Source organism: Platichthys flesus, chromosome 20 (genome assembly GCF_949316205.1).
Source record: "Platichthys flesus chromosome 20, fPlaFle2.1, whole genome shotgun sequence".
NCBI lineage: Eukaryota > Metazoa > Chordata > Actinopteri > Pleuronectiformes > Pleuronectidae > Platichthys > Platichthys flesus.
Window position 1 is genome coordinate 11793609 of NC_084964.1, and position 103917 is coordinate 11897525.

General features: G+C 43.6%; 10 protein-coding genes across 15 annotated transcripts in view; 8 read left to right on the plus strand and 2 right to left on the minus strand.

The window, feature by feature from the left end:
- The first annotated feature begins 800 nt into the window (after positions 1 to 800).
- prr12a (proline rich 12a) lies at positions 801 to 16032 on the plus strand. 2 transcript variants are annotated; one of them, XM_062414009.1, is made up of 15 exons: positions 801 to 1497; positions 3350 to 3507; positions 3933 to 4094; positions 4360 to 9029; positions 9309 to 9566; positions 9662 to 10361; positions 10576 to 11102; positions 11258 to 11374; positions 11524 to 11657; positions 12030 to 12514; positions 12615 to 12734; positions 13204 to 13301; positions 13720 to 13851; positions 14360 to 14455; positions 14635 to 16032. In XM_062414009.1, the coding sequence occupies exons 1-15, from the start codon at positions 1415 to 1417 to the stop codon at positions 14767 to 14769; spliced, it is 7875 nt and encodes a 2624-aa protein (XP_062269993.1). In that variant the 5' UTR covers positions 801 to 1414; the 3' UTR covers positions 14770 to 16032. The 2 variants fall into 2 exon arrangements, with proteins under 2 accessions (XP_062269993.1, XP_062269994.1); XM_062414010.1 differs by having other exon boundaries at positions 802 to 1497; positions 9309 to 9536.
- Positions 16033 to 16762: 730 nt separating this feature from the next.
- Positions 16763 to 22837, plus strand: irf3 (interferon regulatory factor 3). 2 transcript variants are annotated; one of them, XM_062414041.1, is made up of 11 exons: positions 16763 to 17002; positions 18045 to 18229; positions 18351 to 18522; positions 19489 to 19568; positions 19687 to 19747; positions 19893 to 19958; positions 20074 to 20319; positions 20489 to 20579; positions 21274 to 21563; positions 21651 to 21769; positions 22193 to 22837. In XM_062414041.1, the coding sequence occupies exons 2-11, from the start codon at positions 18065 to 18067 to the stop codon at positions 22304 to 22306; spliced, it is 1404 nt and encodes a 467-aa protein (XP_062270025.1). In that variant the 5' UTR covers positions 16763 to 17002; positions 18045 to 18064; the 3' UTR covers positions 22307 to 22837. The 2 variants fall into 2 exon arrangements, with proteins under 2 accessions (XP_062270025.1, XP_062270026.1); XM_062414042.1 differs by having other exon boundaries at positions 16763 to 16988.
- Positions 22838 to 23045: 208 nt separating this feature from the next.
- On the minus strand, positions 23046 to 32575 carry si:dkey-94f20.4 (synembryn-A). Of its 2 annotated transcripts, XM_062414027.1 has the most exons (14): positions 29001 to 32575; positions 28339 to 28433; positions 28182 to 28229; positions 27270 to 27287; positions 27078 to 27167; positions 26366 to 26982; positions 25967 to 26102; positions 25648 to 25836; positions 25305 to 25399; positions 24675 to 24825; positions 24479 to 24574; positions 24214 to 24358; positions 23745 to 24024; positions 23046 to 23451 (listed from the first exon to the last, which is right to left on the minus strand). In XM_062414027.1, exons 2-14 carry the CDS (start codon positions 28426 to 28428, stop codon positions 23310 to 23312), a joined length of 2097 nt encoding a protein of 698 aa, XP_062270011.1. In that variant the 5' UTR covers positions 28429 to 28433; positions 29001 to 32575; the 3' UTR covers positions 23046 to 23309. The 2 variants fall into 2 exon arrangements, with proteins under 2 accessions (XP_062270011.1, XP_062270012.1); XM_062414028.1 differs by lacking the exon at positions 27270 to 27287.
- A 2318-nt stretch (positions 32576 to 34893) lies between these two features.
- LOC133975968 (transient receptor potential cation channel subfamily M member 4-like) lies at positions 34894 to 48561 on the plus strand. The gene is made up of 28 exons (XM_062414016.1): positions 34894 to 35261; positions 36696 to 36754; positions 36871 to 37048; positions 37345 to 37525; positions 38524 to 38693; positions 38919 to 39096; positions 39481 to 39545; positions 39634 to 39864; positions 41661 to 41763; positions 41841 to 41962; positions 42153 to 42446; positions 42565 to 42666; positions 42978 to 43106; positions 43305 to 43434; positions 43591 to 43736; positions 43894 to 44006; positions 44128 to 44244; positions 44396 to 44445; positions 44812 to 45047; positions 45157 to 45272; positions 45666 to 45798; positions 45892 to 46066; positions 46211 to 46376; positions 46460 to 46641; positions 46833 to 46965; positions 47048 to 47120; positions 47732 to 47825; positions 47956 to 48561. Exons 1-28 carry the CDS (start codon positions 35211 to 35213, stop codon positions 47985 to 47987), a joined length of 3759 nt encoding a protein of 1252 aa, XP_062270000.1. The 5' UTR covers positions 34894 to 35210; the 3' UTR covers positions 47988 to 48561.
- A 2001-nt stretch (positions 48562 to 50562) lies between these two features.
- LOC133975987 (cilia- and flagella-associated protein 251-like) lies at positions 50563 to 55084 on the plus strand. The gene is made up of 6 exons (XM_062414048.1): positions 50563 to 51719; positions 53321 to 53421; positions 53544 to 53615; positions 53706 to 53760; positions 53851 to 53887; positions 54607 to 55084. The coding sequence occupies exons 1-6, from the start codon at positions 50873 to 50875 to the stop codon at positions 54626 to 54628; spliced, it is 1134 nt and encodes a 377-aa protein (XP_062270032.1). The 5' UTR covers positions 50563 to 50872; the 3' UTR covers positions 54629 to 55084.
- A 2490-nt stretch (positions 55085 to 57574) lies between these two features.
- Positions 57575 to 68091, plus strand: LOC133975978 (uncharacterized). 2 transcript variants are annotated; one of them, XM_062414035.1, is made up of 18 exons: positions 57575 to 57639; positions 57871 to 57912; positions 58116 to 58170; positions 58847 to 58879; positions 58971 to 59144; positions 59895 to 60046; positions 60132 to 60221; positions 60481 to 60547; positions 61088 to 61251; positions 62849 to 62954; positions 63041 to 63070; positions 63154 to 63330; positions 63554 to 63702; positions 63787 to 63876; positions 64089 to 64124; positions 64509 to 64590; positions 64680 to 64843; positions 67489 to 68091. In XM_062414035.1, the coding sequence occupies exons 3-18, from the start codon at positions 58116 to 58118 to the stop codon at positions 67654 to 67656; spliced, it is 1737 nt and encodes a 578-aa protein (XP_062270019.1). In that variant the 5' UTR covers positions 57575 to 57639; positions 57871 to 57912; the 3' UTR covers positions 67657 to 68091. The 2 variants fall into 2 exon arrangements, with proteins under 2 accessions (XP_062270019.1, XP_062270020.1); XM_062414036.1 differs by lacking the exon at positions 64089 to 64124.
- Positions 68092 to 69860: 1769 nt separating this feature from the next.
- LOC133975988 (carbonic anhydrase 4-like) lies at positions 69861 to 74102 on the plus strand. The gene is made up of 9 exons (XM_062414049.1): positions 69861 to 69904; positions 70208 to 70283; positions 70405 to 70431; positions 70517 to 70687; positions 70946 to 71094; positions 71180 to 71275; positions 72269 to 72347; positions 72449 to 72612; positions 72714 to 74102. Exons 2-9 carry the CDS (start codon positions 70208 to 70210, stop codon positions 72891 to 72893), a joined length of 942 nt encoding a protein of 313 aa, XP_062270033.1. The 5' UTR covers positions 69861 to 69904; the 3' UTR covers positions 72894 to 74102.
- Positions 74103 to 80705: 6603 nt separating this feature from the next.
- On the plus strand, positions 80706 to 87275 carry LOC133975992 (carbonic anhydrase 4-like). Its single transcript, XM_062414053.1, has 9 exons — positions 80706 to 80818; positions 84850 to 84925; positions 85047 to 85073; positions 85159 to 85329; positions 85477 to 85625; positions 85712 to 85807; positions 86543 to 86621; positions 86712 to 86875; positions 86977 to 87275. Exons 1-9 carry the CDS (start codon positions 80798 to 80800, stop codon positions 87154 to 87156), a joined length of 963 nt encoding a protein of 320 aa, XP_062270037.1. The 5' UTR covers positions 80706 to 80797; the 3' UTR covers positions 87157 to 87275.
- A 2204-nt stretch (positions 87276 to 89479) lies between these two features.
- mmp25b (matrix metallopeptidase 25b) lies at positions 89480 to 96502 on the minus strand. The gene is made up of 11 exons (XM_062414037.1): positions 96396 to 96502; positions 96181 to 96272; positions 94729 to 94861; positions 94490 to 94637; positions 93561 to 93865; positions 93253 to 93432; positions 92456 to 92540; positions 92079 to 92161; positions 91826 to 91978; positions 91363 to 91656; positions 89480 to 90614 (listed from the first exon to the last, which is right to left on the minus strand). Exons 2-11 carry the CDS (start codon positions 96262 to 96264, stop codon positions 90367 to 90369), a joined length of 1713 nt encoding a protein of 570 aa, XP_062270021.1. The 5' UTR covers positions 96265 to 96272; positions 96396 to 96502; the 3' UTR covers positions 89480 to 90366.
- Positions 96503 to 100066: 3564 nt separating this feature from the next.
- Positions 100067 to 103917, plus strand: part of timp2a (TIMP metallopeptidase inhibitor 2a) — a 12308-nt gene continuing 8457 nt past the window's right edge. For both annotated transcript variants that reach the window (XM_062414051.1, XM_062414052.1), the window contains exon 1: positions 100067 to 100462. In XM_062414051.1, coding sequence (XP_062270035.1) covers positions 100330 to 100462 — 133 coding nt within the window. In that variant the 5' untranslated portion in view covers positions 100067 to 100329. The remainder of the gene's footprint in view (positions 100463 to 103917) is intronic.

The following is a 103917-nucleotide window of genomic DNA, read 5'->3' on the forward strand; positions in this document are numbered from 1 at the left end:
AATAGGTTTTGGTGTTTTTAAGCAATTGTGGTTCATATAAAAGGACAACATGCAGATCTATTGTAATGTAACCGGTTTAAATCAAACACTGCAGGTTATTACATATTGCAATCATGTGATTGTGTGCAGGAAACTGTGTAAACCAGGCTGCACAATGTGGATGTGACTGCGGAAGGCATTTTATTATAAACCTGGAAAACCCGAGAACGCGCCTCAGCCAATCACAGCGTCCAGGACTAAACAGCGCACTATTTCTTCTTCTTCTTCTTGTTGTCGTGTCAAATACTCGACGCCACATTTTTTTGCCAAACAAAAACGATGAAAGTGTGGAAAAGCGCGCATGGCCGCCTGCAGACCGACTGACTGACTGGGGGAAGCGGCCCGGTGAATGGAGGTCACCGCAGACACTGAATGAGTGTCGGCGGTGAGACAGAGAGGGGGAGCGAGGGAGGACAGGACAGCAGCGAGCCGCCTTCAAACATGGCGACTCCGGAGGAAAATGAGTAAAAGATATTAAAACGCTGCGGCCTGCTTCTACTTCGCGCTCGAGCTCGTTTCTTGGGGGGGTTGTACGTATTTATCGTCGTGCTCGTGTTCGGCCTCGGTGCTGGTGAGGGCTCGCTGTTACTCGGGTGGCCATTAAAGAAGAGACAGAGACACAGGGAGCGGGCGTTTGGGGGGGAAAAGAAAAGCAGCCCTGTTTTATTTTGATGCGTCGTTACTGACAGCTAGCATCTGCTGCTAGCTCCACGGTTCCGGAGGTAGACGGGGGGTGGGAACCATTTGTAAAGCACGGAGGGGGGAAAGAGAAAAGATTTGTTTTTGTGGAGGGGGTGAGATTGGGGATTTCTGCGCTTCGTCTACGGGGATCGGTCGCTACCAACGTGGCCCGTCGATCGCGATCCTTTATGGTGTTAGCAGCGTAGCAGCCAAACTAGCCTAAAGAAAGGGGAGGAGAGACGGCGGAGAGAGAGAGGGAGAGAGAGAAAAAAGGGACGCATTCAAATCAAATGTTTATCAGCAATTCGTCCATCACCGGCCAAATCCGCCGCATCTCCATCATGACCGCGACCGATTCTGGACTGAAGCTCCATTCGGGGAAATGATAAACGCAGGAAAAGGAGAAAGACTGGCTTTTTTTGGAGGTGGTTGGATTATAACCCCGTAGACCCCCCTCTTTTTTTTCATCCAGCTTTCTCCTCCTCCCCTCCATTTCTCTTTCAATATGCTGTTTTCCACTCCTGAGGACTTGCTTATGAAACCGGGGAAAATAGCCTGAAACCGAGAAAGGGAAACACAGGGATTTATATCCCCCCCTTTCTCCCTCTTTCTCCGAGATCCGCTTGTCGCGACGATCTCGTTGCTTTTTCGTCCTCATCGCACACGTTTTTTTTTTTTTTGTTCCAACACATAAATGGATAGAAATTACCCGGGAACAGGATTTGGTGATCTGGGCGCAGGAGCAGGATGGAGTTACGAGAGATCGGCAAAAGCAAGGTATGCATCGGATTCAGACAATGTGCATATGCATCAGTGGCGCTTTGCAGGGCACGGTGTGACCCGTGTAAACAAATTATGTTGATGATCCAGTGCCACGGCTCGTATTAATGTGCAGTGCATTGTCATCCCCGAAACACTTGCATAGTAATAATATTATAAGCAGGAATGGGGCAGTGTCGTGGGGGTGGGCGGGGTGGAGAAAGGAGAAGGTTGGGGAGATGAATTGAGTGTGATTGACAGACGTGGGTTTTTTAGGTAGACCTGGCACAGGGTGGGAGAGGGGGAGGGGGTGCATGTCTGGAGCATCCATAGGAATTATTGTTCCCCGTGTGCAGGCCTGGATACAGACCCCCGATAGATATAAATTCACCGGGATTGATGGGAACTGCAAAGAGTGCAGACGCAGCAACCCCCACCAGCACCACCACCTATCTATCTATCCACCTCACAACAGCCCCCCTGACAGACATCAACAAGAACTGATGCATATTAACCGGGAAGGTACAATATCAGTAGCTACGCACTGCAAACGAAAGCAGGGAACGCACATCTTCCAACAGGGGCGATGCCACACTCCCCTGATTTGAGATTTATCGTGCATTTTCTCCCAATCGTGATCCAGATAATTGCTGGTGAATTATGTTAATTTGCATAATGAAATATCCCCACAGTCCCTACGCATCAAACACCCAATCTGGCTATTCGTCGAAAACAAACGATGCTAATAACATGGCTAGGTTGCGTTCGAAAGATGATGGTGATAATGATGGGAATGGTCCGAGCTGTGGAGGATAGCTCTTGTCTGTTAGCCTTGTGTTAGCCTGCAAGCTAGCGCTCTGTTGCATGGAAGAGACGTGAGGCCTGTGCACGCCAGCATCATTGTCTCTTGTTTGGCTGCGCGTATGTGATATTTAGACGCACGGCTAGGTGCCGGGTCGTACCTTGGAGCCACCACGCCACAATATTAAATTATAATTGAGTAAACAAGCCTGGCTAATCGCTGGTGTTTGCATGCAACTTTAGCATGCATTTGCGTCGACCTGCTCCATCCAGCTGTTAGCCGTACCCACATAATGAGTGGTCGCAGACAAAACTGGTCTTTGGCTTTTTTCTCTAAACGAACTCGGCAAAATGCATATTTCCAACTTGCATCAGTCTGCACATAACACACTAATGGTTTATTTAAACGTAAAAACGTTGGCCTTGCATTTTGGGCCTAGTCTGCATTTCTCCCATTAGAGCTGTGCATCGCTGCTAGGCGGTGCTACCAGCGAGCAGCACAAATGCTAACATGTTCCCTTTGCCAGACATCCACGCATTTCATCTGTTTTTGTAACGCAAACTTCTGCAGCTGGATCATCTACAGCTTTGATATAAGATGCTTCTTTAGCTCACATCTTAAAATTTTGTTATGGTTTGGTCTCGAGGCGACATTATAATCGCAAATTAAGTGTCCCATTATTTTTGCATGACACTTTTATTGCTGATTTGACAGATTTACATCCATTATAACACAATTTTGGTATAATAACATCTAACAATTATATTATTTTTCCACTGATATTTTAGTAGATTATTATTTGTATTAGATTATCCTCCCTTAAACTTACAAATGTAAATGAGACTCATGAGTGATTTTGGTTTCCACATGTTAAGAAGTTGCATATGGAAAAACAATTAACATTCTTTAGAATTAAAGAACAATTAACTTGCATGTCAGATTAGTATTTATTTATTCATTTTACATGACCCAAGTATGGCAGTGTTTTCTCAAGGGTCACATGTTTGGGAATAGATTATGTTTATGTAAATGTACTTGAAAGTGAATGACAATCTCCTTCTTCCCCAGTCTGGTATATGGGAGTTCCAGATCATCCCACCCTGAGTCTGAGCTCCTCCACAGACAAGCCTACGCCACCCCACACCCTCTGCAGGGCTATGCCACCAATCACCACCCAGGGAGCTCTGGCCAAGGCGGGGCTTGGGGAGCAGCTGGACGTAGTTTGGGTGAGATAAATGTCATACCTTCCATGTCACCACCATAAGGGACCCCGACAATGACTTATTGTCTCTCCACGCAGGCCCTGGTAGATTGTCATTGAGAGATGATAACATTATACAGTAGCTCAGATGAATTGTAGCTGAAGATGTTAAAGCCCCATTTTTTGTCACACCATTAATTTTCTTAAAGTTTTGCTGATGTCTAAGGTTGGTTTACAACAAGAGAGGATGATGTACTCATAGTTACAGTAAGAATACAGACTTCTTGACTTAGATTCTCTGAATGTGTAACAGCAGATCACCAAGTATATTTCTGGGATAAGATTAACTCTTGTCAAAAATCAATCATTTTTTTTCCGTTTATGTTTTTTAGATTTCATTTGTTAAAATTTGCATTCTTGATAATTTGTCACTATTCTGTCTTCCCAAAGGTCTGTCAGGGCTCTTTGACACTGGCCTGCACCATGCCAGCCCCTCTGCCCCAGATGCATCTGTCATGAATCTGATCTCGGCCCTGGAGTCCCGGGGTCCTCAACCTCCACCCTCTGCCTCCTCCCTTCTTTCCCAGTTCCGCACTCCATCCTGGCAGACAGGTGGGGCTGAGTTAGATCTTCCCTCTTGTGTTGACTTTCAAACAGGCCACACAGTCAACATGACATTTAAAGAACCTCCCAATGTTTTGCTGCATTATAATCCACAGTTTTGCTATGTGTGAATTTCCATTTAGGATTTAAGCATCGTTACTGTACTTGTTGTTCATCTTAGTCATGCCTTATTTATTATTAATTATTTCTTAATTAAAATGGTAGTTTGATGGATATTGAGTAATTTTGAAATATGTTTTCCTTTTCCCAACAGCGATGCACACGCCTGCTCCTCCTGAGCTATTCATCTCTGGAGCCCTTCCTGGCTCTGGATCCTTCCCCTCCTCCTCTGCTCTCTCAGCCTATCAGCATCCAGCATCCTTCTCCAGCCGTTCTTTCCCCACTGGCTCCCTTTCCCTCCAAGACACACCCACATTTAGTCCCACGTCCAATGGCCTGCTCTCCCCACATGACCCCCTACTACACATAAAGGGTCCTTCCCAGTCTAGCCTGGGTTTTGATAGACTTCTGTCCTCACAGGGTGCTGCTGCAGCTGCCTATAGGGGCAGCCAGGATCCCACGGGAGCCGCATCAGCCCAGGCGTCGTCCGCCAGGCACCTGCAGTCCCACCAGTTCAACCTGCTGTCATCACAGCTCCAGGACCAGTCCTCCCAGCTATATAATGCATCTGTCTTTTCTTCGGCCCAGCCCCAGGCTCAATCCCAGTCGCAGTCCAATTCGGCTCAGGAACGGGCCGTGCCCCGCCAGGACAGTGTTATCAAGCATTACCAGCGGCCAACTCCATCTCAGTCACAGCTCTCGTCCTCTGCTGCACACTCTCTTCAGCACTATCTCAGCTGTGGAGGGGCGGGGTACCAGCAGATAGCCACCCATCACAGACATGCTGGCCTTTCTTGCAGCCCACTGGGCGACCAGAGCCCATCATCTGACCACAAAGCCCCTGCTCGCACTGAACAATATCGGCCAATCATCCAGCCTCCCTATTCGTCATCCTCCTCTTCCTCGTCATCTTCTTCAGCTGGAAAAGGTACAAAAAGCAGCTCCAGCAGTGGCTATTCTTCTGCTAGTTCAGCATCATCCTCAAGAACTCCTCACACACCCCCCTCTGCTTCCTCTACATCCTCTTCCTCCTCCTCTTCTTCTGCTACTTCTGGCGCTCATCCTTCCAACTCCATTCCCACCTCTAGCTCCAGCGCAGCCCCTTCCAGGCAGCAGCCACCCCCTCAGCCAGCTCCTCCTCCCCCAGCCCCTCAGCAGCAGCCTCCTTCCTCCTCCTCGTCTGCACCTAAATCCTGCCTCTCAGGCTACGGTTCTCCTGTACCGCCAGTGAAGAACCCCACCGCTGCTCTTACTGGTCAGACCCCACCCCAACAGCAAACGCAGTCATATTCCCCTAATCAGCCCCCTACTTCCCACCTGTCTCAGTCTTATGGAGGCTTCAGTTCTCCACAAGCCCAAGACCTGAGCTCAGGTACTGCTGGGAAGGGATATGGGAGTTTAGGTGGACGAAGCCAGTCGTACTCCACTGATATATATGGATCCGACTCTGCTTATGGATCACTTCCATCTTCACTGGGTGGAGCTGGAAGCCCATCACTAGGCTACGGAGCCCCAGGTCACTCCCCTGCTCTTTTAAGATCAAGTGGCTCATCAGGTAGTGGAGCATCAGGGGGAGGAAGCAGCACCGGCACAGGGAGTGGGAATTCTGGCTCAGGAGGAGGAGCAGGAAACAGTATGACCAATGAGAGAGGTGGAGGAGGTAGTGGTGGAGGGTCCTATCATATTCAAGACTCTAGCCCCTCCCCATCAGGCAACTCTGGCATCATCCGTCCAGGGCTGCACTCCCCAGTGCCCACCTGCCCCACACAATCTCCAGGAGGTGCAGGCTCTAATAAATACATTTCCTCAGTTCTCTCCCCCACCTTCATGGCCTCCCCACAAGGCTACCCTGATACCAGAGGCCCCAACTCCCAACCTCAGTCATATCATTCCTCCTCTTCTAAAACAAAGGCAGACACTATGCTCGGGGTGGGCTCACAGAGATCCCAAGAGGAAGTAGATGATGACGATGAGTTCTTGATACAGCACTTGCTGCAAGCCCAAGCAAGTCCCACTCCCCAGTCTGCCCATCACCATGCTCAACAACCATCCCAACAGGCATCTCAACAAACTCAGTCTCAGCCCCAGCCAGTGCCCCCAACTACTGATTCAGGCAAAGGGCTAAGCTATGACATGGGTAAGACCTCTGAGGAGAGGTACCACCCCCAGAGTGTCATACGTACCCACAGTGCTACGTCCACGGCCGGAGTCGGAAATGCTGGGTCTGGGGGGGCAATATCAGGGCTGGACAGCCAGCTAGAGATGTCATTGAAGAAACAACAGCAGCAACATCAACAACATCACCATCAACAACAGCAGCAGCAGCAGCAGCAGAGGAACGAGAGGTCTGTTGGAAACAGCAGGAGCACTGGAGGGAGGGGAAGCGCTGAACAAGTGCACTCTCATCTCCATCACCATGACAACCTAGGCTCTGTAGTCCACTATGGGCGGGGTGACCCATACTCCCAACACCCCCTTGCCCCCCAACACTCCTCACATAGTCAACATGTGGCTTCTCACTCACAGATGCCGACCCATCCCCAAATGGAGCTCCAAAAAAAGTCACAGGAGCGAGCTGACATCCCGTATCCTCGGAAAACACCGGAAGTCCAGCAGCAGCATTCCCAGTCTCAAGCTGCAGCCTCCCTAATGGACTCTCCCACCGATCAGTCCCGTCAGCCGCCACACCTGCTCCAGTCGGTGCTGTCCCACACCGCCCGTAACAAACTGGAGCCTCATCAACAGCACCACAAAATGGACTCTCACCGGCAGCACCCGCAGCATCACAAAATGGATTCACACCAATCACATCCGCAACACCCAAAAATGGACTCCCTCCCACCACATCAGCAGCATCAGAAGATGGACTCCCATCAGCATCAGCAGCACCATAAAATGGACTCTCATGCCCAACAGCAGCACTCTATTAGCCAACAGCAAGCTGTAATGGAAAGCGCTGGTGGGAGACTTGGCACAAGTAAACATCAAGCTCAGTCTCAGTCTCAAACCACCCAGCTCCAGCTCCAACTCCAGTCCCAGGCTTTGGAAGTGGCTGCGGCTCACTACAACCACGGGCCCCCTTCTCATCAGCACGAGCAGAGTCAGGTGAAACAAAACACAGTGGTCTCTTCCTTGGACATGCTGGAGCGCTCCCTCTCTCAGACGTCCAGCGCAGACGTAGCTGAGGACAGACGTGGTGGACCAGGCAGCGGCGGGAGGAGCGGAGGAGGTAGCGAGCGACACCGTCAGCAGGAGCAGCACCCGTCCCACCACCACTCGCAGCAACACTCAGCCTCAGAACTCCACTCCTTCCTCTCCGAGCCTGACATGAGCTTATCTGCCCCGTCTCACATGCACCACCTCTCACAGCACCACTCTCAGCATCAACAAACCCACTCGCATCACCCTCACTCGCAACCCCCACTCCCTCACCACATATCCGCACCCTCTGCCTCGGCCCACTCCCAGTCTCAGTCTGACCCGCAGCAGCCGCTCTCATCCCAGCACACCCCTCAGCAGAGCCAGCTGGACCAGCAGCGCTCGGAGCAACACCAGTTTGACACAGTCAGCCCTGGGGAAAAAGCAGACCAGAATCAACAAAGTAACCGCTTTGTGCCCCTAACTTCTATCTGCTTCCCAGATTCTCTCCTTCAGGACGAGGACCGCTCCTTTTTTCCAGGAATGGAAGACATGTTTTGCACAGAGGACTACAAGTCAAGCTGTGCAGGGGGTGGAGGTCCAGGCCAGGGAGAGATGAATGATAGCCAACATGGTCAAGAGGGAATGGATTCCATGAAAGCTGGACAGAGTGCGGGTGGAGCAGGGGGCGGTGGTGGAGCGGGCTATGACATAATGGGTCACCATGGTGGAGATCAGGGTTATGATTCGTACTGTCATGGCCTTGAAGAGCCCAGCAACAACACCATGACTCTGGATCTAGACTCCCTTAAAACCCATGAGCTCCCCTCCACTGTCAACACTGAGCAGCTTGGACTGATACAGTCCCAGGGCCCAGCTATGGGTATGGGCCCCAATAATGCTGGTCCCAACAATGTTGGAGCTAAAATGTCTGGTGGGCCTGGAGGAAGTAATGCAGGAAGTGGTTCTGGAGGCCTCCAGTCTCCCATTTTCTGCTCATCTCGTCCCAAGAAGCTGCTCAAGTCCAGCTCTTTCCACCTGTTAAAGGAGCGCAGGGACCCCAACACACTGCCTAAGAAAAGTTACGCTCAAGAGTATGAGTTTGAAGATGATGAGGATAAAGCTGACCAGCCAGCTGACATCCGCTTAAACAGCCGGAGACTCCCGGACCTGTTACCAGACCTGGTGTCCAGTTGCAGAAAGGGAGGAGGAAGTGGCTCTCTCAGCCCTTTAATGGGCGACATTGACTTCTATCACGCCTCTGGATACACATCTATGGGTTCACACTCTCTTATGCCTCAGGAAGGACCCAAGAAGAGAGGCCGGAAGCCCACTAGACCCAAGAGAGACGGTCCCCCTAGGCCAAGAGGCAGGCCTCGCATCCGCCCGATGCCTGAGCCGTTCACCCCAAGAGGGATGATGGGTGAGATGGGTGGTACAACAGTGGGAGGAGGATTCAGCGTGGAGGGACGAGGCAGAGGCAGGGGTCGTGGAAGTAGAGGTAGAGGAGGAAGGAGGGAAGACATGTACATGGAAATGAGCGGGAAGGAGCAGGATCAGATGCAGCACCATCACCTACAGCAGCAACAGCAGCAACAACAGCAGCAGCAGCAGCAGCTGCAGCAACAGCAGCAACTCCATCACCAGCCCCAACAGCAGCAACACGAACCTATTCCTCCTCTGAAGGTCAGTAGATTTCTGTCTAGAAAATGTGTGGGGATTTTCAAATATGTCAAGTCACAGATATAAGACGTGGTTCACATAGCTCTTTTATCTACTAAGATTGAGAAATGTAAAGCAGATTTTGTGTTTTTTGTTTTATGTCCATAGCTGTAATGGAAATTGCAATCTGTTGCTTCATCACACTACTTTCTCCTCACTTTGTTTTAACTGTTCTGTCGTGTAAAAGCTAAAAATTTGAAACGCATTACTTGAAATATTTCTGTTTTCTCTTTTTTATTTTAGATTAAATTACCAATCGGAACCATGTCCTCCTCCGATGCCTTGCTGAGGACAGACTCTTTGTCTGGCACAGATCCCGCTCTGTCTGACGGCTCTGTGGGCTCAGCTCCCTCCCTTGGCCTAAGTCCTGGACCCCCCTGCAGCACAGAAAGCAGCAGAAGTCAGGACAAGAACAAACAGAAAAGCCAGATGATGGGTGAAGGAGTGGATGATGAGGGGATGGAGGAAAGGGTAACGGCTACGGGATTGTATCCTAGCTTTGTTAAGTAGAGAATGCTCTAACAATGCTTAAGATCAATTTATTGGATTTATTTTAAGTTCATGGCTTGATAGTTGTGGTTTGTGTTTTTTCTCAGGGGGATGATAAGGACTCCGAGTCCAAGGCTGGCTTTGTTGCTTCATTCTTGGACTTCCTCAAGACCGGGAAGAGACCTCCAGGCTTGGACATCTCACCAGGAATGGAGCATGACAATGGTGAAACCTCACCATGTAAACCAGGGGGTCTGCGCCCACTGTCTCCTGCACCTCCTCCTCCACCCCCGCCACCTCAATTTGGGGACGGTGAAGGGAATGGTGGTCTGGCTCTGGGCAACTGCCCAAGCCCCAAGCGCTTGGAAGATGAGCTGAAGCGGAACCTGGAGACCCTGCCCTCATTCTCTTCTGATGAGGAAGACTCGGTGGGCAAGAACCAGGACCTCCAGAAGAGCATTTCCTCGGCCATTTCTGCTCTGTACGACACTCCTCAGCTCACCTCGAACATCCAGCCCCCCCTCTCTCCTCCTCCGCCTCCCCAGCCTCAGGCTCAACCCAGCCAGGGCCCTCTCACTCCCACACTGCAGCCCCCCACGCTCAGCCCGCAGACCACCATGCATACTCCCCACCACCAGCCCCACTCTGATGGACCTGATGATCTCCAGCTGGAAGATGGAGACATGGAGGAGGAGAACAAGGAGGAGGACATTGAGGAGGAAAGAAGCATAAGAGGGGACGAAGACAATGATATGACAGAGGAGACTGAACCACAGCTGGAAACACTGGGTGCACCTAAGCTTGATGGTGAGGCAGATCTTTATTCATGCCATATCCCTTTTTCTTGCATCAATTATTTTTATAACGCTCAGTGTAGGATAATCATTATGTTAGTAATATTGTATTTGTTTGTATTGTAGTTAAATTAATTATATATTTGTAAAAAATAATTTAATCACATTTTTATGACATGGTGGTAAGTTGATCTGTAAAGTGACCTTTACTTCCTCTTCCCCTCCAGTGCCGCTGCCCGAGCTCCCTCCAGAGCCAGCGACTCCTGAACCTCCTTCTGTCCCCCCATCTCCCTCCTCTTCCTCCTCTCCCTCTCACTCACCCCTCCCTCCCCTTTCACTCCCCTCACCCCAGCCTCCAGCAGAAGAACAAGAGGAGCCCTCCCAGCCTCCGAGCCCCATCGCTCCTACATCCCCATTTCCATCACCTCCCGCACTCACTCCTCTCCCTCAGCCTGCCACTCCTCCTCCTGCGACATCACCTTCGCCTCCTTCCCCTCCTCTTCCTCCTTCCCCTCCTCCTCCTGCTTCCGAGCCTCCTCCTCAGAAGGAGTCTCCCATGCCGTCTCCGGAGTCCCCAGCCTCTCCCGAAGAGCCCCCAGCTCCCAAAATCACCTCGCTGCATCTTGCCCAGAAGCAAGAAGATGCTGCCATTGTTGGAGAGAGTGAGGAGGATGAGAGCGAAAGCGGAGGGGAGGGTATCTTCAGAGAAAGGGACGAGTTTGTGGTGCGAGTGGAAGACATCCGGACTCTCAAGGTATTTGTGTTTTTTGTGTGTATATTATTAAGGGGAATCATCAGGAAAAATCTCGCTCTTTTTAACCAAAAAAAGGGGTTGATCTGAATCTTTCTGTGTCTGCAATGTTACAGTGACATGTTGTACTCAATTGTGTGTCATGTGTTTCGTCACAGCTGGCTCTGCAGACAGGCCGTGAGCCTCCACCCATCTGGAGGGTGCAGAAAGCCCTGCTCCAGAAGTTCAGTCCAGAGATTAAAGATGGGCAGAGGCAGTTCTGCGCCACAAGCAACGTGAGTTCACTGCTACATCTTAAAATTTGATTACGGTACTATAGTTTATATATGGTGAAATGTACATAATGTGTGCATATAAATGGATGCCTACATACCAAATGTGTCACTTCATCATGTTAAATGTATGTCATTTGTTTTTCTGTCAGTATCTTGGCTACTTCGGAGATGCCAAGAGGAGATACCAGCGAATCTATGTCAAGTTTTTGGAGAATGTCAATAAGAAGGACTACGTCAGAGTCTGCTCTCGGAGACCTTGGCGCAGAGCCACACCTGCTCTCAGGTACCAGTATTTACTATATGGAAAACTCTATTCATATTAAATAAATTCTTGCTAGATTTAGCTGGATTAAAATCACCTTGACTCTGGGGCTTGTAGTTGAGCACCTGAATGCCTAGGCTTAGGTTTGAAGGGCTGGTCCCAAAAGTTCCAAAAGATAATATGGAGCAACCATCACGTGAGCCAAGATGGGGGTGGGAGCATATCTATGGAAATCTGCTTTTTTCTTAGCCAAGACCAAAGGATAAGCCGATTGATACAGATCTCAACTTTGGGAATGAACTGTTGTGATATATTTAATTATTTTGCTATTACACCTGACTAAAATGAGATGCCTACTGTCTTTCTGTAAATCAATTCCTTAACGTGCAACAGACGCCAGTCCCTCCCGAGAATGGCCTCCCCTCCCCAGGCGCCACCAAAAGTAGCGGAGACAGAGGAGAGAGTGGCTCCACCAGTCCAACGCGAGCAGAGAGAGAAAACGAGAACAGCAACCACAACAACGGCGAAAGAACCACGGGAGAAGAAGGAGGCTCCTTCTGTCGTGCCTAAAGCCAAGGAGAGAGATAGAGAGAAAGAAAAAGAGAAGGAGCATGAGAAGGAGCGTGAGAGAGAGAAGGAGAAGCGAGTGCAGCCGCAGCAGGACAAAGTAGAGAAACGTGCTGCAGAACGAGGTCGAGCGAAGGAGGAGAAGAAAGCGGTGGAGAGGAAAGAGAAGGAAAAGGCTGAGCGCCCGCTCAAGTCCAAGCCGGCCAAAGTGAAGGCCGAGCCACCGCCCAAAAAGAGGAAAAAGTGGCTGAAGGAAGTACCTTCATCATCAGACTCCGACTCATCTGATGAGGCAGCTAGTGAGACTGAAAGTGAGCTGCCATTTTGATTCTTTGTGCTTGCATTTTGCGGTTAGAAGAGTTTATATCCCTGTTGAGGCCGTAATAATGAAGCTGCTTCTCTTCCACTCAGTGCCAGTGAAAGGCGGAGTGAACAACCGTGCCATGAGGGAGATGTTCAGGAGCTACGTAGAGATGCTGGTCAGCACGGCCCTGGACCCTGACATGATCCAAGCTCTGGAAGACACAGATGGTGAGTTATCAGCTCAGTTATGCTTCAAACTGGCTTTTATAAATCTAGTGACATGTAGATTGTGAAGCCCAGGCTTTAATTGTGTAGGGAACATATCTGTACTCTAACCAGACCTCCCTTTTTGGTGCCATATTTCCACAACTTAAATGTTGGCAACCAAAGATTGTGCAATAAATATCACAGCACCTGCCAGGTTTTAGATGAAGTCATCCAGCTGAAAAAACCTGCTCTTACGACAGCAGGGGATTTGTTAGCAAGTTGTGTAGCGTGCATATTCAAATGAATCTTTTAATGGGGTTTTAAGAAATCCAAATAAACGGGAAGTGACAGGTTTGATGGAAAGCTCCCGGAATCCTGAAAAATGTGCACCCAGAAAGAGCCTCTTTGATTCTGCCCTGTCGTATTATAATGATTGGCAGCAGCATGAATGATCGCTAATGGAACTTCCTCTGTGCTGATTGGCCACCAGACGAACTGTACCTCCCACCGATGAGGAAGATTGACAGCATCCTCAGCGAACAGAAAAGGAGGCTGCTGAGGAGAGTCAGCATGAACTCTCAGCACCAGGTGATCTGTCCTGAATCTCTCTCTCTCTGTCACTCTCTCTTTCTTTCTCTTATGGCTGAATATTCTCTGCATATTTATTTCATAATACTGTGCTCCTTTCATTTAAATGGGCATATTTTCTATTCTGTAAAATATGCTGACGTTTGTGTCATGTATCAAGCAAAAACATTTACAACTACCGTTTCAAGCCTCCTCGTGGTAGAATTGGTTGTCTTTTTCATTGTAAATATACCCTGGTCTCTACTAACTAGACTATACTAAAGCTATAACAAGTGATATTAACAGATCATCAATAAATGGGTTGGTAGTTAAAATAATCACTCCACTAAAGCTGAAATACAAAATGAAGCACGCTTTGTTTGGTAGGCATCTCTTCTCCCTGTGACTGAGTGTTATTCTTTGTCCCCTCCCTCAACAGGAAGTCGTGCATGCTTACCCCCAGATCATTGTAGACCCCCTGGACTCAGGAGTGGTGAGGGTGCGGCTGAGTGGGGACGCTTACAACCGCAAGACCCTCAACAGAGTCAAGAAGACCCTGCCTAAACCACAGGTATGCTTCTGTGTGGGTGCTTACTCAGTGATGAGTCATCGGGGACTTTTGTATGTATTTAACAGCGTTTTTATTCAAATTGAATGGTCACTTTACTCACATTTGAGCTCTCAAACAACAACAGGCTCATCTTAGGACATTTTTAGCCTATGACCAGGTGATTGTTCCTGGATTCTGGGTGAGATAATTGAAGCACTTGAGGATCGTGATGTCGGCTTCCTGAGGAGCTGAAAAATAGACACTGAAACCCCGGCCACACCAAATATAACCACAGCTGTTAAAAGCAATAACGGTGGATTGTGTGTGACAGATGGATCGCTGATGAGTGAGAGAATAAAACAGTTTGAGCTTCCCCTCAAGCCCATGCTGTAAGTTTCTGAACCGGCTCCGCTCTTCCTCTTTCTCACACAGAGCTGCAGAGTTAATATCGACGTTTGGCTCTGATATTGTTTTTTTTTATTGATGCTGGTATAATCTGACAATTGTAAATCTGACTTCCTTCTTTTAGGACCTTAAACTGTCATCCGAGTCGTATCGGATCTACAGTCTCTACCACTCCCTCCATCACTATAAATTCCACACCTTCTTACAGTGCAAGAAAGAGGTAAGAAAGCGTGTCCCCAGGATCAGTATACACTTTAGTCACGCTTGAAAAGTTTTGTTGTTTTGTTGCTTGAGGTTGTAGATACTCATCAAATACAGTCCACAAAACTCTAATGAGGTTTGTAGCTCATATATGTAGATTGAGTCACAATTATCTGTGCTTCCATCCCACTTTTCCAGACCAACACCATTGAGCAGGCAGCTGAGGACCCCGGCCAAGAGGAAGTGGTGCAGCAGTGCATGGCCAACCAGAGCTGGCTGGACACCCTCTTCGGCTCCTTCATCGAGCTGCTCACACTCAGCACCAAAGCCTGAGCCAACTGCAGCAAGACGCAGAGAATTCATTAAGGCGAACGGATTCAAAAAAAAATTGAGAAGAAAATCCAAACACGGACAGAGATGGATCCTACTGTACAGCCCCCCCACCCTCTTCAAATCTCTAATATCTGAGGATGAATTTTGAAGGCCCTTGACGAACAAAAGCGGGTCTGTTCATGTGACCTCAGACACTGGCCTCTTTTCTTTTTCTTGTTGTTGATAAATGACTTTAAGAAATATCTTACTTTGTGAGAAGGGGGACCCCGCCAGACACAGGGCCGCTGGTGGGTCAAGAGGGAATTGACGGTTTTTGAAATGGGAGCGACGCGAGGTGGACAAAGGACTAAAAGTGGAGGAGCCGCAATTGCCAAGTCAACGGAGGAGCCACTGACATCTTGTTAACTGTGTGTCATAAAGACAATAGTTCAAAGAGAAACTATTACCGCTTAGTTTTTACATAAATTATTTTTTTGAAAAGACTAACATTCACTGTTGGCTTTTGAAAAGAGTGGAAGAGGGTGAGAATGCTTTTTAACCTGCGTGTCGAGCGTGCCGTGAGCAAACGTGAACATGGACTCGTCTACGGATAGAAACATGAAATGTGTTAACGAACACCCTCCCTCTCATCCCGTGTTACGTCACGGGCAGCACCAGTCCGCTGTGTGATAATATATAAACACATTTTTATTATTTATATGAGGAGGTTTTTAACTTAAACTCTCACAAGCGCTGGGTCTGCTGCCCGGACATTTTAAATACCTTTTTCTTTTTTGATTTTTCACAGGTTCAGTGTACAATCGGCAACCCACATATCCGAGTCGTCTTCCCCTCTATACAAAAAGAACAGACGTAGAGACAGAAATATTGTATAAAATACAGTGGGTGTAAAATAACAAAAACAAAGGAAGAAAAGAAGAAAAAAAAAAGAAGGGAATGGGAAATTCTATTTGAAACGTAACATTGTCGTTCTTCAGTTCAATCATCAGTCATGCAGGTGCAAAGAAAAAGAAGTAAACTATCCATTTCCCATGTGGGAAGAAGGAGTATAAATAAGTAATATTTAAAGAGGAAATAGTCATTTCATTTTTATCATTTTGATGTTTGTCCATACTATGACTTATTTTGAAAACAATCTAATTTTCCATAAAAAAAGGAAAAAAAGGCGTGTAAATATTGTACAGTTCTTGATGAAATTCTTTGTCCTTCTGTACATTAACTCTCCTGTATTTGAGAAACAAATAAAATCTGCAAAGAACAAATGCTGCTTGTGTCCCCGACTCTTCTATACTACTTATTCAAAAGGCTGTTTTCAAGAGGCTTGGACACGTTTCTCACTTGGTGAACGTTGATTGACTCACAATTGGTCGAGCAGTTAATCGGCGGGACATCGACAACCGCCTCCATCCCTTGATTGCTACTGGGCAGACTGGCTCCACATGACATCATCTATGCAAGATGGCAGCGTTCATTCTGGGGACATTTTGGCTTAATTTCTGGACAGCGGGAGGAAGTGGAGACTCTTCATCCATCTTTATGAGCAGTTAGTGGTCCAGTCTAATGCATGGAAATGTTTTTTGGATTGTTGGTGAAGGAGAACGGTTTCATTGTGCTCACCTCAAATCTGAGATAAGCACCCATTTGTATGATTTATGAAATCACGGTTGTGGTACAATAAACAACTCAACACAACTTAAATGTGGAAATTTAAACATATTAACACTGACCATAAATTGAAATCAATTTTAAACAAAACAAATTAACCAATATGAGAGACTATTTGGGCCATATTTAAGTTTTTTTTTTTTAGATTACTAAAAATGTCATACGATGAGAATAAGGTCTTGATTTAATGAGAAAAAGTCCTAACATTATGAGAATACAAATTCTATCAATTGTAAATGCGGGATGTCCTCACAAGTATAGCGATCTAAACCCGTTTGTTTGGCCCCACCTAGCGTTCTCTGCTGACGTCACAACTGGAAAACGAAACTGAAAGAGTCGGAGTTTCCCGTGAAGGAAACTTTATGAAGCGGCGGTTGCGTGTGTGTGTGTGTGTTTCTCTCAGCAGCTTCCAGCTCCTCAGTGAGTTTCACATCTACTGCGACTCCATCACAAACCTGCAGCCGCTGTCCTGCAACACAAGTCCGGCTCCTGAACCCAGAGAAACCCCGGTACCTGAACTCAACACTGCACACTGAACCAGGCAGGAACCTGCGGTGAGTAACTACAGGTGAGGACAGTCAGCTGCTTTACTTTACTGTTTGTGAACGAATCTTTTTCAGCAAGGAACAAATTGCCCTACAATCAACAGTGAAGACCAAACGTTATAAAAGTCTAATGCAGCACTAATATGGATATTGGCCTCTTCAGAATGAGTACTTCTACCTTATATGCCTTTTTACTTTACTTTACCTGTACTTTTTCTTATCAGACATTATTTACTCATATCAGAGTATTTTTGTTTTGAATCTCAGGCCTCATATTGTCCTGCTTCCTCTTTCCTGATATTCAGAGATTACGAAATCTGAGCTGCACCAAGAGCTCTGCAGAAATCCGTCTATTCTATCTATGATCATTTGATGATAACGAGTGCGGAAAGTTGTCTTTCATTCTAATAATAATGATGACTTTGCTTTTAATGGTAACTCATTTATATTAATTTCTATCGTACGGTTATTTAATCTCCGCCACTGGGAAGGAATTGTTGTTACCGCTGTTTCCCTGCTCCCAGTCTTTGTAAATGTTGTATAGTAGTCAGTTCAAAAGAAAAAAAATATATATATAATATAAAAAAAAATCACATTTGCATATATCCTGAATTAGTTTTAATTGTTATTCTCAAATTTAATCATTATTTCAAATCTAAATGAACAGTTAATTCGAAATTTGTTTAAGTAGCAATTCATATTATTTAGACGATACTAATGTGATACCGATGATAATTCTTTTCTGTATGAATTGAGTTGAAAAATTAGTAAATAGCCCCCTCTGCAGGTGAAACGTGTCTTTCTAGATGGATAAGAAAATTATAATGAGTATAAACACAAAAACTGTAGATACATATGTGAATGAGATTATTAAACTATTAAACTTTTTTTGTTATTATAATTATTCAGTCTTTAAAAAGCCTTAGATGTATTCAACAAAAAAGACTAGAATGTTGATTTTGATGAACACTTGAGTTTCAATAGATAATATCACCTCTATATGATAAAGCTAAACCTAAATCCGTGGCTACAATCCAATGGATTAAACTCTCTCTCTTTCCTCAGTTCGACTTGCTCCTGCAGAAATGTCACAACCGAAGCCGCTGCTCATCCCGTGGCTGCAGACTCAGATCGACAGCGGCCGCTATCCTGGTGTCCAGTGGACGAACCCGGAGCAGACAGAGTTCTCCGTCCCCTGGAAACACAAGTTGAGACAGGACTCCTCCGACTCTGACGTGCTCATCTTTAAGGTAACGCTAGGACAGGAATCACACAAGAGATTGATGCACCACGTTTTAAAGTTGTCCATCATGTAGTCATCCTCTATCTGTTCATATGGTTCAACTCCTTCTACCTCTCACTTCTCTTTAGGCCTGGGCTGAGGTGAGCGGCAATGGCCGGGCGAATGGAGACGCCTCAGTCTGGAAGAGGAACTTCCGCAGCGCCCTGCGATCCAAAGGCTTTAAGTTGGTCGGCGACAGCAAAAACGAAACCGCCAACCCTCACAAAGTGTTTCACTGGCCGAACGAGTCAGCGTCAGGAGGTGAGGACCCACCGGGGCGTCCTTAGACAATCACCCTTTGGTCTTTTCTTGTAGTGGATAACAGGCAAGTTGAAGAGGACTTGATCCTGTGATGCACTGTACAAAAAAATAACCTACTAACAGGATAACTGAATAAAATGTTTACATGGCAATGTACAGATCCGATACCACATCTTTAGTTTCTCCCAGTTTTATTTCCCAAGAAATCATTTCTCCTTTGCTGCTCCATCCATACCAGTGGTTTCACTGTACTGTCACTGGCAAGTTCTGTTTCTAGAGCAATGAAGAAGAAGTGATCTCCGGTAGAGAAACATCAGCAATTTGGCAAAATTTCACAGTGGAGTTGGACTTTTATAGCAATTTAAAGGTGTGAGTCCAGTTTGGGCTACTGTGAAGAAAAAATGGCCGCCTCCCGAGAAAGGACCCGCTCCTGATGTAAATATAGAGTTTTTAAATATAAAGGGCCCATTCTAGAGTCAAGAAAACAACAACTCCTACAATTTAGATGACAAACACTCGTGAAAACATCAGAAGGATTATTTGTATATTCAATTTCTGCAAATAGATCCCTGTCGCCTTCATCTTACACACCGAACCTTTAAAGGAAGTTATTGTTGTGTATTCCTATTCATTTTGTTCTTTTTCTGTAAAGATTGCCAAACTAAAATTGTATTGCATGTATTTGTAATTGTACCACTTGCATAAAGAGCTGGTAGAATCCAGCTGCTGCAATACATTATATAATTTGTTTTCTGTTTGTTAAACACTGTGGTATCGGTTCAGTAATCATAAATCGTCCGATACGCAGACTCCAGGTATCGGGAAGAGAGAGACGGTATCAGAACATGTCTGTTCTCTCATGTTGTCCATACTCTGTTCACATCTGTGGGATCATGACACCAACGCTGTGTTTTGGAGGTAGAATAAAAAGATAGTAAGCGTATTTCTTTGCTTTCACCCTCAAAGCTTCTTCCAAGTCTTCGCCTGGAGCCCTCGTCAGAGAGGACTCTGCTTTGCTCGAGGAGTGCGGCTTCCCCACCCAGGAGGTAAGTGCCTGTGTTCTCGGGGTTGACTGGGGTTGTATGCAGGTGCCTCGTAAACGATGTGCAACGATGCAGCTACATCAGAACTCATTCAGGTGTGTGTGTGTGTGTGTGTGATTAGAGCCAGGACACCTTGTGCTTTCAGGACTGCCTCTACCTGGCAGAGGACACTGTGTTTACAGGTAAAGGAGCGCTATTTTTTTTACTTGCATGATTTGTGTATCTTAGAAGACACATTAACTACTATATTTTGCAATTAATTTGAGAGTTACTAGAAATGTGCAATCTCTGTTTAGATGATTCTGAATAAATCCATGTTTCCGGCAGAGCCCACCATCGACCATGATATTCTGCAGGAGTGTCTGAAGGGACTGAGCCTTGGTCCTGAGACAGGTACAGCGATCAGCCCTGCTCCTCACTTCCTCCTCGCTGCTGCAGCCGAAGAGTAACACAAGGTACTTTCCTCGAAAACCATTTTTTTTTTATCTACTCTCCAACTTTTCTACAGAGGAAACCACAGGCTTTGAGCCTGTTCCCGAGCAACAGCAGCTGCAGGATCAGGTGGTGATTGGTGGATATGCGTTGCCCGGGCAACAGCAGTATCCAGTAATGTTTGAGGGTGCGAGCAGTGAAACTGGGTTGCCTGAGCAACCGGCACATCCAGAGGGGGGAGCTGTAGGAGGGGCCTGTGACGGGCAGCTGGCAGAGCAGTTCCTACACACCATGAACCAGACCAACAACGGAGATCATTTCAGTGAGTTGACAGTCGGCGCTGTGCAAATGAAACGTGGGGTTCACACAATCACTCAAAAATTATTAAAAATGAATATCCATTAGAATGACATCCATAAACTACATGGCCTGGTGTGGTGGCCACTTCTTTAACCGGCTCTCTTGCACATCTCCTCTTCCTGTAACCTCAGAGACTCACTTCAGGGTGTCGGTGTTCTACAGAGGGCTGAAGGTGATGGAGCACGAGGTCCTGAATGAAGCTGGGATCCGATTGGTCTACAGGTAACATCAGAGTAATGATTTCATCACACATATCAGACAGATGCTCCAATCAACACTTAAGCCTTGAAATGACTCAGAGGAACATTTATACATTTTGGGAATTCTCGTTTCTGTGCGGTACTTAGCTTAGCACAAAGACTGGAAACAGGGGGAAACAGCTAGCCTGCCTCTGTTCAACGGCAACAGAATTCCCCTTCCTGCCCCTGGGATGCCTAGAGGTAAACGCGTTATATTGTACATACAGGTGCACGATGTAGCTCCACCTCCACCCACTGTCCAGAAGTCTAGCCAAATATCCCCAATACGGACATGGCTGCCATCTTGTGTATCTTGTGTAAAATCCCGACAATACACACACTTGACCAAGCATCTATGAGAACATTTTATTCAACATGTTTTCCAGAAGTGGTTGGATTTATGACCTGTACTGCAGCCAGCCACTAGGTGGCAATCAAGATGCTTTGGCTTCACTTTTGTCAGTCTAAGCTGTTTCCTTTTCCTGTTTACAATATTAATGGTGCTCGAAGCTAATAAATTATTCTGGCTGTAGATTCATATTTATCTCACAGACATGACACCAATAAAGCAAATAAGCATATTCCCTGACAATGTCATGCCATTGCTTTACTGTTCATATGATCTGCTGTTCAAAAATACTCAATAACCATATGAATATGTGTTGTCATCACATCAGCCCTCAATTCGTGGGGCCAGTTTTGGACAACGAGTCCGGCCTGACCAGGATCTTCCTGCCGAGTCCCGGAGCCATGTCGGATCAAACTCAAGCCAAACTGACCCAACGCATCCTGGACAAGCTGGGCGGCGGCCTGGATGTGGGCGTGTCCGGCCATGTGGTCTACGGCCAGCGACGGGGGGAGATCAAGGCGTTTTGGAGCTTCTCCAGGTTCGATCGCAACCAACCGCCTCAGGAGATCTCGAAACTGCAGCCGCAGCCACTCTACATGTTCAAGGACTTTCTGCGAGGTGGGTGAAAGGACACACAATGCAGCTTCGTGGCACACCCACGAATAAATGTCGGCTTGACACAGTGGGCTGATCTGATCCCTCTAGGAATTATGGAGTTCATCAATGGGAGAGACAGCCCCCCCTGCTCCCTGTTCTTCTGCCTCGGGGAGAAGTGGCCTGACCTAGACAACAGGCCATGGGAGAAGAAACTCATCACAGTGGAGGTTAGGAAACCTTTTGTGAATTATTCACACACCCTCACAGACCTTAAAGCAGAATCTCGGTGTGGTAGATTTCCCTTCTTTATTTTTTCATGTACCTCCATCAAATTTGTGTGTGATCAAACCCCCCCATATTGCCCACTCAGGGGAGCTGTAGTTAGCAGCACCTCTCAAAAGGCAATTGTGTCTCGGTATTGATTAGTAGCACGGAGAGAACAAAAGCCTGAATACCAGCGGTGACGGCTGAGCCCTCAGGTGCAGCAGCGTTTTCTGCCATGCATGCAGAGAAATGAAAAAAAAAAGTTGAAGAAAGCAGCCCGACACGTCTCATTGCCCGAGCTCACGCCGACTCCTTACGTCACACTCGGGCACCTCTTTTGTCATTCTTGTCATCTGATTTGTGCCGCCCCCCCGCTCCTTTCTCAGGTGGTGCTGACTTCAATAGAGCTGCTGAAGAAACTCGCCGTCGATGGTGGCGCCTCCTCCCTGCAGTCTGTGGAGCTGCAGTTGTCCCTGGAAGAGATGATGGAGATGTGCTGATGTGCGTCGTGATGCTTGAAGAAAGGCATTGTTTGCACCTTGTTGTCATGTCACCCTGCACCCTGAAACCAACGTCTCAGGAAGCACTGGGGAACAGATCAGGTGCTCACAATAATGTTGTTAGCGGTCACTACACGGAAGATTACATGCACATTAAAACTTATATACATTTTGATACTGTCATATATAATATAATGAGACGGTGATCCAGAGGGATTTGATGGGGGGGGGGAGATCTCTGTTTATCTGTGTAATATTGAGTCCAGCTTTTTTCTTCTTAAAAATAACATTTCCCAGGAGATCTGTCAATCAGCTGCAGACGTTAACAGTGACTCATGCTGCGTTCAGCTCTGGCAAATAAAGTGTTTGTGGTGAGATAAGAGCATTCCTGCTTCATATTGTGCTGTTCGGCCCAACTGCAATTTTTTTTTCTAAAGTGATTTGATTTCCTTGAAACGTGAAATTATCATTTGGTACTTTGTTTACATTGTTCATGCAAATGTTTCAGAATAAAAGTGGTTATAAATGAAATGAATCCACATATATTTACTGAAATAAAACGCACAGAAAGAAAGGTTTCGGTCGCAGTTATCACCGACACAGATGTGATCAGAACATCTGGAAATCAGACTCAGACTTATTTATGGGTCTCAGCTCATCTGACTGAAGCAACATTATAAAGAGGCCTGAATAAAACAGAACTTTAAAAACATTTATCTCACAAAATGTCACAACAAAGACGATTTCAAAACTTTATTAAAATATTTTATGTTCATCATGTTATCATGACCTACTCTCAATTCAGAATACAATTCTTGACTCAAACCACTGTGACCTTAAATGGCTCTATATTCTTCTTATAATTATTAACTCAAATAAATAAAATCACAAATAGATTTTTACATAATTTCTTGTGTGCAGTTCCCTAAACCCCTTAACTTTCATATCAAACTGAAGAAACAGAAATACCGAAAATAATTAGATTGAGGGACTTTGACATGTTTCAGTTCTTCTCTCCTTCCTCTGCCTCTCCGTCATTCTCTGACTCAGACCTCATCTCCTCACCGAGGGAGTTCTCCCTCAGGCCCGACAGTTGGACCAGCTTCCCCTCTGAGTCCACTCCCATTGTCTGAACGTTGTTACTTCTGCAAAACACCAGGAGGAAAAAGAGATTAGAATTGAACCATTGTCGAAACTACCGGTTTGTGTTTCTCCTTTAACTTTAACGAGATAAAGAGGTTATTGAAATAAAAAGGGAGAAAACTGTTTGACACCTATGAATATATCTAATACATGCGCAACAAAGGATATACATGTATAAAGTCAACCAATCATATCCAGTTCATAATTGTATATTTTCCTCCCTTTGTTGGTTTGTATTTATTAAGGTTTAAGCTCTCCTGTTTCTCAAGTCAAAGTCTTGTGTCGTTTCACTGACCTGGACAGCTTGTTGAAGAGCATCATCAGCGTCTTGGCCTCCTCCTCCTTCTCCTCCTCCGTCATGCCCTCCATGGGGTTCGAATGCTCCACCTCCACCCGGCCCGTCACGGGGTTGATGCGATCTTTGACCTGCCGGTACTCCTCGGTGTCAGAGTCGGAGTCGCTGGAATAGCGGCCGGCAGAGCTGGACATTCTGTGCCCCTGGCCGCACAGCAGCCCCCTGGTGGCCAGCAGGCCCGCTGCGTTGCCGTAACCTGTGTACTTGACAAAACGCCTCACTGGAGCAGGAGGAGGAAGAAGAGGAAGAAGAGGAGGGGGATGGGGGATAGGGGATGATGGTGGAGACAAAGAACACAAAAATGAAAGTTGATGAAAACCATCTGCTGTCTTTTTTTTTATCTTAATGCCTAAACAAGTCAGTTTAATGTCTCTCTTTTATGCGGAGGAGGTGATCAGGTATGTTTTACCGTTTTCCTTGCAGAGGACAAAGAGGAGGTCTGCAGCACAGTGCTTGACGTCTGTATCCAGGTGAGTCATGAGACGGATCAGACGATTCTTCACCGTTGAGCCTTCCTCTGGCCGGTGGGATACGTCCGTCAGAGGAGGCAGGATCTAATGATGGAGATCAATTATAATTCCAGTTATTTAGAATATTATAGAATAAATACTGGGTTCCGATATAATCAAAATGTTGTGAGGGGGGAAATGGGCAGTTGAAGGGGAGGCTATTACATGTTTCCTGATGTAGTGGCGTGTTTCCCTGTGGGCCCTGCAGCTCTCTGTCAGCAGATTGAGGATCGGTGTCAGCTTCTCTTTGATTTTATCACCCTGAGGATCAAACAAGTCTAAATTGTAAACTTTAAAACACAAAAATCACAAACTAATTCAAAAGTGGCCAAACATCTCTCTTTAAATCCTTAGCCCTCACCGACTCGAGGCGTCTCTCCATGAATGTCAGCAGGATGTGCACACAGTCCATGTTGACCCCCGGGCACTGCTCCGAGTCCGGATCCCGAGGAGCCACCAGCAACACGTCGAGACACTGGAGGGGCAGCGCCGACAACAGGTTCACTGTGTGACTGTGGCAGTGAGAGAGACATTAAAACACTGTATAATCAAATACTGGTAAACACAAAACTCCAGAAACTGATCAAATTACTGCTAACATGCACTGAATAACATTTCACTCTGGTCTGTTTCTAAGAAAGATGGACGGATTACCACCGCACTTCTAGGAATGTTTTTGTCACTTTCCTTTAACATTCATTCACATTTTTCAATATTATCTTTTTTTTTCTCTGGGAATAATTCATTGTTCTTGATGAAAGACATCAGGCATATTTATGAAACTGATATGTGTGCAAATTGGTGCAGCTTGATTTCATTCAGAGGACTATTGGACCTTGGCTGAGGTTTGTGCTCTTCTCTCTACTACTCCATATAAGTATTAAAGCTGTGATCTGTCAATTTAAACTGAAATAAAGTAATATAAAAACTATAAAGATGATTATAATTTTCATTTAATTCCCCTCTGTCCTTCCTCTTGGTTCTCCCTCACCTCTGCAGCTCATCAGTGTCGTTTGACAGCGTGCACTTCCTCATCAGGCAGAGACGCAGGATGGCCACCAGGTGTCGGTAAAGAGCTGCATTATCCTGAGAAAGGAGAAAACAAAGAGTGCAGATTATTTCTCTCTTTAAGTGCAGTTGAAAAGGGGGGATGGCACTGTAATAACTAACTAACTATGGTGAAGAGTTTTATCTTGTGTCTTCATCAGAACATGTAGATTTCATGTGTTTCATCAGAGAGAGGCAGGAGTGACTGTTTAGTCTCTTTCCTCTTCCTCCTCCTACTTATTTCCACCACACCTGACAGGTTTATCACACCCCTCTTGCGCACTGACCTCGCTTGGCTCCTGTCTGTGGCTGCTGTAGGTGATGTTAAAGAGGATTTTCAGTATCTCTATGACACGCTGGGAGGCTTCCAGGGAGATTGGATTTGCCACCGGCTGCAGCTCACACTCGTACTGCTCCTTCCACTGCACCTCCAGTCCGCTCTCTAGGGCCGCTGTGAGGACTGGCACCCCGCCCTCCTGGAGGAGTCAGACAAAGATGAGTGGGGGAGCAGGACAAGGTTCCTGTCGGTATTAGACAAAGCGACGGTGGAGGGGATTGTTACGGTGGAATGATCTGCCAGCTTTACAACCAGCAGGGTTTCGTTACCTGCTGGAGCTGAGTTCTGAGCTCAGGCCGCAGAGCAGTGATGAGGAACATCAGGCGTAGTTCATAGAACTGAACACTGGAGGGAGATGAGGAGCTGACGCTGGTGGACAGACACTCCATGAGACCACTCAGGAGGCTGATGGGGGGGAAAACAACAGTTGCTATGTTGATTTGTACAAAAGCCAAATGAAGGGACACGATAACTTATCTCTGAGGAACTGGGCACACATTAGTCAAAGCCTGTGCTGTCTATTTATGTCTCAGTGATAAACTCACAGGCCTCGGAAAACAGGAAGAAACTTGTTGCTTACACAGGAAACATGGTGCATGCATATACAGTATACTATATATATATATATATATATACACGTGTTATGTTGGATATATGTGTGAGCCCACCTGAGAGCACTGAACCTCTCCTGTGCCCAGGTGCTGTTGTACACCACGTTACACAACACCTTCATGGCCTCTTTCCTCAGAGCCTCCTCTCCCGACTCCCCGTCCTCCTCCTCCTCCATCCCCTCCACTTTGCTCTCTCTGCGGTCCTTCCTCCCTCGCTCCAGCACCTTGTGATGGATGCTGCCTCGGTGCCTCTCGTTGATGCTGGTCCTGTGGTTCCCAATCCAGCTGACGCTGTCCACTTCCTCGCTGTTGACGATGTTGTCTTCACTCTTGGCGTCCTCGTCTATGGCCGAGCAGTCTTCGCTCTGGTCGTTGGCCTCGACCTCTGCGTCGCCTTCCTCCTCGTCCTCGACACCGGAGTGCAGGACTTTGGCCTCGGCAAGGGAAGCGATGATGTTGTCGTAGAAATCAGAGTCGGGGTCGCAGGCTTCATCGCTGGCATCGGTTGTGGTCAGCCCTGCTAGTTTGGCCAGAGTCAGCAGAGCTTTGTCCGTCACAAAGGGGCCCAAGACCTTCTTGTCCCTGGACAGGATCCTCAGGGTGCGTACACACACCCTCAGCAGATGACATTTAACTCCTGTTCTAATAAACCTCAAGAGGACAACAGCTAAATTCTGCAGGAACAGGGAAGCAGACGTTTAGTGAAACTACATTCTCCAAAGGAGCAACTGACAATGTCTGTGCAGCAGGAAATGATGGCGGCTGTTACCTGTCTGAGGATGAAGCCACGATCCTCCTGGTTATCCTCATCACAGTCGGAGTCAGAATCAGCGTATTCCCTCACTTTATTATGCCTGAACTGGAGCAGAAAAACACAGGATAGATAAGTTCCACACTTTATTTCATAGAATGAAGTAGTTAAGGTTAATGAGCATCACAGAGCAACACTAGCAGCACTTACCTCTTCTAGTTTTCTTTGCTTTAGGATGTGAAGGGTCGATTTTTTAATGCAGAAGACAGAAACAAATATTAAAAGTTCATTTTTAACAAGAATCATCATCTCTCTGGGGTCATTCACACAAAGCTTCATTCAGCGCTACTATGCTTCCAACACACACTGTGAGCAGAGCCGTCAGGGCCGAAGAACAATGTGGCGTGCCCACTAGAGGAGCCGGAATCGCACCAGGGACCTTCTCGTTAGAGGAAGACTCGCTTTATACTTCCAGAGTCACAGTTGCCTGGTATTTAGCTTTTACGAAAAGTCCTCGGAGGAAAATTATAAATAGATATTAAATTATCCTAAATTAAATATTCAATAAAATATTAATTAAATTATATTACAAATTACATTCAATTCATTTTAATTAAATCATACAAAAAATACCAGCTGAATTGAAAAATTATTATTTTTGTATTTTTCCTCCGGACTGCCTCTAACATCTATAAGCTCTAAAATCATTTCTTTTAATCAGCAAAAACTCTCAGGGAAGTCCGGGCTGACACATTCCTTATTTTTCAGGACTTTCCCCCAAACCCAGAAACTAGAATATGGGGTCTTCCTTTACAGTGGCTGCAAATGCCTGAGCTGACTGTGACGAATAGATTAACGTGCAGGACGCTGGTCACTCAATCACTCTGCCTGTGCTCAATCTGCCTGAGCCTGCGAGGAGAGCGGATCAGGGATACAACTGATGCAGCAGAATCACTAATCACGGACAGACTGTGTGGGAGAGGGGGTGGGGAGGGAGGAGAGGGAGGGATGACAGCGTATGAGGTGGGGGGCTCAACACCGGGTGAGGTTTAATCAAGGAACACTGGGAGGACAGGGGACAGGACTGCATCTTAGTCAACAGGCGCTGGCAGGTAAACGTACTTTCCTCCGGTCCCGCTCCTCGGCGTCGAAGAAGAAGCACTGGGCGTACTGTTGGGGGGGGGGGGTGGGTGGCAGAGAGGACCATGAAAACATGAGTTTACCAAGCAGCAGTGTGTCATCGAGACGTTAGGACATGTGAGTGTCTATGGGGACTCACCTCTTTGTTGAACTCCTGCAGCTGAGTCTGAACACCGATCTCATCCCCCCCCTTAATGCACAGGATAATCCCCTCCACGTCTACATCCATGGCTCCTGCACGCACACACACATACAGGGGCCATAACAAAATTAAAGTTACACAACAATGATGATGGTGATGACAGAGCTGATCCATTAGTCACATTCTGCAGTCACATCAGCAGAATTTGTTGCTGCAATACACTAAATACACAAGTAAAGGGGAAATTAAAGAGAAGAAAAGATTCTGTAAAACACTCGTCATCCCATCACATCATCAAAACAGGTTGAATCACTGTTCCCTGGCTGATTCAAGCTGAAATCTTGATCTTTATCAGGACAATTATCCATATTGATTATGTTCTAAACAACAGAAAATTGAAATCAAGTTAAAAATGTTGATATCACCCACATGCATAATATAGCTTAAAGACTGATTTCCCCCGCGAGTTAAAGTTTAGTTTTAAAATAAGGATAAATGATGTGCTACACCTCCTTACCGTGCTTTGTACAATGCATAAGCAATATATCGATATACAGTCTATTCAACCTTTGTTTTTTTGCCAATAAAAGACAAAACATGGCGATGACTATTGATAGTGTTTCAGGAAAGACTTTCACATGGAATGTGTTCACACTCACCTCCGTCCGTTCACTCTATCAGCCAGGTGTCGTACCGTACGTGTGCCAGAACCACCTGGAATCTACCCAAACAGCTCAGTTCAGCGTGTTCCTCTGCGTTTCTCGGTCCACATGCGCAGCGTTCAGCATTCGAATTTGTTCACCTCACTTTCCAGTCGATCTCACACACTCACTCTCCCTCACACTCTCCCTCACACTCTGTCACTTTAATCCAGGAGAGATGCAGTAGCCATGGAGTGGTTATGGTTTTAATCCACTAATGGACTCTAGGCTTATATCTCTCTGTGTTGACCCTCCGACCTTTTACAGGTTTTCCAGACTGCCGCTGCACAACTCTTTCTCTCTCTCTCTGTCTCGCTCTGTCTGTCCAGCGTCTATCTCTTTCACTCACAGCTGCTGATGGCCGAGAAAACACTAAAATAACCATTAAGATTTGGTTTTAATGTCGCTTCTCTAGCTGTTGCGTGTTGGAGCTCCTCTAAGCTGGAATTGAAAAACCTCGCTGTGAAATGTGTTCTCAGAGTCGTCAGTATAGTTTACAGCTTAAAACATGTGGATTTGTATTAAGTCCAATCCGTCATAAATGAGAACGTACAGTGAATTACTTTTTGTGCACTCTTTATTATCAAGATAATGTTTGTGTCTACTCCCACAAGATGGAGCCATTTACGGTGCAGACAATTTACTCAGAGGAGTATTTATCTCTAGCACAATGTAACTGCACGTTATAAAATGTAATGCGTTTTGTTTACTTTCGACTGTCTGAAATAGATGTTTTACACGCTTTTGGCAGAGAGTGGTGAGTGACCTGAGAAGCTGAGAACTGTGAGAAGATGATGTGCTAGTGTCAGACGGACCTTCCTGGCAGGATGCTCTCTCTTGTGCCCAGTGGGCAGAGGAAACAGGGCAGAGAGGCTGAAGTGGCCGGCTGGTAGCCGCGGGCCTTTCAACAACAACAGGATGTGTGTCAGCGAGAGCGGGAGAAAAGTCAGAGGAGTTCTGACAAAGTGTTCTCCTGGAAGCAAACGCATATTCCCTACAAGAGGAATTGACCGCTTGATATATCGGATATCAACAAGTCGGTGCTACAAGGGGGTGAAGGACCTTCGGTGACCTTTCAAAACAAGCATTGTTCCTGACTTACGCAATCCAGGACTGTCGACTTTAATCATCCTGACACAGACTCATCTCGTGACTCGCTGTCATAACACCTGGGGCTCTCAATACTGCATGTAGCCTTAACTCAACTCCCCACTGTACGTTCTCAGGGTCAATCCACCTTGATGAAGCTATTTTGGACAGACTGTTGATCTCTTTGTGTATTTGTGACATATATATTTGTATCCCAAATGATGAGCCCAGAGGATATTATATCTTTATATTTTATATCATGGTAAATATCTAAGGTATGAAGGCTGGGAAATAAATATATTTATCAAAAATATTAATATTCATATATAGTCATTTTTACACTTTGTTTATACTAAAATAATGACTAAATTTGCTATGTATTTGTTATCCTCTTGAAGTCGCCCTCCATGCAAACATGTGCTTCAATTGTCATTACTTCGCTTGAATGTCTCATCTTCCCTTGGCCCTGTGACATATTTGCAGAGTTTGACTACAAGATTAAGATTAAGATTAAGATTAAGATATGTTTATTTATACCAAACACATGCACAGGCATGCACAACACACCCATGCAATGGCAGGCCAATTCAACCTCTGCATTTAACCCATCTGTCTGCAGGACACACAGAGCAGTGAGCGACCATGTACGGCGCTCGGGGAGCATGTGTTGGGGGAGTAAGGTGCCTGGCTCAGGGGCACTAGACAGGGTAGGGAGACTCTTGGATTTTTGGACAGATCAATCCAGGTTCGTTTTTTGTTGTCTCTCCGTGGAGTTGAACCTGAGACGAACCAGAGACCTTCTCTGCCCATAGTCCAAGTTTCTGCCACTAGACCACCGCCTCTCCAAGGTTGTTTTCATTCATCTGCATAAGAGAGAAGGTTTCTCTGTGCTCGTCCGTGTGTACTGTAAATAGGAGTTTAAGAAATGTACCTGTGATGTGAGATCATTTTGTGTCATCAAAATTCCCAAGGAGCTAAGCATGGGCCGATAAGGGAAAAAAGGAAACTTCCATTGGACCTACAGTGAAAAACATCATGTGTATGGATACATGTAGTTCGAGTAAGCAAACACACACTGACAATAAGATAACCTAACATTATGACCCCTTCCTTTTTTGCTACATTTGCTGTATTTTTTTTTTGCTTTAGTTTCTTGATGCTATTGATGTTGTTAAGTAATGTTCACCCTCTTATTTTATTTTAATAATAATAAACTTATATTACTGCTTTGCGGTTAAAGGCCTCCACCAGTCAGTGCAGTCTCTGTGTAAGTATTTCTTCATACTTTTTCCCAGATTCATATAAAGATCACTTTGAACTTTACCTTTGACGGTTGGAACATTATCCCTTTATATTTGAGTATAAGTATTTTTTAAGCATCATTATACTTATTTGTTCAGTTTTATTGTTCTCCTCCTCCCTAGCAGCAGGTTTATTTTATGTACACAAAGTACAATGAGAGCAATGTGAGCACAGAGTCAAATTACTTGTACGTGTGCACATGCTCAGACAATGAAGCCGATTCAGACTCTGCACATGTGACTGTTGTTCCAAGCTATTGAATAGAGAAGTTAGTATATACTTAGGATGTATTTACTTGGGTTTTAAAATTATTCCCCTGTTTGTGACCTATTTACTCAAGCCCGGCAGCAGCAGAGGCTGTGAAAACACATTATAACTGTCTGCAGACCAGTCATAACATCTCAGAGGAAATTATTAATCAAAGTACGTGTGAAATCAGTTCTTATTCATGGGAAATCAAAAGGTTTCCTCATCATCTGACTGCCTATGCTGTGGTGTGCATGCCCGACAGTGATGGCTCAGTGCTCTATACTCACGCTGCCCAGATGGCAGTCACAGGAAAGGATACACAATAGACTCAAGAGAGGATGTCGTGATTTAGTGAGAAGAGAGATAGGCTGGGAGAAACCGTGTGGAGGCTGGACAACATTAAACGTGACACCGGCTCCCCCGTGGATTTACTATCCTATAAAAAGATAAAGAAATTATGGGAGAACTTCCTGAAAGAGATGTTCAAATCTGGCAATCCTGAAAAGCTAATTATTCCTTGTTGCTGTGAGCAGGGGGGGGAAGAAAAGACATAAACCGACATAAAGTGCAATAACTTGATCAAAACAAATTATCCTTGAGGTGAGGGGTAAGATCGAACAGTTGTTTTTCGAACACTGTATTTAATTTGGGGGGTGGGGGGTGGGATGAAGGACATTTCAGGAATAAACATATTGACGGCCAAAGTGAGTCAAAGGAAAAAACCCACAGGAAAGCGGCGGCGATAAAGAAACGCCTGGAGGAAAATCAGTGCTATTCTGGGCCCGCCGGGCTTCCTGCAGGTGATGGAAATGAAAGAATGATTTTCTGGAACAATTGCTCAGCAGCAAGTGGAGTGAGGGAGAGGAGGGATGGAGGAGGATGTGTGTGTGTGTGGGGGGGGGGGGGGGTGGAGCAAAGAGCCAACATAAGAATCAATGTAAACATCACACGAGGTACAAGGTCACTTTGAGTATAAGTACAATACTAGGTATGGTTAAATAGGTTGTTTATGTTAGTATCGCAGCTCGTGTAAATAGAGGATAAAACTGCCACCCAGCCGGTGATTAATGAGGTGGAGTGGGTCAGTGCGGTGTGATGACTAGGGACGGACACGCCCCCACACCCTGCCATCCCACTATAAAAGGACCAGATGTGGAGCTAGGTGACTGGAGACAGGTTTGAGCATCTCAGCAATCTGCAAAGCACTACAACTGCACATCTGGATTGATGGTTCACTCAAACAGCCACAGCAGGTTTTTACATTTTCTTGTTGGTGAGTATCATTCTTCATTTGTGTTATTTCTAATCTGATAAGGTCTCTAATGCTCATACTTAAGGTGTTTATTACACGTTTGGGATAATGTCTAATGTATCTGTGTTTTTATGGCTAATATTCAGTTTTTAGGAATTAAGAATAAGTCTGTTGAGGATAAATTATTTTCTGCCACAGGCCAGTGCGGAATGGAGATAATTGTTCTGCTGCTGCTGACCGTGCCTTTGACTGCTGCCTCACCACTTAGACTGACTGAGAGGTAAGTGATGAACAACATCACCAGACACACTTTTAGGAGGGAGGAAACAAAAGCTTCCCCATGGATCAGTTTCCCTGAATCTTATATCATCGTAAATCTGAGTTGTACACCTCATTCTGTGGGATCCGCAGGTCAGACGCAGACACCGTCCTCTCCGGGGACGCTGTCCAGGCTTCAGGTGTGAAAAGGACAGAGGACACACGGGAGGAGCATGTCCCAGTACTGAAGATCATCCCGTTTCATTCAGAGGACGATCGTCTGGGTCTGGATCCACTGAAACACAAGTACTAAACCACATAGAAATTTGGTTGTAAACACAGACCTGCTTGTGTTATGTATCGTATTATACTGTAACTCCCGGAACTTGATTTGATTTCCTGAGCGTTTACAAAAGGTTTGTGGGCCCAACTGTGACTTCCACCCTCTTTCTCATCGACAGCATGGCGCCAAGGTTACGTCCACGACGCACACCTCAGCGTGGCTGCCACCTCGGGACGTGCCAGCTCCACAACCTGGCCAACACGTTGTACACCTTCAGCAAAACCAACGGTAAAGAAGAATCGAAGAAGGCCAACGACCCGCAGGGATTCGGCAGATAGGACCGAGAGGAAATATAATGGACTGAGGAGGTGGAGAGTTCGCAACAGAGTCTACAACCAAAATATATCTCTTTATGTTCTCACTGACTGGTACTTATATGCGTGTGAAAAAGGCCTTACTATAAAATATCTCTTTTAATATATGAATTCTTCATTATTTAAACATATTGTACAATCATTATTTAATATAAATTAGTATTGTGGGGTTATAGTTTTTATGTGCTTGGATTTACCTGCACAGGGCTTATAGTGGACCCTAAAACAATAATCGCAACTTTTGGATCACATATCAGAAGTTATATTGGCCCTGCACGGTATGTTTGTGATTTGATATCTTATGTTGAAAAAATGTCTTCATGAAAAGGAAAAATAAATGAAAATGTACAAAAATTATCCTGTTCATTGCACTCGAGGTGCGAAGCTCATTGAGGCGTTCGGTAATCCAGGCTTTGCGCTGTGATATTTTTAGGTAGCCATGACAGCAGGAAACACACAAGTCTCCATGTGTCAGTTCGGCAACAGTTGTGTCACTTCTTATGACAAGTAGAAATTTAAAAGCAATAGTAATCAAGCACTTTTCAGTTGAAGAGAGTTGTGTTTTTCGAGTGAAAAAAGAGACTCGAAATTAGTCTACATGTATATATTATATAAATATTTATTCTTTATGTTGTCCATGGTGTATATTTTGTAAATAGTCTCTATATTTTCCATTTAATTGCATATTTTAGTCTATTTTATACTTTGACATGGTCTCTTGGCTTCCTCATTCTGAATATCAGCTGCTGTGCATTTATTTGGGGTCGTTAAAGTTGATCTATCTATCTCACTATTTAAATCTATCTATCTACCACCTACCTACTTTCCTCCTTCCTACCTTCCTACATACCTATCCTACTTCCTGCCTTACTTCCTTCCTACATATCTATCCTACTTCCTGCCTTCCTTCCTTCCTACCCTCCTACCTTCCTTCCTTCCTACCCTCCTACCTTCCCACCTACATACCTATCACCCTTATCTCGTGTTAAAATCTGAAGCCCATGAAACGTGTATCCTCGGGAGGGGGGGTCCAGCTCTCTCCACAGGAAGCAGGTAGGATCACCCTGTGGCTTGGACGTGGCCTCACCTTTCCTCCCCCTTTTGAAGGGAGGCTTTGACAACTCGTCTGCCTGACTCTCGAACCACACCCTCACCTGTGCGGCGCTGTGTGCCATGCTCCGGTGTCTCTGGCTGCAGGAAGACAAATGCAGTCTCCTTAGATAAACTACACGTCCAGCGCTAGCTAAGCTCCGAACACGAGCCTTCTCCCCGGAGGAACATGACCAGGAAGGAGCCCTGAAGTCTTCTCCTCCCTCTCTGAGACCAACAACTGCAGCAAAGGAAGGAGAACAAACAACAACATGAGGGACACACAAGAAGAAGAAGGAGGAGAGGGGCCCGTAAAGGACCAGGTGGGTTTCAAACTTTCCATTCATGTTGAATTCCGAGACGTCTGGGCAGAGAACATTCTAGGGAATAAAAAAAAAAAAAGTGGAAGTTCGTCTCTGTGGTCGTGAGTGACGACGAACACACACACAGACAGACAGACAGACAGACACACACTGACACTAACTCACAGTTTAGTGTGTTGCACAAGTGTGTAAATATACGTGTCGCTCCTCTGTGATAAAGCTCGTGTCTGGTCGGTCGTTGACGCCGCACAGCTGTTGGGGTTCATGGTCAAACGGCGGAAGTGAAGCTAGCGTTAGCATCGCTGCGGAGAAACTTGTACAGCCGCAAGCGTTTTCTGACGTACGAGTCGATTCACGGAGACTTCAGCGCAACTTTCTGCGACATGCTGCGTTTCTCTACGTTCCATTTCACCTGCTGCACTCTGTTAGAAACTCTGAAAACTTCACTCAAAACTTTTCCTTGTAACGTGCAGGGGGAAATGTAGGATTAATAATATCAGGATAAATTAGATCTTTGACTAGAAGACTAGAATTTAGCTCTCATTTCAATCAACTGCTTTATTTATTTATTTGTTTGTTTGTTTATTCGCCCTTCTTTAATTCTCTCCCTAATAAAGATGGGTAGGACATTTTCTTAACATTTCATTCGTTTATTTATTCATTTTTAGCCTTTGTAATTTTTTCCCAATATATTGCAAAGAAATTACTTGAAACTATTTATTTATCTATTTTAAATTTGTTTATTTATTTACTTTCTTCCTTCTTCCCCGAATAACGCAAAGGAAATTACCTTAAGAAATTTATTTATTATGGTTTACGTTTATACCCACAAGGCTTTTACTATTTATACTTTAGGTTAATATATCATATTATTTATACTTAGTTAAAGTTAACAATTTCCCTTTCCATATAATATCGCACACCCGAATCTAAAAAATAAAACACAACGTAAAAGTCGCAGTTTCACTAACAACATAATTATGGTAACATGATTATCCCTTTCAAAACAGTAGTCAGAGGATTCATCTATTTAAGATAACTATATCATTTTAAATTGTTTGTGTGCATTTACAGTGTCCATTTGATTTCAGAGTTGTGAAGAGAGTCAGTGTGTCAGTAGGCAGGTTTGTGGTGGTCCTGCAGACCGAAGATACCTACGTGCCCTCACACACGCATGTCCACGCACACACACATGCACACAAGATGATACTGCAGCACCATGTCAGAAGTCACACTCGGGTGTTTAGGCTCAGCGTAACTCACCAGCCCATCATCTGGTATTTCACAAAGCCAAAGTCAAGATTTCTCATTTGAACAGAATCTCCAACACTCTTATTTCCAGTCATACAAGGTCAGGGTCAGAAATCAATGTCTTGAAATCGTGACAGGCTGCACGTACAACTCAGTTTACTAACCCGCTGACTTTGTTTTCAGAGTTGGATCCCCAAAATCATAAAGAAGAGAGTGTGCTCCACCTTCGTAGAGGATTCCAGGTACTGTGAACTTTGCCCAGCACATTTCTTCTTTGATAATAATGTCTCTCTGATCCCTGTGCTGATGCATCACAAGATTTCTACCAGTCGCTGTATTACCTTCTCACCTTTCTCAGTAAAGAGGCCCTTTGCCAGTGCGGGGATAAGAGAGACGCCCACGGCTCTTTGGCTCTCGGGGACTTCTTCGGCACGGCAATCGTCAACCACTGGGACAGCGCCCAGCACTCGTCTGAGTACCCGACGGATGCCTTTGGAGAGCTGCAGTTTTCAGGAGCCAGCAAGAGACATAGCTATGTGGGTGACATTCTCCGCAGGGTTCATTAAACACTTAATTCCTACTGTCTAAGCGTTTATCATTAAATCAGTAGTGGTTGATTTAAAGACAACTGCTTCTAAGAGCTAAACAAATAAAAGAGCTGTGGTGGTTAACCTTTAACCTGCTGCCACGCAAACACCATTCACTGAGATCACTTATCTCTACTGAGAAGCTCTGTTGGAGACACCTTTAGCGTGATATTGTACTAACAGGATCAAAACCCTTAATTTAACCTTAAGTGTGTCTTTTGGCTCATGTTCCTATTCTCTCTCAGTTCCTACGCATGTCATGGGACACCCCTCCGTCTATGGTCTACACCCTGATGACGACCCACTGGGGCCTGCCACCGCCCAATCTGGTGGTGTCTGTAGTGGGCGGCGAGGGAAGGACAAAGGTGAAAACGTGGGTACGGGAGGTCCTGAGGCAGGGACTGGTGAAAGCCTCACAAAGCACAGGTAAACGCACAGTGAAAGCAAAGTAACTAAATCAACACCTCACACCCTGCTCCAGCAGTGGAACAGAGGTTGAAATCCAGTTAACAGTGTTGTCGAACCCAAGTGGGCTGTTTACTTTAACTTGATTTATATCAGTGAAGCTTCAACTTGTAGAGCAGTTTGTCAGGGTTGAGCTTATTTTGCCTTGATTTAATCGAATTGTTCCCCTTGAAGTAATTGTTATAACTGATTTAGAATCTTTTTTGTGTGATTAGTTGTTTTAAGAGATAAAAATGTTCTGAATGTTTTTATTTGAGTGTTTTGGGTTTGTACCATTGCCCTTGGGCTTGTGATCTTCACTGGAACTTCTCATGATTTAAATCCCCTGAAATATGTCCACATGTCTCAGAAATTGACAAATATATAGTAATGAATCAACGCTTTCTTGAAATTCACGGAACTGACTCATTGACCTTATAACAGGAAGAATCGAGCTGTTACAGACTGCAGCACCATTAAACTTCACGGCTCCCTGGTGTGCGATCCTAATTTAGTCACACAATGGCTGTTTCCGGCTACTGTGCCAAAGACAGGTGGCACACTGTGATCCTCATCATCTAAGGTCACTTCAAGTAGCTGTTCTCGCTGTGGCCGCGGATCAAAACAAAAACATTCGGGGGAACACATGAACTCAAGGGACACGACTCTGGTTAACACTCAGCTATTTGAAGACATGAAAGAACTGGACATAGAAGTGATGAAAGCGTAGGTGCAAATACATTACCTAAGAACAAATCTCTCACGCGCACAAGTATCGGTTCCCTAAATGTTTTTTCATCAAGATCCATCAATTATTTTCCTGGGAAATCTGTGAAAATGTCCCATAATGTTAATAAAAGTGATAAAATATCCTGGATGTGTTGCCTGATCCTGATTCCTGAAGTTTTCGTGGTGACCCATCCGGTAGTATTTTAAATTATATGTTATTACACAAGTTCTCCCCCCCCCCCCCCCGACAGGAGCATGGATCCTGACGTCCGGCATGCGTGAAGGAGTGGGGAGATGTGTCGGGGAGGCGGTGAGGGATCACGCCACCGCAGCCTCGTCCGTCTCCCTCAGCAAGGTGGTGGCGCTGGGCATCACTCCCTGGGGCCTGGTGCACAACCGGGAGCAGCTGGTCGACCCTCAGGTTTTTTTTTTTTTTTAAACACACTGTTTTACCCTCTAAGAAAAGATCTTTCAAATTCTCATCGTTTTAGTTTTAGGGGAATAACTTTAATTTATGCATATATTTATACTTACCATAATCTTTAATTGTTAAAGTAAAATCAAGGTATATATTCTCCATCTGGATGACCTGGAGTCCTGGAGAAAGTGTGCACTAATCCACTTTGGGATTCTTCTTTCTTTGCAGGGCAGCTTCCCTGCTAAGTACCAAGTCCAGAATACGACCCGTGACTCCCCTTGCTTGGACAACAACTACCAGGCCTTTCTGCTGGTAGACGACGGGAGCGTGGGACGCAGAGGAGGTGATACAGTGTTCAGGGCCAAACTGGAGGACTACATCTCCCACCAGCGTACAGGCATCTGGGGTGAGAGTCATACAAACCCATCCACTCTCCAATTATGAAATAAGGAAGTAGGTGTAAACATTTCGGCTTTTGTTATAGATTTCTGGTAGAACTGGATGTTCCAGCTATTTGAGCCTCTTGCGCGGATCTCTCTTCAATGCATACGATCCTCTGTAATCCACAGGATGCATGCCACTGCACGCCACTGCATGAGTTTGAGACCTGTCAAACCAAGCAGAGATTTGTCTTAAAGATTCAACAGTCACTTCTTTCTGTGTCTGTGCTGGCCCTCTAGCCTTGTGTTGCTTGAGAAATATGCAGTTTGATTATTCCAAGTTTGCATTAAAAGAAATAATTTAAAGATGCACTATATGAGTTTGTAAAAGAATGCTTGTGTCTCTGCAGGCAGCGGCACCATTGACATCCCCGTGCTTTGTATGCTGGTGTCTGGGGAGGCGAGCATGCTGAAGGTACAGTCTTAATGATCAAATTAGTTATAACGTTAATTTATTAATACTGATACTATTTATTCTAATGTATTTTTCTTACTCCTGTCAGAGAGTGGATCTCTCTCTGAAAAACGACATGCCCTGGCTGGTGCTGGCCGGCTCAGGAGGTTTGGCCGACTTCCTGAACGACGTGTTGGAACTGTCGTCGGCGCCCGTGGTACAGTCCTCCAACGAGGGGGATGGTGAGGCGGCTTCCAGCGTGGACCTGAAAGACCGGGTGGCTGAAAGGGTTAAAAAGTATTTCCCTTCCGAGGTGGAGACGGACAAACTTGTCGAGCGAGTAAGATCCATTTACCAAGACGTGTGGGATTATCATGCGGTTACTGACACACAGAATAGGAAAAGGGATTTCCAAGGGACTTCTTTCCCTCGTATATTCATGAGCTGGTGTGTTGTTGGTTTGTTCGGGCTTTGTTCCCTTCAAATTATATTTACGGTCTCCGAGGTTTTTAAATGTTCTAAGTTACAGTTTGATCTGTTTCAAGGCTTACATTTTTACGCCGGGTTCACACCGGACGCGGAAGCGACGCCGAAGCGACGCTGTTATCAGCCTGCAGTAAAAACAGCTTTTAATAATTTTTTTCAAGCATATTCTTACTTGTTGCTCCAAAATTAACTGCAACAGCGTCCTAACGTGTCATTTTATGTTTTGTTTTTATACAACTCTCTCTTTTTATCTTTATGACTGCTTGTGTGGCTGTAGTGGATGGGCAGAGGGGACATTTAATAATGTGGTCGGTAAAAGTGGTAAAATTAAAACTCCTGGACAACAGAAGGTGAATACAAAGTATGGGATGCATATTTGATCAATTACATCATATCAAATATGTCGTCAATATCGTTTAAAATCATTTTCAGTGTGTTTCCTGTCGCTTCCACGTCTGGTGTGAACCCGGCGTTATGATCTCAACAACCATTCTTCCACATCCCCTTAGGGCAAGCTCACATTTGAATCTCTACTGCTCCAAGAAGAAAAGTATTGCCCTGTGCACCTCAGGCTCCTCACAAACTCCTGTTTTCAGTTTGTCCCACATTCCTGAAAAGCATTCCTAGATTTGACTCATTTCTCCTTGCCTCTCCACAGTCAACTCAATCCTAAGAGGCAGTTTGTGTTCAGGTTAAGTGTTATTTTTATGACACAAACGTCTGAAATAGATTGTAATTAAAGTTTCTAGCCAACAACATTTATTCAAGTATATTTGTGTGATCTCCAGAGGACATGAGTCATCAAAATCCCCAAAATGCACTAGAAATCTGACTCAGATTACCAATCTCCTATTTCAAGATTGCAGTTTTATAAGCAGCAAGTGTCTCTGCTCAGTATTTTTCAATGAAAGTAGTGAGGTGTTGAGAAAGAATGGTCTACATTCCAGAAGATAAACATATATTATACATTAATTTAGCAGCGGCAGCCCACAAAGTCAATAAACAGTATTGATAATAGCAGTAGTATCCTCAAGTTCTTAGCGATACTTTTCTCTAGTACTATATCCAAGTTGTAATTTAAGATGTTTGGGAAAATCACATCAATAATAGAGCTTTGGAGTTACTTTATTTAAAAAACAACAAGGCTGCAATATAGGTCCTCAAACTATGAGCAGTAGGTTAAAGTGACAGTGGCTTTATAGATAGAAGTAAATATATTCAAAGAGTCTGACCTGAGGTGATACACATTTCATCAGGAGAAATGTTCCTTGCTTTAAGCCCTGTAACTATATTTACAGCTGCTGAGCTCATCATTCATTAACTCGTCATTGTCCAAAGCTTTATTAAAACAGTAACTTAATCAGTGTGTAAAATCCAATCGTGTTGTAATTTGGTATCAGGGACTGATTGCAGTCACAGTTTCATGTTGATCCTACTCATTTCTTCTCATTAATCCTGGTCCTTATGTTCAAATGCTCTGATAAGACCTTGAAATGTTTGATATCCTGCTCCCTCAGCATCAGGCCGTACACTCAATGACTATACCCTTTGTACCACCCAGTTTTTTCCTCATCAGTATCTTTTTCCCCAAACATATTGTCCTCATTTCAAATGTTGTGTTTTTTCTGTCTCCTTATTCTGTCTTCTCAGGCTCTGAGTATCTACCAGAACAGACAATTGATAACGATCTACGACGGGGAGCAGGAGGCCCCAAATGACTTCGACACGGTCCTGCTCAAAGCATTAGTCGGAGGTAAATAGACCTAACTCGTATTTTAAAATGGTTTAAATGGCACAAGTCATTATTTGTCTGTGTGTGGTGTTTTTCAGCCAGTAAGCACCGTGCGTCAGTGGATGGCAACCCTTACAATGAGGAGCTGAAGCTCGCAGTCACATGGAACAGGGTCGACATTGCCAAGAGCGAACTCTTCAATGGAGACATACAGTGGAGGGTGAGAGTTGGGGGGGGGGGGGGGGGGGGGGGCATCAGATGACACACTCAGAGAAATACGATCGCTCTAAAGTAGACGCAGTAGTTTAGCGCATATTTGATCAAATCCATTACTTTTCTTGATGCTGTCGATATTTCAATTGGCCCTGTATTTAAACCTGCCCGATAATCAATTAACTTCACCCAATCAGTATGAAGACTTGGAAGAATCCATGACAGACGCCCTGATCAATGACAAGCCTCAGTTTGTGCGTCTTTTCGTTGAAAATGGCCTCAACATCACGGACTACCTAACCTACGGCCGCCTGGAGGGCCTGTACCGATCGGTGGCAGATGGCACGCGCCTTTACTACCTGCTGCAGCAGCAACTCGTGGAGCGGCAAGGAAATGCAGCTCCTGTTTCTACCCCGTCGAGTGAGCAGGCCTCGCCCTCAAAATTGTACAAGATGAAGAGGGGGCAAGGGACGGAGATCAGCCTTTTTGAGGTTCTTCTTTATAGCTTTTTTCACCCCTCTAGTTTAACTGAAATTGAATTGGTAATAACTTGAAAGCATCTCGGGTTTAACTTGTCATTGTAACTTGGGAACCCCCCTTTTGTCTCAGGTGTCAGGAGTCCTGGAGCTGTTGCTGGGTGACGTCTGCCAGCTGTTCTACTTCGAAGCTTTGGGATTAGAACAGAACACTTCCAAGAGGACGGCAGTCAGGGTACGCTCTGCCTACGAATATACATACATACACTCAGTGGCCATTTTATTCAATCTAAAACAATCCAATTCAACAACTCAGCCATAAAACCTTTGATGCTATCAGAGAGGTTTTTTCCTCTTATAACAATAACAACACAACGAAAATGTTTGTAAAATTAGATTTTATTGCTAAGTTCTTGAGATGGATTGCTTTTAGATTTAGTCCACCGGGTGTATCTCAAAGTAAATCCATTCTGCTCACCAGTGTCACTGTTCCCTTATCACCTTCGACTCAATGTCCTCTAAGTGAATCTTTCTCCTTCCTCCCAGCGCGTCAGTAAGCTGCTGCGTAGAGACTGCCAGTATCGGGCTGAACGCTGCCTCTTCCCCTGGGCGTCGCTCTTCATCTGGGCTGTTCTGCAGAATCGCAGCAAGATGGCTATGTTCTTCTGGGAGATGGTACAACTCTGAAATGACACTTACTGAAACCACACATTTGCCCTAAAGATCATTGTGTTTGAACGGACACCCCCCCCCCCCCCTTGTTGGTGCTTACACACTTGTAGCTTGTATGCTCTATGACCATCACAACTGACTCAAATGCAAAACACTGTGGATCCTACCAGTTTATCTGATATCCGTCACTGTTTATGTCAGGCGGGGGAGTCGGTGCTGACCGCTCTGAGCGGCTGTAAAATCCTGAGAGAACTTTCCAAGCTGGAGACTGAGACGGAGAACAAGGTCTCCATGAAAGAGTTGGCCAAGAGTTTTGAGAACCTGGCACATGGTGAGACCTCAAATGTGTCCTCTACTAAAGCTCCATTAAACAGCGACTGATTTAAAAAAAAAAATAATAATAATGTTTCGGAAATAATGCACTTCCATTATGTTTCACATCCATTCAGTCACTTTTGTGTTATGTGTTCTCTTCCCCGCCCCTCAGACGTCTTCAGCTCTTGCTATCGGAGCAATGAGAGTCGCTCGTTCACTCTGCTGATCAGGAAGTCTCCTGTTTGGGGGGGTACGACCTGCCTCCAGATGGGCATGGGCGCTGACGCTCGTCTTTTCTTCAGCAACGACGGAGTACAGGTTCGTTTTCTGATGAACATATTGAAGACAACAGTGGAACAAGTCGATGCTTGTTCGCCATTTAACCACGTCTATTAATGCTCGGCCGTTTGTTTATGTTTATGTTTTGTGAGTTATAGTTATCATACATAAATTATAAATACATCTCCTTCTCCAGTCTCTGTTGACGCAGATCTGGTGGGGTGACATGAAGAGGAACACTGAGGTGTGGAAGCTGGTTCTCACGTTCTTCTGCCCATTCCTCTGCTACACCAACTTAATCTCCTTTAGGTAACGTCCACGTGTACCACACTATGATTTTTTTCACAACACCAGTGTGAGGATATAGATTTCCACACACAAAAACACCTGTTCTGTAGTGTTATCTCTTTGTTAAAACTTTGCAACATAGGAATCCTGAGGACCATCAGCTAGAGGAGGAGGGCAAGCCTAACGAGGATGGACCAGGACGGGACAGCGACAGCCTCTACGGCACCACCGTCTTCTCCTTTTCCGACATCAAGCACATGTAATAATAATCCCACTTGCACGACTCAGGGGTTTTCTATAGATCATCAGCTGTATCAAGGAGCAGGGTTTGGATTTACAGCTTTGAATGAGAACCACTGCTTTGTATGTGTTGTTGTGATTCCTTAAAAAATGTGTTGTTGTTTCACCAGTGAAGCTGCCTCACAAGATGAAACCACTCCGAGGACAGGACACCTCAAAGGTGGGTCCAGGACGTCTAACGCAGGATTAGCACGTACACGTTACATTAGCGCTTGATGGTGAACGTCATTACGAAAGGTTCCTGCTCAGGACGCACAACATAGCCGGCTTTTCATGCTAGTCTCAATGCAATGCTGAAGGGATTCACAGAGTAAATAAAATACCAGGTACCTCTGCCTCCTCCATCCAGACTCGTTTTTATGTTGGATGTCAGGCAGGACCTTCATTTGCATTGATTTTGATTGATTGATAAGTTAACAATCAGCGTTTTCCGTTGTTGCCACACGCTCTGAGAAAGAAAGGATTTCATTCCGCTGTTCTGACTGTGATCAACCACTAATCCAATGTCCACCGACCTTCCTCACAGGCATACCTCAGACTCCCAGGCCAAAGCGCCCTTTTATCGTGTCGAGATGGCGCCAGTTCTGGTTCGCACCCGTCACCTCGTTTCTGGGCAATGTCCTGATGTACTTCCTCTTCCTCCTGCTTTTCGCCTACGTGCTGCTGGTGGACTTCAACCCCCCTCCGCCCGTTGGTCCGGCCGCCAGCGAGTACGTGCTGTACTTCTGGGTGTTTACCATCGTGTGTGAGGAGATCCGAGAGGTGCGTTCGAAGAGTGAGAGTGAAACTAAAACAGTGTGTGATCTATTAAACAGAACATGACTTAAGTTTTAAGAAACTGATCTTTTCAGTCTGTGTTTTCTTCTCCAAGACTTTCTTAGGCGGGGCGATGAGTTGGCGCCAGAGGATGAGAGTGTACATCCAGGATATTTGGAACAAGTGTGACCTCACCGCCATCTTTCTCTTCATCATTGGACTAATCTGCAGGTGTGATGACGCACAGAACATGAATATTGTGTTTCACCCCTGTCCCTGTTTCTCTGTCTGTTTGCTAGCTAGTAGGATTATTCAAAAAATAGTTTTACAAATTGCAACCAAACTTGGAAGAAGGATGTGGTGTGGGTCAGGGAAGAATCCATTAAATTCTGGTGTTCGGGGAGTGGGTCCCGGATTTTTTCTTTTTTCTGTCCTTAACATTTTGAGGTTGATTTTTTATTTTTTCTTCAACAATTTCCTTGTTTACTAATATACTGTATATTAAGATGATGGGTAAGACATGGAAAAGCCTCTCTGCATTCGAAATATGCACATGTTATTTTACAAACTGGCCACTGGGTGTCGCTGTTACCACAGTTTATTTGCCTCACTCTGTGCCTTTAGGATGTTCCCCTGGTCATATGGATATGGCCGGCAATTCCTATGTGTGGATTACATGGTGTTCACCCTCCGCCTCATTCACATCTTTGCCATCCACAAACAGCTGGGGCCCAAAATCATCATTCTCGGCAAGATGGTGAGAAGATGCCTTCAAGCTGACATGCTAATATGTCTAAATTCAATATGGCAACTCAAGGACAACCAAAGAATACTGTTTTCTCCCCTCCAGATGAAGGATGTCTTCTTCTTCCTCTTCTTCCTGGGGGTTTGGGTCATGGCATATGGAGTAGCCAACCAGGCTCTGCTGTATTCCTACGACCCGAGCCTGGATCGCATCTTCCGCCAGGTTTTCTACAGGCCATATTTGCACATCTTTGGGCAGATCCCTGTGGAAGAGATGGACGGTAAATCTGTTTGTGTGTGCATGGTGCAAATAGAAGGGAAATGAATTGTAATGGTTTCAAACCAGTGGTAGAATACTGCAGTTTTCGTTTATATTATTTGATGTATTTTTATAAGATTGAGTGTCTTTTTTGTGTCTGTTTCAGTTGGGAAGCAGTGGGACATACCCTGCACACACAATGCGACATTGATCAAGGGCGGTGCTGAGCCCTGCAGGCTGATGTACAGTAACTGGCTGGTGGTGATTCTGCTCGTCGTTTACCTGCTCGTCACCAACATCCTGCTCATCAACCTGCTCATCGCCATGTTCAGGTAAAAGGACGAGGAGACGGGTGTCAATCAATCTGTCTATATGTGAGCAACCCTCATAGTCACTCTGTTTTGTGTTCACTCAGCTACACCTTCAACAAGGTGCAGGGGAACAGCGACATCTACTGGAAGTTCCAGCGCTACAACCTGATTGTTCAGTATCACTCCCGTCCCTCGCTGGCGCCTCCCTTCATCATCATCTCTCACATCAATCTGTTTATCAAGAGGATAATCCGCAAGGTGCCCTCCATCAAGATCCGCCATTTTGGTCAGTGCTACAATAGATATCTTCAAGATAATATAGTAAATTTATTACACATTAATTGTTGATTTGAAACCAGTGATACAAACTTAATATTTCTGCAACAGCCAGGATTTACTGGCTTGGTTCAGGAAGCACTGTGGTTGAACTGAGCTGAACAAATCTGATGTTAAAACCTGGATCTCTCTTTCTCTCAGTGCTGCAGCTACGAGGGAAAGTTGCGAACAGGCTGATGACCTGGGAAACCATTCAGAAGGAGGACTTCCTCACCGCCCAGACCAAGATCCAGAAGAGCAGCGACTCCGAGAGGCTCAAACGGATGTCGGCCAAGTGAGTGCACCTTCTTACACCTTCCCACACGTGAGCAGTGAAATGCGTATTCTGTTACTGAGGTGAGAGTCTCCTTCTGCAGAGTGGATGGCGTGATGAAGCACCTGACTGACACCAGAGACGTTGACCACAGGCTAAGGGCTCTGGAGAACGAGGTACATGTTATTACTCTTTTGCCATTCGTCGTCATACATATAAAGGGGGGGGTTCAGTTTCCTGCCCAAGGCAGTTAGGCATGCGGATAAGGGTAGACAGGGATTGAACTACCGACCATCTTGATAAAGGACGGTAGCAGCATAAATCTCTGCCTGGTTGACTGACGTCGCTCAGTGGATGGCGGCACCCCACCTGAAAACTACTTCTCCAACCAGGGAAGGGCTCTCCCACCCATGACCTTACTATCACCATCCGCAACCCTGTGGTAGCCCCCACCCAGACCGCAAGGAACCTGATGGTTTAGAAATTGCAGTTTAGTAAATGGTTTTGTATTTATATTGAGCTTTTCTAGTCTTGATGACCACTCAAAGCTCTTTACAGTACAGTTTTACATTCACCCATCCACACACACATTCATACAGTGCATCTATTCGCAGCACTTTGTTATTTTATGGGGGGGCCATTCAGGGTTCAGCATCTTGCCCAAGGACACTTCGGCATGCAGACGGGTCAGACCGGGGATCGAACCGCCAACCTAAAGGTTGGGGGACGACCACTCTACCTCTCAGTCACATCCGCCCGCTAAGTGATTCTTTTTATTTTATTTCAGATGGAGTATTGCTCCAACGCTCTCAGCTGGATTGTGGACACGTTGGCTCAAAGCAGCACGTTCAAACCTCATCGTCCTCCACCTACACAAAGAGGTACCTCCAAATTCCAGAGCATGCCTTCACCCAGCTCTCTGCAAGTTGTTTAGTCATGTGTGTGTTTGCTGCCCCCTCCCCACCCCCCCCCTCCTTGAAGATGCATGATTTTGCTTCTTTCTCTGCACAGATGTGTTCGCTCCTTCTGCCAGTTCCACCTGATTCGGCCTGGCCGGTGCGTTCGCTTGCTTCAACTCTGGACTCATTTAGCAAAGATTCTCAGTGGTTCTTGCCTGAAAGAGAGAGAGAGAGGGATGTCCTCGCTTCCTGTTACAGTACCTGGTTAATGGAAAAGGTTACGTTTTAATGTGAAATTCATCGCACTCTAATGCCAAAGTCAAGTGCATGTATTTATAATGTGGTAGGAAATATTTTATGTATTTAATTTGACATTGGTGGTAAAGCTTTATTGCTTATTCAGTTTTTAAGGTTTTTATAGAGTTTTGTATCATTACAGGGAAATTAATCACACTGTTTACAGGGGCACATTGTACTATGTTTGTATTTAGTTATTGGTGATTTTATTCCTTAATAATAACTGTTGAAATCACATGTTGTGTTTCTTTATGTCTTTCTTTTCTCGGCAAACGCTCATGTGATCCATGATGAATGACATTGTTCAGATGAGCGGTTTCCCAGAATTTCCAAAGACAGATTTCTCTGTTTTTTAGCGCAGTGTTTACGTTTTTCTGCATTTGTGATCATGTTCAATAAAATGTAAGTACAGTGTACGTCACGTGATTTCTTTAGCAATTCTATAACATGTTACTGAGCTTCAGGCTATGTTTAGCTTTGGATTGAGTTCCATACTTTATACAAAGCAGAGCTAAACCAGCTGTTCGCTCCAGGTGCATTTTTACCAAAGACTTTAGACAGAAATGCTCAATAGAGGTCTGGTGTCAGAACAATGTCAAACAAAGGATAAATGAGGCAGGGACTCGGCTTGATGAAATATTTGCAAACAAGGCCCAAAGTGAAGTGGACGTTGGACGAAGAATCCAATAACACTGAGCCAGACGTGAACTTAAACATGGAGACGAGGTGGTTGGATATAGGAGATATGGACGGAGTGGAAAAGTGCTGCATGGTGCTTAGTTTCAGTCTGCCAGCGCTCGACTGAAGGTCACATAGTGGAGCAGGGCTATTGAAGGAGCCTTTACTCTAAATAGCCGACCGGGCCACCTGTCAGTCGCACAAGCGCCTCACAAACAGACAGAGAGAGAGAGAAGTGGTGTCATCACTTTCTGGCGTTGCACTTCTCTCGTTGCATGACGGCTGCATGTGTAAACTTGCCACCATGTTTTACGTGATCATGTTATGTCGCTGCCGATGACTCTGTGCCTCAGTTTGTTTCACGTGAACGCTCCTCGTTTCACCCATTTCATGCTCCTGACATTAAAGCTCCTTTCTCTTTGTCTCAATCGCAACCCAGGAGTAAAATCCTTCAAGTGTAAAACCATTTCTGTGGAATGTCAGCTGCTCACGCCTGTTCTTCTAGCACACGGCGCAGGGGACAGGGACTCCCATCATCTCTATTTCCTTCTATTTGCATCCATTCCATACATCATGCTGTCAGGCTCTGCTCCGCTTCGGGATTGACGGGCAGATTTCACGCTCGCTGTTGAGTCTGGTCATTTTTTTATTTATTTAAGATTTTATTACCTCACGTTGCATAATATCATATCATATGTACCTTAAGTGAATGCTTTCATTCTAATTGGGTCTGTGTGCAGTAGGCCCTTTGTGGCACATGCTGTCCAGAGTTTCAAGCAGCTTTTACAGTAGATTGAGTTACAGAGGAGTGGGGTGTATGGGTGAACTTTGTGATCCCCAAATATTTTTTTTATGCTGATGCGACAAAAGTTGTTGTTGGTGTGTGATTGCCAACTGATTTTCCTATAGAGTTAATTTACTGTGGAATCAATAGTTATATATTTTTTATTGATTCCACCGAGGAGGCTATGTTTAATTGCAGTTTCTATGAATTTTTAGCAGAATTAGGGGAAAAAATGAAATTTATTGGAAGGATGTCACGCGGGCCAGGAGAGAACCAGTTTCCTTTTGCATGGAGCTGGACAAAGATGTGGATCCAGGAAATGTTTATATCCCTTTCTTTAGCATTGCAATAAACAGTAGATGGCTCATTTTCAATGACTTCCCAGGGTATAATTTATGGAGCTTGATTTAAAAAAAAAAAACATATTTAGGGGAGTGTGGACAATGTGCTGCAGCGTGATTGAATTTAAGGGAACTTTTGTGCCTTGGCGCAAATATGAGTCATTCTGGTGTATTCACTCAGCCAAGGTCTGCAAGCTTTCACAAAAAAAACCCCAAATAGATTTACTTGAAACTTGGTGGAAAGATGCAGATGCATGGATGCTCAACACTGCAAGTTTTCTTTCACAGTTTTTCTTAGGGAATAATTCATGAGTCTTGATGAAAAGAAATAGATGCGTCAATTAAACAAAAGTAATAAATAACAGACGTGTGGACATTTGCAGGACATGCGTAATCTGTCCCATGACCACACTGCATGCACAATATATTTATATATGTGCTCTATGGACCTACAATTGTTATACGGAAATATTTAATGTCAGCAATTTTAAATGTACCCCTCCCTCTCAACCTCGACCGCCCCCCTTCACCAAATGCCATACGGACCCCCCCCCCCCTCCCCTCTCCAATACACTGTGTTAAAGGCATCAGGAGCATTCTTCCCACACATGTGCCTCTGTCACTCATGCACAAGCAGCCACACAAACATACGCCCCACACCCAGCTGTGTGTTTCCACTGTGTCCTCTGTGTTCACTGGCACCAGACTGGCACTCACTGGTCTGTCGCGGTGAGCACGGCCCTCCTCTCCCCTTCTCTCTGCAGCGTGGACCAAAGACCTCAGATCGTTTCCTGCAGCCCCTTCTTGTTTTCAGTGGACTTTTAGCTTTTTTTTGTTTTGTTTTTTTTGGTGGAAGAACCGGGGTTGGAGACGTTTCTACAGAATCGATTTTTTTCTTTTGCTTCTAAGAGTTGTGTCAATCTTCCAAGATGGCACCGTTGAAGAGTTGGGTACTGGGACTCCTGCTGGTGCTCCTGTGCTCATCCCAGCTGCCACTCTCGGGGGTTGTTAGTGCCCAGAACGTGGCCGAAGCAGAGGCCGACCTCTTTGCCAGAAACGATGAGGTTGTGGCAGAGGAGGGCGACACCACTGAGGGCGATGGTGGTGCTATTGAGGAAGATGAAGAGGTAGAAGGAGAGGAAGGTGAAGAAGAATCAGACGATGAGGAAGAGGAGGCAGCTGAAGGAGAAGAAGATGAAGAGGCTGCAGACGAGGAAGAGGAGGATGATACCGAAGAAGAGGAGGAGGAGGAGGAGGAAGAGGAGGAGGATGATGAAGATGAGGAAGAAGCTGCAGATGAGGAAGAGGAGGATGCTGAAGAGGAGGAGGAAGAGGAGGAGGATGATGATGAAGATGAGGAAGAGGCTGCAGATGAGGAAGAGGAGGCTGCTGAAGAGGAGGAGGGAGATGATAATGATGAGGAGGAGGAGGCTTCAGAAGAGGAGGCTGCTGAAGAGGAGGAGGGGGACGATGATGAGGAGGAGGAGGAGGCTGCTGCTGAAGAGGTAGCAGCTGAAGAGGATGATGATGAGGAGGATGAAGAGGAGGAGGGGGATGATGATGATGAGCAGGAGGAAGAGGCAGCAGCTGAGGAGATAGCAGCTGAGGAGGATGATGACGAGGAGGATGAAGATGAGGAGGATGAAGAGGAGGCCGCAGATGAGGATGTTACAGCAGAAGAAGAGGATGCTGAGGAAGACGAGGCAACCGAAGGAGAGGAGGTAGCTGCGGAAGAGGACGGCGATGATGCTGAGGAGGAAGAGGATGATGATGATGGTATATACACTTTTTTAATTTATCGATTTATTAAACAGATCCCAAGGAGAATGAAACAAAACGAGTCACAAATTTAGTATCAAACGTGACGAGCTGTTATTTTTCTTTGAGTGAACGTTGACTCAAGTATGAAATGAATATCGTGACATGTTCTGAAATTGGAAAAAGGTTTTGAGAAGTTGAAACTTGGTGTTTGAAAATCTAAAAACAGATGAATAATAGATCAAGAGCAAAGGTCCCTGCATCCCTGGATCCTGATCTTCAAAAACTCACGAGAGTCATGAGCTTGCAAATGTGCCTCTGAAGAGTGTGTGTGGCTTAGGCTCAACACTGGAACCACTGACTGCAGCATGTCCGAGAAGTTAAAAAAAAAAAGAGCCGACCTTTCAAAACTCAAGATTCAAAACTTCAGACCCGACGTGCACCAGATTTTTCAGATCATGGTGTGCGAGGTGGAGAACAGGGAGAACAGGGAGGTGATAAAGCAAGGCCTCATAACTTCCTCTGTCGTCAGATTTCCAACTTTCAAAGACCTTCTTTTCAGTTTCTGAATGTGCCGAGTTGTTCATCCCATATACTTGAGTTTTTCCTCTGACGTTGTTAAAGCCACTGTGAGAACAGCGTGTGACAGAGTGACACATATCAGTCCAAAAATAGACCGGTTTATCTGTGTGGTGGCTGCGTGGCACCGGGAAGTATCTCAACCATTCATTCCTTTTGTTGAGCCAATGAAGCTATTTCGGGACAGAAAAGGGTCAAAACATTACAAAGCGTTCGTGCTGTTACTTATAAGAAACACGTGCACAGAGTTTGTCTCACTCGTCCTGATCTGCACATTTTGTCCCCTTGATTTGATCTGACACGTGTCTCGTCCTCGGCGTCACATAATGTTCTGCTGGATCATTACAAAATTGAAGCCGATTCGCCTTTAACATAACCTCACACCAACAACCTGACACCAATAATTTGATCTCATGAGCTCTGCTGTGGGTTTACATGAAGCCGACCGGGAATAGACTTAGATAGACTTGGAAATAGATATTGACATTTAGGAGTTTGAACATAAACCCGTCCATCCATTACCTATACCGCTGGTATAAGCTGAGGGTAAGGGGTGGGTGGGGGTCGGGGGGGTTGGAGCTGATCCCGGCTGCGATTGGGTGAGAGGCGGGGGAACACCCTGGACACCGCCAATCGTGTCGCAGGGGCATCAAACTGGTGATTCACTCTTACATTCCCACTTGGAGACACATTTAGAGTCTCCACATAACCCAACCTCAATCTGCGTGTGTTTGGGAGGAACCCACCCAGACATGAGGGGAACGTGCAGACTCCACACAGACAGGGATTCAAACTAGGAACCTGCTTGCTGTGAGGCAACCACCTTGAACATAAACCCATAATTTAAAATACATTGATCCAGATCCCCAGGATATTTATTATTTTGAAGGACTGTGGCTAGGATACCTACAGAGCAGGGGATGTTTTCAAGAACCTATTTTGGCACTGCGGTTTCCTTTTTGAATCGATATGTACACACTGATACAAGATATCTGCAATAATTGTCCAATATTTAAACGTGTTGACTTTGCTGACTCTAGATGAGCATGAGGACGTCGCAGCAGAGGCCCAGGAGGACGCCGCCTCCGACTTGCTGTATTTCCGCTCTGGCTCTTTGTGCAGCGTGTGCTCCATCTGCCAGGTATAACCAAGAGATGGAAGTACGAGCCTTTCATGCTCCAATTGTACCTGAGGTGATAAACACAACTGTGCACTGTGTGTGTGTGTGTGTGTGTGTGTGTGTGTGTGTGTTTCTCCTGGTAGCACTGCTCCAGTAGCTGCGACAAGTGCCCATGTGAGGAGGGAGACGAGTCGGACCACTGCGAGCACTGTCAGGTAAGTTCCTCAGAAATAACCTACCACACTTCATCATGACCACGACCCCCCCCCCCCCCCCCCCCGGTGCTCACACTGTTTGTCCTGCAGGGATGCTCGTCCTGCTACCTCTGCCCCATCCTGTGCGACACCGTTTGCTCTCCAGGTAAACACCGGCAGTTATTAGTAAAATATAGTGCACCCACCAGTGTTTGTGAGATTCTTATCGAGGTATTAATATCTGTGTGTATTGCAGGCGGCCTTGTGGACGAGCTGACTGGGTCCCTCTTTCAGTGAGTCTCCGCATTTTCTCACATCTCACGTTTAGGAACACAACAGCGGCAGAGGCCTGTGCTGTGGAACAGGTTCACCGATCACTCACCAATCGGAGCACGCCGTCATTCCTACGGGATCCTGACAGGGACAAAACACTTTACGATAAAGGGCAAATAGATTATAGTCCGATTTTTCACTATGATTTAAATTCAGAGATTCTAACAAACAGAGGGTATCACTCTGATTAAATTCATGACAAATACTATGGCTTTGTTTTGTGATTGAAGGGATTTTATTAGATTCTGACAGGTTTTACTCTGACGCAGTTGATCAGGAAAAATGTTCCACCCTCGGTTTCCCATATATATGAATCAACATTTGGACCAGTGGAACCAGTTTAACCGTGCGTGCACTCCCTCTAATCTTAACTAGAGTGTTCTAATTAATTATGTCACAATAAAACTCCTGACAAGTCACTCATCTGTCACTAAGACTTAATATACATCAGCATTCACTCCTGCCATATTCAGGACTTAACTAATTGCTTTGATTTTGTTCCTCATTCTCATCAACTCCGTCTATTTTTACACACACGTGCTCACAGCCCATGAGAACCAGATTTTTTGTATGGATTATACGTGGGGACTGGTTTTAGTGAAGTACGCTGCTGTTGATTCCTGGTGCAGGCCTCAGGTCAGCACACACTCTGACTCTGCTCTGACCTTTATTCCTGCAGGACCTTTTCCTCTCTTCTTTGAGCAACCCTGAGACCAGCCCCCTTTAGCATCCTCCTGTGGTCACAAGAGGTACGGCGACCAGGATCGGCGCTGTCTGGCTGTACGCCCCGAATCGGACGGCTCACGTTAAAGTTTTTTTATTAAAAGCTGCAAGAGTAATTTAGTAGAATTTGATTTAATGACCTGAATTTGTGTGTATTTTCAATGCAAAATACAGTATTTCTATAAGGCTATGATTTATTCATATGTTTTTTTGTAGGAGCGTTAATGTAAAACAACTTTAGCTGAGCAAGAACAATTTGTGGGCCTGTCTTGTGGCGGGAGTCTGAATTGACACACTAAATAGATGAAAATGAATGTAAATATAAAAGAATATGAAACTTCTCAGGATACCTCATATGACTTTGCAACATGTTACGATACAATTTTATATTTCATGCTGCTGTGACTCTCACTTGATAATAAATTTCAATTTAATTTGTAGTTTTTATTAATGTGCATGTATTCACAAGTATGGATCACCTTATCGCAATAACTGTAACTCCTTTATAAATGCATCTTCTCAGCTGTTTAAATAAAGTTGTGTATTTTGTTTCAGCCTGTGGAATATATGTTTTTTAACAGGGCCAGTGCACGTGACTCACATCCACTGACACCTCCATCAGGTGTTGACGGGGGAGAATGAGTTCAGTTGCTCGGAACAACACGGGCTAATGGTTGCCGTTCCTGCTGGATGGTTTTCAGGCGCGGCTCTGTGCGGCGCCAAGATAAACTTTGCTTCCCGGTGACTTGGCAAGATTAGGAGGCCGTGGTCAGACCCGGTGCTGACACAAGGTTCTCTCCACAACTCATCAAATAAAAGTGAATTAACCTGCGGCAGCCGGGTTGCACATAACGTAAAAAAAATTAACAAAATGTACACATGTAAAAAGTGAGTAAAATTCCATTTAAATCGTCTGAATATTTTAAGTGATATAAAATAAAGCACATGAACATGACACTCATGAACATATGAGTTCTTTTTCATGACATGTTAAACCTTAAGATGACTGAATACCAGGCGGCCTCTGCCTTTTGTTGATTGGAATTTTCTTATGTCTTCTCAGTCATTTAATACACTCCACTCCATATAAATAGCTGCGCTCGGGGCTATGTGCTGCAATTCCCTGAGTAAACAGGTGTTTGAGTGTGTGTGTGTGTGTTTTACTGATGTTTTGGGCGCCTCAATCTGTTCACACTGTCACATTATGGGGACTTAACAGTAACTCCCCAGAAAGTGAATCATTGAAATTCAAGCTGAAAACATGTTTTAAGGATTATTCAAGTAGTAACAGGTGTTAAGGTTGTATTAAGTCTCCAGGGAATCAATGTTATGTTCTGTGAAGTGTGTGTGTTTACAATAAACATTGCCAGATAAAGAAACTTGGTTACCCTCCATGGAACGTGACTCTCGCTCTTAAGTGTCAATGTTTTTATTGTAAACTTGCTTTTGTCACTAAAATCCATGTCAATATTAAGTTTAGTCGAATCGGGAGAGTTAACAAATTCTTGGAAAATGTCACTGAAAACGAGTTACAAAATCACATCAGCAATATCACATCGTCAAGATCACACCGTCAAATCGCATTTCAATGTTCTCTCTATTAACTTTTCTATGTGACAAGAGGATGTGAAATTCAATCAAAGTATAATGACACAAACGGCGCTGACACAGGACACACAACCTCACTTAACATTCCTCCAGGTCCCTACAATGGCTGGTATCAGAGAGAAGCTTGAGTGTTAAGCTTCTCCAGTGACAGTTTGCAGAGACACCCATGAACCAAAAGATTAACTTCACCTTTTAAAAAGGAATGTAATGCCATCGGAGAAAATCTCTGTGGTGTGTATAACCTTATCTCTGGATTGTGCTTCCGTGCCTTTTAGTGTATTGTTAAAGTATTTGCAGCAAATGTTTAGAATATTTTTTAAGAGAGTAGACACTTAGCTTTAATCCTTCAGCTTGGCTAATATTCACAAAATGTTATCAAGGGTTTATGTTACTATGTGCAGCTCTAATCCATTATGAATGTTAACATTCACTTTTTGTAAAGATGGATGACATGACTGCTCCCTAAAAGCCAAAGTGTTTGCCACCTGGTGGCTAGCCGCAGTATAGGTCGTAAGTCCCACCTCCCCCATGTTAGTGGACGGGGCATGGGCCAAAAAAAAAAAAGTCAAATTCCACGTCAATTTATTTCTACAGCGTCAATTCAAATTACCATAAAGGATGGTCCAGTGTGACCTTTGCTTGCTTTTGAAACCAAAGCTTTATGTGTCTGTTCCCACCCAGATTAGAGCGAGGAGGAAGGGAAGTAGCGCCGATAGAATCTGGCAACGCAGCTTTTTATTGAAATAATGCTCCAAACGATTTACATTAACAAAGGAATCAAAGAACAAACATGTTACACAAATTTGAAGGGGCAGAGAGTGACGCCAAAACATGAAATGAGTCCCCTGACTCATGGCGTCACACGAAAAACTAACTAACACTGTCTAGCTGATTCCTAAACTAAATCTTTACATAACCAAAAATACAGTCAGAACGCCACCCATAAAGACTGGTGAACTAACAAAGGGAAACTGAGTGGAGTGCACAATGAAATAAGAATATAACCAAACTACACTAAGGCCCCCGCAAGGAACCCTCATACACAAGTCGAGATAATACAGCGAGCGGCACAAGGCAGACTGATCACATCGAACCTCGGCCGCCCCCAGAACATCAGGCACGATTCCTTTTATTCCTTCCGGTCACGAAGACTCGAGTGCCGGATAGGTGGCCGACGAAACTGGAGGAGGAGCCAGTTAAGCGTGGATCCCTGTCTTGGCCTGTGGGTGGAGCAGGGCGGGGCTCCAGGAGTGAGCACCTGGTGTGGAGAACTAAACGACATTGCCCCCCCAACCCCCCCACATCTTTAAAGCAGTCGAGGCCTGTATCAGTGGCCTTGAGGGTTTCCCCCCTGTTCATAGCGAGCGCTGTGTCATATAAAGTAAGTCATGCAGCAGTTAGCTTAGAGGGCTCGGAGTCACTAAACCCCAAGATTTGACCTGATCACTAATTGGCTCTGAATGCCTTTATTTACATGATCCAAAGAGGCCTCTGGTCATGTTACCGTCGGTGTAGTGTTGTATAAACACTGCGTCCCCCTCCCGTCGGATTTCCCTGTTACTTTAAAGCACTAACTTGAAAAAGTCCTCACATTATCTTCTCCTCATTGCAGGTGTGACGGTCTTTTTTGGGGATCTGAGACTGGAACCATACGGTAAGACCATTTCAGACATTTAACACACATGTGCTAAAACATTGGAATTTGTAATCAACTAGCATCACGAAAGCTAATTTCTAATTCTCTCGCAGGGCCACAGTTGTTTTTAGGTTTGTCAGTTGTTAAATGGGATTTCAGATCATGATGCTTGCATTTAAACTTGGATGACTCGTGATTAATGATGGATTGTCTTGCTGCAGATGTTTCCCTCCTCACTTCTGCTGTGTCTCGGTTTGGGAGTTCTGGTAAAATGTGGTGAGTAAAATGCATACATTTCCCCTTATTCCAGGAAAGTGTGTGTAAATGAGCTCTTTCCTTAGTTTCCTGATTTATCATAAGTTAAAGGAGAAGAAAAGACCTTGTTTAAACATGTTAGAAGTAGATTTTTGCTACATCTTGTCAGATCTTTACTAAAAGAAGAAATAGAATAACATTAAAAGGTGGATGTGGCAATAGTCGATGTTCTCACCACAACAGCCAGAGACAAACCATCAGGGTTTCAATAGGATTTATTTCTTTTGTTAATCAGGAACAAACATGAATTTAACCAACTCATCTTAAAGGGTTTCTGATGGAACACTGAGCTCAACTCGGACTCTTTCAGTCTCTTCTCTTGTGTTGCTCTTTGTGTCTGGGGGTCAATCAGCTAACAGCCCTCAGCTGCACCGATTGATGTGGAGGTGCTCTCTGCCACCTCCAGTGAATTATGTCCTCGGAGGAATTGACTCTGTGTTACACTATTAGACTTTTCTTTTAGAAAAACCACAATGTCAGCATTTATATCAATGCCACCTGCATTCCCAAGCTCGAGGTCAGTTTATAAAATGATTAAAAAATCGGAGCATTCATGAGATGAATAAAGTTCCTCCAATGATAATTTGTATCCCTTGGCTCCTGCACCATTCACATAATTGCTGTATTTCTCTTTCAGATGCTGGAAGTGACTGGTGCTATACTGGCTGTGGTAAGTAAGAACAGATTTGGGGCCCACAGAATGATTTTGACAAATTGTTGTTGTTGGTTCCTAACATTGCAAGAGCCTCCATCTTCCTTAGCTCACAGCCCGGCCCACTGGGGAGACGTCTCTTCTTTCTGCGGAGGAGAGAGGCAGTCTCCGATTGACATAGACACCAGCAAAGTTCAAGTGGACCCGAAACTGCTGGACTTTACCTTCAAGAACTTCTCCTCTCAAAACGTCTTCAAATCCATCACAAACAATGGACACACGGGTACAGAAACAGGCTCCTTAAGAATCGACTGTATGTAAAGGCTGTAGTCAAGCAAAGATCTCACCCCCAAAAAAATGCTCATCAACTTCATTAGCCAAACTCCACCTGGTAGCCCTATTGGAATTATTTCATACTTATTTCAATTTATTTCATGAGCATCATAAGCTAGTTTAACTTTTATATATACAATTCAAACAATCATTTGAACAATTGTAGAACACGCAGCGTTCTAAGGCAGACAAGTTGGCCCGCCCCCTCTTCAAACGATGTGCTGTCATGTATGCAAACTACTGTTTACACAATCACGTTCAGATTAAATTCACGCAAGTTGGATCAGCCTATGATTTTATCTATTTACTTTGATTTTGCGATGTGGTTTGGAATCCAGCTCCTCAATGGGCTGATTTAATTTCCATTGACTGTTTTTGTGTAATTTTGTTCTCAACAAATCATTCAATGTGGATCCGTCAAGATTTTCAAAATGAAAAGTTCGTTCATCGAGATCTGATGTGTTCCTTAAATTAGTGTACATTGTTGCGTGCAATAAATTATCCCTAGAGCACACTCTGGATGCAGTGGTTTTCTGCTTAGCAATGTAACACGGCTGGTCGTCCAAATAATACAAATTTGGTCACTTTTATCAACCAGCTAAACAGAAAGCTAGAAACCAAGTGTTTGTGACAGTCCACTAGAAGGGAATGTAAGGATTTTCACTGCTCACACGCACGTCCACGTCTCTTCCATGCACAGTGAAAATCTGGCTGGAGGATAATGAAGTTGAAGTAAGTGGAGGTGGACTTGATGAAACATATTCTACCCTCCAGTTTCACTTTCACTGGGGAGAAACCGACCACATTCCCGGCTCGGAGCACACGATTGACCAGCACAGATATCCAATGGAGGTACTCCCCTGTTTGACATTCACAGTGAGCTTTTCTTCCAAGCTGCCACTTTCTCACTAATCACTGTTTTATAAATATCTCATAGATGCACATCGTCAGTGTGAAGAAAGGTCTCACTGTGGAACAGGCCGTCGCGGATCCAACAGGAATTGCTGCTCTTGGGTTTTTCCTAAACGTATGTGTACACAATTAGTACTGCAAAGAAAGTGTTTTAAAAAATCCACATAAAATGTTCACCCTTGTTTTTTTTGAATTGGGAATTGCACTTTTGAATAAGGTTTTGTTCAAGGTCATCCATTGGCTCTGAGAGCTGCATCTGACCAGACACACACTCCGAGTCACAATTGGCCTCCTGGACAACAAAATTTACAATGCATGAACTATCAAAATGTATATATTCACGTGACTGCGATAATGATGTGTTCTCCTTAAAGGCAACAGAAGATGGCGATGTGTCCGGACCATGGGGCGAACTCACGTCTTACCTGATGAGCAATAAAGGTAAATGTCGGATTTTCCACTTTTGATATTCAAGTGCAGCTCATTCCATCAATTAAAGCTTGTAGAGATCCGGTGCAGGATGTGTTGCAGTAATAAAAGCTGTTCAGAAAGGCATCGCATGTTGCATTTATGTTAAATGTTTGACATAATTTTCCCTGGAACAAGAGTCAGATGTCACACAATCTTTCTAAGACTGGCGTGATGTCTATGGGAGCAGCATGTTTAGTGTATTTGAAAAAAAATGATATGCTTTTATTTTGAATAAATTCCAGCAACTTTCACAATACCCATGTTTGTATTACAGGGTTAAATATGAGAGTTAACACAAAACGGTATAATTATATAATGGTTAAAAGTTTTTAAAGTGTCAGACAGGGACTTGCAGACAAGAGCATGAATGGATATAAGGAGGATTTTGTGTGTGGCGCAGGAGTCGAACGCAGGCCAGTGTATAGATGGATCAGGGTGTTTTTTTTTCGGTTCACTTAAATCCACATGTCTAAGTTCACTTGTTTTTACTTTTTTCCCCTTTTTCTATAGACACTGAGACTGCCATAAACCATAACATCTCTATAGATGACCTGATTGGAAATGTTTCCCGTACAAAGTACTTTCGCTACAATGGCTCCCTGACAACGCCCAACTGCGATGAAGCTGTGGTATGGACCGTCTTTCAAGAGCCGATCAACATCAACAAAAATCTGGTTAGTTGCGCAGCTTGCAAAACCTGCTCCTCAGCAGAGAGCAATGTTAATGACCGTGGAGACATTTTAAGTGCTTGTATTACATTAAGTGCAAAGGGAAGCCACCCAAGAACATAACCTTCAGGCACTGCTTTATCATGTCTGTGTCAGCTTAGCACAAAAGCTAAGTTGCTCTGAACCAAGTAGCTGGTGAACATAATGGTGGACCTACAGACCGCCCTGCCGTGGGATCCCTCCATAGCTCTGATGCCAGTTGACAGTCAGACCCCCTGGTACTCGGTGGTTATGACAACGTTATTACATGTATACTCAAATTAAAGCTAAGACTTTGTATGAAAGACCCCTTATTTTATTTCAACTTGATTGCACTGAAGCCTAGAGACAAACTGTCAAAAATAATTACAGCATTGTGAGCAGTAAATACTCAAGCACAATCAGTCAACAGCAGCTGTGGGAGGTGTCTGGTTCAGGTTTCCCTGTTTGTCAGGCAACCTTAGTGACCTCCAGCTTGTCTTAATATCAGGAAGTAGTGCAGCGTATAAGACGGTTGCCTGACAAGCATGAAGCTTCTTCCGTTTGCTTTACGTTTGCGATAAAGTGTATTTGGTGCTTCATTATTATCTTGTCCTTTATCAAGAGGAATCACATGCGCACTGTCACATGAGCAGCCACTGACGTCTGGTGACCCGTGCCTGCATGCTTTATAGAAAAATGACACGTGCTGGTCTGAGCATGGTTGGATGCATTTGTTTCACAATCAAGGTTTGTTTTTCATTCTGTCACAGCAACACAAAGCCTTAGGCATGCTGCGTGTGACAGTTCAAAACGAAGGAAGCGACCCCTTATCTGCGTGACAGGCATCAGTTGATAAAAAAGTTACTTATTTCTCTGCAGGTGACTTGTTCTTAGCAGTGTCCGAGCTCAGCAGGCGTGTGACATTTTTTTCCTGGCACGTCCTACCAATCGCACAGCATGATTAGATGACAAAGCAAGCTCAACCCATGATGCACGTCTGCACAATGCAATAAATCAAATGATCAGAATCTTGAATTTTATCAGTGAAAAATATCACAAAGTAAAGTTCATCTGTAGCCTATAGCACTTAACTTGCACTATTTACTTCACTTTACCAGGGTTAGGCTTAGTGTCAACAAACAACCAGTTAATGTTGCTAGTGACATTCTTTGCCGCTATCTTCATTGTGTTAGAGGGAAACGAATTGTAACACAACACACTTTTTATCAGACAAGGTTGGACTATTGACATTGCTCTGCTCGTCTGTGGGCCTCCTCATGTCCTGTTAACAGATGAGCCCACAGATTGGTTGGCTGGCAGAATAATGAGACAATCAGCTACACCTTTTGCAGTCTTCACAGTAGAATCCAAAAGACTCTCACACTGCTTCTTAGATTCTCTGGTGTCCCCATTGTCCACTCAGGACAGCTTTGCTTGCCTCCATTTTCATTGCAACAGCATGTCAATACTGATGGGTCAAGGGGGCATGCAATAGGTCAAGATGACAGTGAGCACCCTCTGCTGGATCAGGACCCAAACTACTTCAGATGATCTGATGAAACGTTTCTCTTTCATTTCTTAGATTGCGCGGTTTTCCGCGATTACGGGACTCACCAATCTTTATCGTCCTGCACAAACACTCAATGAACGTCAAGTGTTTGCTTCTCCTGGAGTTTCTCTCCCTCCCAGTGAGTTGGAAAATCCCACGCATGTGACCTATGATATTTCTGACTCTGTGTTGTTGCATTAAATATCACTGTTCCATTCTTTACAGGCAAGGCATGGTGCTATGATGATCACTGCCGTATGTATCATCCAGTATATAAAGTTACAGAATCATTGGTGGATTCGGGCTTGTCCTCAACTTTGGTTTTCCTCTCCCCTCAGAATACAACCAGGCTAACTGGCAACTTCTGTCTCTGTCCAACTGTGGTGGTGAGAGTCAGTCACCCATCAACATTGAGACAAAGGACGCTGTGGTGAACGAAGCACTTGACGCCTTCACCTTTACAATGTTTGACGACAAACACACCATCAATTACATCACTAACACTGGCCATGCAGGTATGAAAGTTTCCTTTCTACATTACAGGCTGTTGTGTTTTTGAAATCCAACACAACGCAAAACTGAAACTCAAGCTAGCTGTAGTTTCATCAGTATTAACAGAATGACGTCCAAAAATTTGTATTGGTTGCTGGCGGCAGCTGATGTAGGAAAAACTGGGATTTCTAATTCAATCTGTGAAAGCCATTCACGCCTTTCCTTGTGTCCTCACTCAACTCCCAGTTAAGTGTGTGCTGACAGAAAACGCAGTGGAGGTGTCGGGCGGCGGTTTGGGTCACGTCTACTCCATCCTTCAGTTCCATTTCCATTGGGGTTCAAATGACTCCATGGGCTCGGAGCACGCGCTGGACTCAAAACGATACCCAATGGAGGTAAGTGCAAAAGTCCAAGCATTTCTGTTGGTGCACCTAATGCAGTGGTTTGTAATGGGGTTTGCTTTTTGTGTCTCTGTCCAGATGCATATAGTGACCAAGAGGAAGGATTTAACCCTGGATGAGGCCGTAAAGACTCCGAATGGCCTGGCAGTGCTGGGTTTCTTTATTGAGGTAACGTTGAGTATGTTAATAGTGAGATGCAAATCCATGTGTCTGCTGATTCTGAGTCAATTTTGAATGCGCCCTGTCTCCACACAAGAAGTGTGACCAAATAAACAATGCACCAGACAAACAGTGTACATTTTAAATATCTCACTTGTTTAGTCTAAATTTGACCAAACCAGTGATTCTTTTGTGTAAGACTATTCTCACATATTTTCCAGCCTACATCAACCAGGAGCAGCAGCACAGGACATGAGGTAGGTGTTGTAGCTTTGTTAAACCTGGGCCTTACATGTTGATACCGGACATTGTTCACCCAGTTTGATGAGACATGGACCAAACCAAAAAGTAAAATACATTTTTCTCAAAGATGGTTTATGGAATTCAAGGTAGTTATTGTCGCAAAACTGCAAATTTTTCAGTAGATTTAGTTTATGCTATAAAAATGAGCTAAAATGTCTTGATCGACAGCTCAGATTGACTAACAATTGGTCTGTCCCTGCTGTGCATACCCTGCTTGCTACTGCGCAGACTCTGGCACAAAACTGCGGCATTCCCTGTTATTTTGGCTTAGTTTCTGTACAATGGACGGTAGTGGAGAGGCGTCGTCCATCTTTCCTTACACTCTTTGGTCCCTGCAGACAAATCCCACACAGAGTCCAACAGCTAATATGGAATCCTGGAAGACACTGAGCAGCTATCTCTCAGCTATTGAAGACATCGGTGAGTGTTCATTTGTTTCAATGCATTAAACACTGAAGGTGCAGACATAACCGTACCAGTATATTTGGTGCATATTTGCATCAATAAAGGCTCAACAGCTGAGGTCACAGAGGAGATCTCCATTGATGACCTGCTCGGCGGTGTGAACCAAACTGTGTACTACCGCTACAATGGCTCCTTAACCACCCCTATGTGTAACGAAGCAGTGGTTTGGACCGTCTTTGAAGAGTCCGTCAAAGTCGACCGAGACCTGGTGAGTGAACACGTTTTACGTTTTAACAGCTGGTAGCATAATGAGATTTAAATAATATTTGTGTCATCTTGCATCATCACATGGTGAGGTCTGCACAGGCTTGTGTTCAGGGCAGCAAACAGGTGTGTGTGCAATGAGGGTTGATGACGAGGTCAATGACTTTATGGTTCAATAGCTTTGAAAATTATCAAGATGAAATGCTTGAGTCGCAGGCTCTCTTCTGGCAATGCTCAAGTAATTACATCCTATAAAATAAAGTAGAATATCAAAATTTAAAATAGAAAATAAAGTATATATAAACAGCTGAGGAGAAAATAAAACAACAATAGTGCAAATATGCAAGTATGTCACGGAGAGGATTTTAAAAGTCTTATGGCTTGGGGATGAAACTGTCTCTGAGCCTGGTGGTGCGGGCCCGGATGCTGCGGTACCGTCGGCCAGATGGCAGCAGGCAAAAATGTTTATGTCTGGGGTGAAAGGGGTCTTTAATAATCCGGCTGCTCTTCTTCCTGCACCGCTGGGTGTAGGGGTCCTCTGTGGATGGTAGCGCTGTCCTGGTGATGTGCTGGGCAGACTTCACCACCCTCTGTAAAGCCTTACGGTTCAGGGCGGTGCAGCTGCCATACCAGGCGGTGATGCAGCCAGTCAGGATGCTCTCTATGGTGAATCTGTAGAAGTTGCAGAGAATCCTGGAGTCCATGTGGAGGTTCCGCAGCCGGCGGAGGAAGAAGAGCCGCTGTCTGGCCGTCTTCCTGATGGAGTCTGTGTGATGGGTCCAGTTCAGGTAATCAGTGATGTGGACCCCGAGGAACTTTAAGCTGCTGACTCGCTCCACCGTGGTCCCGTTGATGGAGAGGGGGGCGTGTTCTTCTCCTAGTCTCTTCCTGAAGTCCACGATCAGCTCCTTCGTTTGGCTTTAAGGGATAGTTCACCGAAAAGTTTTAATTCACTCATCTGCACACTACTGTGTCGATGGAGGGGTGAAGCATGGGCTACTAGTATTCAACTGTACAGCGAAAACTTTTTGTAAGAATTTTTGTATGAGTTGGAATATAATCAAACTCATAGCCTTACTTTTTGGTTTTTAGACTGTTCAGATTAGTTATACATTTGACTGTACCTGTCATAAAGTCTTGAATGTTTGGCATGGGAGTTTAACGAGACAAACCACAAGTTACGAGACCGGCAGTGGTCCCTTTATGTTAGCCCTTAAAACTGTTCTCGTTTTATTTCAACGTCACTTGGCAGAAGTTCAAAACTGAAACGATAAAACTTACAAAAACTCCTTGTACCATCTGATAAATCTGTATATACATTTCCTTGCTTGGTGCAGCCGCACAGGACAACACTGTCAAGGGTGGGAAGCCTTTCATTCATATTCTTTTCTTTTCTGGAGCCAAAACAAAATGATGCAGAGAGTTAATTCAATATGTATTTCTGATTTATTTCATTTTTTTCTAGGAAAATAGGTCTTTTCACATGCAAATCAAATGAATAAACAAAAACTCTTTGCCAGGGCATACCAGAATGGCACTCGAGGAAGTCAACTTTTTTACAAAAAGGCTTAGAAAATACACACAAAACACACACAGATGCATGTATGAATCAGACTTTGTACTGGTAATTGCTTGGAAGGATTTTTCCTTCCAAGCAAGGAAGGAAAAATCTGTACATGTATATTTCCTTCCTTGCTTGGTGCAGCCGCTCTTATCTACTGATTAGATAGGTCTGTGCGGCACAAGACGTCAGTTCCACTTGGCTACGCTGATTTCACCTGCATCGACTCAAACTGTTGTCGGTGAAATCAGTGGTTGTTTGCTTTTGGGTTGGCCCTTATCAGTCCACAGCTGAAAGACAAACATGTGACTGAGTGCCCTCTCATATAATAGGTAATTTATGTTCCTGCATTCTTTCATTTACTGTTGCATGATTCCTGTTTAAAACCCTGCGGGGACAGGTGTGTCCTTGATGACTACTTTGATTAATCAATCTTGGCTTGAGTGTATACGTGCTTAAAGTATCAGGTTTCTCACAGGAAACAAATGGTGGTTTCCTCATGTGTGAATTTTTTTATGTGACCTCAACTTGGTTTGTCGGACCAAAAGAGATGGTCTTGGTGTGGCTCAAACTGAGACGTTGTTTGGCTCGACTGCAGTGTGGAAAAACGCCTTTTTGGAAGGTTCATCCTAGATGAAGTCTCTCGCAGGATTGCTCACAGTCCTCGAACTCTTATGTGTTTTGAATGCAAGGATGTTCATTTTCAATTAGTGTATAGGGTACTGCACTTGAAGATGACTGCTACCCCATGCACCTAATCGGCAGACCTGTGACGCACGCACAAGTGTAAAAGCTAATCAATCAAGTATAGGGATGCACAGCCAGGCCCATCATTGAGGCGAGGTGGAGTTTCCTCAATCCTGGAACCTGGGCTGTTTCTGTGTAGCACATTGATGTTTCCTACTCTAAAGTTCCTTACGATGGTTGTTTACTCTTGTCCCTTCCCCTCTCTTTGACTATTGCTTGAGCAAGTCAACTAGTAAAGCAGCTTAATTGACAGCGATTAAGTCATTAGCCAGCCAGTTAAAAGAATTGCTCCAACATCACTCTGTCCCACCTGAGAGCTAACTTTTGGTTTTATCCCACAGATAATGCTGTTCCCGACTCAGATGAGATACAACAACGTGTTTCGGGCTCTGCAGACTCTTAACAGCAGGACGGTCTACAAATCCTCTCAAGCCAGCACCTCTTCACCCGTCATGAAGTCTCTGCTGCCGGCATGTCTTTTCACCATTGTATCTAATTTGCATCCTTGAAAAAAGCTTGGTTCCCTGAAATTGCTCTGAAGGATAATCATATGTAGTATTAACTGTTTGTATTCTCAAGGTTAATTCAGTAGTTGTTAGCAAAGGAAAATGTTATATAATATGCAGTTAGATGCTGTGATCTCATAATCCAGATGTTGACTGTATGCCGACCACAGAAGTTTGATGTAAAAAATCTTAATCGGGTTAATTAAACTTCCAGGTGTTATCGTGCTCTTTGTTCACATTCACCCACAGATTGCTAGCCACAAAAATATATCATATGCTGTATGGATTTTCTTTTAAACTTGAAATATGATGAGGGAACCACACTGATTTATATCATACTAACCAGTGTGTGGGTGCAATTAATCAGAAGGAAAATGAGAACTTATGGTGAAACTGAAATAAATAATTGTATTGATGCCATCTTCCCGAGTACGAGTGACTGTTTCATTACCAAAGCTAATGGGGACCCGGAATGTAAATCCCGTTCTAGCACTTGTAAGTGAGGATGGTATGTTTGAAAATTAAAATGTCAGTCACTCAAGAACAACGCCTTAATAATAAGCAGTTATGGATCATTGAGCGATTAACATGACGTGCAGACACGGGCGTTATTGGGAAATATTTTTCATTTAGCTACCGCCTTATCCAAAGCGAAAGTGCTTTCAACCATGAGGGTGCCAAACAAGAACAAGAATCAAGAAAGTACAATTTTCTTGTGCCTTATGTAAGAGATGGCGTGCTACATATAAGTGCTACTAAATAATTTTTTTTATCCAAGGTATTGTTTCTACACTACAGCCTTGGCACAGGTATGCTCACTGCGAGTGACCCTCTACCTTCTGCTTAAATCATCGAAGGCACGTGCTTTGAGCTGAAGGTCACCTGTGTGTGTGCCACAGTGGTACAACTAGCAGCCTAACTTCCAAAACAATGAGTAACTAATGTTCTGCTACATTGCTTCAGGAAATGGTGCAATAGCACAGTAGATGGTCATTGGTAGATGGTCAACAGTCTGACGTTGGTGACCACTTATCAATAAAACAAACAAAAGTTCTGTTTCTAACAGTTCTTAACTAGCAGGGGTGCTTTTTACCATAAGAAGAAAGGCCAAGTCCAGTAAAGAGTGAAAATTACTGTACAAACCCAGTAAGGGTGTAACCAGCTCACGCTACTGAAGAGATTGTACAAAACCTGTTGACATGTAATTATGCAGCGAAACTGGTTCTGAAAAACAAATTTTCTTTACCAAACTATTGTCATTCAAAGGATAAATGCCAAGATTTCTTCACAGTTGTGGAGAAATGGACAAACTCTCAGGTGCTGCTGCTTTAAATGAATTTGAACTAGTGAGTAAAAATGGTCTGTAGGGGGTTTTCCTCTTGTTCCACACTGGCAAGGCCGTTTCCCTCCCCATCGCTTATTGCGACGCCCTTTCTTTTGATAGTCAGCTGCCAGCCCAAACCACATTTTGGAGGATCCACCGCTGCATGCCATACTTATGACCTCACAGAACTTTTATCAGACAGATCTTTTTGTCTGCCAGTCTGTCCATCGATCTATTCATCTGTCTGTGCATACATTCCAGCATCATCTGTAATTACTAGTCACATAACTAGCTAGATCGTGCTATCCACCCTACCTCAAACATAGATTTCAAAACATAGAGCATTTTAATCCTTTTGACCACAACATAGGACAATGTCTAAACTAATTTTTCACACCAAAATATCTTCAATTCTTATGGACACGTTTGCTTAAAAAAAACGTTCTGATTGTTATTAAAAAACATTCCCTCATGCTTGTGTAAGGCGGTGATCCAGTCATATGAGGACATCTTGCTGTCACTCCACCAAATGATGGAATATCATTTGGATCCAGGTTCACAAAATATATTTGTTGAAGAATCAACAAAAGTGGATCCTACAGTATGAGCACTTTTCTGTGCCTGTTTTAGCAGCTGACCCTTCTCAAGGCTTTACTTGTTCACTTGACCATGTTTCAGCAGCACCTCTGTCCTGTTTAACGTTCTATTAATGTTTCATAAATTGAATACCTCTTGGTCCATAAAGCAGCAATAGAAACATTATACTATCATTATTATAGTGCTTTTGATTATTCTGCCTGTGATAAGAAAAATGTGTCTGGGAGGAGGTGTGTTTTCAGATGGTCCTGAAGATCCTGAGTGAATAAATAGAGGACGGGTGGGGCCCCACAGCTGTTAGACACAGAGGACCGTACAGGTGCGTCAAAGGTAAGACCTGCTGCTCAAGTCATCTCAAAGACCTGATTCAACAATCTGAAACAGGCCTTTTAGCAGAACTGCTTCTCTCTACCATAGTCAAATTGTGCATCATAAATTATGATTCTTTTAATTATTTGAAAAGATGTGTTGAGTATTTGTCCATACATGACAAATTATTTGTTGCTCTACAGCGTAAAATAGGCTTATTCGTTCTCTTATTTAGATTTTTGAAATTGTGATTTCTGTGGATGTGGATGATCATTAATTTGTACGAGAATAAATAGGTCAGTGACTTTGTGACTGTTTCTTTAGATGATCTTCCTCGTAGCCCTTGTCCTCACTGTGTGCGCCCTCACATCAAGGGTTGATTGTGCCACGGCAGGAATTGGTATGTATTTGAACAGTTTTTTCATCACCTTGGATTTATGACTCTTTGGATTAATGCTGCGTCTCCATTGAGACTACTTGTCATCATGAAGTGATACTTATACGCTCTCTTCCACCCCCAGACTGGTGTTACCATCTCCCAACCTGCAGTGAGTGATCTCCTGTAATCTCTACCAACCTCAACATCTCAGCTGCTCCACTACAGCTACTCAAAGTTGTGTTTGTGTTTTACAGGTGACACCAACTGGGCAACCATCGCTCCCAAATATTGTAATGGCTCCCGACAGTCGCCCATTAACATTAACACATCAGCTGCCAAAACTGATGAAAACCTGAAGGCATTCACCTACACCAACTACGGCAGTACCACCGCCCTGAAAACCCTTCAAAACACCGGCAAGACAGGTGAGGACTGGGTGAGGACTGGGTGAGGACTGGGTGAGGACTGGGTGAGGACTGGCATCTGCTTAATCCCCAATTAAAGAGGGTTGCATTAGGTTATTCATTAGGGAGGTGTTTTTCAAAGTGTGAAAATGTATCATCCAGGAATCTTGCTTACATAGCACTGGACCAACACCAAGCCTTTTTATAGTTTTCTCTCGTTTCTTATCAGTTTTGTTTTTATTTTCCTTATTGTTTTTTTGTTTTTTTTACCTCCCCCAGTCAAGGCTATCCTGGAAAGCGGTCTCAAGATTTCCGGGGGAGGTCTTGCAGACAACTATGACAGCCTTCAGTTCCACCTGCACTGGGGAAATGGAACGTCATTCCCCGGGTCTGAGCACACAGTGGATGGCAAGCGCTACCCCATGGAGGTAAATATTGTGTTTCATACGAAGCTACAAATTCACGTAACAGCAATAAATTGAGACTGTGTTTCTTTTCTCTTCACTCCCGCAGATGCACATTGTAAACGTCAAGTCATCCTACAATGGCAACACAACCATGGCGGTTAGAGACTCCAATGGCCTTGCTGCTTTGGGTTTCTTCATCGAGGTGAGGTGCATTCGTTGATTATCTACTTTTTTATGTTGGTTTGGACGATGTTCCTCCTTGACCTCATGAAAAGTGGCAGCCACTGCCGGTTCAACTAACTCTGATTCTGTGGAATTTAAAACGTGAACCTCATTACATCTCTGAAAGTGTACTGAAGCTCCGAGCAGCATGGGAGGACATCAGCATTTCTCTACCGCTTGCTGTGGAAAAAAATAACTGACTTCCTCCCTTCTTGCTGGGAAAGCCAATCTTCTTCCGCGGAGGGACATGGTGATAAGCCAATATTATGTCCTGGCTAAAAACTCAAAGAAAGAGATTTATTGATTTTCTTAAATATATGGGACATTTTGAAATGGACTCCATACATTTCAAATAACTGAACATTAGGAAAACTTTAACGACATCCCATACATTCCAAGGCCATGAAGTGGGAATAATCTGTTTGCATAGCTTGCTGGCACTGACTCAGGACGGATTGTTAGTGAGTGAGTGAGTGAGTGAGTGTGTGAAGGTGTGTGACGAAACAAGACTGCACCTTTTATGTGGTTCAAAACCTCAAAAGCTTTTATTTTGTTTTCTGTAAATGTTCAGTGTGTAAGATTCAAGTGAAAAGGATCTGTTGGCATAAATTGGATACAAAATAATCAGTCATGTTTTCACTAGTGTGTACTATTGTACAAATACTTTTTTACTTTACCCAAGAATGGCCCCTTTATATTTAATTACTTTGAATTAACATCCGGAACTAAAGACCTTTCTGAGTTTTTAAGACAACTGCAGGTTCTCTTTCATGTTTGGAAGGGGAGGGTGAGGTGAGGGGTAGTCAGATGCAACTTTGACTGTGTCGCCAAATCTTATACGCTGACCCTTTAAGTTCATGCAACTGTTCACTACTGCGCTGTGTTAAATATGCAAAGGACATGAGACACTTCTTTCCTCCGCTGTGTTTAAGAAACAATTGAACCTAAACATTTCCTGTGCGCATTCTTTCAGGAGATGTCAGGCAGTGCCACTGGAGAACCTGCAGTCTGGAAGACCTTGACCTCCTATCTGGCTAACATCACAAACAAAGGTAAGGAGATGTTTTAGTCTTCTAGACTAAATTGGATCCATTGCTCTGTTATAACATGATGTCAGCTGCAGTCCCTCGAGAGGTTGTGTTTCTGTACTCAGGTGAAACAGTAACCCTTCCTTCTGGAATCTCACTGGATGACCTCCTTGTTGGGGTGAACCGTGCTAAGTACTATCGTTACCTTGGCTCCTTGACTACCCCTGCTTGCAATGAGGCTGTCGTTTGGACTGTGTTCAAGGAGCCGATCAAAGTCAGCAAGGATTTGGTGAGTTTCTCTTCATCCTTACGTACAGTGGCCAGAACATAAAGTACATATACTCCCACAGTGACTGAATGCAGCTAACTCGCCCGATGTCTTGTCTCCAGATCGACCTCTTCAGCAATACAGTACACGTCAACGGCAGCTCATCGCCTTTAATGACGAATGTCTTCAGACAGATCCAGCCAGATCAACCAGTCACAACACAGGCTGCAAGCTCTGCCTCCACAACCTGCTACTCTCTGGGGCTGGTGCTGCTGAGTCTTGCTCTGTGGAAGAATCTGTAATCAAAAACAATCCAGCAACTTATTTTGTTCCTGGGGAACCTTTTTTTCTCCTGTATGATTTTGTCTGACTTTAGCCCTTTCCAAGTTGTTAATACATAAAGAATGCACTGAACTACTTGTCATTAGTGCCCTTAATGCAACATATAGGATGCAACATGTACATGTGATCGTTCTTCTTACATTCAAGACGAAACAGAGCCTCAACAGCACAATTGCTTCTTCTTTTCCAATTTAGCTTGATATAATATTATTTTTATCACAACATTGTTTAACGGACATTAAATGTAATGTTGACAGCTGTTCTAATTAATTTGACTATCACACTTGTCATGTTTATTACTAAATTAGTTTTTATCAAGTTTTTATCTCTGGACATTTGCAAGTATAGAAGTCATGTTATGAACATGAAAACTTGAGTACTGAATCGGGCACAGCTCACGTCCATTTTGAGCTAACATGGCTATTTTCAGGTATCTGAGAAAGGGATATTGTACTATGTTTACTGAAGAGCTCTACTGATAGTGGTTTTGAAATCGTAAAAATCATTAATGCAATATGAGAGTGGCAGTATTTTACCACATTGGCCTTGTGTTGAGAGTTACAAATTGTTAACTACGTATTTTTATTTAATGAATTGATATTGTAACTTGATTTGCTGAATGTTCCCCTCCCTGGTGCAGACATTGTTAGGACATGAAATGTCGCCATCTGCCAAGCTGATGAATCAAAATGAAACCTGTTTCAGTCGGTGTAATGAAAGAATGAGGTATCACTTTAATGAAACCCATTGTGTCTTGCAATGATACGCACAATCTTATATTCACACCTTTTTAACCTTGTGTTGACCTACTCCGAACAGAATAGGAACAGAACTGTGGGCTCCGGTTTAACGTGTCAAAATGTAAAATGATCAGTCACTATTCATCAATCTCTGCTTGTCTTTGTAAACTATGTAGAGTTTGTTTTACCTGCTCTATTTTAAGACATTTAATCCCTGTTGTTTCTCTTGGGCAGAACTTAAGCCAGAAAACAGAGACATGGTTTTAGAGAGCTCATCAGTAGAGTTATCCCAGAAGACATGAAAGCCTGGTTGTTTCAAAGATCACTTCTCAATTTTTTTTAACACATGGCTTTGACGCTGCAGTTTTTCCATGTTGTGCTTTTAACTTTAGTCATTGTGTGTCATTTACAAATAAAAAATAATATTTACAGGATAATCTTGTCTAATATTTACAGGATAAACACAGACCAAGGTGGTTTATATGCAAACATTAACCTACTTGAGGAACTTGAATAACGCTTTGAAAGAAATATTTAACGGTTAACTTGACAGATAATTAACGAGGTATTTGATATGATCAAAGAGATCAACACTTTACGACAGTCAAAGGTTTGAATGAAAGTAAATGAACTGAAAATATTTTCTTTCTGCTTCACTTCACTGTCAGTGTCAGTATCTTTACTTTAATATTTAATTTACATAAATAAAGTCAACATTTTAGGTATTTTTTTGTGTGTTCTAACTTCAAACATAGGGATCCTGGGCTATTTGGATATTGTTGAAAACTTTTGTTTTTATTTGCTTCATGTACCACATTAAAGGGGACATTTGAAAATTCCACTTTTGTAGTGCTTCTACACATTATTTTGGGTATCTGGCATGTCTACCATCCCAAAAACTCTGGAAAAAAACAACTTGCGCGATTTGTTGTGGTTCCTCTATTTCAGAAGCTATGTGCTTGAGTGCGTCCAATGGAATTACGACCGAAATAGACGTCATAGTGGCAACATGCCCATGCCCCCATAGCTCTATGCACTCCCCCACTTCCACTCGACTCACCCATGGATGGACCCACCCACTTTTTAGACAGTCTATCGGTGTCCGGCAGCCATTTCATTCTAGCAAACCTTGGAAACACTTGGATAAGCTAACTAGCAGCATGAATCGAATTCGACAACCGAGATGCTCAGTGGTCGGCTGCACAAATGTCTTCATGTGACTCCAGCTTCAGAAGACACAAGATTGAGATGGATTGAGTTCATATATGATGGCAACGTTCCTGCCACCACTTTGAATCGGACTGTTTTATCAACCTGGGCCAATATAACAACGGATTCTCTAAAAAGGTTGTTATTGAAAGAGGGGTCGGTGCCATCTTTCCATCGCAATACTGAAGACGAGGGAAATGTACGTTTTTTTTTTTTTAATTCTGGTATTTGCTTCTTTTAGACATTTTGTGTAGAGGCTAGTGCCGTTAGCATGTTGTGCCGTGTGTGAGGGGGTGGGGGCTAGTAAGTAGTGGTGGGGGATAGGTAGAGACGGCGTCGGAGTCCACTTAAGCGTGAGCGCACGGCAGGTTCGTGAGTGTTGTGCTCTCCACGCTCTTCCCCCCCTCCGCTTGAGGGGCCGTAGCAGCTACTACGAACCCCGGTAGTAGCTGCTATGAGCGTCGGTAGTAGCTGCTGAAGCTTGTAGCAGCTGCTACGAGCTCCAGTTGTAGCTGCTGTAGCTTGAAGTTAGCTACGGATGCTTGGAGCAGCTGCTACGAGCTCCGGTTGTAGCTGCTGTAGCTTGAAGTTAGATACGGAAGTTTGTAGTAGCTGCTACGAGCTCCGGTTGTAGCTAACTTCCAGCCCAGTGCTGTCGTGGGAAAAAAATCAGCGGCACAGTACTAACGGGAGGACACGCGAGCGGGGGGGAAGAGCGTGGAGAGCACAACACTCACAAACCTAACTTCCAGCTACAGCTGCTGCTACTGCCGCTCGTTCAAGATACCGGAGGATGTTGTTGTCATAATGTGCGGGACTAGAACGGTTATTCATTATCAGCCCTAGTTAGGGAAAATGTGTCCTTGTATCTTTGTATGCATGACAGTAGACAAACATGAATAGCATTGCTGCTTTTGGTGTTCAGGCAAGCACATCTGTTCACGGTGCTAGGCTACATCACGTAGCATGCCAGGCGGACCCACCAAAGATGCGCACACATGGAACGCAGCCTTCTATGAAAACACTGCGACCTCACCACAAAAGTACAGGTTGGTTTACCCTCAGTTAATTCGTCATGTCATTGATTTTGTCTCCGTGTTAAAGTTGTAACAGCATCTCATTTGTTGTGACTCCATGGATAATGTGTCTGTTTTATCATAGGCACAAAGAAAACTGTGCTGCACTGATGTCGGTGTATGGACCTCAGCTGTAAGAGGCCTCGCTTGGAGGAGGGAGAGGACAACCCAAGTTGTTCAAGTATGGATTCCGGTGAGCCACAGGATGCTACCTATGATCCTGATGACTCGAGCACAGTCTTGACTGAGTCAGCAGACGTGACGTGAGTGACTCAATATTTAATCTAAACATTTTAATAATCAGATGGATTACCATCCTACACTTTTTTAGCTGTTGCAGCCTTTTGGTGAAATCTTTGTCTTTCTAATAGAATGGAATCTTCCAACCCTGTTCATAAGACACCCACATATATTTATTTATTGTAAGTCGCTTTGGATAAAAGCGTCGGCTAAATGAAATGTAATGTAATGTAATATATTGTCTATGAAAACTGCCCCCTGGAGCTGTTTGTGGTGTGTCCTGTGGGTCGGCGGGGGACAGATGTAATATATAAGAAGGGTGAGTGCACACAAAGCCGGTGAAAGCAGATGCAGCCTTCCGTGATTCTCACAGGCTCTATTTAAAATCCAAATAATGTAAAAATAGTATGTGAAACATAAATAACATATCAATTAACTGCTGTCTTTAAATGGTCTTCAATATTTAAAGACCATTTATTTATCGTCTTCACGATAAATAGAATAATATAATTATAAAAAGAAAATAATAAATACAAAAAAGTGCAAATGTCCAACTTTTCCCCCCAATTTATATTACAGATTACGTGGATAACCTGTTGGACTTCATCTTTCACAAGGTTTTTCAGGACCTGGCCCCATATGTGAATGAGGTGCTGAAGATCTCAAAACCTGAGGATCTCTCTGCCAAGTATAAGAAACCTGACAAGCAGGAAGTTATAGCCAGCTATGTGAGCATCAGGGAACACTGCGTATCTGGAGCACCGAGCAGGAGGGCAGGACCACGCTGATTCTCCGACCCAGATGGCCTCAACACCAGCTCACAAAGCTTCTGTATGCCAAATACCTGTAACGGCTGAGCAAAGTTTACATTGTATTTAGAGAATAAAAGGTGACACACAAATATAAAGTGTTCCTTTGTTTACAGTTTGGCTACTGATGGCACAAAGTGTATTTTTGTAATCAATGTTTTTATTATACTTGGTATTTTTTGAATTTATTACCTCTGTCCCAGCCAGTACATTTAATAACTATGATTAAAAAGCTCTGTGGCAATCTTTCTGACAATAAAAGTTTATAGAAACAGTTGTGTGCTTTTAACGTTTGATATGTAACATGTCCACAATTGACACGACAGCAGTTAGCAAAGTAATGACTGATATCTCATGCATAAAAAAAAACAAAACTTACTGCTCTATTCCTCTTGGACATAAAGGCCCATAATCTGCCCTATAGATGTTGAATACATTCTGTAGGGAGAACACATTCAAACACACAGGCTAATTAGTGGAGGTAAAAACGTTATGTCCTACACCTCCATGAGAGGGGGGAGGGGTGAGAAGGGGGAGGGGTGAAAGGGGGTGGGGTAAGATGGGGGCGGGCCCCTCAAAACGGGTCGATCTGACGAGGGCTGTTTTAGACAGAGTAAAAAGGTGCTGTTTTAAATTATCCTTGTGGTATTTTTACCAAAAAATGTTAGATATTTCATTAAGACCCCAAGGAACCATATCAATGTGCGGAAATGGGCATAATATGTCCCCTTTAAAACATTTGTTACCATGTTGATGTTTAGTAACCTTTTTCCACATAACATTGCCAATATGACCAGACAATACATTTGGAAATAAATAGTCTGAATTATGAAATATTTTCACTACCACATGTGAGCTCAGTTAGTAACTCAGTGTCCTCGCATTGCTTCCGCTGTACACAGGGGAGTAACAATACCAAACATAATAGGTTTTTACTTTTACATAACTTCACAACCTCTGCTGAAGAGAAGGTTAACCTGAAGAAGAAGCTAGAGGTTGAGCAAAACTAGATTTCCTAGACGAATACTGATATTGACAGGAGTTTAACAATGTACAAATGATATTGAATAGATATCGATAGAGATCTCTTGGATATGTATTTTAAAAGACTGATCTACCTTGGGGACTTTGCCCCGTTGCCCTCCTATGGTCACACCCAGTACTGCGCTCAAGATTGGGGCTGGCTGTACCGAAGAGCCCATCATGACTCAAACTACTTATTTTTTAACTCATGTTTACATTTTCCTATTTCAATGATATTCAGTCAAAGTATAATGACACACCAATGGCACCGCCATGAGACAGGCAATTCGTCCACATCCCTACAATGGCTATCAGTTTACAGAGCCACCCATGAATTAAAAGATTATTTTCACTGTGAAAGGAAATGTAATGCCAAATCTCTGTGGCGCGTATAAACTTATTCATAGTTTGTGCTTTTGTGCGTTTGTGTTTGTTAGTCGATTGTTGCTGTGGACCACGCATGAAGAGGTGTCAAGTACCACCCGTTTTCTCTGGTTGCAAACACACCCTCTTAAATCCGTCCAGTGTTTCCTTCAGATGAACAGTTTAAAGTCTCAATGGAGGATTTTGTGGTATTTTCTATCGTATTAACAGTAGTTTCAGTCATTCAGTCACTTCCGTTTTTCCGCCTTTCGATCTCAGAGTGAGGATGCAGAACAGTCAGAAACACAGATCTTATATAGGAGGACTGAGGGCTGTCCCTCTGAACCAATTCAGACAGGTTCCATGGTGGGGGAGGGAAAGGAATCTTAACCTTATGCTAATTCACATGTTTTTCCTTAGGTGATAAAAAGACATACACTACTTCCTTTGATGGGTAATTAAGTTACAAATGGTCTCACCTTATTCACGTAATAAACAGTTCCCACCATAAAACAGCTCAAGGCTTAAGCATTTGGTGTATGTAAATACAAGTCATAAAAGTCTCTTACAGGGCTGCAGAAACTTACTATCCAAAAAACAACATAGTTTGTCAAACCATGTTTAGTAAATTTTTCTACTACACTTGATAACTAATACAATACAAAATATAAAAATATATGCATAATATGATAATTGTAAAAAGGGGTGCACTTAGTGGATAGATGGAAATAGAGTCAGATCGAAAGAAAGGAACTTGCATGAACTTTGTTTCCTACCTGACCTGCATTTGGAATGAATGAAGATTATAACATTGGACAGACTTTTCTAAACTTACGATAAATACTCAACGTCAGCTGAGACTCAACATCACAGGTCACAAAAGATGTATTGAACCAGTTTTACAGAAGTTTCATACCTCTGAAGTGACAGCCATGCAGGGTTGAGTAAAGCTGTTGCACACACCCGCATAACTTTAGAGAAGTTAAACCGTTTACTCTTCTTTGACCTAAGGGGTTGCTCAAATCGTCGTGATTGGCTGGATGGCCGTTCGATAAATCTAAATTGACCCTTTCATGAGTCGGGACAATCCTGTGAGTGGGGAAGATAACAATGAGAGGCCAAATCTTCCAGAGAAATAATAAAAGTAGTCTGAAGCAAAAATCGGGTAAAACTAGATAATGACTGCAAATAAGAGAGACAGAAAGATAGCTCATCTTCTACGTGACAGCCATCAGCCCCTGGCAGGCAGATAATCACTGACACATTTCTTTGAACCTGTGACTTGTGTATCAGCAGGTGCGTGACTCTCTCAATTGCTCTTTTATGCATACCAATCCTTTTCTCGTTGACAATGCCATACATTCTCCAAATGACGTAAGTTGCAACTGTGTGTTTGACTAGAGCTGTGAAAAATAACACGTTAACGCGTCATGATTAAATTACAGGATTAATTAATCCTTAAACACATTTAACGCATGCGCACAAGGACCTTCCAATATACAATATATACAATTCCGCCCACTCTGCACTAGTCGCCGCTCTAATGCAGTTAGACGGCAGCTGCCATTCAATCAAACAAACAACATGGATAATTCTGATGAACCTTCTGGACGGGAAGATCGTGTTCCAAAAAAACAAAGATCGAACATTCAACTAAACCAAGGTGATATGTACACTCTGTGGGAAGATGTTATCGTGTCACAGTAGTAATACCAGCCTAAAGTACCACCACAACGTGAAGCATGCGAGGGGTGTTCAAGTGCAATGCGCCAAACCAGCTTCACTCGCAGGACACATTGTGCAAAAGAAGCGGTCAGCTTTACTCTCAGAGAATGAGGACAAGTTAGTTTACCTCCCAAACTGGCTAAAGAACGACTAGCTAAGAGGAACTTTAGAGGCATTAGATTGTGTCATGGTGTGGTTAATGGTTGTTTGACAAAAAATATAAAAAAAATTCAACCTTATTAAAAGAATGGCTCAAATAATTTCTGTTTGATTTAAAAAGAAAAGAAAAAAGTTTTATTCAACCATACAATGGCTAAGAAGCCTGAATTCTGTTTAGGATGAAGATTATATTAATTTCCCATATGGAATAGCAAAGAGAACTGATAAAGAACTGCTGAGTTGCAGCACCATTGTTTTGTTTATTTATGATTATTATAACATGTTAAATATATATATCCGTCTTTTGTCATAAATTGTTTGTTTTCACAAAAATATACAGAGAAATCAGTAATGTGATTAATCATGATTAATCCATAGAAACCTGTGATAAATTTGATAAAAATTTTAATCATTTCACAAATCAAATCAAAAAATAAAATGAACTTGATCCCTGATAAACAGATCACCATGCCAGCTGTGGTGTCGGATGTGAAGTGGGCTCGTGACTATCCGGTTTGAGATGCCAAACACACCAGGCCAGGTGAGTAAAAAAAATAAACCTAAAAGAAAAAAAACAAATGTACATTTTTCAAGTGTTCAAGTCCCCAGCTGCAACTGCAGAACCTTGGGGTGCTTTTTCTTTTTAAACCTAGCCAAACATTACTGTCTCCATCGTTCCAGTTTTAAAATCCTGAGTCAAGTGCCAAAAATAACTGAAGCCATGCCAATGAGTTGGTCATCTAGGCTCTGCGCCTGAGTGTGTATGAGAGATGTGTGGTGTGGTTGTTTTGCACAGAGCTGAAGTTGTTGGGCGTTTGGAGGGAGAGGAAGGATCAAACGAAGGTAACCTCCATCTCTGATAACAGGCCTCAGATTAACTATTGCATCAACCTGGATCACAGCAATAACTTTGATTCTGTCGCATTTGAGCCTCAAACCCCGAGCTTGATGTCAGGGGAAAAAGTGGCAGCTGTGTGAATAAGGACTGTTTTAGTGGCTATTTGTGGCAACATTTTCCTAAACACCAAAGCATCGTAGTTTTCACCAAACATTACTTGAATATATTGATATCTCGCCATATTATTACAAGTTTGTTACTGCAAACCCTCGTTCCAGCATGACTCGGGCTGAGAGTGAGAGACTGATGAGAATCTTTTTAGGTGTTCCTCCCACCTTCAGGGGGCCTACGTCAGCAGCGGATTTTTAAAATGTAGAAATTCTTGTTCCTCTCTAGGTCACACCCTGGATGACAGCGTTACCTAATGCACCTGGACAGATCCATCCAACTTAACCACCATCCAATAATGGCTGCTCCCTACACGTTGTCACCAGACTTCCTGCTTCGCTCCCATGGGGACCAGGGGAGCTGTGAAAACATGTAACATGAACCCCAGACACTGAAGAACAAAGGTTGTCCTCTACATACATATGATGACTTACAACATTATGGGAATCTTCCTTTCCATTTCGGCACGTGGTTGTATTTTTTTTAAAATTCCATACAATGGATGATTCCTCTTGTCGGTTTAAACTGTCAAAACACATTTTGATCGAATGAAGGAACTTAAATGTTTTATTTTTGGCAAGCGTAAGTCACGGGGGATGTAAAATAATCCTATTCAACTCGTTAATGTCATGTTGATGGTTCAGGTCATTAAAACACATCTAATTCTTTAACTACTCCTTTAAACCCTGCCTCCTCAGATCATTGTTAAGCAACAATGAAAACCGATTTCCACCCCTCATAGCCTGCACTGGACAACATATTATTGGACGTCTGATTTATGACTGAAATCAAAATGACAGCAATGAGGAGCTATGAGAAAGTGAAGTGCTGCTGCACCTTGCCTATTAAGTCAAAAATGTAGAAATAACAATCCAACATCAACAAACCAGTTTGGCAATCTCCATAGCTCCAGGGGAAGACACTGTAATGTCAAATGGGTGATATGTGTTTCACAGGAGGCCTGTGTTTCTGGCATTACTTTATGTGTGTCCAACATGAAGAATATTATTACATATAATACAAATTTAAATGCCTCTCATCATATATACAAATAAAGGTATTCATTTATTATTATCAATTATCGACACGTAAGTGCCTTGATGTTGTTGTTGTCTGTGCTAATCTTTTAAACACTATATGTTTGATGCTGCCTCTGAACAAAACCATAGTTGAAGTTAAACTAATAAGGTGAATTTAATTGGTCTGATGTCATGTAAATCATCAGATACACAGGTTAGAACCGTAAGTGTTTGACTTCTAACTTCTTACTTGTAACTTCTTGACTTCATAAGCAGTACGGGTGGGCAATCATGTCTCATGCTCCATCACCCGCAACCCTGGAGCCCCCCAGGTTTGTGACCTGAGACCCCAGCTGTACTCACTGTACACTCATGACTGCGCTGCCACCTTCAACTCTATCAACACTGTCAAAGTTGTGGACCTCTGATAACTAACAACGACTAGAATACCAACCTGGAGGAGTTTAAAACCCTAGAGAAGTTGTGCCTGAATAAAAAACCTCCTGAAAGTCAGCAACACATCATAGTTGATAGTGTAGAACAGCATGTAGCAGGAGAGGAGCTATCAACCCTTCAGGATTAACAGGAGAGACTGGAGAGACTGGCTACCATCTTAAGTGCTAAATAACTGAATTTACACCTGCACCGATTCCAGAGCTTCCTGAGGGGAAGGATGGGAGGACTCTCCAGAGGGTGGTGCGGTCAGCTGAGGGCACAATCCGCGCTGAGCTCCCTGACCTGTAGTCCATCTACACCAAGCGGTTCTGTACCAAAGCCAGACAGATGTTGAACGAACACCCAAATGATGGACTGGTCATCCGGATGCAGTCAGGGAAGCACTTCCAATCCATGAAGGCCAACACAGAGAGAAAGAAGAGGAGCTTCCCCCCGCTGGCCATTCCAAAACTAAAGCCCAATTCAGGCTTTTGTTTCGAATATAGTTACGCACCTGGCAGTAGAGTTTCTATGTTGGTGTTTAGTGTCTTCCGGTTTCTGGTACTCTTAGTTGCAAATTCTTTGGCGTCTCTGGTTACTTCAAAACAATGGCGAGTGTTTCTAAGCGGTTATTATTGGAAAAGGCTATGATAGATTTTGTAGAGAGATTACTTTCTCTTTTAGAACTACAACAAAGAAAGAAAGATATTGTCCGCGTTCGTTCCTTCAACTCAATTCAAAAATGGCGACATGATATGGAGCTTTTTACAATATACAGCAATGGGAAGTCCATGTTCATGTAACAAGTCATGCTCTCAAACTGAAAGACCATGCTCTTGAGTAAAGTGAGGAAAAAAGCTCCATAACATGATGTTAGCAAGAGGACCAATCGGTCTGCACTGCCTCACCACTCTGAGTATTCCATATCATTTCTATCATATTTATTATTGTTATAAAAAACACTGGGTTCATTTGCACATGACTGATCAGAGGTCTGGCCATGGCAGTCTGCTGAATGAGCAGTTTCAGAGGTGTTGGTAGCTGCAGGTTACTTATGTTAAGTCAGATCAGAAGAAGGTCCTAACCCTACACACATTCATTTTGCAAAAAGAGCCACCGGCAGTAATGTTAAACTGGGACTCTTATGAATTGTCTACTTTGGGGACAGCTTGTTGCTGCAGGCTAAAAGGGTTCAAACAGCGGTTGTCTATTTCCTCATACAGCATTCCTGCACCATACAACCAGCCGACTGCCCTTGAAAGAAATTGGAAGTTTGGAGCTTGGACTTGTAATTGATTAAATGAGTTTAAATTATTTTTAAATGTTAATTGAATCTCGAGAGGATCCACCCCTGCATGCAATTGTCATGACATCTTAGAACCTCTATCTGGCAAAGATCTCTTTGTCCCTGTCTATCTTTTGAACTGTAAGTGCATACATTCCTCGTCTAGAACAACTGGTAACATGCCCACAGGTAGATTCAAACATCCAACCCAACCCTCCCCTCAGATATTATGTCATGACATTTCCACCATTGAACAGCTGATAGACACTGCTTTGGTTCAGGAGCAAAAATTAGCCTCAATATACTGGAAATGTCAAAGAAACATTAATATATGTTTCCTTAAATATAAGATGTTGAATAAATACATAATTTTTCAATCATTTAACTAAAAGGTACAAAGTAACATTGAAGTCATAATTTTAGATAAGTAGATTTCTAGCCCTATGTGGGGTTTGACAAGAGACAGAGCTCATCAGAGAGCTGAGGGAGGGGCTGAGAGGATAAAAAGAGGCAGTGCAAGGCTCCACGGGTGTTGGACACACAGGACGTTACAGCATGTCAAAGGTAAGACCCTGTGTTGCTCAGGTGACATGAAATCAACTGAATCTACTCCAACTGGACCTTTCAGAGGAACTTGTGCCTTTTCAGCCTTTGATTATTTTTATAATTAAAGAGGGTGTTTATAATTAGGGTTAGGGTTGGTAGGGGGGGGATTTTATTATCGTATTAACACATTTGAATCATGCATTTTCTTACCATGGATTTGATATTGCTGACATTAATTTTGGTGGATTTTTTTTTTTTTTTCTCTGTGACTGTTTCTTTAGATGATCTTCCTCGTAGCCCTTGTCCTCACTGTGTGCGCCCTCACATCAAGGGTTGATTGTGCCACTGCAGGAACTGGTATGTATTTGAACTGTTTCTTCATCCCCTTGGATTTATGACTCTCTGGATTAACGCTGCGTCTCCATTGAGACTACTTGTCATTGTTAAGTGATACTTATACGCTCTCTTCCACCTCCAGAATGGTGTTACCATCTCCCAACCTGCAGTGAGTGACCTCCTGTAATCTCTACCAACCTCAACATCTCAGCTGCTCCACTACAGCTACTCAAAGTTGTGTTTGTGTTTTACAGGTGACACCAACTGGGAAACCATCGCTCCCAAACATTGTAATGGCTCCCGACAGTCGCCCATTAACATTAACACAACAGCTGCCAAAACTGATGAAAACCTGACAGAATTCACCTTTACCAACTTCAGCAGTACCACCGCACAGCAAACCCTTGAAAATACCGGCAAGACAGGTGAGGACAGACACCAATGACTAAATGACAGCTGGTCATTTTTGGGGATTACCAAATGAAATACATTTTTATCTTTACAAATGAATTATCCTGCTTGGGTTGTATTGTCATCAGCACTCATTCATCCTTTTCTTTAACATCTTCCAGTCAAGGTTACATTTGCAAGTGGTGTTCAGATTTCAGGAGGAGGTCTCTCCGAAGCCTACAACAGCCTGCAATTCCACTTGCATTGGGGAAATGGCCCCTCAATCCCAGGCTCTGAGCACACAGTGGATGGCAAGCGCTACCCCATGGAGGTGTGTGTCTGTGTATATATATATTCCATTATATTAAATTTACAGAAATATATTCATTAACATTTCTTTTCTCTTTTCTCCCATAGTTGCACATTGTAAACCTCAAGTCATCCTTAAATGGCAACTTAACCCAGGCGCTTGCAGACTCCACATCACTTGCTGCTCTTGGTTTCTTCATTGAGGTGAGAAAATTCAAACATTCAACTACTGAGAGGAAACATATTATGCACATATTCAGGTTCCCATGCATCAAGTTCCCCAGTCTGTCCATTCCTGCAGCTCCTCTTTTCAGCCTCTGTCTAAAAGTTTGGTTTTTGCTCCTGTCTCTAAAGCCCAGTTTGCTCTGATAAACCAGTTGGCCCACTGTGTTTGAATGACTGGCTCCCACTGGAACTACACTCAGACTATAATCTGTCTATTCCTGCTTTGCATGGAAAGTCACTTTAGATCACCTAAATCAAATCTATCAGTATGGACTCGATATAGGACCTCAGCTAATACAGTATTTCCAAGAATGGTAAAGGTGCTGCTTTGTACACTTGAACATAAAGATTTTTTTATAGGTAACATTTTGGCATAATTAAAACACTTTTTCAGGCATCTATAAGCAAAGCCAATGTGTACTTTCTCAACTGGGCTCCTCTACCATCCCATATATCAACATATGCAACCACTACTGGGTCTCTTTTTAGGGGATCTCAGAAAAGGCCAATCTTAGCACTCAATGGAAAGATGTTGGAGCTAAGGCGAGTCTTTATGGACAAACTGAGAGCAGCGTGGGAGGGGGATTTTTTTGTCAGTGGACTTTGACTCCACCACTTTGGATGTTCTCATTAGTTTCATTACTCTTCTGAATTAATACATGCATGGGCTCAAACAAGCTTGAGTCTAATTCATTATTTTGTGCATTCTTTCAGGAGATGTCAGGCAATGCCACTGGTGAACCTGCAAGCTGGAAGACCTTGACCTCCTATCTGGCTAACATCACAAACAAAGGTAAGGAGATGTTTTAGTCTTCTAGAGTTTTTCTAGCAATTGCTCTGTATAAAATGATGTCAGCTGCAGAGCGCATCTTTCTGTCCTCAGGTCAAACTTTCGCACTTCCTTCTGGAATCTCACTGGATGACCTCCTTGTTGGGGTGAACCGTGCTAAGTACTATCGTTACCTTGGCTCCTTGACCACCCCTGCTTGCAACGAGGTGGTCGTTTGGACTGTGTTCAAGGAGCCGATCAAAGTCAGCAAGGATTTGGTGAGTTTCTCTTCATCCTTACGTACAGTGGCCAGAACATAAAGTACATATACTCCCACAGTGACTGAATGCAGCTAACTCGCCCTATGTCTTGTCTCCAGATCGACCTCTTCAGCAATACAGTACAGGTCAACGGCAGCTCATCGCCTTTAATGACGAATGTCTTCAGAGAGATCCAGCCAGATCAACCAGTCACAACACAGGCTGAAAGCTCTGCCTCCACAACCTGCTGCTCTCTGGGGCTGGTGCTGCTGAGTCTTGCTCTGTGGAAGTATCTGTAATCAAAAACAATCCAGCAACTTATTTTGTTCCTGGGGAACCTGTTTGTCTCCTGTATGATTTTGTCTGACTTTAGCCTTGTCCAAGAGTAGTGTTGGTCCTGTCTGCAGAAAGCCCCCATTAAAATACACAAAGACAAATTTGGTGTTCCAGCCTCTTGTATTTTCAGATTGTATCCGGTTGAGTGGCCCTCTTGGAAGGGTAGAGAGAAAAATTTAGATCAAGTAATTACAAGAGGAAATTACTATTGGCTATATCATATGGGGGGTAATTAATTTAAGGAAATGGATCAAAGGGAAGGAAAACAAACACTGGCAGGGACCGATAACACTCCACAAGTGTCTTAGTGTTTAAAAATACAGGATTCTGACAAGTCAAACTGGTTTCACTGTAGTCACAGCACATGATACATTGATTGCATGACCACTCCCTGCTTCTCTCTCTGACCAAGCAGCAGAGCCACTGCTCATATTGAGGCATGCTAGTTGGCTAAAGGGAAAAGGGTGAATACCTACACTGACAATAGATATGCATTAGGTGCAGTGCATGATTTTGGCACAGTTTGGAAACACATACAATTCCTTACATCATCAGGCAAACCAATTGCACATCATTCTCCGGTGTCTCAGATGCTTGATGCTACTGTCCTCCCCAAACAGGTTTCAGTCTGCAAATGCGATGCTCACACTTAATAATAAGCCAGTGTCACATTGGAATGCCAGAGGGGCCTCAACCACCCCCACGGTTCACTTACAGGAACTCCAACTTAGAGCCTCAGGTGATAAGCGTGCACTTAAGAAGAAATGTGACTTCACATAGATTAAGATTAAGATATGTTTATTCATACCAAACACATGCACAGACATGCACAACACACCCATGCAATGGCAGGCAAATTTAACCTCTGCTTTTGACCCATCTGGTGCAGGACACACAGAGCAGTGAGCGACCATGTACGGCGCTCGGGGAGCAGATGTTGGGGGAGTAAGGTGCCTTGCTCAGGGGCACTAGACAGGGTAATGAGACTCTTGGATTTTTGGACAGATCAATCCAGGTTCGTCTTTTGTTGTCTCTCCGTGGAGTTGAACCAGAGACGAACCAGAGACCTTCTCTGCCCATAGTCCAAGTTTCTGCCACTAGACCACCGCCTCTCCCGTACATATACACAGTATACACATACACATACACAGTATACACATCCTCCACCTGACAAACCATTTGAGCATTTACAGATGTCAAGGGAAAAAATACTGCTTGGTTATAGTTGACATGTTTTCTAAGTGGGTTGATTTTTTCCCCACAACTAAACAAGACACATTTGTTAATACATAAAGTCTGCACTGAACTACTTGTCATAAGTGGCCTTAAATTCCCTTAATTCAACATGAGATGACTTTGTTCTTTTCCAATGTAACTTGATGTAATATTAATGTTATCACGACATTGTTCAAAGGTCAAATTAAATAATCATGGTTGCTGCTCTAATGAGTTTGACCCTCATATGTTATCATTGTTAATTACAACAAATATCAACAAGCTTTTCATTTTCAAACTTGCACATCTTGCATTCACGATATGGGCAACAGCTCCCGTCCAGGGTTGAGCTGACAAGGCTAGTTTCAGGTGCCTGAGAATGGGATATTGCACCAAGTTTACTGAGTAGCTTTAGCAATGGTGATTTTGAAATTATTTAGGCAACGCAATCCGAGTGTGGCAATATTTGGTCGCCATTTAAATCTGCCTGATACATGTATCTGTCTTGAGAGTTTAAAATTGGTTGTTACATTTTGGCAAAGGGTTGGGTTGCTATATTACTTTATGTTTTGCTATATTTTATCCTCATCGGTGGATGTATTATTTACACATGAAATGCAGCCAAATTGTCAAGCTGTCATTCAAAGTGTAATTAAGGTCTGAGTTGAGATTTACAACTTGTTTATCCCTGTGTTTAACTACTTGAACATGAAGCCAAACTGTGAGTTATTAAATATCTAAATTAGAATGATCAGGTGTCCCTTTTCAAGATATCTTGGATTTATTGTTTGAACTGGAAATTTCGAATGGTATTTCGTAATGTAGTTGTTTAAATGTCGATTGGGCAACTGGTTTTGCATCATTCTAGAATGTCAACGCATAAGAACTTGGTTTTTATTCACCAACTAGCCTAGAACCAGTGTTGTGCAAGTGCACACCTCTCATGAACAAGTTCAAAGTTCAGTTCATAAAAGTAAACATGACGAGTTCAATTTCATAGCTCACCATTTAAATTCTGAACCAGTTTATAGTTAAGTTCAGGACAAAAAAGCAAACCTATATAAAGAACACTTACATTTTAATGATGATATTTTTATTGATAATACTTTAACAGCGACAAATTGACTCCTTGCATAGACCAGCAGCTACAGTACAACAAACTGGAGACAGTTTATAACCACATCTGGCTTGACCTGAGAAAAACATACATATAAAAAAATACAGCTTGAATATGTATAATACCATTCATCAATATGTCTTACTTATATTAATTTTATGGGCAGTAAACATATAACCAAACGGGAAAAAGTTGTCTCTCCATTCTGTTGAATTTCCATACATTCTCCTATGTAGGCTTCATGTGATCCAATACTTGAGCAGCAATCTGTTGTAAAGGCAAACATGACAAGTTTCCTTTATTGCTAGTTGGTGGTTGGAAACCAGCTTGTGGGTTGTAATGTACTGAGAGTATGTAATAATGTGAGGAGCCCCACTTATTACATAATTATACTTTGATTTATTTCTTTTTTTTTAATATGTAAAAGAACTCGAAAGAAAATATTAGAGCTTGTAAGCGAAAAAACAGCATTCTTATCAAAATGCCATTGAATAATTAAAATAAGGCAATCAATGCCCGAAAAGGAGTAGAAAAAAAATCTAAACTGTTCTAGTCCTACTCCCATTTTTTGCTCTATCCATAACCCTTGTCATTTAATATAGGACCTCAACTATCAGCCGCCGGTGTTCAATTTCACTCGAATAAAAAACACATATTCAGACAAAACAAAAACAAGACAATCAGAATAAATACAAATTTGCGTTCAAATCAGCCAAGAACAAATCAATCAGGTTCGGAGCAAACAAAGCATCCATCCCATATCCGTTCAATTTAATGTATTATCTCCAGTGTAATGAGGGGTGGTATAAAAATGGCCTATGTGGCCTTCCTCAGCACATTTCTATTTTCTTATAAACTCATTAATTGCCAATAAAACTGAAATCAGGATGATCCAGCTGCTTCTAAGTATCGAAGATGATCCCCTTAAGTCACACTTGCACTCCTTTGGGAATCGAGGAGGGGAGGTCGGAGACGGAGCAGGACATCTAAGCCAGTCGACAGCGATGGATTTAGAAGAGACGTCAACTTGGTTCAGTCCTCCATTCTTTACGATCCAGTAGAGATTGTCCTTAAAGAAGTAGGCATCTCCTAAAGAGCAGCGGCAACGGAGGGACTATTCAGTTTTTCAGCACACACAGGTCAGCCAGCAACAAACTAATTGTTACTAATGTCTTATGAGTGAGTTCCTGTTTGTATCACAGGGTGAGCGATACACAGACACGACTGCACTTGCACAAACACAATGCAGCAACAAAGACCATGACAATGACTCACTTCAACATGTTTGTTCAGGCTCAAGGATGACACAGTGTGGTTCAGATTATAAACTGAATGGAAACATGGTGTCTGTTTGTTCAGAGAGAGTCCAAGGAACCTTTAATGGTTTAAAGGGATCTCATTGCTGGATTTGTTGGTATTAACTCTGTCAATTTAAGGAATAGCATGAGATCAACAACAGGAAGTGAAAGCATTTCGTCACCTGAGATGAATGTGTGGGGTAAGTTCCTGTGAACAAACCGACATCAAGTATCTAAGCTTCTGTTTGTTTTTCAAATGTAACTGTGCTGGTGCAGTGCCTGTTCTAAATCTGCCTGTTTGTAATGGGATGCCGGCCTGGTCTGAAACTGTAAAAGTGACAGATAGTTGTTACTCAAGCCAGTTGTTTGATTTGTGGTTACTCCCTCTTATCTTGATTAAAAATCAGCTCTCTATTATAATTTTGACAATTTTTCATACCTTCCAGAAGCTTCTGTCGACCTGTTTTTCATCACCCTTTGCATTGGTTTTGTTTATTTGTCTTGCATTGGTTAAACTCAACACATATTTCTGACGTTACCTTCTCCCCAGCTGATGATATCATCCATGTCGGAGGGCACTCCTTCCCAGAGGCTGGTTTCCTTTGGGTAGCCAGGATCCGGATTCCTGGTCCCCTGTTCATCTCTACGGCTCTCGTCAAACCTCCAAAACTCCCCTCGGCTAAACAGGTAGGTCTTGCCATTGTGAGCCCAGATAAAGGCTGCATCCACCCTGTCCACCTGTGCCCCGCTCTTGGTTCTCATTCCCCAATCGGAGAGGGGCCGAGGGTAACCGCTCATGGCCTCCGTGTCCTTGAAGACCCAGTACTGAGATCCTGGATAGATGGAGTAAGGTGTGAAAGAGAACATTCTAGAATATGCTTTATCTGCCAGATTGCCAGTTTATATGGTCAGTCTACCCACTGAAAAGAAAAAAAACTGACATCCAATTAACATTGAATGAAGACATCAGAAGAATAATCCAGCTCCACTTTCTTTCCTTACCGATAAAGAAGATGATTCGGCTGTCACTTTTCCTCTCATACACTGCGTCGACCTTGTTTGTTCCCGGCGGGAGGCCGATCCAGAAGTTTTGGATCTGAGCCGGATTGAGTGACAGCAAGGACCCGTCTCGCGTAGTTCTCCAGAAGTGTGCACCTTCCCGAGAAAAGAGAGTGAATGCACACTCAACCGGACCAACTATATAAATATCAATCCTGAATATCCTTACGTTGCATGAGCATTATAATCTACTCACCTTTAAAAAAGAAGACCTCTCCCCTGATATTAGCCACTGCATCAAATCCTCCCTGGCAGCGCTCACTGTAGGAGGGCTCAGAACTGGATAGACGACATTATATTGAAACTCTATTTTTAAATTGAATTTCTATAGAATGCTATGTATTAACTATTCACTAAAGGATGCAATAAGACAAAACCTTTTACAGTAAGGATCAATCAAAAGGCTTTTATCTCCATCTCTGGTCTTAGATTAGTCATCATTCATTCATGCAGGAGTGAACTGAGTGCATTGATATAAAATAAATTGTTTATAAAATGCAAATGATTAAGTGCTTATTGTCTAGTAGGATGTACAGTAGTGGGGGATTTATTGGTTTTTGGCTCTGTACTCACGGCCGTGTTGGTTTTGGAGGCGGTGGACTGGGCAGGCGTGGGGGGTCAGGGTCAGCTCCCCCTGGTGGCCCACCGTCCTTCACACCTAACACAGAATAGCGACAGGAGGCAATGTTGAAGAGGTGAAAGAGTAAATGAGCGCGCCGGAAAAACAATAAGCCACCCACTTCCTTCACTGTGGCCACAGGTGCAACCGCTGTGTTTTTTTTTATGATATGCAAGGAAACTGTTTGTTGACATCTGCACACATTAGTAACAGATGAATAAAATCCATTGGACTTCTTATTGGCGTTATCACAGACTTAGTGGAACGCTGTATTAATCAATGACATGACTGAAAAGCAAACATTTAGGGATTTTTATGAATTTTACTTATAAAATGACCTAGTGCACAGGAAGAAAATGACAGAAGAGAAAAAGGCAGTGTTGTTCTGTCAGTTGGTCCACCACTTCTTTCAAGACTTGAGCACCTTCACTACTATTGGATGGATTGCCATGAAATTGGATGCCAACTACTGCCATTGGCGACCCCCTGACTTTTCATTGTAGGGCCACCATAAGGTCAACATCTTTGGTTTTCATAGAGAAATATCTTAACAATCATTGAAATACTTGACGTAAAATTTGATTGAGATATTCAAGGTCCCCTAGAGGTTAAATTGTGACTTTGGCTGGAGTTTCTGTTCACCTCACTGTATCAAGGGGATGATCTGACAAAAATACAACACATCAACACATTGTGTAGGTGTTAAGTTAATCGACATAACAGAGTTTCTGCAGTTTGACTGTTCACTGACCGTAGAGCTGCTGGATAGCCATCCTGTCGTCCAGCTCCAGCTTGAAGTTGGCAATATCCTGCACAGGACCCTGGTAATATGGCCTCATGATGGATGGGTCGGTGGAGGAATGGGAAAGGCCCAGAGCGTGACCAAACTCATGCACTGCAACTGTGAACAAGTCTGTGCTCTCGCCTGCACCTGAGGAATATGATGATCAAGTGTTAGATCCCAAACGTCCACAAATCGGACGTTCATTACATTCTATATGGGCAGGGTTCAGGTCATCGAGCCCTCATCCCTCTATCATGATTACATCCAGTCAATACCTCCGTAGCTCCAGATCTCATCATCATCAAAGTGTGTGTCACCCGCCACTTTGTCGTTGCCAGGAAAGAAGGCGTGGGCCAGGGTGCCACCCTTCCCGTCAAACGGGTACCCGTCCTCGTGCAGCAAACGGTCAAAAGACACTTTGATGTCCCCTTCGGCTGCGGTCCCGCCGCTGACACTCTGCAGCTTACGGAAACTCAAGGGGGCCGCGTCACTCCAGGCTTTGAAGGCGTGATAGAGGAGGTTCTCCACAATATTACTATCCAGCCTCGGTGAGTTAGACCTCGATGGGAAGCTCTGGATACTGCAGACAGTGTAGTGGAGTGTTATTGACAAACTTCTAAACTCCTTCTTAACCTCTTTGTGTTTTGTTTATCACAAAGTACTGTCTTGGATTTTAAAACACAACATACCACACGATCAAACGCTCATTTAAAGGGTTTGAAAGGTTACATCCTTCACTGGGATCCATTGGCTCAGACTCTGAACCTTATTTTATCCTGTAATCTGAATCTGGATCTTGGTAAATTTCAATTAATGTTATAATTTAATAATCAAATGTAACTTGAATATTCTCACAGCCATGGTTGTGGAAGTAATAGATCTGAACAGCGTGTATGTACTTTGAATATTTGTCAAGAGAGACTGATATGCATATTTTAAATTTGTGTTTGCAGAAATTCCTCAAAGCTAAAAAGCCATAAATCTGTGTGACTCTGGATAAGTAGACCAACTAATACACTTCCCCAAATAGAAAAAATACAAATATTGTTTTAAAGGTTCTTAATCCTAAAATAAAGTGGTTAGGTTTAAAACTAAATTTAGTTATGGTGTGATTGAGGTGTTGATTATTTTTGGCATTGACAGAAAATCTTCCCGTTTGTGGTTGTGAGTCATATACAGAGGAGTGACAGGACAGGAAACACACCTCCACGTCAGATCTGTCTTATGCCACTTGAGGCCTGACAGGGCGTATCTCTTCCTCCTCCTCCTCCTCTTCCTCAGCATGTCCTCACTCCCCACAATGTCAGGGAGAGAGCACCGTGGTGTGGAAATGAGTTTTAGGGTTGCGCTGTCTAGAAGAGAAGTTGATCACATATTGGATGTTGAAATAAAATATGTCCTACTCATGATGTGCTGTCTTAAAAGAGGTTAAGACATTGTTACCGAGCACCCCGGTTTCCTGGACGCCTCCAAATCGCTGCATGACCTTGATGGCCTTCTCAATCCCCTCCTTGGTCCGCAGTTGACTCGTGCGGGGGTCTTGAGGAGGAAGGTAACCATACCGGCTCAACCAATCCTGCGCAGAAAACAGAGGAAGAAAAAGACATGTATATCTCAAACAATAGATAATAAAAACCATCTCTTACATGAGTTTGAATTAAAGGTTACAGGCCGATGGTGACGTAATGGAAGCTATCGGACACAAACACTGCTCCACTTATGACTCTAGATCATCAGTCTACATCATGTGAGCATGTGCCTCACAAGGCAGTGTGTCAACCTCCTTTCTCATAAATATTAAATGATCCTGTTGTCCCCTGGTATATTGAAGGGCTATGCGTGACATTTTCAGTTTGCTTAAAACCGTCAAAACAAAGAGAAGAGAATAGGTGGGTACGGAAATGAGCACACATCTGTGTTGATCGAGCAAAATCTCTCTCTTCAAAGTGATTTAGAAACCTGCCCTTCCTCCCGCACTGCCTCCACCCTTCCACTGTAGCCGCACTTGAAAGGACAAGGTGTTTTCCTCTCCATCAACCGTCTTGTATATGGGTTTCATGTTGCAAAAACGTGTCCCTAACAATGCGCTTCTCATTCTTTTCTTGTGGTGATACAGAACTTTTTTTTAAAGTCTGTATTATTGCACCTGAAAAACTGTTTTGCTGCAGTCACATATTTTGCACACTCACATCTCCTTCGACACCATCCTATGGATGCAACACAATATACGGACGGAAGCAGAAGTGACCCTTTTCTGTAGTAATGCATAACAAGCAGATTCTCATAAGCGGACCAAAAAACAATTTGCTTTTAAGGAAGTAACTGAGGGTGAGAGACTGCGATTTTCCTGCTTTTTATGGAATTTTATGTTTGTCAGTGTAATCAGCTGAAGACAGATTATACTTTGTGTATTTTTTGCTCTGCAAAAACTGTTTTTTTATTTCAATTAATAGTCCACAAAATCAACTCTTGTGGGATTTTCAAACCCCTGTGGGTCCCCTAGAGCGCCTCATGTGCACCGGGCACCCTGTTTGTCATTTCCTCAATATGACCCCATATGAGTCAGAGATTAATCTTTACATTCAAAAAAGATATAACACACATGCAATATATCATTGGATATAAATATATTGTGATTAAATTGACACGGTTATATGTCTAATGCTGTCACATTTAAAAGGACATATTTTAAAACTAAGTGATACACATCATTAACGTTATATAGCAACGTGTTTTTTGCAAGAAAATAAAGAAATAATGCATTGAAAGTTAACATTACACCAAATTCCCGGTTTATCAACACAGAATACATACAAATGCAAAATCGAAGGGAGGCTACAGAGCAGCCAGACCCGTATTTACAACTTTTTATATATACATTTATTTTCTACTCACCACCGCTCGGCTGTACTGATCTGCCTCCGCCGATGCGCTCTCTGTCAGGGTCAAAACCATCCACAGCAGCAGAGCCAGCTCCATCGTGGTCCCTGCAGGGAGAATAAGTCCGCTCCATCATTAGGAAAACACTGAATCGTTTGGAGGAGACATTTCAGAAACTGCGTTCAAAGTGAACCGAAGCGCGAAAGAAGGAGAAGGGAAACAAAGCTCACCGTGGTCTTCTCCTCTGATGGCTCTGCTCTCCTGGGACTAGGCTGGGCTCATTGATCAGCTCTCTCTGCCTCGAGCCCTCCCTCCCTCACACTGGACCACATCCCCCCCCCCCCCCCCCCCCCCCCCGAGCTCATTTCCTCATCCCCCAACTTGGTGCGTGCTCGTGTTACGAGCGTACATAAGGCATGTTGCCCAACGTTAAATAGACAGTTCTGTAATTGCAGTAACGCCACTTTAGCTTTTCCTAAGCAATAAGTCACCACGGTCATGAAGCCTGTTAAAAGCCAAACCTCTGTACAGCTTTTGGTTTTGCTCTTGATAGTTTCGGATAAAACTATCCAATACTCAATTTGAAGATGATGATGAAGATTATGATGATGATGATGATGATGATGATGATGATGGTGATGATGATGATGATGATGATGATGATGATGATGATGGTGGTGGTGGTAGTGGTGAAGATGATGATGATGTATGTTGCAGTAAATAAAATAGCCTCATTCTGGTTAATGAGTCAACGTTGGCCTGTCTTCCTGTCTTTAAAGGAAATGGTTTTCAAGTCCTGTTTTCTGCTGCCTACACCTTTTCTCACCTTTTCACTGCACTAGTACTGTCACCATGTTCTTCCCCTGTGTCTGAAACCTCATGTTTATGCCATATCTTTTTATAATAATGTTATAACGAAGCTGATGATTAATGTGATTAAATGTTTTCCTTGCTTTGTGCTCACTGAGAAGATATCGTGTAGATCTTTATGTCAAAATATGAGGATGATGATGTTGATAGTGGTGGTGGTGGGGATGATGATGATGATGATGATGATGATGATTATTTTGTTATATAAAGACTGATCCCCCCATGTCCTCTGCCACCCATTAAGGCCCCTTTTCACGATAAGACTAAAAAAAGTAAAAAAATAAAGACTTATTTGTTTACCTGTTCATGTATAGCATTAAATTGCAGTATATAAACATTCCCTCATTGACTGGTTAATGAGTCAACGTTGGCCTGTCTTCCTGTCTTTAAAGGAAATTGTTTTCAAGTCCAGTTTTCTGCTGCCCACACCTTTCTCACCTTTTCACTGCACTGCTGCCGTCACCATGTTCTTCCCCTGTGGCTGAAACCTCATGTTTATGTCATATCTTTTTATAATAAAGTTATAACGAAGCTGATGATTAATGTGATCAAATGTTTGTGGATTTTTTCCGGATACTATCCTATAGCGAAGGTAAGACGGACAATATCACATCTGGCACACAGGGCTGAAAATCTTACTTTAATTAATTTCAAAAAATTTTAGAAACAATATTTTTATTGTCGATAATGAAAAGTTGGAGGTGTTTTAAATTCAAAACTCCAAAACCAATTTAGAATTTAAGTTTCAAAATTAAGCAGCACTATGTGGGCCAGTTGGAAAATAAAAATAAGAAGTAAATCTCATATTCAGTTACACAATCAATATACCACTTAGAATTATATTGCGGCGGATGCATTTTCAAACATCAAAATAGTTTATTTTTCAAATGTTAAGTAGTATTTTGTATTTGGCACTACCGAACCTCCACATTAATCTTCAACAAAAATAGTTCTTATTTTCAACACAATCTATTTTCCCAGTGTTCTTCCACACAAAGTGCTTATGATACAATGTCGGGAAACTGATGATGCTGCATTTAACCAGAGTGCTCAGGCTTCTCACACAGCAGCTCAGAGTCCCATGTCCGAGGGTCTGCGTGTTCACTTTCTCTACATATTATCCCTGGTATTATCTTTCCTTCTATCCCTCGCTCCCTCCTTAAATTTCTCTCCATCCTCCAGGGCCCATGTGAGTCCATCCATTAGCACAAAACACTGCCCAGCTAATGGTTGCATGGTTTCCGTCATGTCCACTTCAGGTCACTGCACTAGCGGGGAACATTAGAGACTCATAGCTGCTGAGCATTAAGCAGTTGGAGAGATATAAATACAACTGGGCCTGTTCCAGAAAGTGGGTTTAACAAACTTTGAGCCTAGCTTTGCATTTTGGCTTCTGAATCTGGAATGGAAATCTCTAAATGAACCCAATCTCTAAAGCCCCAGTCATACACCTTGGTGCCCAAACCTAGTTTTTTGGACCAAATAGCAAAAAAAATCTGAAAACTCTGCTCAATTTTCTAATGTGGTGAAAAAGTATATATCTAATCACGTCCCTGAAGAGTTTGGGGACTTAGATTTATGACATTAAAGCAGGGGTGTCCAAACTTTATATCCTGAGGGCCATATATAGAAAAATATACGAAGGTCTGGGCCACTCACGCCGTCACGCCCCCCTGCCCTTGTTGTTCTTCTTTCTTGTTGTTCTACAAACCCAGAACAACAAGAATTAAGAGAGTACAATTTCTTCAAAACTAGAGCAAAACTATTAAGTGCTATAATTAAGTGCCATTTAAGTGCTACTAAATTGTTGTTGTTTTTTTAGGCGGGCAATTTAAAATCGATGGCGGGCCGCAAGTTCTGTACAGGCAGAACTTGCCTGTACAGTGCAAACAGTCTGATAGGAGTCTCGGCCTGAACACATACATGAAATGTAAAGAATTGGCAACTAGACTCCACACATTCAGATCTTTGCCAAATATGAATTTGAATATGAATGTGTGTGACTGGGTGAATGTGACTTTGAGTCTAGCAAAGCACTAAATAGATAGAGTCCATATACATATAACTCCTGGCAGGTTATTCAGACCTCGCTAAAATTGAGTTACATAATAAGACCAAGTTGGTGGAATATTGAGGAGCCACAGTTTTAATCAAATGCTGGCCTTAACTGTATTATTTTATGTGCTACTACCCTCCAGCAGAGAGCAGCGTTCTCGTTTGTGCGCATTTGTTTGTGTGTGTGAGTGTGTGTGCGTGTGTCAGACAGCAGAGGGGAACAGTGCTTTCCAGGGGCAGGGTTTTATTTGTGGCAGGGCTGACGATGAAATGTTTTAAAGTCAAGTTGACGATAACGACGCTCATTCGTTTCTGTTCTGAATCAAAGCGTATAATTGTCATTGCTATTATTGTTGTTGTTATTATTCATTCATCAATCCATTATCGATGCTACATATTCTTTGAGGCTTGGAGGGTTTGAGCCAAATTAATATTACTATTATTACTAGCAGTAGTTACAGTATTATTAATAGTACTTTCTTGATTCTTGTCGTCCTGGGTCTGTACCCTCGGGGTTGAATGCACTCATTGTAAGTTGCCTTGGATAAAAGCGGCAGCTAAATTAAATGTAATGTAATGTAATAGTAAAAGTAGTAGTAGTAGTAGTAGTAGATAGTATATTTGATTACTTTATTACCATTATCTATTTTCTAAAGTGCTTATCATTTAAGAGTTGGGATGCTGTTGTTAATAATAATAATAATATTAATATAATTTGCAAATTAAATTAAAAGCAAGGAAGAAAAGCCTTTTAATGACTGTAAAAAGTTAAATACAATACAAAGCTATATATCTTCGTCATCATCATCATCATCATTATTTTTATTATTTGTATTATTATTATTATTATTATGCGGGACCTCTTGGCCCTCTCTCCTGGCTCCTATCGTCTCTTAAAGAAGGAGGCAGCGCCCCCTGCCGGTAGAGCCGTCACTGCCGGGGGGAGGAGTCGCACACGTCTTTATAAAACCCAGCTCGACCCCAGAAAAGAAAACACTCCTGAGAAGACCCCAGCAGACTGTGACCCGCGCATCCACCGTGTGTCCCCCCCCTCTGCAGCGGGGCTGAGCGAGCAGACAGGCCGGTGTTGTTGACGTCGCCAGGTCGGTGAATAAATCGGAAAAGAAGCCGGGGAGGAGGACGCAGCTGTCAGCCGCTGGATCTGCACCGCAACGTATCTGCGCAGCAACAAAGAGGCTGAACCGAAAACAACCATCACAACCACCAGTGCTCAGCAACATGTTAACGTTTCCCGTTAACGGCGTCCTGTGCACGCTCGCCCTGCTGATGCTGTGGCGGGCGGAGGAGCTGGCGGAGGCGTGCAGCTGCGCTCCGGTTCATCCGCAACAGGCGTTCTGCAACGCCGACGTAGGTGAGTACAGCACCGGGGAGTCTGCTCCTGCTGTTGTTGTTGTTGTTTACTCAGCCCGTGTTGCTGCATGAGACTCCGGCTCGGATCACGGGGGACACATCGGTGGTTTGCAGCCGCCTCTGGTGCGTGCTGAGCGGGCTCACAGAGGCTGGAGGGAGCCGCTGGAAGGTGGAGGGTATTGCTCCACAAGGCCATGGCCCACTGCATCGCACTCAGCCTGCACACTTGCACACGCATGACTTTTTTTTATCCCTGTCATGTTTACAACAGTGGACCTCTGTTAGACCCAGGTGGCTATTTGGGAAAGGGATATTTGCAGGGACCACACGCATGCACAAATGCAAACCTGCTTATTTTGGAGTTGAAAATTGCAGCCATGATACTCACTGATGACTTAGTATTCTTCCATTACTGACAACTCCTTGCTGCTCCCTTCATCTCTGTCAGACATTTTCTCATGAAAAAACACATTAAACATTGACACGCTGTTTATTCTAATCAATGTTGTAAATACTGTTTATTTTGCTGCTGTTCCCAGCTACACGCAGCATCTATTGCACATCTGTCCGCCCTGGGAGGGGATTCCTCACATGTGACTCTCTTTGAGGTCTCTACGTGTTTCTTCCCCTGTTGATAAGGTTTCTTGGGAGTTTTTCCTCACTCTTGTTGAGGGTTAGAGAAAGAGGATGTCGCACCTTGATAAGCCCCATGAGACAAATTTGTGATTTGTGAATCTGGGTCATACAAATCTGATTCATCGATTTGATAATAACCTGAATGAACTTAATCGTTATTATCACATCTCAGTAGGCGCCTCTAAAATCCTGAGTAAGGCCGCCGTGTTGCTGCATGTCAGGGTGTGAGTGCACTGTGTTTGTGTAATATCCAGGAAGGATTCTGCTCCCACCACTGAACATAATGTCTCAGGCTGTGGAGCTGGAGCTGGATTGTGCATGTTTACCCAGGCTTCACCCTCCGGCAGCTCCAGGACGAAGCAGCAGCAGCAGCAGCAGCAGCAGCAGAAGAAGCAGCGTCTCCTGGCTTTTGCAGGGCAACGTGGCACAAGAGAGGGGAAACAGACGAGGAGGGAAAGAGCAGAGAGGAGGACAAGGGATGGAGAGAGTGAAGAGAAATTTCAGGGGAGGGGGGGTTTGAAAAATCTCAACCGCAGAATATGTCACAGAGCAAGCTTTCCTTTCCTCCTTTTTTTCCTTTTTTAATATCCATTCCTGCCTTGTTTCTTCCTGTGAGGGGTGGTGCAGAGAGGAATTACAGGAATGCTGCTGGGATTTTCCCAACTTTGCTCCGGTGGACTCACACACTCGCACTCACACAGACTTTCAAAGCCCACATAGACACCGTGCGGCCTGCTGCCATGCATGTGGAGGAGTCTCTCTATTTCTCTCTCTCATACACACACACACACACACAGACACACACACACATACACACACATGCACAGTGACATCTGGCTGTCAGTTCAGGGCGTGTTTCGGGGAAAAAACCCAATAAAAGTCACGGTCGAAGTAGAAAAATGCCTGGTATCCTTGAGAATAAGGGAAGTTCAAGACCGCACTACTCTGGCTGCATCTTTTCTTCCTTCTTTCATGCCCAAGTGTGTCCGTGCATGTTTGTGACTGTGTGTTGATGTTTATCTGCAATTTCGTATCGCAAAAAGACAGCTCTATTTTCAGGTGTGACTCAAGCGCCCGCTGAGGTGGCAGCTCCCAGAGACAGAATGTCTCCCAGCGGAGGTGTATGTGAGGTTTGTGTTGTTTTGAAATTGAGTCAATAAGGCCTTTGTCAGCCCTCGCAAAAGGGAGGGAGGGTGCCGTGCTTTAAAGGCCGCGCACACCACTAAACGGCAACGATGGCCGAGGCCATTGTCGGGTGACGATTTTCGGGGCGGATCCGAGGATGAAACTGTTTCTTTGTTTTGAAGATCTAAGAGCCTCAAACTGCCTGGTTAGAAACCTCCAGGACTTGTTGTTGTGTGGTTGCCCAACAAAGTGACACTGTCGACAGTTAATGTGGTCGGACAAGTGTTTGTTTTTTGGTGAAGTGGGATCCCACTCCCTGCTCGTTCAGACACACACACACACACACACACACACACACACACACACACACACACACTGTGCATGAAGAAACCAGCCGTGTGAGTTTACTGGTGTGTGTGTGTCACCTTCTGTTTTTCATACTAAATTATCCTCTGTGTCACCCCACAGGCCATTAAAATCAAGAAGTGTCATGCATTTACCACACATTCACACACACTGATAGAGACACAAACATCCTCTTTTCAAATAAATCTGTGGCCCACAGAGGGGAACTTCCCAGTCAGTCCATCCTTAGACTGGGCGTCTAGGAAGACCAGCATCACCCTGCTCTCTGGAGGAAAACAGCAGTGGACATGCAACAGCACATGCACACTCACTCGAGACGTCTCCATTTATGAAAGAATATGCATGTTTTAGTCATGCACGCATCATAAGACCCCGAGTCTCTCAGACACAGCGACAGACCTCAAGCTTATCCATTGAAAATGAATCAGAATCTATTTTGGAGGGTGTTTGAGAAGAGCCTGGTGGATCCTCAGGGTTTTAGAAATAAATTAGCGGGATGAGCTTATTCAGCCAGCGTTTATTTAAAGGTGCTACATGTATGTTTTTGCTTTCGCTGCATAGCCAACTACCACCTACTGTTTACTCAACAGTTTAGCCAAAACATTGCAACTTATTTCCTAATAGCTTTCTCCATCAGCTGGAATGGCAGTGTTGACTCTTGTTCTGCTTCTGTTTCTCTCATTTCTCTCCTCCACTGAAGTTGCACTGCTCGGAAGGCTCATTGTGGTGTCTTGTTTTGTTAGATCAGACATTATGCTCATATCCAGCTTCATCATTTTACTTTGGGACATTATTTGGAAAAGGTTTACTTGGAAAAGGGTTTACATGCTCTAATGTTAACTTTTCATTCTTTCCTTATCCTGCCCATTGCTGCAGCTCCTCTCTTCAGCCTCTGTCTGAGAAACTTGGTTTTAAGCCACCGATAAAGCCCAGTCTAATTGGCCAACCACTTCCAGTCCATGTGAGAGATGGTGGCCTCCAGTCTAACCCCTAACCCTAACCCATTACCTGGCTCTTTTAGGACACTTTGACACGATTATGCCATTATGTCGTATCAGTAAGACACTAATGATGAAGCACTTCAGGATCAGGTTTTTTTCTGTCAGTGCAAGGATCCCTCATATGTGGTTTATGAAGAGCTGTCATAAACCGATCTCTCAGTCAATAGACTTTATTTGTCCTTGTTTACATGGACAGCAATATTCAGATTTTATTATACTGCATTTTCCGATTGCCTTAACCTGAATCTAGATTATAATAAGACTAGTCTATAGTTTGTCCCATATAAACAGAAATATTAATTAAATATTTTATTAGAAGCTCGTACAA

Coding starts and splice junctions, on each gene's coding strand:
- prr12a (XM_062414009.1), top strand. CDS start 1,415: ATGGATAGAAATTACCCGGGAACAGGATTTGGTGATCTGGGCGCAGGA. Junction 1,498..3,349: donor GAGAGATCGGCAAAAGCAAG/GTATGCATCGGA, acceptor CTTCTTCCCCAG/TCTGGTATATGGGAGTTCCA. Junction 11,375..11,523: donor AGTTCTGCGCCACAAGCAAC/GTGAGTTCACTG, acceptor TTTTTCTGTCAG/TATCTTGGCTACTTCGGAGA.
- irf3 (XM_062414041.1), top strand. CDS start 18,065: ATGTCACAACCGAAGCCGCTGCTCATCCCGTGGCTGCAGACTCAGATC. Junction 18,523..19,488: donor GAACGAGTCAGCGTCAGGAG/GTGAGGACCCAC, acceptor TCACCCTCAAAG/CTTCTTCCAAGTCTTCGCCT. Junction 19,569..19,686: donor GCGGCTTCCCCACCCAGGAG/GTAAGTGCCTGT, acceptor GTGTGTGATTAG/AGCCAGGACACCTTGTGCTT.
- si:dkey-94f20.4 (XM_062414027.1), bottom strand. CDS start 28,428: ATGGATGTAGACGTGGAGGGGATTATCCTGTGCATTAAGGGGGGGGAT. Junction 26,103..26,365: donor GAGAGGTTCAGTGCTCTCAG/GTGGGCTCACAC, acceptor CCCCCCCATCAG/CCTCCTGAGTGGTCTCATGG. Junction 24,359..24,478: donor GCCACTACATCAGGAAACAT/GTAATAGCCTCC, acceptor CTCCATCATTAG/ATCCTGCCTCCTCTGACGGA.
- LOC133975968 (XM_062414016.1), top strand. CDS start 35,211: ATGAGGGACACACAAGAAGAAGAAGGAGGAGAGGGGCCCGTAAAGGAC. Junction 45,048..45,156: donor TGTGTGAGGAGATCCGAGAG/GTGCGTTCGAAG, acceptor TTCTTCTCCAAG/ACTTTCTTAGGCGGGGCGAT. Junction 46,377..46,459: donor CTGCTCATCGCCATGTTCAG/GTAAAAGGACGA, acceptor GTGTTCACTCAG/CTACACCTTCAACAAGGTGC.
- LOC133975987 (XM_062414048.1), top strand. CDS start 50,873: ATGGCACCGTTGAAGAGTTGGGTACTGGGACTCCTGCTGGTGCTCCTG. Junction 51,720..53,320: donor GGAAGAGGATGATGATGATG/GTATATACACTT, acceptor TGCTGACTCTAG/ATGAGCATGAGGACGTCGCA. Junction 53,761..53,850: donor CGACACCGTTTGCTCTCCAG/GTAAACACCGGC, acceptor TGTGTATTGCAG/GCGGCCTTGTGGACGAGCTG.
- LOC133975978 (XM_062414035.1), top strand. CDS start 58,116: ATGTTTCCCTCCTCACTTCTGCTGTGTCTCGGTTTGGGAGTTCTGGTA. Junction 60,548..61,087: donor TTACCTGATGAGCAATAAAG/GTAAATGTCGGA, acceptor CTTTTTCTATAG/ACACTGAGACTGCCATAAAC. Junction 64,591..64,679: donor CTCAGCTATTGAAGACATCG/GTGAGTGTTCAT, acceptor GCATCAATAAAG/GCTCAACAGCTGAGGTCACA.
- LOC133975988 (XM_062414049.1), top strand. CDS start 70,208: ATGATCTTCCTCGTAGCCCTTGTCCTCACTGTGTGCGCCCTCACATCA. Junction 71,276..72,268: donor CTTTGGGTTTCTTCATCGAG/GTGAGGTGCATT, acceptor GCATTCTTTCAG/GAGATGTCAGGCAGTGCCAC. Junction 72,613..72,713: donor TCAAAGTCAGCAAGGATTTG/GTGAGTTTCTCT, acceptor TCTTGTCTCCAG/ATCGACCTCTTCAGCAATAC.
- LOC133975992 (XM_062414053.1), top strand. CDS start 80,798: ATGCCAAACACACCAGGCCAG. Junction 85,330..85,476: donor TGAAAATACCGGCAAGACAG/GTGAGGACAGAC, acceptor AACATCTTCCAG/TCAAGGTTACATTTGCAAGT. Junction 86,622..86,711: donor GGCTAACATCACAAACAAAG/GTAAGGAGATGT, acceptor TTCTGTCCTCAG/GTCAAACTTTCGCACTTCCT.
- mmp25b (XM_062414037.1), bottom strand. CDS start 96,264: ATGGAGCTGGCTCTGCTGCTGTGGATGGTTTTGACCCTGACAGAGAGC. Junction 91,979..92,078: donor AGAGGTCTTCTTTTTTAAAG/GTGAGTAGATTA, acceptor TTTCTCGGGAAG/GTGCACACTTCTGGAGAACT. Junction 91,657..91,825: donor CCGAATCATCTTCTTTATCG/GTAAGGAAAGAA, acceptor CCATCTATCCAG/GATCTCAGTACTGGGTCTTC.